General features: G+C 43.4%; 1 protein-coding gene across 1 annotated transcript; it reads left to right on the top strand.

Annotated features, from left to right (window-relative positions):
- The first annotated feature begins 862 nt into the window (after window positions 1-862).
- On the top strand, window positions 863-57,965 carry IL2RA (interleukin 2 receptor subunit alpha). Its single transcript, XM_047065887.1, has 8 exons — window positions 863-1,145; window positions 42,064-42,255; window positions 45,106-45,216; window positions 47,547-47,762; window positions 49,415-49,495; window positions 49,831-49,902; window positions 51,786-51,852; window positions 57,104-57,965. Exons 1-8 carry the CDS (start codon window positions 1,082-1,084, stop codon window positions 57,126-57,128), a joined length of 828 nt encoding a protein of 275 aa, XP_046921843.1. The 5' UTR covers window positions 863-1,081; the 3' UTR covers window positions 57,129-57,965.
- Window positions 57,966-106,889: the final 48,924 nt, after the last annotated feature.

Below are 106,889 nucleotides of genomic sequence, written 5' to 3'. Positions count from 1 at the left end.
TGGCTCAGTGGGTTGAGTGTCCACTCCTTGATTTTGGCTCAAGTCATGATCTCACAGTTCGTGAGTTCGAGTCCTGTGTTGCACTCTGCGCTCACAGCATGGAGCCTACTTGGGATTCTCTCTTCCTCTCTCTCTGCCCCTCCTCCATTCACGCTCTCTTTCTCTCAAAATAAATAAGTAAACTTCTTAAAAAGATCATATTATACTGTGATCATTAGATGATTGCTAATGGATGTGAATTTCCAGATAGGAAACACAGTCAACCATTTCATGAAAATCAGAAGATAACTCTGATAATTAAACAATGAAGAATGATTTAATTTTGCAAAAAAAAGTCTAAAGTTTAAAACCAAAGCCCACTTTTAGTATGATCCTTTAAGAGAAAGACAAATCTGGAGGCAAAATATCTTGTAAAATCACAATTCACATTCAGGAACCTGGACATCATGGTGAAACAATTGTGGCCACTACACTACTGATTATAGATCTTGGCAGACAATTCATGAATTTTGAATATGGGTCAGTCTTCTGCTTCCTTTTTAATTACCTGAATACTGAAGACCCCACTAGGCTCCCTTCTTCCTATGTGGCACCTGCTGAATCCTCAGGGAGCCACAAGTCTGGGGGAAGACCTCAATTTCAAGGTGATGTCAATTTATGAAACACTAAATGAGACCACTGCCACAAAGTGCTTGCTCACTCTCTTTCAGCAGCAGGGGAATCTCCCTTTCCTTTTCTGGGTGAAGCTAAAGAAAGGATTCATAAACGAAGTCCAATCCTTCTCACCCCCACCCCCCAACCCACACCTCCCAGCAATTGAACTTGAAAAAAAACCTGGTTAAAACCACTTCCTATATTTGAAACTAGAGAGGGCTAGGCACAATTTCCTGGCTCACCAAAGCAGCCTAATACTTATAGAGAGCAACTTCGGACTGTCATAGAGACCAGAGGGACCACAGCATGATGACACCCTGAGTGGATTGATCTTTTCATCCCTCGTCCTCCCAGCATGATACAAATAAGAGGCTGACTGAAAACTTGGCCTTCTGCAGAGAAACACCTTCTCTTCACTGCCCTCAAGATGGAGCCAAGCCTGCTGCTGTGGGGAATCCTCACATTCGTCGTGGTACATGGCCACGTGACAGGTAAGGGTCACAGGTGCCCTCTGAATCTTGGGAAGGCTCATGGATGTTAGCTCTTCTCAGCCCAGAATCAGGAGGTTCCTAAGTAGAAAGTGCAGACACAGGGGTTGAATCTTGGGGTCTATTCTTTGTCCATGACCCCCTAGGGTCCCATGTCATGCTTCAATCGTCCCTGATCTATACACAGAGCCTGGGATGGTGGGATCTCCTGTCGCTCAGAGTCTTTGTTAATTCTGGGGTGAACAGAGTGGCGGGATATTTGAATATTAACAGAATACGAATGAGCAGATTCCTCAAGACATGTTCTCTTATTTTCCAATGGATACAGTTTTTCGCCATACCTAACAATCTAAAAATCTACTAGGAATCTAAGACCAGGTTAATGTCCTGAGATGTCAGTAACTAATATAGGAAACATCAGGATAATTTAAGATCTCAAAAAATCTTGGCTTCAAAAATGTATATGCTGTTTTTCTACATACTGCCTCAGGAAATAATACCTAGGACGCTCTTTACACGTGCAATGTTATAGAAATTTTAGAAAAAATAAGCATACTTGCTTTCAGAACTCTACTTTTTCTTATAGTCTTATATGGATATATGCATGTATACATATGTGTTTGTATGTATACACACACACACGTGCAAATTTTGGATTTCATTCATCCTTTTAAATGGGTTTTGTCAAAGAAATTTTTTTTAACAAATAAGAAACCACCAACTTCTACCTCAAACCACCTTTCCTAATTGAGTGTGAATTTTCTAATAACTTCTTCCCTTGCTTACCCAGGAAGACAGATAAGGTATCAAAGTCTACAATTTCATTGCCTTAACTTCTAGATGTATAATAATGCCAACTGGCCACAGAAAGATGTGTTAAGAAGTGAAACCTGATGATGCATCTAAGGAGTCTTTTTGCTTACTTGGTGAAGTAGCCAGATTATGTTGGGCTGTGAACTGACCCAGGGATAGGAATTTCTTCACTGTGGAGTTGAAGAGGGCATGATTTTTGAAAGGCTTATAACATGACTTCTGTTTCAGCATGGTCTTTGCAAAGTGGGAGGACAGTTCAAGTTAGAACAGAAAAGTCTTTACAATAAGTCATGACCTATCTCTGGGAAACACATTTCAAGTAAACTTGTGCTATTGTCAGTCGCTGGTGATCTGAAGATATGAATGGTCTTGGTGGGAGTGAGGCAAGTGGAAGTAATACGAGGACTCTTTCATTCACTCGGGTCTCCAAAAATCTATTCAAAAACCTCTTAATCCCCTTCTCAACACTGTAGAAAATATGAAAATGAACAAGACATAGTCTCGGTCCTTAACAGACTTATAACCTAGCAAGGGAGATAAAGGCACAGGTATCACAACAGCACTTCAGATTAGAATGTGATGAGATCCATGTGGGCCAGATGTAAATGATGGCAGCATGCAAAAAGAGCCCTGGGATATGAATAAATTTCCTTAGGTAAATAAATTTTCCTAAGGCTTTAACTTTCTCAGAGAGAAAGGTCCCTGTGACAAAGACACAGCAGAGCACAAGGGAACAGCAAGTGGTCCACTGTGCCCCCTGACACTGGATGGGTATATGGGGACATGGGAGATCAAGGCTGAAAAGATAGGATGGGGTCAAATGAATGATCCAAGGCCTTGGATAGCAAGTTATAAATTTTAACTTCATTTGGTAGTCAATGGAAAACTACCCAAAAATAAAAATGACCATTTATAGGGTACCTTCTATGTGCCAGACGTGTAAGTTGTATCTTAATCTTTATACCCACTTTGCAATGTGGATGTCACAAACTCACTGGATGAAGAACCCAAAACTCAGAAGTCGCAGAGACAGTGACAGAGTTGGGGTTCAAACCCAAGGCTCCCTGATTTACACTCTTTCTGTTCACTGCAGACACTTCTGTGGAGGTGACTCTGGCACAGAGTGGAGAGAGATCAGGTGCACACAGACATGTTGGGAGGCCCCTTCCATAGTCCAGTCAAGAGGCACATGAGAACCTGGTGACCAATGAGGATGAAATAAATTGAGTTTATGGGATTAATATCTAGTTTAGGAACCACCCCAGGGTAAGAAATAATCTCATCTCAGACTTTCTTCTCCAAGAGGAGGAGCCCAGTCTTAAAATAAACAAGACTTTTTACTCCTCAGAGGGGAGAGGTCTCTAACAAAATCAAACAGACCATCAACAGATGCAATTTCTAGCTGATTCATAAGGCAGATTTTCATTCTGAAAATTTCCAAAGCCACCAATTAAAATGGTGATGAGTCGCAGAGGATGTATTAGTCAACCTGGGTGTTTTTTAATCTCTGTATTACTGGGTCCTGGGATGTGGTTAAAAAGAGAATTCTCCTGATGTTACCAACATGGCACGTTAGCGAAGGCACCTTTCTCAGAATTGTGGAAATTCTGAGAGTTTATCTATGCTTTGATCGTCTTTCATTCTAGGAATTCTGTGATCAAATCTTCATCCCCTACACTCAAAAAAAAAAAAAAAAAAAAACAAAAAACCACCAAAGTGTGGAAACCCATAAAGATGATATTTTTGTCTAATTATCCCTTCTTCTAAAGACAACTGCCCACACTGGAATTTCCCATCTGCACATCTGTCATTAAAACACAAAGTGTTTAATCCTCCATGTTTAATCATTCAATTTCTCTAGACCCCAAGTGTTATTACCATGGTTAACATTGCTCATCTTCAGGATATACCTTGGGGAGATAGGACTTTGGTAAGCTTAGAGACTACCTCATAGAAGAGCTGCTACTTTCTCTAAAATGGCATCTTAAATAGGCAGTGCTCTGTGTCACCTGTACATACGTTCCATTTAATTTTACTTTATTTTATTTTGCAATTTTTTTTTATAAATTTTTTTTTCAACGTTTATTTATTTTTGGGACAGAGAGAGACAGAGCATGAGCGGGCGAGGGGCAGAGAGAGAGGGAGACACAGACTTGGAAACAGGCTCCAGGCTCTGAGCCATCAGCCCAGAGCCTGACGCGGGGCTTAAACTCACGGACCGCGAGATCGTGACCTGGCTGAAGTCGGACGCTTAACCGACTGCGCCACCCAGGCGCCCCTATTTTGCAATTTTAAAACACTTTATTGAACTCAAGAAATCCAATGCTATCGCTTGGATTATAACCCACACCAAAGCAATGAGTAAGATATGTTATAACTTGTCTTCATTCAGAGCTTTGAAATCCAGTATTCAATTACAGCATATTTGATTCTGAAGTTCAATCTGATTGGATACACTTGACCTGGATCTCCATTTTAGATTTGAGAAAACTGAGGCACACACACAAAAAGTGACTTTGCTCATGGTGGGTTAGAGGTGCTAGCAAAGAACTCTTCTTGACCACTACAACTCCACCCCTTGACCCCACTCATCTCAAAGAGAAGTATTCTTAGATTTCTTTGGCTAAGTCTTGAGTTTTCTGGAAGCGATGTCTTTTGTGCAATGTCTTGTTGAAGTCATTTCTGGAAGAGCTAGAGTCACCCTTGAGTCAGGCTATCCCTCAACATGGTGGACATTCAAGTGAATTTCCCCGTCCCCTTCACTGCCCAGGGGCCAGTTAGAAACTTCAAAAATTAGGAGTTCTCTTAGAAAGTGGGGCGTGTCTTCTGAGGTCAGTGGAGAGAAGATTAAGGGGAAATTAAACTTTGCAGGGAGCTGAAAGTGAGCCAAGATGCCTCCTAACATTGTTGGAGGAGCATGGCTTTAGATGAATTGCTCTACCTCCCTGGGCCTCAGTTTCTCTCTGTAAGATGAGAAGGTTGACAGAGGTGACTTGGAGACTCCTGTGGCTCTGTCAAAAATTCTGAAAAGGAAATAAATGAAGCTCTGCTTAAAAGGCATGTTCAAGTTGGGGTACTTTTGGATGAAAAAGTTTCCAGACTGAAGACATACACACACGGTCTGGGTGAAAGAGGCACTTGGGTGGCAAGGTACCAATGCCTGACATCTCATTGCAGGTTATTTCCAACTCTTGAAAGTTGCTGCACTGCGCTCAGGCGCGACCCACTGCTTCCGCGAAGGCTGCAATTGTGAGCACGAAGGCAAAAACACCGCAGAGGGCCGCGGAGGGCCTTCTGCTGCTTGCTCACTTCTTCAGGGACTCTTCCCCCTCAACGATTTCCTTGTCTTTCACGGGAGACGTCTCTCACGGGTGGGGACCTGTCTCTCTTCTCTTTATCGCAGGCCATTCCCTGTGAGAAAAGGAAAGGTCTTCATTCAACTAATGGCTTCAAAAGTTAGAAGCCCTCTGTCCTTGAAGATGCTCAGAGAGAGGGGCTGGCTGGCCACTTCTGGGGGATGCCATCGAGGGGTGCACAGGCTGGCTGGGTAGATGGACAGGGCAACATTATGGCCTCCCTCCAGCAACCTTCCAGGCTGGTTCTCCTCTGCCACCTTCCAACCTCTGTGTTTTACTTCCCCTCCTAGAAAATGAAATTAAGGATATGTGATTTTCACATTTTTCCAACCCAAGAGCTGACAGCCCGCACGAGCGCAGATTCGTGGCTTTAGGAGAGAAGGCACAATCCAGTCCACTGTCTGTTCCCTGCCCCGAACTCTGCGCAGCCATGAGAGGCAGAAGAGGGAGGACTTGAGCCATAGGTTTATTTGTGTACAGTGAGCTTCGAGTAGCCGAGCACTCAGAGTAAAAAGTTCCTCCACCCCTTTCCTCTCCACAAAGTTCAGGGCCCCCTTTCTCTGGAAGACATTAGGCAGAGTCTAAACGAGCAGGTGTCAAATATGGTGCAGAGATTTCCCAAACCAGGCAGGAGGCTGAAGTGAGAGCCTCTGATCCCCTTGGATGTAGAGTCTGTGACTGCTTCTCTCCAGGCTGACAATGTGCACCATGATGGCATCGCTCTATGCCCACCCGGGGGCCCCCAGGAGCTCCTGGGTGTCTCTAAACTTCCTGAGATCCTGAGATTACTCTCATCTCTTGTTCAGCTCTTTGTTTAGGTAGGTGTCAGGTGAGAAAAGCGCAGAGATCCTTAGAGACCTTACTCCTCTCCTGTCTTCCTAATATCTTCTTCAGGAAACTTCTGCTTAGGTGGAGTCAGCCAGTGGCCCAGGTAGCACCAAGGGGGACACACACACACACACACACACACACACACACACAGGCCCAGAGAACCTCACTGCATCTTTATCAACTCATTTGTCACTCCTATACACAGAGCCTGAACTTCTCAGCTGGGAGAACAATGTGATAGCAAGAATCCACCTACCTTTTTTTTTTTTTAATTTTTAAAAAAAGTTTAAAATTACGTTTCCTTATTTTTGAGAGACAGAGAGAGACAGAGTGTGAGCGGGGGAGAGGCAGAGAGAGAGAGGGAGACACAGAATCCGAAGCAGGCTCCAGGCTCTGAGCTGTCAGCACAGAGCCTGACGCGGGGCTCGAACTCACGAACCATGAGATCATGACCTGAGCCGAAGTCAGACACTTAACTGACTGAGCCACCCAGGCACCCCTACCCATCTACCTTTTTGATTCTTAATCTTTTTTGAGTGGTGAGACCTTGAGAAAATTTGACGAGATCTATTAACTATCTCCTTAGAAAAATGTACAGACATACAAAATTTGGAGTGTAATTCTCTAGTTTGGAGTATAATAGTCTGTGAGTCAGGGTCACCAGGTAAGTAAGACCTCTGAATGTGTTCTTTACTATCTTAACACTCATAGTCATGAACAGAGAGGATGAGACACAGAAAGTTACCCTCCCTGGTTTAAGGGAGCGGTGGTTGGCTTGGCAAAGGCAACTTAAGAGGCATGGGTAGTACCTAGGGAAGACAGCAAGAAAAGAGTGCCAAGGGCAAAGCAAAAACACTAGGCAAGCAAGAAAAGTGGAGAGCCAGGACTAGAATCCATCCTCTTAAAATTCCAGTCCAATATTCACCCACATCCTTACACTGACACTCAGCGACACGCATCCATCCATCCGTTCACGCGTTGGGATTGCAAAGATGACAGAGGGTGCAGTCCTTGCCCTCAAGCTGTTCATGGCTTAACAATGGAGATGAAACATGTGCTGAGCAGTTCCTTCTAGAAGACTGCTAAAGGAGAGCCAACAGTGAATCCCCAACACTGAATCCCCACCAGGCTTTCAGATAAGTCACCCATTTGGGGGCAAACAATAATATCATCTCTTGGTATTTTAGGTATTTTCCACTCAGATTACTCAGATGGTTTTTGACTATTTGACTTATTCTCTGGTTACTCTTGGATTTGCATCCATCAGTGAGAGAATGCAAGGCTCACTGGGAAATGGATTTACAGGGGTGGTTCCCAGTGTGTATTTTGGGGTGCATTAACGAATGATATCCAAGCCCCACCCAAGAACAACTCAGACCGATTAGGGTAGACTCTCTGGGGCTGAGAACTGGACAGAACGATAACTTGTTTTGTTTTGTTTTGTAAGTTCCTCAAATGATTTAAGATGCAGTTAGGATTGAAATCCACAGAATGACGGTTCCCACGGTTGGGCTGATTCCGTCATTTCGTTTCTGTTCACTAAGAACAGGTGCCTTCATGCAGTACTTCTCAAATTTTAACGTACTTACAAATCACCCAGGAATACTGTTAGGGAGCAGATTCTGACTCAGGATGTCTAGGGTGGGGTTTGAGATTCTGGTTCAAACACGCTAACAGGGGAAAACCAAGTTGCGAGAGACCTAAGATCAACTATTGCAAAGTTGTGCGTGGCTAAGTAGGCATGTGCCTCAGCAGTCAGAACAGAGAGGGTAACATGCTTCCTGCAGAGTCTGGAAAGGCTTCTCAGAGAAGGCGGCCCTAGGACATAACGACTGAATTTGTGCTTGTGAATATCAGGACATGGGTTAGAGGCTGGTATTGACTAATGGTTTTGCTGAAGTTGTGTTACATGGACCATGCTCCACTAGGAGCAGACTGAAAACTCAGGGGTTTCCTGGGGCAGTGAAATAAATGACCCATACCGCATGCAGACATAAAAGCATTTGTGTGTGCGCTGACCAAAATGAGGCTCAAATGGCTGGTGGTTGTCTGATAGAAATGAGTACTTCTGGGGCGCCTGGGTGGCGCAGTCGGTTAAGCGTCCGACTTCAGCCAGGTCACGATCTCGCGGTCCGTGAGTTCGAGCCCCGCGTCGGGCTCTGGGCTGATTGCTCAGAGCCTGGAGCCTGTTTCCGATTCTGTGTCTCCCTCTCTCTCTGCCCCTCCCCAATTCATGCTCTGTCTCTCTCTGTCCCAAAAATAAATAAAAAAACGTTGAAATGAGTACTTCTGCTCAGACGAGAAGCACCTGAGCCCTAGTCTCACTAGAATCCTGCGGTGTCTACACATGTCAACGGTGTCTGGTAGACTGCTTTCACGCGGTGAATCGTTGGATCGGGGTCACCAGTACCATACGATGTCCCCGGGTAACAGGCAGGAAGGCCGGGATCTAATTTCCCTACATGCAAATTTCACCCCTGACCGAGCTGCACTAACAGCGGACCATGAGGCTAGAGTCTCGGTGCTTGCAGCCTGACAACCCATCCCGATGTCCCCATCCTGCAAACAGGAGAATGTCAGACAGTAGAAGACTCTAAGGTACCAAAGTGTGGGTGGCATGGGTGGGGGGGTGACCAGAAGGTCGCCTCACTGGGAAGATGGAAGGAGCCAGGTGCCGATCAGAACTCTGGGCCTCTACGCAGGCCTGCCCGGGGTGCAAGGCGTGAGGCAGGTTGGTGAGATGTGCCTTCTGGGTTGCTCTCTCCCCGAGCTCCCCACCTGCTTCTTGCCACAGGCAGTGAGAAGGTGGGCCAGTGCCGGGAATGCTTTTTCCCAAAAGTAGGAGGAGGAGCAGCCTGTTTGTAAAGAATTAACAGGGAGTTCTAAAGAGGCAGCCGGTTCCTCTCCCCCTGAAGAACGTGGAGAATCGCCCAGTCTCCAGCCAGGCCACCCGCATGGGGAGAGAACAGGAGTGGAGGGGTGAAGCTGAAGGCTGGAAAGGGCCGGTGAAGGCAGGCCGGGGCCGTGACCCCGGATGCCAACGCCTCCTGCCTCCTTTCAGGCGTTTGCTTTCAGGCTTGTTCCAAGAAACATTTTAAATGCGAATCATAATAACAAGGGCCGATATTCACGGCCTGTGTGCCCTCTTGCAGGTATCATGTGAAGGCACAGGGTCACTTCAGTTAATCCTCAAACTAAGGTAGGCCTTATTATCATCCCCATTTTACTCCTGGTAAACTGAGGCTCACTGAGGTTCACTGAGTTGCCTAGTGTAATACGACTAGGAGAGAGCTCGGATTTGAGCCAGGCCGTCTTGTTCCAGAGCCTGCATTCTTTACTATTCTTCTAAGCGGCCGCTAAGGTCATAAATTCATGTGCCATAAAGAAGTTTACCCTCCCTTTTTAAAAAATTGAACAGGGGCGCCTGGGTGGCGCAGTCGGTTAAGCGTCCGACTTCAGCTCAGGTCACGATCTCGCGGTCCGTGAGTTCGAGCCCCGCGTCGGGCTCTGGGCTGATGGCTCAGAGCCTGGAGCCTGTTTCCGATTCTGTGTCTCCCTCTCTCTCTCTGCCCCTCCCCTGTTTGCACTCTCTCTCTGTCTCCCTCTCAAAAATAAATAAACATTAAAAAATTTAGAAACAGGTTAAGCTCTTAAAGATAAAACTTACATACAGAAAATGCATGTTTGGGATGATCAAAACATAAGGGGCTACGTTGTTAAAGATGTGAGATAAAGGAACTCCCTTTCTCTTGGGGCGCCTGGGTGGCTTGGTCGGTTAAGCATCTGACTTCGGCTCAGGTCACGATCTCACGGTCCGTGAGTTCGAGCCCCGCGTCGGGCTCTGGGCTGATGGCTCAGAGCCTGGAGCCTGTTTCCGATTCTGTGTCTCCCTCTCTCTCTGCCCCTCCCCCGTTCATGCTCTGTCTCTCTCTGTCCCAAAAATAAGTAAACGTTGGAAAAAAAAATAAAAAATTGAACAAAGAACCAATGAGGAAGGTCACAGCTCCTGAGGCTGTACATGAATTACCGTGTCTGTGCTCACAAAATCCAAACCTGGCTGCCCTGTAGCTGCCCCTTCCTCTTCTCAAGCGACTGACTTGACCTCTTGAGTCCCACTGAGTCCTTGGAATCTCAAATTCTCCGAATCCTGCTGTTCCCCTCCAGGGCTCTTTCCACCCCGCGGCCCCCGCCCCCAAGAGCAGCCTGGACTGCCTTTGTCGCTTTTGACCTGCTCTTCAAAGAAAGCACTTTAGTCGAACCACGTCTGCCCCAGCCGCCCACAAAACAGAGGAAATTCTGAGCACCTCCAGGCATGAGTCAAACCCACCGTGTTCAGGAATCTCTGCCCACAGAATCACCCACTCTTTTCTGTTTGGGACAGAAATAGATACCTTCCGTAGAAGCCTCGCTGCTTTTCGTATTCTCAGCAATAAAAAAAAAAAGAAAAAAAAAAAGGCAAGGATAGGTGTATGCCCCTGGGGCAGGATCGTGGGAGTTTTCTCTGCTGTGGAGTTTTTCGGAGTTTAGAAAACATTGCCGCCACGGCACAGTGGATGGCCAGGTGGCGGAGGGAAGCAGTAAGGCGGCTGGGGGACCATCTCGGCTGTGGCGGGACTTTCAGTTACGTGTTCATTCCTTCGTTTATTAATCATTCAGCAAATGCCAACTACTGTGTGGCAGATACAGAGGGAGAGACGAGCGTAGGCCCCGTCCTTGGCCTCCGGGAAGTCCTCGTCCAGCAGGAGAGAAATTGGTTGCACAGATAATTACAACACACAGGGACATCCAAGATCTACGCGCAGAGAAAGGGGATGGAACACACCGATGCTTGTGCTTAGTGCAGACCCGGTGCGTCTGAGGTCCGTAACTGCCTCGTGTTGACGCGGACAGCCGGGACAGACAGGAAGGCTAGGAGCACTGTTTGGTCATTAATTACTAAAATTACCAAAATCAAACACCACCAATTTCGAATTACAATTATATTCCAGTAATATAGACAGAGGATTCACAGAAGCTTTCTTTGGCTCAAGAAATTCCTTTCTGGGGGCACCTGGGTGGCTCAGTCGGCTGAGCGTCTGACTTCGGCTCAGGTCATGATCGCACGGCTGGTGAGTTCAAGCCCCGTGTCAGGCTCTGTGCTGACAGCTCGGAGCCTGGAGCCTGCTTCGGATTCTGTGTCTCCTTCTCTCTCTGCCCCTCCTCCGCTTGCACTCTGTCTCTCTCTCTCTCTCTCTCAAAAATTAACATTAAAAAACATTTTAAAAATTCCTTTCTGGAGAAAATGGGAACATCGCAGGTGGAGAACAAACTGATTGCTCCCACAGCCCCCGAGTATCTGAGAAGCACGTTTATAGACAGTGCTGGCCAACCGCGACATCCCCAACTGTGTGTGAACAGTTCTCCGGTCCTAGACGTCCAGAAGGCACGCTCCTCTCTAAGGAAGAGGTGGAAGGCACCTAAGCACTCCTTAAAAACACATCAAAGGGGGTTTTTCGTTCCAAAATGGAATGAGCCCCATGGAGAAAACTTGGGCCTGTCTCCCCTGAGAAAGATCGGTTTATCACGATACCAAGTAAAGGGCACAGGAATCATTGCTAAGAGTTCTGCTCAAACCCCTGAAACTCAGGTTGACGTCAGCCTCTTCCTGTCTCGGAGCTCTGTGAGTTTCCCGGGAGTTTTGGGGGCGCTGACTTTGCAGGAGGCGACACCGCTGACAGCTGTCCCGGCTGCGGTGGCTTCCCCTCCGCGAAGAAGAAGAAGAAGGGCAGAGAGCCTTGAACCCAGCTGAGCGGCCGTGCGGTATCTGCTTCCGGTGCCTGTGGTAGTGACACCTCTGTTCAGAGACTGATTTAGAAAAAAAAGCACCTTTGTAAAGAGAAAACTCCTTATTTTAAGTGGAAAGCAAAACAAACTACAAAAAAAAAAAAAAAAACCCTTTGTGAAATGAAAGGGCAGTTTCCTCAGACATCCTGCTAACACCCGGGGGAGCACAGAGACCGCAAAGGGTAAGCAGCTCAGCTCGCCTCAATCATGTTGCCATTTATTTCACTTTTCGGCTTTCACTGCCTGTCGCCACCTTTCACTCGGCAGGCTGTAGGTTTTGTTTCCCTCTGCCAGGGTCCCGGGCCTGGGCTTGTGACGGGCTGGTGCGACCCAGCCACACCCAGCTGTGCACTCCGTGCCCACCAGCCCGAGGAACTCTCGCCACAGCTCTGCGACACGGGGGTCGTGATGACTCCCATCGGACAGGTGAGGAAAGCCAAGTGGTGAGGCGGTAAGCGATGCACCCCAGACGGGCTATCAGCTCCGTCCCTCCGCAAAGGCAGCAAGCTGTCCACAGGTGTCCTTGGGGCCACGGGCTTCTAGGCAAGCCTTGAGTCTCGCATTTGAAGCACTCTTTCGTCCATCCCCAGACTGACTCCCTTGAAAGCCACTTTCATGCTGCCTTTTCCCTGACCAAAGAGCTCAAATCCTCCCCTGCCGCGTCGGGGACACGATTCATTTCCTCTGCCTGGCGGCCAACAGTCTGATGGGACCGTCCGCATGTCCTCAGCTCACAGGACACTCCGGTCAGCAGTTCCCCTGCCACTTCCTCACCTGGGGTCTCAAAGCCCGGCTCCTGGGGGCGCCCTCTCCTCTTACTGGAGTAAACTTCTGCGTCTCATCTGCTTGCTTGGCATTCTTCCCACCTGGACGGCATCGTGGGAGCGTGGAAAGGGCTCATGACTTACGGAGTCTACAGGCCTGAATTCAAACCCTAGCTCGGACATGTGTGACTCAACTTCCCTTCAAGACAAGCGGCGAGTGCCATTCCCTGCAGGCACTAGCGAGGGGGGCGCACAGGGGACTGGCACAGTGTGGGAAGCACTGGGAAAAGTAACTGCAGGTGGTCTGGGAGTGTAGAGGGATGAGCCACAAAAGCAGACAGTAGGGTCCAGAAGTTTCCCCAGAGAACAGCGATGAGGCAGGCCTGCGGGAGAAGCAGGAGTGAAGAAGGTGGGAAGTGAGCACAGTGTGAGCAGGATGAGGACAAAAGACATGGTTGGTGCTGAGAGCCGCACAGAGCTCTACTGGGCTGGAGGGACGGGGCATGCAGCGGGCGTGGACATTTCTAAGGCGGGGCGTGAGCTAGGATGCGGAGCCTCGCCAGGCACAGGGGTTTGGATTCTAAACTGCAAGGGACAGGAGAACACGGAGTGGCCTTGGGCAAGGGAAAAACACGATGTGTGCTTTAGACACTCTAGGTAAGAGCTGACGGCAGGCGGCTCGTTTAAAGCTCCTTGGGCCTCAGTTGCTGTGGGTACAAAATGGGAGTAACAGGGGTGCCTGGCTGACTCGGTCGGTGGCGCATGTGACTCTTGATCTCTGGGTTATGAGTTCTAGCCCCACGCGGGGTGTAGAGATTACTTTTAAAAAATAAGATCTTGGGGCACCTGGGTGGCTCAGTCGGTTAAGCGTCCGACTTCAGCCAGGTCACGATCTCGCGGTCCGTGAGTTCGAGCCCCACGTCGGGCTCTGTGCTGGCAGCTCGGAGCCTGGAGCCTGCTTCGGATTCTGTGTCTCCCTCTCTCTCTCTGCCCCTCTCCCGCTAGCACTCTGTCTCCCTCTCTCAAAAATAAATAAGCACTAAAAAATTAAAAAATATATAAAAAATAAAATCTTTAATAAAATGAAATGAAATGGGAATAACACACGCCCACACTGGGGGGGCTGTAAGGCTTACAAGATGGCCTGCCTAAAGCAACCAGGATACAGTAGGTGCTCAATAAGTGTGACTTGCTGGACTTCTAATCTGCACGGTCGAAGGCCTAGCAGACCCTCCACATGAAAGTCTCACAGGCTTCTCAAACTCGATACACATAGAATCGTCCCGCCCTCTCTCCTCTTATTTCCTGTTCCACCGAAAGGCGCCACCATCCACCTGCCTGCCCAGGAAACCTGGGCAAAATCCTACACCCCTAATCGAGCCCCCTCTTGACTCTGGCCCTCGACACGTCTCAACGTGAGCAACCGCTCTGTGCTCTCTCTCATCACCCCCCCACCAAGACGCCTACCGTAGCCTTCCCGCTACGCGGATCAGAGGCAGGTCGAGGGCGGCGGGAGGCCACGGACTATGGTGGCCACGGGAACGGGGTGCAGCCAGGACACAGAGGGAGGAGATACAGAATCAGCCACGGGTACCCATTCCTCTTGGGCTGCAGGATCCAGACCCTGGCTTCACCACAGACTGCGTGACTCTGGAAAGGTCGCGGGACCTCCGGGCGCCTTGCTCCCCTGGTCGACAAAGGGGAGACCATGAGAACTACTTATCTAACACCCAGCTAGTTATTAAATGACTTTTATTTATACTCATGTTAATTACACTACAGTGTGATTAATACTATACTAATACTAACAGTATAATAGTATAATATATAATATTATAATAGTATATAATAATACTATAATAATATACAATAATATAATAGTATAATATATAATATATAATAGTATAATAGTATAATAGTATAATACTAGTATCTAACACCTAGCTAGTTATTAAATGACTTTTATTTATACTCATATTAATTACACTAGAGTGTAATTAATACTATACTAATACTAACAGTATAATACTATTAGTATAATACTAATAGTATAATACTAATACTATAATAATACTATAATAATATATAATAATATATAATATATAATAGTATAATAGTATAATAGTATAATACTAGTATCTAACACCTAGCTAGTTATTAAATGACTTTTATTTATACCCATGTTAATTACACTAGAGTGTGATTAATACTATACTAATACTAACAGTATAATAGTATAATATATAATATTATAATAGTATATAATAATACTATAATAATACTATAATAATATATAATAATATAATAGTATAATATATAATATATAATAGTATAATAGTATAATACTAGTATCTAACACCTAGCTAGTTATTAAATGACTTTTATTTATACCCATGTTAATTACACTAGAGTGTGATTAATACTATACTAATACTAACAGTATAATAGTATAATATATAATATTATAATAGTATATAATAATACTATAATAATACTATAATATATAATAATATAATAGTATAATATATAATATATAATAGTATAATAGTATAATAGTATAATACTAGTATCTAACACCTAGCTAGTTATTAAATGACTTTTATTTATACTCATATTAATTACACTATAGTGTAATTAATACTATACTAATACTAATAGTATAATACTAATACTAATAATTTAATATACTATACTATATATCTTAATTAGTATATATTTATGTATTTGATCATATTTTCATTATAATAATATAATAATTGTATTAATTATCACTAATATTCCTAATAGCCTACTTCATAGGAGATTAGGGAAGTCCATACGTATAGAGTAGCTAGAACAGCATCTGGCATGCAGTAACGCTTTTTTTTTTTTAAACATTTTTATTGATTTTTAAAAGAGAGAGAGTGTGTGTGAGCAGTGGAGGGGCAGAGAGAGAGGGAGACACAGAATTCGAAGCGAGCTCCAGGCTCCGAGCTGTCAGCACAGAGCCTGACGTGGGGCTCAAACCCACAAACATGAGATCATGACCTGAGCCGGAGTCGGATGCTTAACCGACTGAGCCACCCAGGCGCCCCTAGCATGCAGTAACTCTTGAGATGAAGTACGAACTGTCTATGCATGCGAGCACATTGATAGAGAGGCTCTGAAAGCCCCCTTTCAGCCCTGACATTCTAGAGCTTATTAAATATTTTAAATACTTGCCCTACAGCAGAGTGAAAAGTCCATTTCTTCAATGCCGTGCTAAGCCATGTCACCTTCCCTCGAGACGGCAGGCTCACAGCCTGCATCCAGTCCTTTCCTACGCAGGACTGAAGGCATTGGTTCAAGCCAAGGAAGAAAGACTACCTAGTGCACGCTAGGCGCCACATCGTTGAGGAGTCCCATCTGTCACTTTTTAGCACACAGCAATTGTGCCAAGGCCCGGTGGATCTTGGTAACAAATTTTAAGTTCCCCAGTCCTTGAAAGCTGCAGCCACCTCGGATTTAAGCTCTGTAAGACACCCAGGATTAATGCCCAGGCAGGATCATTGCCCGTGGTCACGCCCGCTTACTCTGAGGTCTCTGTTGAAAAGAATGGCATCTATCTGCTAACTGAAATGATCAGAGACCGTTGGTTTTGTGCGTTAACTGAGAATTTATATGAGGTGGGAATGATGTAGAGCGGAGACCTGACGGAGCCCAGGGGACAGGGAAGGCTGTGTTTCCTCCAGCGCTGGCTGAGGGAGAGGGGCCCCCTCTGAGTCCATAGACTGAACTCAACAGAAGCCCTTAAGTGGAGTTTGCTTTTCTGAGGCCAGTTCCTGAAGTACAGGCGAGGGCTGTTGGTATAGTTTAATCGGCATCCTTAGCCTCCTCCCTGTGCTGTGTGGTCCACGCCGTCATTCCATCCCCACTGAAATGTCCTATTCTTCTGTCTATGGGGTAGCACCTGTCAGCATGTGGATCTGGGGAATACTCTCGGGCTGCTGTTTGCTCCTACTAAACCCGACGTAAGGAAGTCACTGCAGACGAGAGCAGGGCTGTTGGCCAAGCACCAAGAACCCCAGACTCTAAGGCAGCTCTTCCCCCTCCGGTTAGTTTGTGATCTACATTTCCATGTTTGGGTAGTCCTTCTCCGTGAAAGGGTTTGAACCCCGCCACCAACGCATAGCACTCGTCTTAGTCCCTTCAGGCCGCTATGACGAATACCGTAGACTGGGGGGCTTGTTCACAACAGAACCTCACTTCTTGCAGTTGTGGAGGCTGGAAATCCGAGATCAGGGGCCCGCAGGGCGGGAGTCAGATGAGGACCCGCCACGGGGCTGCAGATGATGACTTAAAGGCCCCCACCTCGTGACACCGTCACACTGGGCAGTGGGGGGCTCCACATGTGAATCTGGGGAGGGGCGCAAACATCCAGTCCAAACGGTATACGCTGTGTCTTGGTTAAACTTGGAGTGATTCTTGAGAGCAGGGAGGCAGAGTGCCCTCCGGGTGAGGAGGGGACTCCTGGGGAGAGCCGGGGGGCTGCTGGCAGGGCCACCCTGGCATCTGAGCATGTGGATTCGGTGTGTTTGACAGTCAGGCTGGGCTGTGGTTCTGAGAAGGAGCACATTGTTCCTGAAGGTTCCTTCGTTTCCGGTGACCTTGTTCTGATTCCTTCTCGTCTATGTTTCCCTTCTGATCCTAAGCTTCTACCAGCATCATACTGACTTACCTACCTGGTATTTTTTGAAATCTCAGTGGAAAATCTGCTGCTCTCCAGTTGAAAATCTCCTCAACTCCACGGTCTGTTTCACAGAAGAGTCCCTGTAGAAGGTTCTGGGTGGGATTCACCGGGGTACCATATTTCTACTAAAAATATTCCGTCCCAAGAAAAAGGTTTCAAACGTTTGAAGAAAAACTGTTTTTAGGTTTCAAAGAACAAGAGTATATTTCTACCCCCTTGTTTTTCTTATCTGATAAGGCTTTAATTTTCATCAGGTTGACATTCTGTGGTAAGTGTGTGGTTAACTCTTTCATGTACAGAAGCTTGTTGTCAACGGAGAAGGCTCCCGGGGCAGAAAATCACCACCTCTGCCCATTTCATTTGCACAGGCATTTGAGATCCCCAAACATGACCGTTTTGATGTAGAGACAGCAGCTGGGAAGACTATTTTTGGTTCCCTGCCTCCTTTCTCCCTTCCAAGGTAAACAGAAAATAACCGGCTCCCACCCAACCCCGATTTTTTTTTTTTCTTGGTAGCAATGTTCGATGAAACACAAATTGTCCTGCAAAGGGTCTTACCCTGTGAGTCACTCATTGTTGGGTTATGGGAACTGACTATTTGGCCCGCCAGGTCCAGCCAGACTTCAGAAATCGTGGGTCTGATAACAACACACATAAGTCAGAGATGCTCGGGGCTAATTCCTGCAGAATGTGACCATCCACACTGAGATTTTCTCCCTCAAAACACACAGCCTCCCCTCTTGTTTCCCCCTGGGACCACATACATTTTCTTTGATGGCACTAACTTCCTTTAACCCTGTCTCCCCCTCCCCCGAGTTCCCAGCCCTGTGACACCGAACATTTGCCCCAGCCACATTCTCCTCAAGCATTTCCGCTTGCTGAACGAAAACGGATGTTTGTCTGAATGAATGAATGAATGAATGAATGTACAATGTAGCCAATGCCAACGTACCCAAGCACTTCTTCAGCGCCTATAGCTGCCCACATTGATGCAATCGTTTAAATAAATAATGGATGATGTGGACAGCCAACCACAACCAGAAATGACTGGAAGTGTTTAAGCTAAACTGTGGTGATCCTGTTGGCAGGGAACCGGAAACTGACCATGTTTTAATATACTTCAAATCCATTATAACCTATTCATGTGAACATAGGTGAGAAGCAGGAAAGTAACAGAACGATCACAAACAGTTCTTAGAAGATGAATTCAAAGAAACTCCATTTCCTTGTTCTGACACAATCGAGGCTTAAAGTAATTAACATTTTCAATATTTTTTTCCAGTTCACAAAGTAACCTTACATATTTTATCATTTGGTCCTAAGAACAACCCTGCTGGAGGCTTAATAAGAGAAACAATTAGGATTCGTGGGGCATTTTACAGATTATAAGGTCCTTCACTCACATTATTTCCACCGACACATTTCTGTTATTCATACCTTTGCAATTCACACGCCAGCAAAACATGCTTCTCCTAGTCCCCTGAACACAATACTCCCTCTGCCCGGGTGACGTAGTCTGCTGAACCTGCCTGGTGAACCCGACTCACCCTTCCAACATGGTACAGCAAAGAGCAGCCTCCCTCCTTACCTGGCTCACAGGGAACAACCCCCCATCGGGGGGCACCGGGCCCTGAAGATCAATCAGCACCGCGAAAGGCAAAGACTTGGAGTAACTCAGAAGCTTCTACGGTCACGTTTAGTTAATGACTCTGAGGAATCTGCCACCTGCTGATGGATCAGCGGACCCCATCTCCAAACTAAAGCAAAGAAATAGTCAGTACCACCCCACAACAAAAACTTAGTCCGTGTTTAACAAACCCACTTCCCGGATCAAAACGAAAAGAAGGGAGGTTTGTTGTTGCAACCAGAGGTCAATCACAGGGGTGGAGAATGTATTAGACCTCTCCTCCAGGCCATTGACTATGTTCCTAGGGCAATTGGTTCTGTGATGTAGGAAGCTTGCCTGGGCAACATTTTAAGGACATAATGGAGGGCTGGAGAGCTGGGAGGCAGGGAGGAATAATAAGATGTTATCGCTATGGCAGGTGAGCAGTTGGGGGCTTAGGAGAGGGTGAAGGTAGTGGACGTGAGAAGGAGGCATGGGCAGGAGGGTTGCAGAGGCAGCAGTAATGACTCCTGGGAAGTGATTCCATATGAGGGCAAAGAGGCAGCGGAATGTAAAAAGGATGCTTTAGTGTCCAGCTGAGGTGACACAGACGATGGGAATGTAAGGGTCATGAAGAGAAACAAGAACAAGAAGGGGAACAGCCTTTAACTTTTAATTCTGAGATAACTGTAGATTCACAGGCAGTCGTGAATAATAACGTTGACAGATCCAATACAGTCTTCGTTCACTTTCCCCCTTAACCACAGCACAGTATCACAACCAGGAAATTGACATGGGTGCAATCCATCAATCTTATTCAGATTTTGCCAATTTGATATGAATGGCGTATGTGTGTATTTAGTTATGACATTAGTGTAGTACGTGTATTTTTGGTTCTACGCAACTTGAATGCATGTGTAGATTCATATGACCACCACCACAGTTAAGATACACAACACTTCTAGGGCACTTGGGTGGCTCAGTCAGTTGGGCGACCGACTTCAGCTCAGGTCATGATCTTGTGGTTCGTGAGTTTGAGCCCCTGCATTGGGCTCTGTGCTGACAGCTCAGAGCCTGGAGCCCGTTTCAGATTCTGTGTCTCCCTCTCTCTCGGCCCCTTCCCCGCTCATGCTCTATCTCTCTCTCCCTCAAAAATAAATAAACATTAAAAAAAAAAAAAAGATAAACAACACTTCCGGAGTGCTTGGGTGGCTCAGTCCATTAAGTGTCAGACTCTTAATTTTGGCTCAGGTCATGATCTCAGAGTCGTGAGTTCGAGTCCCACGTCTGCCTCTGTGCTGACAGTGCGGGGCATACTTGGGATTCTCTCCCTTCCTCTCTCTCTCTGCCCCTCCCCCTGCTTGCATGCATGCACTCTCTTTCTCAAAAATACATAAACATTAAAAAAATTCTTTAATAAAAAAAAAGATAACACAACAGTTCCTGTCACAAGGATCTCTCCACCTTTCATAGCCACAACTACCTGCCTTCTTGCTTCCTAATCCCTGGAAACCAGACTGTTTCCATCTCTATATTTTTGTCATTTTAAGAATGCTATGGAATGGAATTTTACAAAATGTAACTTTTGAATTTAGATTTTTTTCACTCAACATAATTCCCTTGAGATCCACCTTTTTGCATTTCCTAGCTGGTATTGTCCTGTAAAAGAGAGCTTTCTCCCTCCCCAACCCCACCCTATACTCTTTTGGTATCACTATGGGTTACTATCTTTTAAAATAATTTCATGATTTTATTATTTTCACTGTTGACTCTCTTGGGTTTACTGGATGTACTATCACATAATCTACAAGTAGAGATAGTTTTCTTTTCCTTTATTTCCAGTTTTTATGCTTCTACATTCTTTTAACTGATTGTCTTGGTTAAAACCTCAATGGCAATGTTAGGCAGAAGAAGAAACAAAGCTTTGAACAGAGTTGAAGCATGGAAAGGCTAAAATGCACAGTGCTATGTCTCCACTCAAGTTCAGGGCTGGAGATATGAATCTGGAAGAGGCAGCATGGTATTTTTGTTAAGAACACAGGCTCTGAAGCTTGGGTGAGACTCCCAGCACTTGGGCTGTCCAGCTGTGTGACCTAACTGGGTGCCTCAGGCAATTTATCAAAACTTGCTGTATCTCACTTGGAAAATGGTAGTAATAATTGTAATATTTATTTCATGGTATTATTGTAGAACTGAATTAGTTAATGTGTGTAAAGACCTTAGAACAGCTTTTTGAACTTGGTAGGAATTCAGTGTTAGACTTCTTTTATGAAGCCCTCAGCATAGAGGTAAGGACTGAAGTAATGAGGCTCCTAGGAATAGAATGACAAGAGCCAAGGTCAAATCATTGGGAAAGTCCTGCCCTGAACTCTTCCAAACACTTTTTGGGTCATGGATTCCTTGAAGAATCCTATGAAAGCTGTCATGCTCCTAACCCCAGTCTGATCATGCAAAAAACATCAGACAAATTCCAATAGTGGGGCATCCTCCCAAATACCCCACCAGTATTCCTCAAAACAGTCAAGGTCATGAAAAACAAGGGAAGTGAGACACGATCGTGTCATTTGGAACCCTGGGTAGGACTCTGGAACAGGAAGAGAACATTAAGAGAAAACTGAGTAAATCTGAATAAGGGATAAACTTTAGTGAATAATAAAGTATCCATACTGGTTCATTAGTGGTGACGAATGTACCGTACTAAGATATCCATAACAGGAAACGGTCGGGTCGGAGGACTTATAAAGCCAGAGTAAAGTGAGCATTCAGAGAAAGAAGGCCAAGGAGATGAGGAACCAGGAGGTCATGGTGTCTTACGATACCATGAGTGAAGTTTCAAGAAGGAAGAGCTAAAAGAACCAGATGCTAAACACACTTTGAGGAGACCAAGAGTTGCCATTGGACTTGGTGACTCATAGCTCCTTGGTGTGTTCTGAAAAAAAAGTCATTCCAGTGAAAGCAGAAGGCACACTGAACGATAATGGGCAGAGCGGGTAGGGAGGGTAGAGGAATGATGAGGTGCGGACTCTTGCGAGATACTGAATTACAAGGGAGAGAAATAGAGATTGATTGCTGGGGCAAGTACTGGGATGCTTCCAGGCTAAGGAGGCTCTGGAGAGCCCGGGGTGGGGGTGGGGTGGGGTGGTGCCAGAGAGGGACACCAGCAGGGCACAGCTCCAGAGGCAGCAGAGAGGAAGCCATCTGAGGCACACCATGTCAGCCTTAGCGAGACCAGGAACATGTCTTACGTGGAAAGGCAGAAGAAAAAGCATATGATGAGTAAAAATGTGGAAATTGTGAGATACGGAAAGTTGAGGAAGTTCAGAAACAAGGGAGCAAGTAGAGGGTGAGTGGGAAAGGGCAACCAAACGCTTCATGTGGACGAACTCTCAGCATCACTAAGGTTGGGGGACGGGGTACTAGGAATGCGGAAGTCACACCTAATCTTCAGATTTCTGGGTCACTTTGCACATGCCATCCACTCTTCACCTACGTTTCCTCTCCTAGGAGTGAGGTGCGATTTCTTCCAAAGGGATGTTGTGAAAAATCTTGGGTAAACTTAAAAAAATCTGTGTATAATTTTCTATGTTGCATTAAAGTCATATAACTGTCCTGGGGCTCCTGGGTGGCTCAGTTGGTTAAGCATCCAACTTTTGATTTCAGCTCGGGTCACGGTGTCTTGGTTCATGGGTTCAAGACCCGAATCGGGCTCTGCGCTGACAGAGATTGCTTGGGATTCTCTCTCTCCCTCTCCTTCTCTCTCTCTCTCAACATAAGTAAACTTAAAAAAATTTTTTTAAGGGGCGCCTGGGTGGCGCAGCCGGTTAAGCGTCCGACTTCAGCCAGGTCACGATCTCGCGGTCCGTGAGTTCGAGCCCCGCGTCAGGCTCTGGGCTGATGGCTCAGAGCCTGGAGCCTGTTTCCGATTCTGTGTCTCCCTCTCTCTCTGCCCCTCCCCCGTTCATGCTCTGTCTCTCTCTGTCCCAAAAATAAAATAAAAAAAAACGTTGAAAAAAAAAATTTTTTTTAAATCATATACCTGTCCTATCTTCTTTGTTAAATTATAAAAACCTCAGAGGCAGGGACCCCAGCTTATTATTTTTAGTTATCCTCCAGGGTCATAAATAGAAAATTTTCATTGAACAAATAGTCCATAAGCGACCAAAGGTAATTCATGTTATTAATCGTAAACAGAATGTCATTATCAAATAAAACAAAAGGGAAAAGGGTCAAATATAAATATGCTCTAATAGTAACTTATACTATATCTTTGTCATATTTTATATGTTTAAAACTACTTATTTGTGGGGCGCCTGGGTGGCTCAGTCAGTTAAGCGGCTGACCTCGGCTCAGGTCATGATCTCGCGGTCAGTGAGTTCAAGCCCCGCGTCAGGCTCTGTGCTGACAGCTCAGAGCCTGGAGCCTGTTTCATATTCTGTGTCTCCCTCTCTCTGACTCTCCCCCGTTCATGCTCTGTCTCTCTCTGTCTCAAAAATAAATAAACGTTAAAATAAAATTTAAAAAAAAACTACTTATTTGTAATATTTATTTAATATCTGTTTTAATATAATATATGCCTAAAATATAAGTTCTGGGGCGCCTGGGTGGCGCAGTCAGTTAAGCGTCCGACTTCAGCCAGGTCACGATCTCGCGGTCCGTGAGTTCTAGCCCCGCGTCAGGCTCTGGGCTGATGGCTCGGAGCCTGGAGCCTGTTTCCGATTCTGTGTCTCCCTCTCTCTCTGCCCCTCCCCCGTTCATGCTCTGTCTCTCTCTGTCCCAAAAATAAATAAACGTTGAAAAAAAATTTTTAAATATAAGTTCCGTGAGAGCAGGGACCTGTCTTCACTGTCACTCTAATCGTCAGGCCTTAGCAAGGGCTCAACACATAGTAGGTGTTGTATGTGGTCTGCTATACCACATTACCCATTACCAGTTGTAGAGCAGACAAGTCATATCAGTAATGTCCTTTGAAGTTAAAAATAGAACTATCCTATGATCCAGCAATTGCACTACTAGGTATTTACCCAAAGAATACAAAAGTACCAACTCAAAGGGATACATGCACCCTGATGTTCACAGCAGCATTATTTATAATAGCCAAACTATGGAAGTAGCCCAAGTGTCCATCGTTAGATGAATGTATAAAAAAGAGGTGGTATATATACACAATAGAATCTTACTTGAGAATAAAAAATAATGAAATCTTGCCATTTGCAACGACATGGATGGACCTAGAGAGGATAATGCTAAGCGAAATTAAGTCAGAGAAAGACAAATATCATATGATATCACTCATATGTGGAATTTAAGAAACAAATGAGCAAAGGGAAAAAAAGAGAGAGGGGGGCAAACCAAGAAACAAACTCTTAACTCTTAGAGAAAACTGATGGCAAACCAAGAAACAAACTCAAACTCTTACAGAAAATCTGATGATTACCAGAGGGGATGGGGGAAATAGGTGATGGGGATTAAGGAGGGCACTTATCGTGATGAACACTGGGTGATGTATGGAAGTGCTGAATCACTATATTGTACATCTACAACCAATATTAAATTGTATGTTCACTGACTGGAATTTATGTAAAAACTTTAAAAAATAATAACGTCTGGGGCACCTGGGTGGCTCAGTCAGTTAAGCATCTGACTCTTGATTTCCGCTCAGGTCATGATCTCACAGTTTGTGGGATCCAGCCCGGAGATGGGCTTCATTCTGGAATGGAGCCTGCTTGGGATTCTCTCTCTCTCCTTCTCTCTCTGCTCTTCCCTGAGTCTCTCTCAAATAATAATGATAATAATAATAATAATAATAATAATAAATAATACACTTTGAAGAGTGATACTGTCATGAATCTATCAGAAATTTAATGCTGTTATTAATCACCTCTTTCCTGGGTTTCAAAGAAACTTGTGTTTCTTTTTAAAAAAACCAGAAGCAATTCATTGCCAGGAGGAAATTTTTTTCCTTCTTTTCCCATTTTTCTATCACAATATCTTGGTATGTTTTTCTTCCAAAAAAAGATCCCTTAAACAGGTCTCTGTTACACAGAGCTGGAGAAAAAATTATTAGAGACAACCATCCTTTGATGCTAGAATAGAAAAATCTCTTCTTGTTTTTCAAGCTATTCTTAGCATGCTCTGGAGACCAGCTGATATTATATATACCTTTGTTTTGGTTTTCATTTTATTTATTTACTTATTCATTCATTTTTCATTTGGATAAAGAGTTCAGTTAATCATTAAAATCTATGGTGCACTGTCCTCATGGGTCTATGCAACATATCTCTCTTATTGTTATCTTCCTTCTCTTTATTCTTTATCTAGACTTCCATTTTCCCCATAAACACCATCTCTTATGTCCCTTTGTTGCCTTCAACTCCTCTACTACCACAAATGTACAATGTGTGCTTGAAAAAAAAGGTGGATTCTGCTGTTGTTGGAGTTTTTTCTATAGTTGTCCATTACATTAACTTTGTTAATCATGTTTGTAAATTTCTGCATATTCTTACTGGGTTTTTTTTGTCTGCATGATCTATCCATCACAAAGGAAGGCTTTGATAAATCTCTCATTATGATGGTAGATTGGTAAATTCATCCTTCTATCAGTATTTGCCTTATACACTTTAAAGCTATGCTATTTAGTTACCTGTAAGTAAAGAATTTTTTGTTTTGTTTTGTATATTTTGAAGCTGTGTTATTGGGTGCATACAAGTATGAATTGTGGAATTGAACTTATCCCAAGATTCTGGATTCCTACCAGTGCTTTTGCCTCAAAGTCTGATATTAATTAATACAACATTATTTTGTATTGTAATTGTCCATTCTTTTAGTTTCAGAGCCCTTATGCTTGAAGCAGGTCTCTTAGGAACAAACATCAAATAAGTTTATTTTTTAAAAATTCTTTTTTGTTTAACTGCAGAATTAGTCCATTTATGTCGGTTCTCATTGCTGATATATTTGGATCGGTTCCCACAATCTTATTTTTTTTATTTTGCGTTTATTTATCTTTCTATGCATTTCCCTCCCTTCTTTCGACTTAAATTAATTTTTATTCAATTCCATTCTTTTTTCTTTACTAGTTTGTAATGTATTCACTTGACTCTGTCACTTTAGATGTCATTTTCAAAATTTTGACATGAACTGAGATATTACAAAGTCCAAATTCAATCAGTATCATAACCCTCCTCCCAAATAATAAATAACCTTTGAATGCTTTAACTCTCTCAGCTTCCTGACTTCCAAGATTTCAATTCTGTCTTGATATCTTTTCACATGTTTATTTCATGCAGTCAATACTGATTTAGATTCACTCACAAGTTTACCTTCACCTTTATTCAGCATCTCTTCTTACAACTCATACTTTCCTTCTGGGCTCATTATCTTTCTTTTGAAATACATCATGAGAGCAAAATGCACTGGTGGCGATTAATCCAAATGCATTAGCCGTTGTCATCAATGTAAATGGGCCAAACTCTGCAGTTAAAAACATGTGCTAGAAATCCAAAGGTTGGTTAGTAGTGATAAAAGTCCAACACACCAGGAAGATGTACACTTAGATGGACCCAATAACATGGCTTCAAAATATACAAAACAAAAATTGACAAAATTGTCAACTTTTTGAAAATTTCTCAGTCTGGGTCTGCCAAATATGTAATTCATGTTTCTGCCATATTCATATTCAATGCATCTGGTGGGTCCTTTATTTCAGTTATTTTAATTAATCTCTAGATGTTCTTATTACTGCCTCATGGTCTCCAAATTCTCCTTCATCCCTTTTAGGACATTAAAAGCTTATAAAAAAAAATTTTTTTTTTTTGGTCTATTGATTCTGTTCTGGCAGGTGTAAGCTTCTCAGTTTGTTCTTTCTTTCTTAATGGTGGCATTCCTCACGTGTTTTGTTATTCCCCACTTCGAGATCATTCCTCCTGAGGATATCAACCCAAATGTCCTAGGAGAAGGGGCAGAGGCTGGGCCCCCCAGATGTGACCAGCTGGTGAGTTTGGGACTGGAAGGGGGCCAACCTTCCTCAGGCCAGAGAGGTCCATTGCCTCCCTCTCCCCTGTTGGCCACACCACTACCCTCACCTTCCCACAACCTCTCTGGAGACAAGGGCATTGCTCTTCTCCAAGAGCTTTCTTTCTCCATGGTAGTCACCTAGCCTTGGAGGCAAAGAGGAGAATAGCAGGAAGAGAGAGTGCCCAGGGACCAGCCAGTCCCTGTGACACCTGTAGGTGTCACTACCCCCCTCTTTCCACTCAGCCATGCTTAAAGTTGCCCTGGGTTAAGCCCACTCCCCTCTGCTAGTGGTGGGCTGGCTGCTGATTTTCTGCTTTACAGAGGTGATAGAGAAGGAAGCACATGGGAGAGAAAAGGACAATTAAAACCTCTGCCCCCCAAAGGTGGCTTCCTAGTCCCTCAATCTTGGCTGCCTCATACCTCCTAATGCACAGCAAGAAAGACCCAGCCATCCTCCATCACGTTTGTGCTAGTTTCTCAGATCTCTAAACAGCCCTTTTGCCTTCGTGACCCTCCAGGTTGGGTGTGCAAGAGTGAACTAGAATTCCATGCTACTTTGCAACCATGTCCGGGATCATAGATGTCTTTAAGAGGGCAGAGTTGTATTTATATATAATCCACATATATTATAGACAAGTAGGTTTAACCAAACACATAATAAATCATAAGAGGTTTTTTTTTTTTTTTTTTGAGAGAGAGAGGGAGACAGAGAGGCAGAGGGAGAGGGAGAGAGAATCTTAAGCAGACTCCACACCCAGGGTGGAGCCCGATATGGGTTTTGATCTCACAACTGTGAGATCAGGACCTGAGCTGAAATCAAGCAGACGCTTAACCTACTGAGCCACCCAGGTGTCCCAAGAGATTTAAAACAATAACTAAGTAAATAAATAAATAATCTGCCATACCTGAATCTTGGAACAAGTTCTAATCCTATGCCATTTCAAATGCAGAGGATGTGATGTTCTAGAAGCTGAGAAACGTAACTAATATTCAGTACATAATAACCTAGCACAGAGGTTCTCAAAGTATACAGTCTGCAGGCATTTCTTGAAATTGAACAGTAAGTCTGTCACTTCAAGGAAAACAACTCATGGTACTTATTGTGATAAATTTTGAGATTTGATAGTGACATATGATAAATTTTGATAAAACAATCAAATTTGAGCAAAATTCGAATTTTATAAAACTTATATCACCACTGTGACCTTGACCACTTTCCAAAACTCAAAGATTTTTCTAATGAGATCAGAGGTGAGATTAACAAATCTAATTTGTTACTGCATAATGAATGTTTCGATATTTACAAGATCTGTATAACTTCGTGAACCATTTTTTCCCAAATGACATGCATGGTCTTACAAAATCGGGTATGGACACAAAATCCATTCAAAGTTTAAGACAGACCCATGGATTTTAATCTAACAGATCACTGATCTGCAACTAACAAAGAAGAAACTACGCCCCTATTGAGTTAATAACAAAGAATATCCACAATTATCTGAAAAGGCTATTAAAATGCTTTTCTGTTTTCTAACAGTAAGAGGCTGGGCTTTTCTTCATATACTTCAATTAAACAACATATTGCAGTAGCTTGAATGCAGAAACAAGTGTGAGAATCCACCTTGCATTAAGCCAGACATTTAAAAAGTTTGCAAAAGTGGGGCGCCTGGGTGGCTCAGTCTATTAAGCATCTAACTTCAGCTCAGGTCATGATCTTGCAGTTCATGGGTTCAAGCCCCGCTTTGGCTCTGTGCTGACAGCTCAGAGCCTGGAGCCTGCTTCAGATTCTGTGTCTCCCTCTCTCTCTCTGCCCCTCCCCCCGTTTGTGCTCTTTCTCTCTCAAAAATAAACTTAAAAAAAAATTTTGCAAAAATGTAAAACAATACCACTGTTCTCACTGCTTTTTGATGTTGTTTTGGAAAATGTAGTCATTTTTCATAAAAAATTATTTGTTGGTGTAATATTGTTATTTTAAAATGAATTAATAGATATGCGTTTTTAAACTAGTGCAGTTTTAATTTCTAACATGGTAAATAACGATTGATACAATCCACAAAAACAAAAGGTTCTGGGGGTTTTCCATAATTAAAAAAAATTTTTTTAATGTTTATTTATTTTTGAGCGAGAGAGACAGAACGTGAGGGGGGGTGGTGCAGAGAGAGAGGGAGACACAGAATCCGAAACAGGCTCCAGGCTCTGAGCTGTCAGCACACAGCCTGACGTGGGGCTCGAACTCACGAACTGTGAGATCGTGACTTGAGCCACCCAGGCACCCCCCGTCAATAAATTTTAAGAGTGAAAGGGGTCCCAATACAAAACGGTGTGAGGATCTCTGCCCTGGTCAAACTGGTTGCTTGAACATTAAAATACTCCCAAGCTCTTCTGCGGACTCAAACCTTTCAAACGATCTCTCCAAATTCATTACCCCAGCCCCTCCTGTACATCAGCAACTAGAGCACTCCTCGCTTCATCATGCTTCACTTTATTCTGCTTCCCAGATACTCTTTTTACAAACTGAAGGTCTGCAGTGACCCTGAGCTGATAGAGTCTGTGGGCGCCATTTTCCAACAGCATTTGCTCACTTTGTGTCTATAGGTCATCGTTTGGTAATTTTCACAAAATTTCAAAGTTTTTCGTTATGGGTGTTATGGTGATCTGTGGTGGTTACAAGTCGCTGAAAGCTCAGATGATGGTTAACGTTTTTTAGCAATAAAGTATTTTTAATTAAGGTATGTATGTTTTAATTTATTTCTTTAAGTTTTTATTGAAATTCCAGTTAGTTAACACAGTGTTGCATTAGTTTCGTGATATAGTGATTCAACACTTCGATACATCACCCGGTGCTCATCACGACAGAGCGTCCTTAATGCCCATCATCTATCTTACCCATCCCCCATCCCCTCCTCTCTGGCAACCACCAGTCTGCTCTTTGTAGTTAAGAGTTTGTTTCTTGGTGGGTCTCTCTCTCTTTTTCTCCCTTTGATCATTTGTTTTCTTAAATTCCACATGTGAGTGAGATCATGTGGTATTTGTCTTTCTCTGACTGACTTATTTTACTTAATATTATACTCTGTAGCTCCATCCATGTCATTGCAAATGGCAAGATTTCACTCTTCTTTATAGCTGAGTAATATTCCGCGCGCGCGTGTGTGTGTGTGTGTGTGTGTGCGCATCACATCTTTGTCCATTCATTAATTGATGGACAGTCGGCTGTGTCCATATCATGGCTATTGTAGATAATGCTGCTATAAACACAGGGGTTGTAGATTATTTTTTATATTTATTTATTTATTTATTTATGTTTATTATTTTTGAAAGAGAGAGAGACAGAGAGCAAGCAGGGAAGGGGCAGAGAGAGACACACACACACAGAATCGGAAGCAGGCTCCAGGCTCTGAGTTGTCAGCACAGAGCCCGATGCGGGGCTCGAACTCACAGACTGCAAGATCATGACCTGAGCTATAGTCGGCAACCCAACCGACTGAGCCACCCAGGCGCCCCTATTTTTTTAGACATAATGCTATCTCACACTTAATAGACTAAGGAATAGTGTAAACAACTTTTTTGGAGATCAAAAGTTTCATTGGACTTGCTTTATTGCCAAATTTATTGCACCGCTTTATTGCAGTGGCCTGGAACTGAACCTGTAGTATCTTCTGCTTATGCCTGTAAAGGGTTAGTACCTGGCAGGCTGGGACTCCAGACCCCTCCGGGATCCTACACTGGCATCTCTTCACATTGGTCCCTGACCTGCTATCCTGCTTCTTCAGTATTTTGGGTCTCAGTCCTGCACAGAAACCAACTGCATTGCCCTCTGAGCTTTCATGGCGATCTCATGACCCCGAAGACCTTCTCTCTACACATTCCTGTCCTCTTCGTCCTTGCTTCTTCCTGACACCTTTAAGCGTGCTATTTGATAGCATTTTCTGAAAGTAAAAGTGAGATTTTTTTTTTTTTTTGAAGACAGAAATGAGGGCAGCAATACTAGGCTTTCTTGTGATTCCTGTCCCACCACCTTGAGCTGGGTGGTTTGGACAATTTACTGAAGCCCTTGGACCCTCAGTCTCCTGCTGTGTAAAGTGGGGATGACAGTATCTATCGTTCAGGGTTGTAGTGAGCTTTAAAGGTAGTCTATACAAAGAAGCAGCACACAGGCAGGGCTCAGATATCCTAGTTACTAGTATATAAATAGCCCAAAATGGAGGACCTGAGCTCTCTGACTTCTTCAAAGATAATGATCTGAATTAAACCACAACATTTCGCAAACACTTCCCAGTGACCCAGATAGTTTAGATGTAGGTCTACCACTCAGCAAGAGAGAACCTTCCACCACTGGGTATAAAGCACACGCGCTCCTTGAAGATTATGATTTTATGTGTTGGGAAAGCATTGGCCTAGGAATTGGGGGTCCCGCTCTATTCCCAGGCTTGCCAAAACTTGAGGAATGACACACGGCCTCCGTTTCCTTATCTACAAAATGTGCGGATGGACCTAAATAATCTTTAGGGTCTCTCTCAGCTCTCAGACCCTAGGATCTTATTAAGAGGAATATTCAACATGCCCTATGGTATTTTATTTTGCACCAAAACACTTGCTTTTTTTGTGTGTAAGTTTATTTACTTATTTATTTTGAGAGAGAGAGAGTTGGGGGAGGGGCAGGGGTGGGGTATAGGCTCTGCACCGACAGCAGAAAGCCCAACACGGGGCTCGAACTCACAAAATGTGAGATCATGACCTGAGCTGAAGTCGGATGCTCAACCAACGAAGCCACCCAGGTGCCCCAACACTTGCTTTCTGGAAGGGCCAAACTGCTGGTTGGGTCTGCCAAGGAAGTTGGAGACTATCTTTGACATTAGACATAACTTTGGGGTTTCTCTTAGATATGACGTAGAAGATGAACAGCTTTAGGTCAAGAACCGGATTATTTCTTCATCAGGTGCCCCAAGCTCTTGATGCCCTCCTGTGTCCTTTATGTGAGCTTAATAAATCACCTAGAAGTTTCTGTACTTAATCAATTGTTCTGCCGTTCATCTCCAATGTCTAGTATATAGAGGGAGAAAAGGAAGGCACAGAGATGAAGCCATCTACTCAGTGCTGGCTGGGTTGTGGGTAAACGTAACTTGACCTTGATTCGCCCACTGCGCAAAGAACCTTATTTCAGCCTCTGTCCACATCCTTTTGAGTCCTCTTTATTTTCCTTTGTCTTTCATGTTGTTCACATGGGCCGCAAAGGCCAGAAGGGTTCTCTTTCATTTTGAACAACATCAGAGAAGAAAAACAAATCACCTAGCCCACAACCGTTTTTCACGCACCCACCTTCCCTCCCGCTGAGTAAGTTTTTACTGCACCATCTTAGATACTGAGTAAGGCGCCTGGAAACAAAGTGCTTTGTAAACAGGTTCACGTTCACTGGCCTCCGAGCCTGCTCCCTGTCCACCGGGGCGGGGGTGGGGCGGATGGAGAGGGAGATGTAGCAGCCCCTGCCTCTCCCAGTGTGGTTGTGACACCAGCAGCATCCGGCAGCTTGTCAGAAACCAGAAATTGTCTTAGCCTCCACATTTGTCCTATTGAATCCAAGGGTACATTAAAAAAATTTTTTTTAATGTTTTTATTTATTTTTGAGACAGAGAGAGACAGAGCATGAGCAGGGGAGGGGCAGAGAGAGGGAGACACAGAATCCAAAGCAGGCTCCAGGCTCTGAGCTGTCAGCACAGAGCCTGACGTGGGGCTCAAACTCACAGACTGCGAGATCATGACCTGAGCTGAAGGCGGACACTTAACCGACTGAGCCACCCAGGCTCCCCCAAATGTACATTTTAATAAGACCCCCCCAGGTGACTTTTATGCTCATTCATTTTGGGGAACCACACCCATGGAGAACACAAGCAGAGTCCCACTCTTTGTAGAGAATCCACCTTAGACATCACTCTGTCGGATCCAATGACCGACTGCCCTCCAACTATTAGTATTTCTGGTTCACTCACGGACACAAAAATATCAGTGGGGAACTCAGTTTAGTTCTATTCTCCTTTCAAAAACAAAAGGGTAAAAGGTAAAAGAGCAGCTTCATATTGGGGGAGTGGAGTTGAGGGCATGTGGAGAAACAAGAAAAAGGGGCCTGAGCCACCCAGGCCCCTTTCCCATCTTTTATTTGGAACCCAAGCAAGTGGAGGTTGCACATAGGTCCTCCTAGGAACAGTGGTGGGTAGTTCATGGTACAGGCATAGTATTTGAGAGAACAGATGCCTGGGACACAGAAAAGCTGGTCTGAACTCCCAAATCGTCACTGGGTGTCTTTGGTTGTCATTCTTGCTCTCCATGACTCGAGAACGACCAATGCCTAATCTTTCCCTACCTAGCAGGGACACGGTTGCAACGGGGAAGCTGAGCCTCCAGCATTCATTGGAAAGAAAACAAGAACCAGACAAAACCACAGTGAAAAGAGAAGAGGGTCCTAGGGCTCCTCATCCTTACCCACCCTTCTCCCCAGAACTGTCTGGTGATATGGTCCAGAGGGAGGTGGCTCTCAGTCACTGTCACTCAAGAAGAAGAAGCCAAAAGCACCCAACGGGTGTTGTACTTCAGCTGAGTAGGGAATTCCTGGAGGCAACAAATTGTACAAACATCCCAAGGGAAGACGCCCCCTGATACCATTTCAGGGACAGTGATGGAGGCAAAGTGTGAGAAGTGAGCCGATCACGTGGGATCCCTTCTGTGTCTTTCAAATTAGCATTCCTAGCGAAACTCCAAAACCAGACTTGAAACCCTGGCAATGTCACAAGAGCTCAGTTTAACTCCCTCTTAGTGCACGCCAAAGCCCTTGGGATTTTCTGGATTAATAATAGGCGCTGTCTGTCTCCTTTCCCCTCTCTTACATCAAAAGCACAAGAGCTACAAGGCAAGGCGACACAAATGCCCCTCTGAGCCTACTACAGTGGGTCACCCATCCTGGGAGCCCCATCTTCCAAGCTCGGAGCATTTACCCCCATCCCCCAACACCAAGTTCCTCCCCTTCACAGAAAGCGGACACTTTACTCTCTGAAGAGAAAATGACATCTAAATCCAGAATTGTACCCATACTGAAAAAATTACAGAGAGGAAAGTATTTCCCTCCCTGCCTTCTAAAGAAAATTCTCTTTGCCTCCTGAGCTTCCAGACCCATGGGTAGAACTGAGAGCATAGAACAATTTCTGTTAGAAAGCCACAGCCCTTGGCAGAAGCAAGAAATGGATCTGAAAAGAAGTACAAGACTTGAAATAAAGAAAAGCCCCTGTTGGCCGAATTCCAGGGAAGAATATTCAGAATTTTTAAGGTGTAAAACTAGGGAATGAATGGGGCTGTTAGGCTATGTGGGAAGAAATTTTGTAAGTGATAATATAGGGGAAAAGTATTGAAAGACATTTTGCTGAGCCATATAAAGTGGAATTCTCCTTGGGAATGCAAACTGGTACAGCCACTCTAGAGAACAGTATGGAGGTTCCTCAAAAAATTAAAAATAGAACTACCTTACGACCCAGCAATTGCACTACTAGGCATTAATCCAAGGGATACAGGTGTGCTGTTTCAAAGGGGCACATGCACCCCAATGTTTATAGCAGCACTATCAATAGTAGCCAAAGCATGGAAAGAGCCCAAATGTCTATCGATGGATGAATGGATAAACAAGATGTGGCATATATATACAACGGAGTATTACTCGGCAATCACAAAGAATGATTCTTGCCGTTTGCAACTACGTGGATGGAACTAGAGGGTATTATGCTAAGTGAAATTAGTCAGAGAAAGACATATATATGACTTCACTCATATGAGGACTTTAAGACACAAAACAGATGAACACAAGGGAAGGGAAGCAAAAATAATATAAAAACAGGGAGGGGGACAAAACAGAAGAGACTCTTAAATATGGAGAACAGAGGGTTACTGGAGGGGTTATGGGAGGGGGGATGGGCTAAATGGAGAGGGGCATTAAGGAATCTGCTCCTGAAATAATCGTTGCACTATATGCTCACTAACTTGGGTGTAAATTTGAAAAATAAGTTAAACAAAGGTTAAAAAAAAATAAAGTGGAATTCTCCTTCCTTACTCCGGTGCAAAACTTGAGAATAGACAAAGTGTTTTTGATTCTTCTTTTTGTTAGATGTTATACTGCTGGGTTTTTAAAAATTTTTATATATATGTATATTTTTTATGATACCTAGGGAGGCTAAAAATATCACAGATTTACTCTTGTTACCTTAAAAGGAAGGGATCTTTGAGGGTTACATCCCCCACACTCTCCTACCTCGCACTTTCTTCAGATGATATTTGGAACAGCCTTGGCAAGACATTCCAGGGAAAAGGATCCTAGCCAGGCTCTTTACTGGTTCTTGGCTACAGTTCAGAGAAGTTTCAGTGTTTCTAAATTCCAGGAAAGATGCTTTTATGAAAATGAAGTCTGTGGGAGAAAGAAGTTGTGGAACTCCCCTTGTCCTCACATGATAGATGTCCTCAGATGTTCAGGCTAAGTTGTGATGACTCTGGGAATTTCCATGGTCTTATCTAGAAAAGCATATTGTCATGCGATTAAACAGTTTTCAAGGACACAAAGTTGCTTCAAAGGTAATTTGTCTGCCTTAAAAAAAAATTTAAGTGTTTAGAGATGTTCTTGGTTCATGATTGAGTCATTAGATTCCAAATGCATCTGAGGTCAGTCCTTGATTATTTGTGCTTATGAATAATTATGAGAGTTGCTAAGTTTATTTCTTTTCTCTTTCTTTCTTTCTTTCTTTCTTTCTTTCTTTCTTTCTTTCTTTCTTTCTTTTTCTGATAAAACATTGAAAGCTAAGTTTATTTCTCAACTGATCTTCTTGAGGCAAAATTATAGTGAAATGCACAGTTCTTAAGTGTACCATTTGATGAGTTTTCAAATATGTACCCCCCATGTAATCAACACTTCCATCACCTGCCTGGCTTCTTTGAGCCAACCCCAGGCACCACAGGCAGCCATTCCTCTGATCTCTTTCCACACGCTAGTTCTGTCTTTTCTCGAACTTTGTACAAATGGAATCCAACAGTAGGTACTATTTTGTGTCTGTCTTCTTTTGTTCAACACGATATGTTTGAGATTATTGAAAGCCTCTATAAATATTTTGTAGAAGTCTTGTAAACATACATTTTCACTCCTCTCAGATAAATAACGTAGGAGTGGAATAGGCTGGGTCATAGGGTAGGTAACTTCACTAAAAACAACAACAATAACAACAACAACAAAAACCCATCAGCTTCCCAAGGAATGGTATCGTTTTACACTCCCTTCAGTAATGTAAGAGAGTTCCAGTAGCTCTACCTCCTCTCCAACTTCTGCTGTCATCAGTCTTATCTATATCGCCCGTTCTAATGGAATACTTCGAGGTGGTTTTCAATTTGCATTTTCCTGATGCCTAATGATGTTGAGTATGCTGATGGACAGTCACCCGTCTTATTTGGAGAATGACTGTTCCAGTCTTTGCCCATATTTTATTGCATTGTTTGCCTTTTAGTATTGATTCATCGTTCTTTATATAATGTGGACACAAGCGTTTTTGTCCGATGTATGTGTTGCAAACATTTGCTCCCAGTCTATCACTTATTTTTTAAATTTTCTTAATGTCTTGGGGATGAGAAGAAATTTTTAATTTATTTTTCTTTAATGGCTGGTGCGCTTGGGGTCCTCTCTAGGAAATCTTGGCCTATCCCTAACTTGCAAAGTTATTTGCCTTAATTTTCTCTTAGAAGCTTAAGAGTTTTGGGGGCACCTGCATGGCTCAGTCAGTTAAGCGACCGACTTTGGCTAGGTCATGATCTCGCAGCTCTTGGGTTTGAGCCCTGCGTCAGGCTCTGTGCTGATGGCTTGGAGCCTAGATCCTGTTTCCGATTCTGTGTCTCCCTCTCTGCCCTTCCCCTGCTCGTGCTCTGTCTCTCTCTGTTTCAAAAATAAACAAACACTAAAAATGTTTTTCTTAAAAAAGCTTACAAGTTTTGACTTTTATATGTACACCTATTATGGACAAATTGAGGGTATGGATCTCCTATGTTTAGATGCATAATAAAATTAATTTTTATATGTGGAGTAAGGTTCTTTTTCCCTCCATAAATTTATCCATTTGTTCCAGGACATTTGTTGAGAAAATTTTCATGCTCTCATTGAACTACCATGGCATATCCATAAAACAATCGACTGAATGTACATGTGTGAGTCTATTGCTGGACTTTCTTTCTGTTCTATTACTCTACTTGTCTATCCTTTGTGTAAAAAATTTTTAATGTTTATTTAGTTGAGAGAGAGAGAGAGAGAGAGAGAGAGAATAAGCAGGGAGGGGCAGAGAGAGGGAGACACAGAATCCCAAGCAGGCTCCAGCCTCCGAGCTGTCAGCGCACAGCCTGACTCCGGGCTCCAACTCACGAGCTGTGAGATCATGACCTGAGCTGAAGTCGGACGCTTAGCCCACTGAGCCACCCAGGCTCCCCAACTACTTGTCTATCCTTTTACCAATATGCACTGTCTTGGTTCCTGGAGCCCTATAGAAAATCTTGGTATCAGATGATGTGAATTCTCCAAGTTTGTACATTCTTTTAAAGATTGTCTTAGAAATTCTAGGTCTGTTGTGTTTCCAAAGAGGTTTTAGAATCAACTTGCCCAATTTCTACCAAAAAGCATGTTGGATTTTTTTTTCAATCGTAACTGCATTGAATGTGTTGCAAAATTTAAGGTAAAATGACGTCGTTTTTTAAAAAATAAATCTTCCAATCAACAAGCATTGTACATTTCTCCATTTACATAGTTCTTTAATTTATATTGGTGATGTTTCAGAGTTTCCAGGCCAAAAGCCTTGCAAGTTGTTGGTAAATTTATTCATGAGTATTTTACGAGTTTTGATACTATCATAAATGAAATTGTTTTTAAATTTTTTAATTTTGTAATTGGTTGCTTCCGGCATACAGAACTAACCACAAGTGATTTTTGTATATTGAGACTGCTAAATTTACTAAGTTCTAGTAGTTATTTTGCAGATTTCCTAGTACTTTTATGTAAGCAATCAAGTAATCTGTGAATGCCGGTTCTTATTTTGAAATCTACCTTCTGATGTTAATGTAGCCACCCCAGCTTTCTTATGCATACTCTGCATTATATCTTTTTATAATTTGTAATTTCAACCCATCATTGTCTTTGTATTTAAAGTATGTTCTCTTGTAGACGGCACAGAGTTGGGGTCCTGCTGTTTTATCCAGTCTCAAAGTTTCCATCTTTTAATTTTATGTGTTTGGTGTATGGTTCATATAATTACTCATGTGGTTGACTTTAAGTCTGCCCTCTTGTCTGTTTCCCAGGGGTTTCATTTGGTTTTGTATTCCTCTGTTCTCCCTTTTCTCTCTTAATTTTGGCTAACAAAATAAGTATTTTAATACTCTATGTCTTTTATTGCCATTTTTAGCTATGCTCTTTGTATTATTATTTGGCAGTTTCTCTAAGCTTTCTAGCATGCATCCTTAACTTATCACAATCCCCTTAGACTTAATATTGTATCATTCCATATTATAAGAACTTTATGATAGAAACATTCCACTTTTCTATCCCAACCTTTATACTGTAGTTGTTATATATTTTACATTTATATCTATAATAAAACTCACTATACATGATTTTTTATTTTAAACAGTTTTCTTTCAAAGAAATTAAAAGCTGATCCTTCCACTTATGTAAATATTTACCAGCACTCTTCATTATTTCCTGTAGATCTGTATTTCTGTTATAGCCTGAAGAACTTCCTTCAGCATTATCTTTCATAACGCAGGTGTGCTGGTAACAAATTCTCTAGGCTTTCTTTTATCTGAAAATATATTAATTTCATCCTCATTTTTGAAAGATATGTTTTCTAGATAGAATTCCAGACTTACAGGCTTTTTTTCTTTTTACAACCTTAAACCTATTCTACCCTTATTTTCTGACTTGCATTGTTTCTGCTGAAAAGTCCGTCGTTACTCACTATTGTTCCCTGTATGTCACATGTCCTTTTTCTCTATTTTTCAGATTTTCTCATTATTTTTGGTTTTTAGCAGTGTCACTATGATGTACCTAGGTGTGGTTTTCTTTATATTTATGCTGCTTGGAGTTAACTGCTTACATTTCTAACTGCATCTTAGAAATGTAAGTCAATGTTTGTCATCAAATTTCAGACCTTTTTTGGCCATTATTTCCTCAAATGCTTTTTCAGCTCCATTCTTGTTCTCCTATTGCTTTTGGGACTTCAGTTAAATATGATAGACTGGGGTGCCTGGGTGGCTCAGTCAGTTAAGTGTCCCACTCTTAATTTCGGGTCAGGTCATGATCTCACGGTTTGTGAGCTCAAGCCATGCATCAGACCCTGTGCTGACAGTGCAGAGTCTGCTTGGGATTCTCTGTCTTTCCCTCTCTCTCTCTGCCCCTCTCCTGCTTCTCTCTTTTTCTCAAAATAAAAAAAAATAAGCATTAAAAATATGATAAGCTATCTGATCTTATCCCATAGATCACTGAAGGTCTATTCAAATTTTTGTTTGAAATTTTTTCTCTGTGCTCATCAGTTTGGATAATTTCTATTTGATTTGTCTTCAAGTGTGGCTGAGCTCATTTCAGATATTGTAATTTTTAGTTGTAGAATTTTTATTTGGTTCTTTTTTTTTTATAGTTTTGTTTTACCTTCTGAGATATCCTATTGATTCACTCATTATTATCATGTTTCCTTAGAATTAGTAGCTGACAATTTTTTTCTTAAAGGGCCAGAGAGTGAATATTTTCAGCTAGTAGGCCATGTAGTCTCTGTTGCAACCACTCAACTCTGCCATTATAGCACAAAAGCAGCCACAGACAAAATGTAAATGAATGAGTGTGGCTTTGTTCCTCTAAAACTTTCCTTATAAAAATAAATGACAGTCAATTGTCTGCTAATTCCCAAATCTGGGTCATTTTAGACTCTGTTTCAATTAACTCCTTTAAAAAAAATTTTTTTTTAAGTTTATTTATTTGGGAGAGAGCGGGGGAGAGGGTGGGGGAGGGGTAGAGAGAGAGGGAGAAAGAGGATCCCAAGCAGGCTCCACACCGTAGAGTCTGACGTGGGGCTTGATCTCATGAATCGTGAGATTATGACCTAAGCCAAAATCAAGAGTTGGATGCTTAACAGACTGAGCCACCCAGATGCTCCATCAATTGACTCCTTTTTTTTTCAAATGGGTCACTTGTTCCTATTTCTTCACCTGTGCAGATACATTTTGAGTTAATTTCTGGGAAGGACATAAAGTCTGTGTCTAGTTCCATTTCTTTGCTTAGGGATGTCCTGTTGTCCCACCACCATTTTATTGACAAGACTGTTCTGGTTCCATGGTATTGCTTTGGCTCTTCTGTCAAAGATCGGGTGACTATATTCATGTGGGTCTGTTTCTGGACTCTCTATTCTGTTACATCGGTCTATTTATCTATTCTTTCACCAATACCACCTTGTTCTGATTACTGTAGCTTGACAGTAAATCTTGAAGTCGGGTAGTTTCGGTCGTCCATTTTTGTTCTTCTCCTTCAATATTGTGTCGGCCAGTCTGGGTTGTTTTGTCACTCCATGTAAACCTTAGAATCAGCATTGATGTCCACAAAATAAGTTGCTGGGGGCGTGGTTTGGGGATTGCCTTAGATAAATAGAAGCAATGAAGCTATCTAGCTAGTAAGCTGGTGGAGCTGGGATCTAGAAGCCCACTTTTCCCCCTGTTCCACCATGCTACCTTTCTTGCCCTATTGTCGATTATGATTACCAGTATGTATCGAGTGCACATGTTATGTGTTCCTTTTCAGTTGCTCGCCCTCCGAGCCATTCAAATTGCTTCAATTTAGTCCCTTTTTGGTCAGAAGTGGGGCACGCTGTCCGCACTCTCCCACTTTCTGTTATTCAGGAGATCAGGATCATCCTGGGTTTTGGATGATGAGGGTGGCCTTCAACATGGTAAGATGCTGGGCAAAGAGTAAGAGCACAGAGAAGCTTCACTCCAACTGAGCAATTACTAAGCAGTCAGTAGAGTGTCCTTGCCAGTGCGGCAACCAGACTGGATTTGGTGCCTGTACTGGTGGACGGAGAGGCTGTCCTTTCTCACCTTCTGTTTGCTGTAAGTCTTCCTATCCACTTTCTTTATCCAGCCTGTGGCTTTTTTCCTAAAAATCGAACCTCTTGAAGCAGAACTTGTTGTAAGATATGCAATAGAATCCTTTACCTGATTTGAGCAGCACTTTTTTTTCCTCCCTTAATACTTGGGCACTTGGCCACTATTTCAAGTGTCCTTGGTGGGAAGCCAGTGCCGATTATTGAGGGAGCTGAGAAAGGGTCAGGTCTTTGTGGTGTGAGAAGGAATCTGGTAAACTCATAGATGGGCAGATGGATACAAAAATATATATCTCCTACTTGCCAGACTTTGAGTACAGCACTTTACACATATCTCTTAAAAAGAAAAGAAAAGAAAAGAAAAGAAAAGAAAAGAAAAGGAAAGAAAAGGAAAGGAAAGGAAAAGAAAAGAAACGAAAAAGAAAAAATGGCAAGAAGTCATTATTTATAGAAATTCCGACAATCCTTATTTCCTGAAAAGTATTTCTCACAGATACATGTTGTGCCTCAATTAAATTTACATGGCTTCCCTTCCTTCCTTTCCTCTTACAATCTGTACTCTCCTCTCTTTCTATATTTGCCCAGCACGAGGCATATTCAGAATAAAAGCTCATTCATTTCTATTCATTTAGTTCGAAACATATTGTAATTTGGAGAGGAAGTTGGTTGAAGTTACATTTTGAGCCGTTTCGGATACAAAAGTTTCTACCGGACGATGGCAACGGTCTCAGTTTGTTTCTAGGAAAATGTGGGGTACCCATAAATCCTTTATTAAATAAAGTGCAGGGATGTGTGATGAAATCATGGCAAGGCTAAGTGTGTGAGCACGTGACCGGAAGGTCCTGACCTCCCAACATGCTTCCTTTTCTTTGCAGAACTGTGTGATGAAAACCCGCCAGATATCCAACACGCCACATTCAAAGCCCTCACATACAAGACGGGCACCATGTTAAATTGTGAATGTAAGAAGGGCTTCCGCAGAATAAGCAACGGGTCAGCCTTCATGCTGTGTGCAGGAAACTCAAGCCACTCCTCCTGGGAAAACAAATGCCGGTGCATAAGTACCTGTAAGTGTGCCCTTTTGTGACACCACAGGAAACAGAAAGACTACAGCTCAGAGGGGGCCAGAGCTCCAGCTTTTTGCTCACTCAGCCCTACAGATGAAAAGTGGGCAGCCCAGGCTATCCAGCAACTCATTTCAGTGGTTCCTGGAAAATAGTTCACTGAACAAATATTTAAGGAGTGCCTCCCAGTTCCAAGGACTGATCTAGGCACTCGGGATCCCCAACACTCAGAGAACTTACATTTTGCGGGGAGAGACGGAACAGATGTTATACTAATAATTACTGAACAATTTGAAAATAAATCTAGTTTGCAACACTGTAAATGCACTTAATGCCACTGAGCTGTACGTTAAAAATGATGAATATGGTAAGTTTTACGCTATGTATAACTTATCACAATTTTTTAAAAAGTTTTTTAAAGCTTATTTATTTATGTTGAGAAACCAAGCGTGAAAGTGGGGGAGGGGCAGAGAGAAAGAGAGAGAGAGAACCCCGGGCAGGCTCCACGCTGTCAGCCCAGAGCCTGATGTGGGGCTCGAACTCATGGACCGTGAGATCATGACCTGAGCTGAAGTCAGATACTTAACTGACTGAGCCACCCAGGCGCTCCTTGTCACAATTTTTTTAAAATTGTTGACACACGCCTATCCTGGCTCTACCTGCAGCGACACGGCCACGTGAGCACCTAACTAGTCCCCGAGGTGCCTCTGCCCCTCTCCTTCAGTGCCCTTCCCCGCAGCCCTAAGGAAGAGGCTCTGGGTAGAAACGCAGAGGCAGTGGGCGAGGCCTTTCCTCCCGCGATGAGAGTAAAAAGGGAAGAGAAGCCCATGTCACTGAATTTGAGCCTTATCTATTACCCACATATTCACTGTGGCCACCACGGGGTCTTCCGGGCATGTCTTCCGAGGTCAAATATACGGTCAGGCAGAAAGCATCACCGGTCCCGGGCCTTCCCAGCCCAGCGTCAGGGCATTCCAAAACATGAAGAGTATTCCCCCCAAAGACCCCACTACCCCCAAAAGGTTGCTGCCTCTTCTTCAGTCTCACAAGCCCCTTGCTGGGCTGGGGGAGCAGGATTAACAACCCGCAGGCGGGTCAGGCTGGTGTGTGAGCAAGGCCCCAAATCTGCACTAGGAAAGCAGAGAGGAGGAGGAAGTTGCTCTCCTCGAATGTCTTTATCTCTGGACTTCAAAACCTGGCTTGAGAGCCTCGTGGCCCTCAATGCCCGCAGTGACTGGAACCAGCTGTGCACTAAGGGTCCCAAACCTCATCGTTGCTGTTGAGGGTGAACAGAGAAGGCAGGGCCACTCGCTGGGAGATGGTGGCTGGTCACCTCCCCAGAGTGGAGTTTGGAGGGAATGACCCCCAAGGGGCTTTCTAAGCCTGAGTTGGTCTAATACCATAGTTTTGCTACTGAACATTTGTTCTCAGTTGAATCCTGAAAGCTCTCACGAGACCAATTTCTCTACAAGGTCTTTTATGCACTCTGTGATAACAGAACATGGTGAAAACTGGTGGGTCTGTTTGTCCTTTAACATTTTTTTTAAGTTTATTTATTTTGAGAGAGAGAGAGAGAGAGAAAGAGAGAGAGAGAGAGAGAGAGAGAGAATCCCAAGCAGGCTCTACACCCAGAGCGGAGCACGACTTGGGGCTCGATCTTACAACCCTGGAATCATGACCTGAGCCAAAATCAAGAATCAGACACTCAGTCACCCGAGCCACCCAGGCACCCCCTGTCCTTTTATTTCTTACCCCTGGAGATGGTGTCCGTGAGCCACAGTGCATTCTGTTTCAGCTATACCACGCGTGGACTGCACAGTCTGGAGAGCACTGCTCTGCTGTTCCCAGCACACCCTCCACAGACCTCCAGCTAGAACCCTGACCCCCCACCCCCTTCACAGCAGTGCCTATGCTCAACTCCTTTGCCAAAATCTTCACGATGGAGACAAGCGTGGTAGGAGGCTCCTCTCCTCCTTGCTTTAAGATTGTATCCCTTTAACTTAAAAAAAAAATTTTTTTGGGGGGGCGCCTGGGTGGCGCAGTCGGTTAAGCGTCCGACTTCAGCCAGGTCACGATCTCGCGGTCCGGGAGTTCGAGCCCCGCGTCGGGCTCTGGGCTGATGGCTCGGAGCCTGGAGCCTGTTTCCGATTCTGTGTCTCCCTCTCTCTCTGCCCCTCCCCCGTTCATGCTCTGTCTCTCTCTGTCCCAAAAATAAATAAACGTTGAAAAAAAAAATTAAAAAAAAATTTTTTTAATGTTTATTTACTTTTGAGAGAGAGACAGAGTACAAGTGGGGGAGAGCAGAGATAGAGACACAGAATCCGAAGCAGGCTCCAGGCTCCAAGCCATCAGCACAGAGCCCGATGTGGGGCTCAAACTCATGAACCGTGAGGTCACGACCTAAGCCGAAGTTGGAGGTTTAACCTACTGAGCCACCCAGGAGCCCCGTGCCACCTACCCCCCCGCTTTTTTTTTTTTTTAAGTTTTTCATCCCTTTAACTTTTAAATGAGCTGCTTTAGGGAGACAAGGGAGTCAGCCCACAGGTTGGCAGATGGATGGCAGAATGGACTCCCCTTTGGGGAGACACACAAACCCCAGAAAATCTACCAGTTCTTTCAGAAACATGTTGTAGGGCACTGCTGTCATGCACGGGAATACTGACAGGCCAATGCTGAAAGCACCCCAAGGGCAGGGCAGGGTGTGGCTTCTCTTTGTAACCCCCACACCCCAATACTGCTGGGCATGTTGCAGGCAGTGGAAAGGCACTCTTCTTGAGTAAATGAACACACAATAATGTTTTCTATTTTAAGCATTTGTGAAGTGATTTGCTTCATTCTATCCATGTTCTCTAGCCCCAAGGGTCACAGATGGACAAATTATCCCTAAACCTGAAGAACAGAAGGGAAAAAGCCCCATGGGAATGCAGAGCCAAATGCAGCCCACGGACCAAGTTAACCTTCCAGGTAAGAAGTGCATCTGAGTGGCTGTCTGGCTGACTCCCAGAAGCCAACTGTTCTCTTAGCGTGTGTTCCCCAAAGGAGGGAAGTCTGTCCCACTACCCTCTTCTTTAAGGATATCAGCTAAACAAGAACTGTTGTATCGTGTTTGCAGGTGGTAGTGCTGCTCAGCATTTCAAGCCAACTTGGACTCTGGGCTTCCTCCTGGTTTGGAAGCTGGCTGAATAGAGTTCAACTCAATTCAGTTCAATTCAATTCAATTCAATTCAACCCAATTCAGTTCAGTTCAACTCAATTCAGTTCAGTTCAATTCAATTCAGTTCAGTTCAATTCAATTCAATTCAATTCAACTCAACTCAGTTCAGTTCAATTCAATTCAGTTCAATTCAACTCAATTCAATTCAACTTAATTCAGTTCAGCTCAGTTCAATTCAATTCAACTCAATTGAACTCAATTCAAAAAGCATGTGTTGGGACTAACTGTGCCCAGCGCTGCCAACTGAAGATACCAATGTGAGTACACAACCCTCTGTGCCCTCAAGGAAACACTCTGCATTTTCCCTTTAAGACAATGAACCACACTGGTGAGTACTGAAGCTGCAGGCACCTCCTGGCTAACGGGCTGGGTCTGAGTGGGCACCATGACTAACTACCCAGTTGCTCCTGCAACTCTAAAATGAATCATGTTGCACTCCGGTTGTTATATCAGGAAGAAATAGAGCCCGTTAGGAAAGCCTGACTTGTGGAGGACCCACTGACCTTACAAGATCCTATTGTCCTGTGCTAATTTTATAACCTTACAAAAAAGTTTATCATCTTGTATATAATTTCATTTGAACCTCACAACCCACTGAGTCAAGGAGCAGGACTATTACTTTGATTGACTGAAGAAATTAAGATACAGAGAGGTTAAAATACTTGGCTAAACCCACATCACTTAGGAGTAAGACCTCAGGTCTCCTGAATTAGACTGGAGAATCTTTCAACTGATTCCTTATTTTAAATTAATTTGAATTTATTTGCAGCTTCTCTTATAAAAAAAAAAAAGACAAATCCAGGGGCGTTGTGGCAACGTGATGTTTTTATGTTGTGCGTCCAACATTGTACTGAATGGCATTTCAAAACACATTTAATTGTTTTTCTCTCTTTTTCCCATCTTCCCCTGCACAGTTATTGAAAGGTTTCTCAGGAGGTCAATATTTGTTGTCCTTACTCAAGAGATAATCATCTCTTGAGTTCTGGCCAAGGGCCCTTTCAAAGATCATCTTAATGGAGATGTTTCCACTTGAAAGAAGTAAATGTAATTTAAACAGGTTCGGACCATTATGGATTTTATTGGCTGTAAAAGAAATTTTATTCTGAGACTAAATCACAGGTGCGGTCATGATTTGCAAGGTACTACACTAGAGCAGACCATGCAGGACAGGACCACTCGGCTCCCCCTGGGACTTCCCTCTGGAGCAGAGGGGTTATATAGAAGATACTTTAAAAGAAATCAGACGGTGGAAGGCCTGTAAGGTCAAGGCATATGTATAGCTCCACATGTCTAGGGAGAGAGGGTACATGTGGCTCCATATATGCAGATTTTGAGTGGGGTTGGGAATCCTGAGAATAAATCAGAGCAGGACATGATCACCGGGGTTGTAGACCAGTCAGGCTTGGGTTTTAGTTGGGCGAGTGGAAGGTTAGAGGGCATGAGGAATTTTCAGAGGCCTTGGCATGACTCACATAGGGCAAACGTTAGGTATGGCTTGATCAGGTTCCATTTCTCTGAGATTCTCTCAGCCCTTCCTTCCTTCCGGCTTTGGCTTTATCTTCAGTCCTCCAGCCATGGCCCCAAGATGACCACAAGCCACAACCTGAGGATGTACCTCCTCACTTAGCAGTGGAGATCCAGAGTGGTCTGCACATTTCATTGGCCCAAATGGGCTTGAGCCTCCCCTTGTCCCTCAGCCGAGACGGCCCTTCCCACTCCTGTCCACTTATGGAAACTCTCGCCATCACCAGAAGTAATTTCTCTTTCCTCTGTGTTCCCACAGCAAGTGTCTGCTCAGCTATAATACTCAGTACATTCTGCCCTCATTGCTTTCTCACTCAACCGATCGTCCACTCTTGCAGGAGTCACTGGGTCTGTGTGCCTTCCTGCAATGAGCCTGGCAAAGTTCCTGACACAGAGACATTCTCAATACGTATTGGTTGAATAAAAGAATGAATGAATGAACGCACGAATGAGCAAAATAATAAGAACCAAGGTCCAGTCTCTAGGAAGGGGCAACTGGGATTCACTCACCATGCCATCGCCAACTTGCCTTGAGAATTTCCTTTTCCTCTTCCAGGTCACTGCAGGGAGCCTCCGCCCTGGGAACATGAAGATTCGAGGAGAATTTACCATTTTGTGGTGGGGCAGACAGTTCACTACCAGTGCATGCAGGGATTCAGGGCCCTGAAGAGGGGTCCTGCCAAGAGTGTCTGCAAAACGACCTGTGGGAAGGCAACATGGACACAGCCCCGACTCCAGTGCATAAGCGAAAGGAGTGATGGCTGGTTTCCAGGTACAGTGGCCCCTTCGTGGGTCCACCACCCTGCTTTCCCATCGGGCTGGCCAGGATGGGATTCCTGACCTACCAGCCGTATAATCTTGGGCACAGCACTTCACCTCCCTGAGCCTCTGTTTCTGCTCATTCTAGAAAATAGACTAGATAAAGTAAGGTCTCTGTCACCTAAGGTCTCCTGTACCCTGAGCAAGGATAAATGGCAGAAATGGAAGAGGAGGGAAGACCTTGCCAGTGTCCCAGAGCACCCCAGATGCCACCGCACTGGTGATAATGCAGCCCCTTCCTAGCTGACCCTGAACTTCAACTTCTTCTAAGCTGCCAACGCTTCCTCCCGTTCAAAAGGGCAGGTCCAGCCTGCCACCCACGCGTGTGTCATTGTAAACTCATTATTTGCACAGCACTCGCTGTTAGCAGACCCCTCTCCTTCTGTAATCCCCACCTGTGCTTTGATAAAAGTGCAGGGAAGGGGCCTATTCAAGCACGCACATGTACACGCACGCACATGCACATGCACACTCATTCACACAGGTGTACCACCCACCTAGGTTGAGGTCTGCTAGTTTCATTCCGAAAGCGTATTACTATTTTTACATGTAACCAACCGTACATGGTTACTTACGTGTAACCAACTGTAAGTGTCACAGGATTCTTAGCTCACCACCTGTCGGTTGGTAACCCTCCCCAGGAGTTTCCCTGGGTGAAATCTGAAACTGCCCCCATAAATGGAGCACAGGAGGGAGAGACCAAAGGAAGAGGCAGGCAAAGGCCACTGTTGGTAGGTGGCAGTTGTCACAAGCAAAGGGAACCTACACAGGAGGCTTGTCCTGGGCGGGAGCGAGATGAAGGGATCTCCACACTCACTCGCCAGATGTTAAAAGTTTTTGAACAGGCCTTCACTGGGTTCAGTCGCGTATACTGTGCAGGTGGTCTCAACCACATCACCATCTCAAGGCTTGCCCTTGGAGTAGCCTCTGGGAGCAGGAAAGGCAAGCGGAACCCACATCCCACTCACAGAGGAGGGGGTGAGGAGCCTCTGGGTGCCCAGGTCCAGCCCACGGGTCAGTTGGCGGTCATATCTCTTTGACGACATCCCCGAACACCACCACTTGCCATACCCTGTGTCTTCCTCTTGGACTCTTTGGGGATGCTGTGCTTTCTTCCCGCAGTGTGAGCCACTGGCCAGGGTGTCTGTCACTTCCCGTGTAAAAGGACGACAAGGCAGGGCAGCGTCCTGGATAACTGGAACCACCCACAGGGAATGAGGACCCTGTTACAGAGAAAAGTTGTCCTTTTGTGCATTTCTGTTTCATTTGGTGTTTCAGGGGTACTTGTAGTATGATGACTGGTTTCCAAGCCACAGATGGAAACCAGGGCTCAGTACGAAGTGTGAGAACAAGGAACTGCTCAGGGCTGCACGGAGCCAGGATCAGGGCCAAATTCCCTGTTACCCAGCTTTGCCGGGACTGCTTACCCCCTTGCCTGTAACCCTGACAGAGAGCCACGCGGCACTGTGGCCCCAGACAACCTGCCGAGAATGGCACTATGATCTGATCTGGGGATCAGCTGATAGGGGCGGGCGGGGCAGGGTGTACGTGAGACCCCCCACCCCCACCCCGCTCTCCACCTCCATCACCTCCTCTCTCCTCCAGATGACGAAGAGCCTCAAGCCAGCACTGATGCTGCTCCTGGGAGTGACACTTCCTGTCCCTCAATAACGGCAAGTACTACAGGTACGTCTAGAATTTCTGGGAGGGTAAAAGCTGGGCCCTGAAATTGTCATGCCAGAGACGGGGGGAGGCGGTTTTCCCAGAGCAACCCCTCCAGTCCACGGCTCAGGGAGCCACACCCGCATCCCGCCCCTCAAACGTGTCCAAAGCAAGTGTCAGGATGAGGACAGAACAGGCTGAGGGTGGTATCTCGGGGCAGAAGGGTGAAACCCTTGTCTTTCACACCCCTTCCACCAGCCTCTGGGGTTCCCGCTCACTGAGAAATCCTGACACTCCCCAGCTTGTGGCGTCTGATCATCAGCACAAACTGAACACTTCCTCCTCTCCCTTCTGCACAGATTTCCAGAGACATACGGAAGTGGCTATGACCACGGAGTCATTCGTATTCACAACCGAGTATCAGATAGCAGGTGGGTAGGGGGTCCCTTCTGCTGTTGACAAAACATACCCCAAACAGAGACTGTGGGATATGTCGCTTGGTTGGTCTGGTGGGTTTGGTTGGTTAGTTTAAAATGACCCCCTCCTTACACTGTATAGTAGTTATACGGGTAAAAGACTAATCCAGATATTAACAACATAAACTCGCGGTAATCAGTTAGAGTAAGCTGGGTGTGAAGTCCCAACCAGCCCCCAGAAGTTCCTCCTGAACAGATCCTAAATGATAAAATATACTGTGGCCTGGGGGGGGGGGAGGGGGAAGGACAGGGGGGGAGGTGAGGGAGGTGAGGGGAAGAGATGCGGTATAAGCATGCAAAGAGACAAAAAAAAAACCCCAAACCTTCCATAAACAGTACAATTGTTTCCTGGTAGGAGAGAAAAACAGGCTTTGAAGGAGGAAAAAACACCCAAGCTCATAGAAACAGAGAGCTGAGTGGTGGTTGCAGGGACTGGGGCGAGGGTAGGGGTGAGGGAAACGGGGAGATGTTGGTCAAGGAGCACAAATTTTCCATTAGAAGATGAATAAGTTCTGGGGATCTAACATACAGCATGGTGATTATGGTTAACAATACTGTGTCGTATACTCGAATTTGCTAAAAGAGTAAATCTTAAGTGCTCTCACCACAAAAAAGAAACAGTAGTTATGAGGCATGGTGCAGGTGGTAGTTACTGCTATGGTGGTAATCATTTTGTAATATGGACTCACATCAGATCCATACTTTGTACACCTTAAATGTACACGGGGTTACATGTCTGGTATATACCAATAGAGCTTGGAGAAGAAAAAGAAAACTAGACTGTGTCAGGCACATCTAAGACTGATGGTTTGATGGGTAGGCAGATAGGTAGATAGATAGGAAGGAAGGAAGGAAGGAAGGGAGGGAGGGAGGGAGGAAGGAAGGAAGGAAGGGAGGGAGGGAGGGAGGGAGGGAGGAAGGGAGGGAGGGAGGGAGGGAGGGAGGAAGGAAGGAAGGAAGGAAGGTGGAAGGAAGGAAGGAAGGAAGGAAGGAAGGAAGGAAGGAAGGGAGGAAGGGAGGAAGGAAGGAAGGAAGGGAGGGAGGGAGGGAGGGAGGAAGGAAGGGAGGAAGGGAGGGAGGGAGGGAGGGAGGAAGGAAGGAAGGAAGGAAGGAAGGAAGGAAGAAAGGAAGGGAGGAAGGAAGGGAGGGAGGAAGGAAAGGAGAAAGGGAGGGAAGGAAAGGAGGGAAGGAAGGAAGGAAGGAAGGAAGGAAGGAAGGAAGGAAGGGAGGGAGGAAGGAAGGAAGGAAGGAAGGAAGAAAGGAAGGGAGGAAGGAAGGGAGGGAGGAAGGAAAGGAGAAAGGGAGGGAAGGAAAGGAGGGAAGGAAGGAAGGAAGGAAGGAAGGAAGGAAGGAAGGAAGGGAGGGAGGAAGGAAGGAAGGAAGGAAGGAAGGAAGGAAGGAAGGAGGGAGGAAGGGAGGGAGGAAGGAAAGCAGCATTTGGGAAATATGAGTACTTTCAAGAGATGCTTATGTGTTTATCATTTATCCTTGTATTTTGACGTTTCTTTCAACCATGGCAGCCCTCACTCGTGGCCTCCTTAACTGAGGCCTCTGAAGCTTTCTGAAGACAGTGCCTGTCCCTTCACTCCCCCCAGAAAGAACCAAGCCCCTGGAAGCGAGGCTCCACGCCCCTTCCCGGCTCCCCACTGCCCCCGTCCCCCCGTCCCGTCCCGGTCCCTGAGCCTCCCAGGATCCCAGGTCCCCCGGGAGCTGCATTCTGTTCTGACCGGGGAAGGCTCTCCTCCTCGGGAAACCCTCGCTCGTCGGGGGAGGGGGGCGCCTCGGAACGCTCTGCGCCCTCGCCCAGCGCCTTTGCTGAACTGCTTCTCTGTCGACAGTGGCCGGCTGCGTCCCCCTGCTGATCAGTATCGTCCTTCTGAGCGGGCTCACCTGGCAGCGGAGACGGTGAGTCCCGCACTGTCACGAGGCCCCTGTCCCGGCTGGGGGGTGAAGCCGGTGCGGGCAGCGTGCGTGGGCAGAGATCCCCTCGCCCCCAGCCCACCCCATTCTCCTACTGGCCAGCAGCAGCCGGGGGAGGGGGCAGCAGAGAGAGACGCGGCCAGCACACATCCCCACAGAATCGACCTCCAGGACACGGGAAAGGAAAGGGCGCTGGCACGGGCTGAGCGCCTACCGTGTGCCGGGCTTCCCGCTTCTCTAAGGAATGTTCCCACGACCCACCCCTCAGAACCTTCCAAAGAGCTACAGGCCAACCCACCAGGGAACACGAGCAGGGTTGCGCGGCAAAGGCCAAAACCGCAACCTGAGCGTAGAGCCCCAGACACTTCTGCCCCCATCACTGGGCTACAAGGAGACCAGTGGGCACATCCACCTGAGCCCTCCTCTCTGCGCGCCCCCTCTGCCTGGGGCAGATGCTCACACCACAGCCCCCTCCACTGGGATGCCACCATGTGTGGCCTTAATTTTCAACCGTGGCTGCAGGTTAGAACAACCAGGAGAGATGTTTTTTAGACACCAATGCTTGGTCTCCACCCGGAAGCTCTAAGAGGGGGGGCCAACATATTAGTACTTTTCTTTTTTTTTTTTTCCAGTTGAGATAAAACACATCATTGTAACCATTTTAAAGTGCACAATTCAGCGGTTTTTAGCAATGCTGTGTATATACCGCTATCTCATTACACATTAGACATTTCCGTCACCCCAAAGAGAAACCCTGTACCGCACAATTCCCCATTTCCCCGGTGCCCTGGAAACCACAAACCTACTTTTCAGCTCTGTAGATTTGCCTGAGATACTGCTTCTGTTTTAAAGCTCCTCCGATCCAATGAATACATATGCATCCAGTTTTTTTTACTGTTTATTTATTTATTTTGAGAGAGAGAGAGAGAGAGGGAGAGGGCACAAGCTGGGAAGGGGCAAAGGGAGAGAGAGAATCTCCAGCAGGCTCCACACTGTCAGTGCAAAGTCTGATGCAGGGCTCGATCCCACAACCTTGGGGTCATGACCTGAGCCGAAATCAAGATACGGACGCTTACCGAGCTGAGCCACCCCGGCACCCCTGATCCAGTTTTGACAACTCTGTGCTAGGCCAGTGGTTCTCAAACTTGAGTGCACTTGTTAATCAGAATCTCCTGGAGGGTGGGGCACCTGGGTGGCTCAGTCGGTTAGGGGTCCGACTTCAGATCAGGTCTCGATCTCACGGTTCGTGAGCCCTGTGTCGGTCTCTGTGCTGACAGCTCGGAGCCTGGAACCTGCTTCGGATCCTGTGTCCCCCTCTCTCTGCCCCTCCCCCACTCACGCTCTGTCTCTCAAAAATAAGTAAACATTAAAAAAAAAACCATTAGAAAAAAAACAAGAATCTCCCGGACGGCTTATTAAAACATGGGCTAGCTGGGGCGCCTGGGTGGCGCAGTCGGTTAAGCGTCCGACTTCAGCCAGGTCACGATCTCGCGGTCCGTGAGTTCGAGCCCCGCGACAGGCTCTGGGCTGATGGCTCAGAGCCTGGAGCCTGTTTCCGATTCTGTGTCTCCCTCTCTCTCTGCCCCTCCCCCGTTCATGCTCTGTCTCTCTCTGTCCCAAAAATAAATAAACGTTGAGAAAAAACAATTAAAAAAAAAACAAACAACCATGGGCTAGCAGGCCCCGCCCCCCAGAGTTTCTGATTCAGCAGGTCTGAAGTGGGGCCTGAAAACTGACATTTCTAAAAAAATTCCCAGGCAAGACTGACGCTTCTTTTCCAGGCACCAAACCTGGAGAACCACTGCATAGACAGACGCTATCAAGCATCAAGAGAGTGAATTCATTCCACCCACAAACAAAAAGGCCCGTTTCTCCCTCGCTTTCGATAGTGGAGTGTTAGACCTACTATGTTACTCTCCTGACTATTTAGGGCATCCCTAAAGCACCACCCCCCAAGGGTGCACTCTAACCAACCTTGATATAAATTCCCCAGCAAGACCCTAAGACACAGATTCACCCCCCCAAAACCCAGAGCTCTTAGATCTCATAGAGTCCCAGGCAGAGAAAGGCCAGCAGATTTCGTTTGCTGTCATACTGGTCATCAGACCCACAATATACTCCCGATTGTCCTCGTGTGAATTAAAAAAGTGCAAATTACTGGGATGCAGAGGGCAAGCCCCCTCGGGTTATTATATTGGGAGTTGCTCATATACCTGGCTGTCGACCAGCTTCTCTATGATGTTAGCTGATTCCTAAGGCGTTCTTTTAGGATCGTGTGGCATGAAGCATGTCAAGTACCCAGTACACTGTAGGAACTCGACACGTGGTAGATCCTTGCCTCCCCTTGCTGACAAGACTTAAAACCCAGCAAGGAACTTTTCATTTAGGAGCTTAGGTATTAAAAGCCTTCAGACACAAAGTGATGACGCTATTTGGGAATGGTAAAGGTTTGGAATTTACGTTGTAAAATAACGAACAGCCTGAATCTATATGAATTTCCACAAGCTCTCCCAGAATTAGTCTTCCAGGAGACTCAAACTCATTCCTCAAACTGAGCCTTCTGCCAGAGAGCTAGTGCAAAAAAAAAAAAAAAAAAAAAAAAAAAAATCCCTCCTAGACTCTAATTTCATCTGATGGTGCCCTCTTGTGGCCACAAGAAATCCTACATTTGACTATTTTTACTTTTTTGGATTAATTACTAGGAGCCAGTGATAAGATCTGGTTTACACTGGCTCCTGACAGCCAGAAGCTACATTTTCAGGAATTCTGTGAACTGTCTTTAAACAGAGCCATTATAAAAAAGTAAGTACATAGACATAACTGAATAAGTTATATTAAAAACGAAGTTAATAAGTACTCTAAATTAACCACTTTCTAATTATTCTACGAGTTGGTTTGTTCTCAGAGTTATTTACACCTATCGTGTCTGTATCGAGGAATTATGCAACAAGATGGTGTGTTACCGCACCTCTCTTCCCAACCCCGTATTCAGTTATGTCGCGTTGGTAGCTCGAAACAGGGCGTGGTGGGACTATTTACACCATGGAAATAGGCCAACTTTTCCAGAGAGCTGGCTGTTAATCATTCACCAGCACCCCATGCCCACATCCTTGCTCCATGGGAGCTGTGAGCGAGGTAGGAACTAGTCAGATGTTCCTGTGGACTAAGTAAGGGCTGGTGAAAGTCTAGGACTGTACCGTCCTATACAGTAGCCACCAGCCATACGTGGATATTTAAGTTTAGACTCAAATAGATTAAATATAATTAAAATTCAGTTCATCAGTTACACTAGCCACATGGCAAGTGTTTAATAGTGCTTACTGTGGCTACTCTATTGGATAACACAGATGCAAAACATAGAAACTAGGAGTTTCCAGTTCATGAGACTCAGCACAGTTACTATTATTATCCCTTTTCTGCACCTACTGTCCTCCATATAGTTCAAAAAATAATTATAGAATATCTCATATATAGATGTTGGTGAAAGGGCATAAACTTGCAATTAGAAGATGAGTAAGTTCTGGGGATCAAGCGCACAGCATAGAGATTACAGTCAACAATATTATATACTTCAAAGCTGCTAAGAGACTAGATCTTAGATGTTCTCACTGCAGAAAAGGAATGATAATTATGTGACATGATGGAGGCGTCTGCTAACTATGGTGGTAATCATGTTGCAATATATAAATACGACATATTAAAATATACAAACATGTTGTACACTCTAAACTTACACAATGTTACATGTCAATCCTATCTCAATGAGAAAAAAAAAAAAACTATTACAAGAATATCCGCCCTGTGCCAAGCACTTCCTCGGGGCCCAAAGGTGAATACAAGTGGCCCCCACTCTAAGGAGCTTACAGACTAGTAGAGGAGAAGAGGGGGGAAAATACAGATTTCAAATACAATTTCTTTTTTTTTTTTAATTTTTTAATGTTTATTTATTTTTGACAGAGAGAGACAGACAGACAGACAGAGAGAGAGTGTGAGTGCAGTAGGGGCAGAGAGAGAGAGGGAGACACAGAATCTGAAGCATGCTCCAGGCTCTGAGCTGTCAGCACAGAGCCTGACTCGGGGCTTTGAACTCACGGACTATGAGATCATGAACTGAGCCGAAGTCAGATGCTCAACAGACTGAGCCACCCAGGCGCCCCTCAAATACATTTTCTTAAAGCCCAAGAGTGGATGTTATAGGAACAAAGAGAAAGGACACTTAACCCTACATGGGGGTGCCAGCAAGGTTTTTAGAGTTGATGGTGCCTATGGCCAGATGAAGAAAGGCAGGAGATGGATACCAGGCAGGGGGAGCGTGGGGACAGGTAAGGCGAGGTGAAAGGGCATGACGATGTCCAGGAGAAGTCGAGCAGTTCTGAACACCAGGATGCGAGGCGTGTGGTGCTGTTACAGATGGACAGTGGCCACGTTGTGGAAGATTGGGTCAGACTGAGGGGCTCGGACCCTATCCTGGGGCCAACAGAGAGCCACGGCAGCTTTATCTATGGGGAAAATGGTAGCACTGGCCCTTTGAACAGTCTGTCTACAAGATAGGCTAGATTTAAGGGACCAAGTAATCATGGTGGCAGCTTGATTATGTTATGGTGGGATAAATCCACACGAGAGACAATGTGAACATGAGCTAGGTCAGTGGGCACCTGTTAAAAAGGAGGAAAAGAATCAAGAGATATATAAGGGGGTCAAATTATCAGGATTTTCCAGGTGGCTGGAAATGAGGGTTAACGAAGACAGATGGCCCAGGGATGACCCCAGGTTTTTGAGTGTGACAATGGGACCCTTAGCCACTATACACCAGGACGAAATACAAAGAGCAGGACACCCCTTGGGGGTCAGCAGCAAAGCAGACCCCATCCTGGAGTCCATTCCCTGAGACCCACTCAGCCTCAGCACCTGTAACTGCTCAGCTGTGGCTGACAAGGGAATGGAAGGGTTCCCCTGGGCTGTTTCTCAGATCTGCTCACCGAACAATGATGGAACTACCATGCTGTAAGGACCATGGGGCAGCCGGTTTGGGCTTCCAGAGGCATGGAGAGGCCTTGAGGTCAGAGTTCAGGATCTGAAATGTGGGAAGGTAACAGGATCTGGGGGTGGAACTTTAAGTTAGCAGGTCAACGGGGGCTTATGTTGAATGCTCTACCCATGTCGGCTTAGGGTGGGGATCACATTTTTCTTGGTGCAGTATTACACCTATGACTGTGACATAGCTATATCGCCACAGGAGGAAGAGTAGAAGAACAATCTAGAAAACCAGGAGTGCTAAGAAGCCAAGAACACCTCACAGAAATCGCGGAGCACAAGCAGAATCAAAGAAGTTGAACACTCACCCAAGACGCATCTCCTGTGAGATCTCCTGGGCTTTGGAAAACTCGGAAGCCACATGCCAGAGCCCCAGGCGCCTGCAACCTCATTACAAAGCCAGCTCTCTAGTGCCAATGAGTGAACTCGACCTGCTTCTGGGCAGCAATTCTAAGGTCATTGGAGGAATAGGGAGGGACAACCAGAACTCTAGGTCTTATTTTCATGTCTACATGTTCATTGAAGCTTGAGCACCAGGGGACTCTCTCCATACCATATACAGGTTAAAGAAAAGTAGCTTCATGTTCATTTCATCCATACTTCCCAGTTTAGAAATCCCAAGGAAAACCCTAGCATAGAATATAAATAGACACACACACACACACACATGCACACACGCGCACGTACACACACACACACACACACACTCCTTACCCCATGTAATTGGACTCTCCATTGATTGATGCAGATCCCTGTCCCAGCTTCTGGGTGATTAGCCCATTCTCCTGGCCACATTCCATAATGAACACCTTCCAAGAACTCTGAACCGGTAACTCTGAATCTTTTTGTCCTTAGCTCTGTTCTCTAAGCTAGCCTCCTTCCACTGAACCTTCTTCAATTGTGAATTTCTAAACAGAAGCCATGGCATAGTAATCTTTGGGTAACACCAACAGAGGGCAACCGAGCCCTTGGGATCACGGAGCTTCTGTATTTAAAAGGATTTTACTGGGGCGCCTGGGTGGCACAGTCGGTTAAGCGTCCGACTTCAGCCAGGTCACGATCTCGCAGTCTGTGAGTTCGAGCCCCGCGTCAGGCTCTGGGCTGATGGCTCAGAGCCTGGAGCCTGTTTCCGATTCTGTGTCTCCCTCTCTCTCTGCCCCTCCCCCGTTCATGCTCTGTCTCTCTCTGTCCCAAAAATAAATAAACGTTGAAAAAAAAAATTTAAAAAAAAAAAGGATTTTACTGGAGGTGTGCTGGAAAAGAAGGGTAATCTAAGTCCCAGGTGATGAACTGTATCCATGACAAAGCTCTACCTGAATATTACTAACACACCCCTTTAAGATTTAGTTTCTGTGGGATTGTTATAAATGATTCTCTGAATTTGGTCTGCATGAATGTGATGTTTAGAGACAGATGCATAATGTGTGAATGTCTACATTTCCAAATCAGTGTCATAAAAACACTGACAAGGGCTTAAAACATCCAATGTTTATGGGCGGAAGGAAAGAAGAAGGAAGTGCAAAGCAGGGAGGGAGATCATGCTGACAGAGTGTAACGTGGGAAAGGTCACCCCAGTTGTCCTCAAACTGTTAGCAAATCAGTTAGCAAATCAGAACCACCTGGAGGCCCTGTTGGACCACAGAAGGCCCATGTCGGGTTTCTGAGGAGCAGGTCTGGGGCGGGGCCCAAAGATGTCCTCTTCTGACAAGTTCCAGGTGCTGCTGCGGGTCTGGGGACCTCACTTTGAGAACCGCCGGGTTGTAAATCTCCATGCCCACCCACTCTCAAAAATCACATGATCAAGGAGATTAATGAAAGGTTCAAAAAGCATCCAGTTTTCATTTCCGAAAGGCCAAAAAGTGTTATTTAAAAATGTGGGCAGGCATCAGCAAATCCATAGCCAGATTACAGAACCATTTTCTGCCCTTTCTATGACGAACAAAAACGATCCAGATTTCAGCGTCCACATCCTCCCTTCCCCCAAGTACATGTTTCCTGAGTTGAGAGAAATCCCAGGCCAGAAAAAAAACAAAACTTTTTTTACTGTTATTTATCTTGAGTAAAATTGAATTATCATTACTCATTTTGGGGAGGGAGATCTAGGAGATCAATTTTTTTTTATAATAATTAACATGTGATTTACCTTTTCCATGCTCATTCTCTTATCAGTGTATGGTGGAGTTTTCCAGAAACTACATGATACGTGATGATGTCATTGCTCTGATGTTGACATATAATGAACTTATTACTATTGTTTATAAGAGAACTAATAAATAATATTTTTTAAATTTAATTGTTTTAGTGTCTAAATATGGTATCGCTAGCTATAATGACATGGATTAAAGCTCTTTGGGCCTCAATGTTTTTTAATAACATACAAAGGCCCTGACAAATAGTTGGCAAGTGCATCATCATTGGTCATTCCATTAAGGCAAATCAAAACCACACTGAGATACCACGTCATGCCCACTAAGATGACTTTAAGCAAAAAGAATAACAAATGTCGACAAGGATGTGGAGAAATAGGAATCCTCATACTTGGCTGGCAGAAATGTCAAATGGTGCAGCCACTGTGGAAAGCAGATTGGTAGTTCCTCAACACTTTTTATTTTATTTTATTTTTTATTTTTTAAAATTTACTTCCAAATTAGTTAGGTAGTTCAAAACTTTTAACGTACGGCTACCACATGACCCGGCAATTCCACTCCTGGGTGGATACCCACAAGAGATGACAACCTATGTCCACACAGAAATTTGTACATGACTATTTATAACAGCATGATAACCAAATAGCCAAGAGGTGGAAACAACCCAAGTGCCCATGAATAATAAATGGATAAGCAAACCGTGGTCTATCCATACACTGCAATGTTACTCAGCCATAAAAAAGAATAAAGTATTGATACATGGTACAGTGTGGGTGAGCTTCAGAAACATTATGATAAGGGGCGCCTAGGTGGCTGAGTCAGTTGAGCATCCGACTCTTGATTTCGGCTCAGGTCATGATCTCATGGTTCGTGGGATCAAGTCCTGCATTGGGCTTTGCTCTGACAGTGTGGAGCCTACTTGAGATTCTCTCTCTCCCTCCCTCTCTCTCGGCCCCTCCCCCGCTCACGCTGTCTCTTTGTCTCTCAAAATAAATAAAATAAACTTTAACAACAAAAAAAGAAACATTATGTTAAGTGAAAGAAGCCTGATACAAAAGGTCACATGTTGTATGATTCCTTTTATATAATATATCCAGACCAAGTAGGCAGATCCAGGGAGACAAAAAGTAAGTTAGTAGTTAACTGTGGCTGGGGAGAGTGATTATCTAATGTTTTACTCAACAATCTGTGAATACGCTAAGTGCCACTGAAGGGTACACTTTTTATGATTATGTGAATTTCATTCGCCTCAATTAAAAGAAACGAAAAAAGAGATCCTGCGACCAGAATATTTGCTCATCGCTGGTTCCATTCATGATCCCCCAAGAACAGTTCTCAGCTCACAGTAGAGGACCAGGGTCTACCTGAAGTTTTTATGGTGGTTTACTTTCTAATATTCTATTAAGTGAGTTATTTACAAGACCCTGAATTTTTTAAACTAAAATTAATATATTACTAAAGTTTCCTGAAGACTCTCAGTATTCTATTGAAAATGTGAAATTTGCATTGCTTCCAGGAAGAATGCTGTTATTGATAAATTACTAGGACCATCTTGGGTTGGTTTTGGTTTTTGATTGGCATTCTTTCAGCTAAATTATAAATTATTGTCAGTACTTTTCATATAAGGGATGTGTCTGATGGCCCCCCAAATGTGCTCATCATAATCAGTGTAACTTGTGGTGGGTTTTCTGACTCATTGACCGTGTAGAGTGATAGATCTTTGCATCAGTTGTGTTGTTGGCTTATAATTTTCAAGTAACCAGGTTTTAAAGCACAAATGTGTTCTTTTTTAGCCGGGGGGGGGGGGGGAGGTGGAGAGCACAAGTTGGGGAGGGGCAGAGAGAGAGAGGGAGACAGAGAATCCTAAGCAGGCTCCAGGCTGTCAGCACAGAGCTCAATGCAGGGCTCAGACTAACAAACCATGAGATCATGACCTGAGTCGAAATCAAAAGTCAGACGTTTAACCAACCGAGCCACCCAGGCACCCCTGAAACACAGATGTGTTCTTATTTAAAAGTAATCATTATGGCTCCCAGTTTCCAGTCTGACATAGAAGGAACTCGGAAGCCATCACTCCCCTCCTTCCAAAGAGCAAGTCCTGAACAAAGTGAAAATCGGCAACTCTTCTTAGATCCATCAGACAGTTGAAATCTGGCCAAACCTCTACCCGCAAATTGAACAGAGAGGTGGGAACAGTGAATCACAGTGTACCAGGAGCAGACACTGGGCTAGTGCCAAACTGACGGACTGTTGGAGGACCAGTGCAGACAAGTCCTTGGAGCCCTGCCTGGACTTCCATAAGTTTTACCTCCAGAAGACATCCAAGGTTCTCAGGGTGAAGATCAGAGAAAAGCCCCCTCATGCTTTTGGCAGGAGAAGGAAGAAAGGAACCTTTTTGAAATACCTTACCAAGGCCTGTCCTCAGGAGAAACTATTCTCCCAACTTTCTTGGGTTTTACTAGAACCTAACCAACCGGAGGGAACAGAAATACCCAACCCTGACCTGCTCTAGCCTTCCACATGGGAAAGGAAATTATGCAGCTCCAGCCCATCTGAGGGGGGCAAGAAAAGAAGCCAAGGGCTTCTCTGGTCTGAGTGGTTCAAGTGGGGCCTCACATTGGCACTGTGGCCAGAGGACGTAAGATGGTCCTTATTTCCCTAGCCTGAGCCATGTACCCTACCTCTAGAACCAAGAGGAGAATCAACAGCCCTCATGAGTTGCCTGGAGTGAACAGAAGAGTAAGACCTGAGTGAAAAGTAGGTCATTACCAAGAGAAGGGAGAATGGATGTTGACCCTTTTCTTTGTGACTTTGCTCACAGCAAGTATTATTCTATTGAAGAATATCCTCAACGGTCACATCAGCCGTACCATTAGGAAGCTTCAGAAGAGCCAGGTCAAAACTCAGTCATGGGAATGGGAGGAAAAGTGTGGACAACGGATTTGCGGCACTGGCACACAGGAATTTTTAAGGGCGTAGAAAGATGTCTTTGACGTTCTTCCATTGACAATGTGCTAGGTTGTCCAGAAGAAACTGGGACTCACTATCTGAGCTGTGGCAGTAAGGTCTGGAACGAACTGCACTGGGGGGGGGGGGAGGGTGTTGAGCTGGCGTGGGGGGAGGTCACTGAGAAGACAGGAAGCCAGTTGACTTGCAAGTTGGACCCGAGTGATTGGAGGCTCCTCAGCCCCTCCTCTGTCCTTGGAATGTGGATTCCACTTGCCTTTCTGCCTCTGGGAAGCTGCTCCAAGGACACAGCCTTGAGACTGTGATGTGGTGTTGAAAACATCTGCACCTACTTAAGGCTCCTTTATAAACTCTTAAGATGTGGTGGGTGTGTGTGGAGATCCACCTGTCTTGCTGCCGTCCCAGCCAAGTCTCATATGTAAATTCCCTTGCTTATTCAAACTGCCACCTGCCAGCCTGGACCGGGCTGCCTTTTTCTTTCCAGTCTCTTCCTGCCCTCCGCCAGCCTGGAGGCGGGATTCACATTTCACTGGAGAAGCACCAGAAGAGGCTGCAAACCAGCAACAGGTGAGCCAGCCAGGAAATGGGGGAAATGGGTCATGGGAATGAGACATCGCAGGAAAATCCTGGGTTGGTCAGTGAGCTCCACGTGAGTCGGGTGCTTGTGGACTGCCACTCGAGGCTGGGGTGCCCTGAAAACACCGGCTGCTTTCAGGGGCTTGCTTGACAAACCGCACACAGTGCACTGGGTGGAGACTAGATGTGCAAGGCTGTGCAGTGAGCTGGCCTCTGCCGAGGACAGTTCTGCTGGCCACCAGTGCCCACCTCGAGTCAGAAAGCGAGAACAATCAGGGAAGGATGTGCGGGTGCCCACGAGCCTACTGGCTTCGGGGTGAGCAGACAAGGTGGGAGAGCAGGATAATAGCGCCCTTTTACAAAGCGAGGAGTGCTCCAGATGCTTTGGATTAAGATCGGGACACTTGTTGACAGAGCCTGAGTAGGATGCTGAGAGATGAAATCCGGGAGAAAGGGATAAGAGTGAAGAGAAGGATGCTATGGTAATTGATGAGAAAATGGATAAAATGCCCCAAGCCATCTGACCCCTAATGTGAAAGAAAATTATTTTTAAATTGCAATGACCCCAAAACACCCAGGGGAAAATTTACATTCTTTCTCTGTCCCCTAAAGTTGTAAGTCTTGTCCTGTCTTTGAAATGTGAACACCCCAAGAGGTAACCAAAACATTGCTCACCGAGACTGAAGAAAAGAAAGGGGGGCGTTAAGTTTATTTATTTATTTTGAGAGAGAGAAAGAGCACACAATCAGGGGAGGGGAAGAGAGAGGGAGAGAGAGAATCCCAAGCAGACTGTGCGCTCAGCGCAGAGCCCGGTGTGGGGCTCGACGCAGGGCTTGAACTCAGGAGCTACGCAATCACCACCTGAGCTGAAATCAAGAATTGGCTGCTTCACCGACTGAGCCACCCAGGTGCCCCAAGGGAGAGGGAGGCTTTTTCAAAATGCAGATTACTGTAGGAATTCCCAGAATCCAGTGCACACCCTCCAAAAGGTCACAGATGTCAGTCAAAGGCTTTAGCTGTGGAATTGGGTACCCGGTTATTGGCTAGAGATTGGGAATGAAAGCACTGATATAGAAAGTTGGAGGTCTGTGGAAAAGAAATATCAAAAAAGAAGTTTTATATGTAGTTGAGCTATGATTAGCTGAGCTATGAATAAAATAGACTTACATAAGCTAAAAAGAAAACAGAGTTATACTATCAAAAGTACACTGGTACAAAATTAGAAAAACAAAATTTCTTTCTGTTGAAGGGATAAAGTTTTCTTTGATTATTGGCTTGCTTTTCTTAATAAATTGTAAACAAAGGATTTTCTTTACCTTTGATGTAACCTACCCGGGAAACAAAGGCGCCGTGTTTTGTCTTTATCAGGTCTTTGATTACTTAAGAAACTAAGTCTTCTCTGTTGGAAAAGCCAAGTTGTTTACAACTATGTCACTTCTGATTATATGTTCAATTTCATGAGAAGCTCTGTCAAAGAGGAAGTGATACTAAACTTTCTTTAGGGTATATTTGTATGAAATTCCCCGAACTCTGATATGTCCCAGTATAACCATGATCTATAACCATCTATAACCTAGGACAGCCAGGTCTAGAACCATGGCCATTTGTACGTCTTTTGTCATTTGCAGACACTTACTGTTTTATCTGATGCTTTGGCAAAAAGCATTCTTGCAAAGCATTCCTGACAGGTTTCTAATAACTAAGATCGATTTGCCTTCATGTGGGAGATATAATAACAAACCTTCCCAGCAGTCCCCCAAGGCTACCTGCACAGCCCATCCATATGCATGGGGTAGTACTGGGGTACCTGTTCCTATTCTCCCCACATCAGTGAAATGGGCCCATTACATGGATGATATAACGTTACCATGTGAAGACTTGCCTCTGATGCAGGACATCCTACAGGCTTTGCTGGAGTATCTCTGAGACAGAGGATGAGCATTGAACCCACAGAAAATTCAAGGCCCATTCACTGTAGTAAGGTGTTGGGTGTCATCTGGCCAGGTAAAACACCTGTTGTCCCAAAAGCTGGGATTAATAAGGTGCAAGCTTACCTGGCCTCTGGGAATATGAGAGAGGTGCAGGCTGTCCTAGGGATTTGGGGGGGGGGGGGGTTAGTGGACTTTGCTTCCCCACCAGGCACAGTGTTCCTGTCCCTTACGCTGCCTGGCAAAGAGAGGGCACATGTGGGACAGGGGATCAGAGTAGCAAGCCACCTTGAAAGGGCAAAACTAGTAAAACAGATTAAAGCTGTGGGCAGCTCCTGAGCAGGGCTGCTGTGTGAGTTAGATGCGTCTGTGACTCTGGAAGATATGGTCAGGCGCTGTGGCAGAGACAGGAGAGTGCGCCCCTGGGACTTGAGTCCCACCTCTGGAAGGGGACAGAAACCTGAGCTGCCCCCACAGAACAGGAGCTCCCCTCTCACACGGCAGCCAGTGCAGCGGCCAGGGAGCCGAGCTCAGAGCGGTCTGGCTGGTGGTCACCCATGAACCCCGGCCCATTGCACCCACGGCCTGTTGCACTGACAGCTGGGTGGGCTGCTCTAAAGGGACTGACCCTATGACTTGGACAGTGGAAAGCAGAGGGGTGGGTGATGGTCAATAAACCCTTGTGGGGCCAGGATGTATATGGAAAGACATCTGGGTCCATCTGCAAGAGTCTAAGGCATCTTGACTGTTTTTCATGTCCGAGTTCATAACAGACACGCCCTGGCAATCAGGAAGCTGATGCCTTAGCTCAGGTATGAGCCCTAGCTACTGACTTGGGTGCATACTAAGAGTGGCCACTGCAACGCCCAGGTAATATAACCTATCGCCAGAAATTTCAAAATGCCCTCAAAGTATAGTGTCTTGCTTACTGTAGTAACAGCATGTCCTGTATGTTCTAAACGATGCCCAAGGCAACACCAAAAGAATCTGGGTCCAACTTCTGGGGGAGATGGCAGAGTAGGAGGATCCTGGGCTCACCTCATCCCACGGATACACCTAGATAGCACCCACGTCAGTGTAAATCACCCCGAAAACACCCCAAAGACTAGCACAACAAACTGCCCACAGCTAAATGCGGAGAAGAGTCCGCACTGAAGAGGGTAGGAAGGGCAGACACGAGGTCAGGAGCCAACCAGACCCACAGGACTGTCTGCAGGAGTCAGGAATGCTGTGGGTGCAGACAGGGGAGAGGAGCAGACCCCACAACAGGCACCCCAGACCGGAGGCACCCGCACTGGGGAGACAAATCCCCATAAAATTAGGCTCTGAAAACCAGAGGAGCCTAACTTCATGAATTCTTACAATCAGTGGGACTTAACATGTAGAACTTTAAAAATCAGCAGGCTCAGCTCTGGAAGAGCCAGAGGGTGGTAGGAAACTGAGTGCCTGACCTTAAAGAGACAGCACAACAAATACCCCTGCTAAGATACAGCATAGAAGCAGCAGTTTGAAAAACATATGGGAAGGAGATGTATTTACTAATCTCAGAGCATGTCTTAAAGAGGCAGGGATCTTTGGAAGACTTCTCCAAGAATAAAAGAGCTAGGCGCCTGGGTGGCTCAGTCAGTTAAGCATCCGACCTGGGCTCAGGTTATGATCTTGCAGTTTGTGAGTTCGAGCCCGGTGTCGGGCTCTGTGCTGACAGCTCGGAGCCCGGAGCCTGCTTCGGGTTCTGCATCTCCCTCTCTCTGCCCCTCCCCCACTCACATTCTGTCTCTCTCTCAAAAATAAAAACAAACATTAAAACAAAAAAGAAGGAAAAATAGCTGGAGGGTACCATTTCCACCCCACCCCCACTAACCTAGATACAGGGACACCTGTGGGAAATAGCACAGCCCAAACACTCTCCACTCAGCTTGCCAACGGCTTGCCCCACCCCCACATCCTTTTGCAGACCTGCCCCCTGCATCCCAGCCTGGGCAGCATTTTCCTGTGCTGCAGTCCCCCGCCCCCCCCCCCCGCCTACAGCAGACTAGATCTGTGATGACCTTGCTGGCACCACATGCCCCACACCTGTGTTTTTCTGTGGATCCACCCCCCCCCCCCCAACAACACGCTTTTTGCATGAGTCCATCCAAAGCGGCACCACAGGCCTATAGTGTGCAAGCAGCCCAGACAGGACCCAGCACCGCTCCAAGGTGCTCCCTGCCCAAGGGAGAGGGGAAGACAACCATGCCCACCAACTCAACCGCAGCCCCAGCAGTGGACTCCGGGAAGACCTCTGGTCTGACTACAAGCCCACCCACCAATGAAAGCTTCTCGGGACGACAGGGGGAGAACCCCTGCAGCTCTGGGCTACCGCGGCTCTGGCAAACGATGGCCTGACTAAGCTCAAGTCCAAGGTGGCCCCAGACTGGCCCACCAACAACACAGGGACCAAACCCTGCCCACAAAATGGCAGAGAGCCACTGCCTTCAGAGAGCCACTGAAGGCAAACGTGGCTCAGCCACAACAGCAGGACACGGACGACACACGTGGGAGACACCCCTGAAGTTCCAGCTTCTGGGGCACAGGGGACACTGCACTGCAGGGCATTAAAGGACCTCTTCTTCATAAGGACACTACTTTCAAGAGCACTATATGTAGCTGACTTTCTAACACATAGACACAGGTATAGAGGGTTATACAAAATAAGCAGATAGGAAAATATGTCCCAAATGAAAGAACAGGACAAAGTCACAGCAAGAGAGCTAAAGGCAACACAGATGAGCGATATGTTTGATAAAGAATTTAAAGTAATTGGTGGGGTTTTGGAGTGGTGGGGGGAGCAGTGGTTCGGAGCCAACGGCAAAGGAAGAATTCTTGACGATGTCTTTGGTGCAAAAAAAGGTGATTTTATTAAAGCACAGGGACAGGACTAATGGTCAGAAAGAGCTGCACTGGAGTTGTGAGGAGTGAGTGGTTATCTACTATGGAGTTGGGGAGGTAAAGTCAAGAGGAAGTTTCTTAAAGGGTTTTCCATATGCTAAAGACTCACAGATTACTGGAGCCCTAGCTATTGTCAAGGTTGTTTTTCCTTCAAGCAAAGCATTAACATTAAGACAGTAGGGAGTTCCTGGAAATTAGGCTATTGATAAGATATTTATAAACTGATGGAGATTATCAGTTTAATCATTTGTTTTCTGTCCTTTCCTTTGTTCTTGGGCAACCTCCACAGAGCCTGAGGAATATCGCACCTGGGGTTGGGGGGTAGCGGTTTGTGGGGTGTCAGCTTGTCTTATGTTCCCTCATCAGTAATGATCATAAAGATACTCACTAAACTTGAGAAAAGAGTGGAGGACCCCAGTGAGACCCCTAACAAAGAGATTAAAAACAACCAATCAGAAATAAAGAACACAATAACTGAAATTAGAAATATACTACAGGGGGAGCACCTGGGTGGCTCAGTTGGTTGAGCATCTGATTTCAGTTCAGGTCATGATCTTGGGGTTAGGGAGTTGGAACCCGGCATCAGGCTCTGTGCTGACAGCTCAGAGCCTGCAGCTTGCTTCATATTCTGTGTCTCCCCCTCCCTGCCCTTCCCCTGCTCACACTCTGTCAATCTCTCTCTCAAAAATAAATAAACATTAAAAAAAAAAAAGAAATATACTACAAGGAATAAATAGTAGACTAGTAGACTGGAAGCAGAAGAAAGGATCAGTGATCTGAAGGAAAAAGTAATGGAAAGCTAAAAAAAGCTGAACAGGAGAAAAAACAATAATAATAAATGAAAATAGATTAAGGGAACTCAGCAACACCATCAAGTGTAATAACATTCACATTATAGGTCCCACAAGGAGAAGAGAGAGAAAAGGAGACAATTTGTTTGAAGAAATAACTGCTGAAAACTTCCCAAATCTGGGGAAGGAAACAGAAACCCAGATCTGGGAGGCACAGAGAGCCCCCAACAAAATCCACCCAATGAGATCCACACCAAGACACAAGATTTAAAGTGGCAAAAACTAGTTGATAAAGAATTTTAAAAGCATCAAGAGAAAACAGTTATCTACAAAGGAAACCCTATAAGGCTATCAGCAGACTTTTTTTTAAAGTTTACTTATTTACTTTGAGAGAGAGAGAGAGCAAGCAAGGGAGGGGCAGAGAGAGAGAGGGAGAGAGAAGGAATCTCAAGCTGTCAGCACAGAGCCCTCAATCCCAAGAACCTTGAGATCATGACCTAAGCCAAAATCAAGAGTTAGAAGCCTCACTGACCGAGCCACCCGGGAGCTCTATCAGCAGATTCTTCAGCAGAACTTTGCAGGCCAGAAGGGAATAGCATGATACATTCAAAGTGCTAAAAGAAAAAACCCTGAGATCAAGAATCTTCTATCCAATAAGGCTACCATTCAGAATAGATGGAGTGATAAAGAGCTTCCCAGACAAACAAAATTAAAGAATTCATCACCACTAAACCAGCCTCACAAGAAATGTTAAAGGGGCTTCTTTGAGTGGTAGGGAATAACCACGAGCAGGAGTAATAAAAGTAGGTAGCACAAAAGCAGTAAAATTAAATATATCTATAAAAATCAGTCAAGGATTTTTATCATAGGTATATGATACCATATACCTAAAATGTAGAGGTGGGGGAGTAAAAATTTAGTGCTTTTAGAATGGGTTCAAACTGAAGCTACCAACTTTATATAGACTGCTATATGCATAAGATGTTGTATATAACCCTAATGGAAATCACAAATGAAAAACTAGTAATAGATATGCAAAAAATAAAGAAATCCAAGTATATGAGAAATCCAGCAAACCAGGAGAGAAGAGAGCAAGAGAAGAAAGGAATAGCAAGAAACTACAAAAACAAACTTAAAAGAACAATAACAAAATGGCACTAAATACAAAAATATCAATAGTTACTTGGAATGTACATGGACTATATGCTCCAATCAAAAGATATAGGGTTATGGAATGGATAAAAAAGCAAGACCCATCTGTATGTTGCCTACAAGAGACTCATTTCAGACCTAAAGACACATGGAGATTGAAAGTGAAGGAATGGAAAAGCATTTATCTTGCAAATGGAAGTGAAAAGAAACCTCGGGTAGAATACTAATATCAGACAAAATAGACTGCAAAGCAAAAATAACAAGAGAAAAAGAAGGATGCTATATATATATCATCATAAAAGGAACAGTCCAACAAGAAGACATAATAATTATAAACATGTATACACCCAATATGAAAGCACCCAAAAACAAAGCAGCTCATAATAAACATCAGGAAGTAACTGATAGTAATACAGGAATAGGAGGGGACTTTAACATCCTACTTACATCAATGAATAGATCATCCAAACAGAAAGTTAACGAGGAAATAGTGGCTTTGAATGGCACATTGGACCAGACAGACCTAACAGATAGATTCAGCACACTCTGTCCTAAAATAGAATACGTATGCTTTTCAAGTGCTCATGGAACATTATCCAGAACAGATTACCTGTTAGGCCACAAAACAAGCTTCAACAAATTAAAAAAGATTGAAGGATGCCTGGGTGGCTCAGTCTGTGTCCAACCTTTGGTTTCAGCTCAGGTCATGATCTTGTGGTTCATGGGTTCAAGCCCTGTGTTGGGCTCTGTGCTGGCGATGCAGAGCCTGCTTAGGATTCTCTCTCTCTCTCTCTCTCTCTCTCTCTCTCTGCCCCTCCCCTACTTGCACTCTAAATAAATAAATAAATAAATAAATAAATAAATAATTTTTTAAAAAAACTTAAAAGATTGAAGTCATACCATATAGCTTTTCTTTTTTTTTTTAATTTTTTTTTCAATGTTTATTTATTTTTGGGACAGAGAGAGACAGAGCATGAACGGGGGAGGGGCAGAGAGAGAGGGAGACACAGAATCGGAAATAGGCTCCAGGCTCTGAGCCATCAGCCCAGAGCCTGACGCGGGGCTCGAACTCACGGACCGCGAGATCGTGACCTGGCTGAAGTCGGACGCTTAACCGACTGCGCCACCCAGGTGCCCCCCATATAGCTTTTATGACCACAATGCTATGAAACTAGAAATCAACCACACACACACACACACACACACACACACATACACACACACACAAAATCTGGAAAAAACACAAATACACAGAGGTTAAATAACATGCTACTAAACATTAAATGGGTCAGCCAAGAAATCAAAGGGGAAATTTAAAAAAATACATGGAGACAAATGAAAATGAAGACACAATAGTCCAAAATCTTTGGGATGTAATAAAAGCTGTTCTAAGAGGGAAGGTTATAGCGATACAGGCCTACTTCAAGAAACAAGAAAAATCTCAAATAGACAACCTAACCCTACACCTATAGGAGCTAGAAAAAGAAGGACAAACAAAACCCAAAAACAGTAGATAGAAGGAAATAAAGATTAGAACAGATATAAACAAAATAGAAGCTAAAAATACAATAGAACAGATCAATGAAACTAAGACTGGTTCTTTGAAAATATCAGCAAAATTGGTAAGCCTTTAGCCAGACTCATCAAAGAGACAGAGAGAGAGAGACAGAGACAGAGAGAGGACTCAAGTAAAATCAGAAATGAAAGAAGAGAAATAACAGACACCACAGACATATAAAGGGTTATAAGAGAATATTATGAAAAATTATATGCCAACAAACTGCACAACCTAGAAGAAATGGATCAATTCCTAGAACCATAAAACCTTCCAAAACCAAATCAGGAAGAAATAGAAAAATTTGAACAGACCAATTATCCGCAATGAAATTGAATCAGTAATCAAAAACAAACAAACCAAAACAATAAACAAAAGCCCAGGACCAGGTGGCTTCACAGGTGAATTCTACCAAACATTTAAAGAAGAGTTAATACCTATTCTCAAGCTATTCCAAAAATAGAAGAAGAAGGAATGCTTCTAAATTCATTCTATGAGGCCAGCATTATTCTGATACCAAAACCAGATAAAGATACTACCAAACACACACACACACACACACACACACACACACACACACACACACACACGGGGGGGGGGGGGAGAGAGAGAGAGAGAGAAAACTACAGGCCAATATTTTTGAGATGCAAAAATCAACACATATTGGCAAACTTAATCCAAAAATACATTAAAAATATCATTCACCACAATCAAGTGAGATTTATTCCTGGGATGCAAGGGTGGTTCAACATTTGCAAAGCCATCAACATGATATACCCCATTAACAAAAGAAAGGATAAAAAACATGATCATCTCAATAGATGCAGAAAAAGCATTTGACAAAACAACATCCAGTCAGGAAAAAAAAAAAAAAAACACTCAAAAAAGTATATTTAGGGACACCTGGGGTGGCTCAGTCAGTTAAGTGTCTGACTTTGGCTCAGGTCATAATCTCGCAGTTCGTGAGCTCTAGCCCTGAGTCAGGCTCTGTGCTGACAGCTCAGAGCCTGGAGCCTGCTTCTGATCTGTGACTCTCTCTCTCTCTCTGCCCCTCCCTGGCACACACCCTGTCTGTCTGTCTGTCTGTCTGTCTGTATCTCCTCTCTCTAAATAAATACATAAATTTTTAAAAAGAAAAAAAAAGAAAAGAAAAAGGAACCCTCGTGAACTGTCAGTGGGAATGCAAACTGGTACAGCCACAATGGAAAACAGTATGGAGGCTCCTCGAAAAATTAAAAATAAGATTACTCTATGATCCAGCAATTCCACTACTGGGTAGTTACCCAAATAATATAAAAACACTAATTAGAAAAGATATAGGCACTTCGATGTTTATCACGGCATTATTTACAATAGCCAAATTACAGAAGCAGCCCAAGTGTCCATTGATAGATGAATTGGATAAGGAAGGTGTGGCATATATATATATATATGTATATGTGTATGTATATATACATATATATATATATAATGGAATATTACTCAGCCATAAAAAAGAATAAAACCTTGCCATTTGCAACAACATAGATGATCTAAGGGGTACTATGCTAAGTGAAATAAATCAGAGAAAGACAAATATCATATGATTTCACTCATATGTGGAATTTAAGAAAACAAACGAACACAGAAAATAGAAGACAACCAAAAAACAGATCCTTTAACCATAGAGAATAAACTGATGGTTACCAGAAGGGAGGTAGGCAGGGAGATGGGTCAAATAGGTGAAGGGAATTAAGAGTACACTTATAATGATGTGTCACTGGTAACGTCTGCAGTTGCTGAATCACTGTATCGTTCATCTGAAACTAATGTAACACTGTGTGTTAACTGGAATTAAAAGCAAAATGTGATGTGCCTCTCTCCCACATCTGTGCTGAATGAAACTTTGAGAGAGAGCACCTGTCTTGCAACAGCAAGTTTCCACGTAGAAGCTTTTCTGTGAGCCTGGATCGCAGTGTGAAATCCCAGAGCAGGGTCTTAGGCAAACTGTGATAAAAGTAGCTTGAATAAGAAACAAACTTGTATTGTTATAAGCCACTAATAGGTAACGACTATTTGCCACCGAAGCCCAACCTGCCTGATTCTGATTGATGTGCTACCATGCAGAGGTACATAGAAATTGTAGCTTTTGTTTATTTATTTTTTTTTTTTTGAGAGAGAGAGAGTGAGCAGGGGAGGGGCAGACAGAGGGGGACAGAGGATCCAAAGTGGGTTCTGTGCTCACAGCAGTGAGCCCAATGCAGGGCTCGAACTCACGAACCGCAAGACCATGACCTGAGCCGAAGTAGGTTACTTGACCAACTGAGCCACCCAGGTGCCCCGGTATTTAATCCATAATGAATCAGCCTCACCCACTAGTTGGCAGGAAAGTTAAAACAAAGTAAACAAAATATCCTATCCAATTTAAACAATTCCTGTGGGCAGTGTTCAGCCTCTTTTTAATAAAAATGCTCAGTGTCTCAAATATCCTCTCTCCGCTTCTTGTCCAAAGATGGTTTGCAGGCTCATTCAACTTCATAGCCATGGGAAAGAGTCAGGGTCCCCAAAATCCACCCTCTGCTTTCTCCAGACCCCCCGTACCGACTGCCCAGCTGGAATTTTCAGCTGCAGCTGTGCCGGTCATGAATTGCGCCCCTAACTTTCTAGGTGTGACCACCACCCCGATATCTCCTCCCTGCGGACCTGGATTTACCTCTGTCCTGACAAGCTTCAGAGACCATTCTGGGGCGTCTGAGACCCACCTAAGCTGTCTGGGCTTCCCTCACGACACTCAGCCCGCTGGAAAGCTTCCCGGCCAGACTGTGACGAACTTCTGCGTCCCGACTGCAGAGTCTCTTTGCTCCTGAAACATGACAGCTTGGGTTGGGGGTAGGGGGGGCATATGGCTGTGCCTCACGCTGGTGTGGGGACAGATCGAGAGGCACACCTTACATAAGCCCCAACTGAGAAGGCAGCCGGCCTTCTTTCCTCGGAATCCCCCACATCTGACCCCATCGTGACCTGCCTCCCTCTCTACCTACCTTTGCCTCACCAGGTCCTGGACAAGAAAGGGACAGACATTCCCCCTCGCCCAGTTCATGGTGTCTGCACTTCACATATAAAACTCTAAAAAGCAAAAAATAAAAAATAAATAAATAAATAAAACTCTAAAAAGCTAGCCACCAAACTTAACAATATGCTAGACAGGGCATGGCTGGTAATTCTTTCTCAAGAACATAACCTGGCCAAAACCCTATTTAATCTCTCACTCCAAAATCCTTTTTGGGATACTTTGTGAAGCACACAAGAAAAAGTGTTTTACACTGTTTTTACAATTTTTGTTTTACAAAAATTGATGTAACTTCCTGGTATTCCATGTCTGCATTTGTAAAGTGTAGGTATTCACTTCTTCGATGCCTGAATGAAATGTCTGTATGCAAAAAATTTAATGTCTTTGACATCTAGAAAGTACTCAGTGAGTGGTGGCTATGAAAATTATCACCATTAGTGATGATAATAACGAATCAAGATCAGCTATTTATGGTGTGCATGGGTGGCTCAGTCAGTTAAGCATCATACTTCGGCTCGCGTCATGATCTCATGGTTCATGGGTGTGAGCCCTGCATCAGGCTCTGTGCTGACAGCTCAGAGCCTGCAACCTGCTTCAGATTCTGTGTCTCCCTGTCTCTCTGCCCCTCCCCCATACACGCTCTGTCTCTCTCTCAAAAATAAATAAAACATTAAAAAAATTAAAAAAAATTTTTAAAGCTTGAATGCACCCCTACAATATAACTCAGAATTTTTATTCCTAGAATAATTCTAAGAGAAATTTGTAAAAATATATATAAATATATTCTCAATGAATTTATAGATATTTATCTATATAAATTCATAGAGACAAAAACATACATATGTATATACATATGTAATATATATAGACATGCATATATAATTTATATAAAGATACATTATAAATATGCATACAATATATACATTTGTATGTATACATGTATAAATATATATATACACACAATACATACACACACACAGTGTTTTTACACAATGTTCATAGCAGCTTATTCATAATTACCAAAAACTGGGAACAACTCAATGTCCATCAATAGGAGAGAGAACAGATTGTATATACAATAATGGAATCCCACCCCCCAATAAAAAGAAACAAATCACTGATAAACTTCAAAAAACACTATGCTGAGCAAAAGAAGCTAGACACAAAGGACCATACACTGTATGATTATATTTAGATGATTTGAGAACGGGCAAACTAATGTATGATCAAGGAAACCAGAATGGTGTTGCAGGGATGGGGGTGTGTGTCAGAACTGACTGGGAAGGGACATCAGAGATCTTTCTGGAGTATTGAAAATTCCTTATGACTTGATAGAGGTTTGGGTGTGTGCGTTGCTCAAAATCATTATATAAAGTATTTATCAGCTAAAAATGTTAATCCTATTTTGGATATCAGAAGATATCACCATTTTTCATTAAATCCAAGATGCTATCAATTGTAAGATTCATCATTATTTTATGTACCGGAAAAAAAGAGAAAGTTAGAAAGAAAGAAAGAAAGAAAGAAAGAAAGAAAGAAGGAAAGAAAGAAAGAAAGAAAGAAAGAAAGAAAGAAAGAAAGAGGGGGAGAGAGAGAGAGAGAGAGAGAGAGGGAGAGAGAGAGAGAGAGAGGGAGAAAAGAAAGAAAGAAAGAAAGAAAGAAAGAAAGGAAGGAAGGAAGGAAAGAAGAAGGAAAGGGCATTACCACTAAAATTACAACACACTGTAGTCTATAAAATGCATCTGCTTTAGAAATGTGAAAAATGCGGGGCAAATGTATATTTTAGAATCAATGACTTTTGGTCACTTCATCTTTTCTTTGCATTTCTCCTATAACAATCTTAAACTCGCATCTTCCCACTCCCCATGAAACGTGGATACCCGGGGCCAACAAAGGTAAGCACTGTAGTCTCAGAAAGATGACAGAAAAACCCATTAATTATTTTCTCAATCCTATTCCTGTCAAAAGGTGTATTGATCCATAGTTCTTAACTTGTCTAGGCTCAAAGTCCTTAATGGTTAAATGATGTGGGCTTTTCTTTCTTTCTTGTTTGCTTGCTTGCTTGGTTATTTTGTTAAAGAGGCAAGAACACACTTCAATCTTGACTTTAAGTCAAAATTGTTGTCCTCACTGCAAACTGAACTCCATAATGATGACATTTAGATTCCTCTTGTGGAAATCTCTCTAATGAGTTTCCTTTCTGTGAGAAGTAAGGGAGATGATTCATTGTCAGAAATACCAAATGAAAGCTGTGCTGTCTAATTAACAATAGGTTTACAACCTCCTGGAAATATGTATGATCCCCCTCCCCCCGCCAATGGAGTCCCAAACCCTTAAACCCTTCACTTCCTATTCTTCTCCCCTTCTCTGTTTGGCAGGTTTATTTTCCTGGTTTTGCAATGAGCAGGTGCCAAAGAACACAGGGAGCAAGAACTGAAAATCTCTGTGTCACTTCAGGGAAGGTATATTTGTCCCAGTCAGACTGCTTTGCTTTTTAATTTTTTTAGACGACTTTTTTTTTAAGTTTTGTTTATTTTTGAGGGAGAGACTGAGAGAGAGAGAGAGAGAGCACCAGTGGGGAGGGACAAAGAGAGAGGGGGACAGAGGATCTGAATCGGGCTCCTTGCTGACAGTAGCAAGCCAGATGCAGGGGTCCAACTCAGGAACCCTGAGATCATGACCGGAGGCAAAGTCAGAAGCTCAAAGGACTGAGCCACCCAGGTGCCCCCAATCAGACTACTGTTTGCCTTACATGGGTACAGGCACATCCAGGTATGGCTGTAAGCTCTGTAGTATCAGCCAATGGGGAGCCAGAGGAGGGACTTGTGTGCTAGGAGCCAATGAGGAATCAGGGGAGAGGTTTGTGTGTTAGGAGCCAATGAGGAAGCAGGGGAGGGACTTGGGTGCTAGGAGATAAATTGTCTGCTGTAACTGCCTGGAGTGTGCAGACACCTGCTCTTGCAAGAATGTTGACTAAAGAAGCGTCAGCTCACTGTGCTCTGAGTCTCCTCGTCCCTCCTTTGATTGGGTCGGTGGGCTTATTTCTCACACTGATATTGTTGCAGGATTCTTTACCTCAATACCTGGGGTTCATTGTCTCCCTGCTTGGAAGAATGAAGAGGTGGACACAGAATAAAGTGAGCAGCAGGCAAGAATTTTATTAGAGTATAAAATCAGAAAGTAAGAATAGTATGATGGCTCTCTTCACAGAGAAGGGACTATAGATAAGGGGCTTTGTTTCACAGGGTTCGGTCAGCCCCTCTCCTTCCCCTGTTCCTTCTCAAGTTCTACTGTTATTGGCTAGCTGACTCTAAATGCCTCATCATTCATTTTTGATTGGCTCATTTCCATTGTATCAGCGGTGGTCTAGGGCCATACCGTCCTTGTGGGTCATGCCTTTTATTGTCTACTTGTTTTTAGTCAGGTCCTTTATTTGTCAAATTCCTGAGGAAAACCTGAGGGGGAGTAAGTGGTGTCTGTCACATTCTTAACAGGACTTTATGCCTGGGGGACTTTGCTCCAGGTCAGATGTTCCCCAGAAGGAATGTTTTAAAACATGTGTTTTTCCCCATGCAGGGAACTTCAAGTCCTAGCCTCTCCCTTTCTGCCTGCTGAATCCTATCTTTCCCTATCATAATATTTTATGAAGAATTTGTGCATTGACTTGGTGAAAAACATGCTTCTCAATTTTCTTTTCTTGTAATGCTTTTGCTCATGTGGTATCAGGGTAATGGTAGAACTTTGTTGAAGCCATCAGTGCCTGGAGTTTTCTTTGTGGGAAGGTGTTTAACTAACTTCCTTTGATAAATGTAGGTATATTCAGGTTCTATATTTCTTCTTGGGGTGATTTTTGGCAGTTTCTGTCTTTCGTTGAATTTATTCATTTCATGTAAGTTACCAAATTGTTGCTCTTAATATTTCTAATTATCCTTTCAATGTCTGTGGCATCTGTAGTGACATGTATTTTTTAATTCATATTATCAGTAATTTATCTATTTTGTCACTTAAAAAATCAGTCTGGCTATAGGTTTATCAACTTTACTCCTTGTTTTTAAAAACTACCTATTATTGTCCTTGATTTTCTCTATTGGTTTTCTGCTTCAATTTCAATGATTTGCTGATATCTTTATTATTTCCTTGATTCTGTTTACTTTTACTTTTATTTGCCCTATTTTTTCCTTCCTTTAAGTGGAAGTTGAGATAATCAAGTTGAGATTTTTCTTTCTCTTTTTTATTTAGTTTTTAAATATTTAGTTATTTTTGAGAGAGAGAGAGAGAGCGAGCAGGAGAGGCACAGAGAGAGAGAGGAAGACACAGAATCTGAAGCAGGCTCCAGGCTGTCAGCACAGAGCCCGATGCAGGGCTTGAACCCACAAACCGTGAGATCACGACCGAGCTGAAGTCTGGTGCTTAACCGACTGAGCCACCCAGGCACCCCTCTTTCTTTCTCTTTAATACAGGCACTCTATATGATAAGTTTCCCTCCAAGCTCCACATTAGCTGCATCTCACACATTTTGAAATGCTGTATTTTCATATCACTTAGTTACACATTTCTATCTCATCTTGTGTCTTCTTCCTAGACCCATAGATCATTTGGAAATATTTTGAATTTCCAAATATTTCAGAATTTTCAGGTATCTTTCTGTTAACGATTTCCACTTAAATTATGTTGTGGTCAGAGACTATAGAGAGTATGGTATGAATCCTCTTACATTTATTGAGGTTAATAATAAAATCTTTTTTTTTCCTGACCCAGAAAATGACCTGTCTTGGTGGAATGTCCCACGTGCATTTGTAAAGCACGTGTATTATCCTTTTGTCAGATGGAGCATTCTATCAACATCGATTAGGTCTAGTTGGTTGGTAGTATTTTCAGCCTTCTGTGGTCTTAATATTGATTTTTTTTTTGGTCTAATTGTTCTATCAGTTACTGAGATAGGAGAGAGGGACTGCACTCCAATTATTGTAGATTTATTTCTCCTTTCAGCTGCTAATGTGTTTTGAAGCTGTTATTAATTACTTTCACATTTAAGACTGCAGTGTCTTCTAGGGGTGCCTGGATGGCTCAGTCACTTAAGCGTCAGCTTCGGCTCAGGTCATGATCTCACAGTTTCTGAGTTTGAGCCTCGCGTCAGGCTCTGTGCTGACAGCTCAGAGCCTGGAGCCTGCTTTGGATTCTGTGTCTCCCTCTCTCTCTGCTCCTCCCCAGCTCATGCTCTGTCTCTGTCTCTGTCTCTCTCTCAAACTTAAAAACATTTTAAAAAATATTTAAAAATTGTAGGACCCTTAAGAATTATGCTAAATCTACTCTGCCTATGCTCTATAAATGTAACAACAAAACCTGGGTGACAGCACATCTGTTTACAACATGTTTACTGAGTATTTTAAGCCCACTGTTGAGACCTACTGTTCAGAAAAAAGGAATCCTTTCAAAATATAACTGCTCATTGACAATGCACCTGGTCACCCAAGAGCTCCGATGGAAATGGACAATGAGATTAATGTTGTTCTCATGCTGCTGACACAACTCCCACGCTGCAGCCCATGGATCAAGGAGTCAACTGTCAAGTCTTATTATTTAAGGAATACATTCCATGAGGCTATCGCTGCCATTCGTCTGATGGATCTGGGCAAAGAAAATTGAAAACTTTCTGGAAAGGATTCACCATTCCAGATGCTATTAAGAACACTCATGATTCGTGGGAAGAGGTTGAAATATCAACACTCACAGGAGTTTGGGAGAAGTTGGTTCCAGCCCTAGTGGGTGACTGTGAGAGGCTCACGACCTCAGTGGAGGAAGTCACTGGAGATGAGGTGGAAAGAGCGAGAGGACTAGAATCAGAAGTGGAGCCTGAAGGTGGGACTGAATGGGTACAGTCACGTGATAATCGTGAGCAGGTTAGGAGTTGCTTCTCACGGAGGAGCAAAGAAAGTGTTTTCTGGATATAGTCTACTCCGGGTGAAGACGCTGCGAAGACTGTTGAAATGACAATGAAGTATTTAGAATATGACAGACACTCACTTGATAAAATGGTGGCAGGGTTTAAGAGGACTAACTACAACTTTGAAAGAAGTTCTACCGTGGGTATGGGTAAAATGCTATCAAACAGCACTGCATGCTACGGAGAAATCCCTCGTGAAAGGAAGAGTCAATCAATGGGGCAAATTTCAGTGTTGTAATGAGTGCACCTGAGTTATGCAGTATAGCAATTGGGTGAGCAAGTAGACCCAGCTAACGAGATGGTGGTCAACAGCCACTCAGATATGACCTACAAATGGAACGATATAGGCCACTGGTAGAACCACATGTTGCCTCAAAGACCTAAATCATAAAATATTATAAATTGGGCTAGGTAGGTAACATGACTAGTCAGAATTTTTCCCTAAAATTGAACTCACCAGGTTAAATTAAGAAGTGACCATTACTATTTTTTTTTTGAGAGAGAGACTGTGAGTGGGGCGGGGGTAGGGGGGACAGAGGGAGAGAGAGAGGATCTCTCTCCCCCCTTCTTTCTGCCTCTACTCCTGCTCTCTCTCAGCACAGAACCTGATGCGGGGCTCAGTCCCACGGCCCTGGGATCATGATCTGAACTGAAATCAAGAGTCAGAAAGTCAACTGACTGGGCCACCCAGGTTCCCCAGAAAGGACCAATATTAATAAGTTTTTATAGATAGACTCATCAGAATAATCTTATATACCTTATAACCTTAAAATGTTCTTTCAATTGTATTATAAATTCAATTATTTATGAAGTTTGTGTATAACAATAACAGGCTTCCTTTTCTTTAAAAATACAGCATAATGGTATGTTTTTTTTAAGTGAAATATAATAAAATTTATTTTAAATCAGTAAGGGGTAATGAAGGTGTGGGGATAGGTGGAATCGTACATTAAAAATGATGAAAATAAAGAATATACTATATATTTTTTCTTCCATCAGGGACAGGAAAATACCATGGCTAATAAAAGGAAAATCTAGAAGGGAAAAAACCCAAGCCTATCTGAAACATAGTTTCTCTTTTCAGGTGTGTTGTTAAGATAACACTTAGTTGTTAGTAAGAGAAAAAAGAAAAATAACAATGACAAATAAGATAGACATTTACTATCTCTTTCAAATTCCAGTATGACTGCTGGGGCTCCCATCATCAGGTCCGCATATAAACTAGCAAGCAGGAGGAAGTGTGAAGAATGGCACATCCCCTCCTTTTATGGTTGTTCAAAATGAGTCACAAGATATAAAGCACTTTAGTTGTTGCAACTAAAACAACAAACAAGAAGTGTCTGTTGGTTTTGGAAAAGCGTGTAAAGAGAGTGTCTGGAACATAGAACTATCCTTTAGGTGTGCAACAATCTTGCCTAACTGAGCCTCTCAGTCTACCAGAATGTTAGATTTTAAATCTCTTATTGGTTAACCATTTTTGGAAACCTTTTCAGTTTAGAAGCCTATTTCAATTAGGTATATTATTAATTAAAAACAGCCACTTTATACTAGAAGTCTCCCTAATAACATGGTCAAAGTAAACTTTCACTGGAAAGCATATCTGTAAAACTGTATCACAACGGTTGGCTTTACATGTTTCAATTAAAGAAAAAATTACCCATGGGGTGGTCTGGGTGGCTCAGTCGGTTAAGCACCCAACTCTTGATTTGGGCTCAGGTCATGATCTCACGGTTTGTGAGTTCAAGCCCCACATGGGGCTCTGCACTGACAGTGCGGAGCCTGCTTGGTAATTTCTCTCCCTCTTCTTTCTGCCCCTACCCTGCTCCTGCTCTCTCTCTCTCTTTCAAAATAAATAAACTTAAAAAAAAGTAATCACCCATGAATTAAAAATTCTGTTTTAAAAACAAGATGTTTAATGTCCTCATGAGAATTTTTTAATTTAATTTTTAAAGCAGATAATTTGTACAATATGTTTCAAAAAATTTTTAAGAGATTAATATTCAAAAAATATAAAGAACTTACAAAGCTTAATGTCAAAAAAACAACCTGATTAAAAAGTGGGCAGAAGACATGAACAGACATTTTTCAAAAGAAGACATGCAGATGGTTAACAGACACAAGACAGGATGCTCAACATCATGGGTCATCAGGAAAATACAAATCAAAACTACAATGAAATACCACCTCACACCCATCAGAATGGCTAAAATAAAAAAGACAAGAAATAAAAGTGTTGGTGAGGATGTGGAGAAAAGGGAACCCCCGTGCACTGTTGGTGGGAATGTAAATTGGAGCAGCCACTGTGGAAAACAGTATGGGGGTTCCAAAATAATTAAAACTAGAACTGCCAGAATTCCAGCAATTCTACTTCCAGCTATGTATCCAAAGAAAATGAAAACACCAATTTGCAGAGATTTCTGCACTCCTTTGTTCACAGCAGCATTATTTACAACAGCCAAGATCTGTAAATAACCCAAGTGTTCTTCTGTAGTTGAATAAATTGTTGTATATGTACATAATGGAATATTAGCCAGCCATAAAAAAGGAAAGAAATCTTCCCATTTGCAACAACATGAATGGGACCACAGGGTATTATGCTAAGTGAAGTCAGACAAAGTCAGACAAAGACCATATGATTTAACTTGTATGAGGAACCTAAAAAACAAAACAAGCAAATAAACAAAACAGAAACAGACTTAGATACAGGAAACAAACTGTTGGTTACCAGAGGGGAGGGGAGTGAAGTGATGAGAAAAACAGGTGAAGGGGATTGATTGATTGATTGGTACAAACTTCTGCTTGTAAAATAAATAAATCATGAGGAGGTAGTGTACAACACAGGGAATATACTCACTATTGTGAAAACTTTATATGGTGACAGATGGGAACTAGACTTATCGTGGGGATCATTCTGTAATGTATAAAAATATCAAATCACTATGACATACATCTGAAACAAGTAGGATCTTGTATGTCAATTATGCTTCAAGGAAAAGAAGTAAAAATAAAGGTATACATTGAAACACCCCCCGTCATCCCCATCTCCCAACTATCCAGTTACCACCTCCATAGGGAAGAACATGCATTGGTCTCTTGCGTGCTTTTCCATTGAGTACTGAATATGTGTGCAATTACAAGCAAATATATTTTTATTTTCTCCATTCTAACACAAGAGGTAGTGTGCTATGCACAGCTTTGCATGTTGTTTGTGTATGTGTTTTGTTAACGCTGTATCTTGGAGATCTTTCACGTTAATAGGAGAGCAAAATCTTTTTATAACTTTATGGCATTGTCTTGTATGCATGTTATATAATCCATACAAACATTTCCCTATTGATGGACATTTGGATTATTTCCAATAGTCACAATTATTAAGATGTTTTTTAACACACTGTTTATGACATAGCTCCAGAAATCATTTAGGGGAAGAGAGAGAGAGAGAGAGAGAGAGAGAGAGAGAGAGAGAGAGAGAGATGACTCTAACTGTGACACTAAATAATATAAAATAATTTTAGGTTTACAAATAGTTTATGTTTCAACTCAAATTTACAGATTTGAGTAAATTTGTTACATTTGTTACATGAGTAAATTTGTTACATTTAAGAAATGTAAATTTCTTACATTTGTCATTTGCAGATTTGTTACGTTTAAGAAATCACAATATCTAGGGGCGCCTGGGTGACTCAGTCGGTTAAGCATCCAACTGCAGCCTAGGTCAAGATGTCACTGTTCCCAAGTTCGAGCCCTGTGTTGAGCTCTGCGCTGACAGCTTGGAGCCTGGAGCCTGTTTCAGATTCTGTGTCTCCCTCTTTCTCTCTTCCCCTCCCCCACTCGTGCTCTCTCTCTCTCTCAAAAATAAAGAAACGTTAAAACATTTTTAAAAAGAAATTACAATATCTCTGAAATATCACACATTATAGACATTTTATTCTTAACAGGTTACGTCAAGAATTCTTTTGAAAAAGCTGATGGAAATTATGGGTCCTGTCTGCAAAAAAAGTGCACACACACACACACACACACACACACTTCTGCAAAATGTTCCAAGAGGTTGTGGGTTACCTATTGTGGTTGGTCATAGATCTAAGATTTAAAAATTCATGACTCAAACTCATTCCAGGAAATTACTATTCCTGATTTCTAGCATGGTGAAGGAAGAGAAAAATTTTAATAGCTGTGTGAATAACAAGATTTCTATATACTAGATGTTGCAAAGCCTATGAATGGGCTTTGGCTTGCACAGTGTCTTGATTATTTTTTTTCCCCTAAAACAACAATCACTATTTGCAAACTGGAAGATTTCCCACGAGGACCTCTATTTTCAAAGTTTCTTCAAAAATGGAAAATCTGGTAGCACTACCCACCAACCTAGCTTTCTGGCTCTTATGGGCATTTGAGATTGAGACTCCCAGATAAATCTTGGGTTTGCAATCTTTAAACCCTCAGGTTCTATCCCTTTCTTCCTTGGCTTTATCCTGAGTTATTTAGGGATGAATCAGAAAAGAAAGCCGAAAGCAGGAGGTTCTTTAAAGGTTGGCCTCTTCTTCCAAGTTCCACTTCCAAGGGCTTGGGAGTGGAAGAAAAAGGGCAGACAATCTTCTGTAAAGAGGGAGAAAGAACCCCATGGTGAAGGACAAGTTGGGCTCCTCGGTAGACAAGGGTCAGTAGGGGGCACTCACGGTGCTGGGAGTGGAACGAGAGGCCGCTTCATCTTGGCCAGTTCACTTTGTGAGTTTATCGTCTTAGTTGGGTGTGGTCTCGCTGTAGGCAGTGATAGTAGGAGTGGGAACATTGGTTCCAGCTGTTGGAATTCACGCAGGGTGGAGTTTCTATCCTCCCCATCTGTTTGTGGGGCCTCCTCCATGGATCTTCTTGGTGCCCTGGCATCCTGCCTTGACAGATGGTTCCAGCTTCGTGTCACCGATAATTTAGCCGACAAGTTTCTCTACGATCATCTTAGGTGGTTTACAAAGAATAACATATGCCATCCGTGTGTGTTGCAGTTGTGGTAAGAAAAACAAGTCTGGGTCCATTAAGTATGGAAGCCACCAGTAAAAAACACAATAAGCAAAGAGATCATTACAACACAATGTGATAAATACTATGCACAGAGAGGGCCTGACCCCGGATGGAGAAAGGGGGTCAAGGGTTGTCTTCAGAAGGAGAGGCTTGAGCTGTACCTTAAAGGATAGGCAAACTGCAGTAGATGTGGAGTAAAATACTCCCAGCAAAGGAAATAGCACAAAGGCTCAACATCCTTGCGACAAGAGGAACAATACGATACACTGTGTGAGGAAGATGAAGGGACCAGATCAGGAAGCTTCCATCCATTACCACACTCAAGAGCTTGGATTTTACACTGAATCAGTGGAGAGCCACTGAAGGATAGGGAAGTGGCAAGGTTTATTTTGTTTTTTAAATTAAAAAAAATTAATGTTTATTTAATTTTGAGAGAGAGAGAGAGAGAGAAAGAGTGTGAGCAGGGGAGGGGCAGAGAGAGAGGGAGACACAGAATCCGAAGCAGGCTCCAGCACAGAGCCTGACGCGGGGCTGGAACTCACGACTATGAGATCATGACCTGAGCTGAAGTCAGACACTCAACTGACTGAGCCACTCAGGCGCAACCTTGGTTTTTAAAACGTTTAATGTTTATTTATTGATTGATTAATTTCCTTACTTGCTTATTATGTAGATGGCTGCAGGACCCCTCTCATTGCTTTCCTTCCTTCCACCCACCCCCCAGTCTATTCTTAACACAGGAACCACGGAGGTCCTTTAAAGAAATAAGTCCAAGTGCATTGCTCCTCTTAAACCCATACAGTGTCTGCCCATCTCACACCAGGTAAAAACCAAAGTCCTTACAGCAGCCCCACGGAGTTGTGTTCCATGATACCTCTGATCTCCTCTCCTAGTACTCTCCCCTCCCTCACCGCATTCCTGCGAGGCTCTGGAAGTCACCAAGCACACCACTTCTGCCTTAGGACTTCTGCATAGGCTGTCACTCTACCTGGAGATTCTCCCTCACCCCTACTCCATTATCAACATGGCTAAATACCCTCACCTCCGTGTCTTGGTTCAAATGTCGTCTTCTCAATGAGAACATATTTAAATGTTTTTTTTTATTTATTTTTGAGACATAGAGCATGAGCAGGGGAGGGGCAGAGAGAGAGGGAGACACAGAATCTGAAGCAGACTCCAGGCTCCGAGCTGTCTGCACAGAGCCCGATGTGGGGCTCGAACTCATGGACTGTGAGATCATGACCCAAGCTGAAGTCAGACTCTTAACCGACTGAGCCACCCAGGCACCCCTCAGTGAGAACATATTTAAAGCTGTACCTTCCCCATAAAACATTCTTTTTTTTTTAATTTTTTTTTTACATTTATTTGTTTATTTTTGAGAGACAGAGAGAGACAGAGCACAAGCAGGGGATGGGCAGAGAGAGAAGGAGACACAGAATGTGAAGCAGCTCCAGACTCCGAGCTGTCAGCACAGAGCCCGACACGGGGCTTGAACTCACAAACTGTGAGATCATGACCTGAGCCGAAGTCAGATGCTCAACCGACTAAGCCACCCAGGCGCACCCCCCCCCCCATAAAACATTCTTGATCCACCTTACCATATTCTTCTTTCCTTCTATGTAGTATTTTACAATGTCTTCTATAATTTCCTTATTTCTTTAATTCAAAATAATCTATCTTTACTAATGTACACCCAAGTGTTCTGCATAGTTATGAGCAATCACTTTTTCTTAAAAGTGCTCTTTTATATTCCATTTTTCTTCCATAATGTTATTTCATACAAGCAATAATGTTATTTTATATCCATCACGATGGGCCACAGGGCTGTGCTTTCAAATAGTGTTTTTGTGGGGGTGCCTGGGTGGCTCAGTCGGTTGAGTGTCTGACTTCAGCTCAGGTCATGATCTCGTGGTTTGTGACTTTGAGCCCCACATCAGGCTTTGTGCTGACAGCTCAGAGCCTGGCACCTGCTTCGGTTTCTGTGTCTCCCTCTCTCTCTGCCCCTCTCCCACTCATGCTCTGTCTCTCTCAAAAATGAATGAATGTTGGGGGAAGATCCAGCGTGGTGGAGAAGTAGGAGGACCCAAAGTTCCCTCGTCCCTCAGACAAAGCAGTATTGAGGCCACAGGACATTGAATTCCAAGAGTCTGGGCTGCAGAGTGACAGAGAGTCTCCAGGGGCACACCAGGACAATCTGGCAGGCCATAGATGCTCTGGTTGTGAACTGGGACAGATAAAACAGGCCATGCAGGCACGCAGGGGAGGGATCCCCTTCTGCAGAGAGACAGAGGGAAGAGAAAGGGTGGCTGGGGAACCATAGGACTGTATCTGGACAAGAGAAAAACCATGGACTGGGACAGAGAAGGCTCCAATCTCTAACCACGGAGCTTCCTCGGACGGGGACCAGCTGCCCTGCTTGCGCACCTGGGGAGGAGGGGAGCCTGCCCTCAGCTTGGTAACTAGTTCAGAGGCACAGTCTGCAGCAGGAGAAAGCGGTCCCTTCCCTGGAGTGAAGTGGGAAGAAGGTATATAACTGCTCAAAAGGACAAAGACTGCCTGTGTCCGCCAGCTAGAGGCCATGAATCGGTGGTGCAGAGCGACACTTCCCTGGAACCAGGGCGCACAGAGCAGGACCCTTTAAGACATTGGGGTAAATCCCAGCCAAGCGCCAGGGAGGCATGGCAGACTGGGGTGGGGGGGGGAGAAGGCCTTCGTGCCTATGTAGCACTGTGAGAATGGCCTGAACAGACTCGTTTGGGGCCCCCTGTACAGGGAGGAGAGACTGGGGTGTCACCATTTTTTTCCCCATCACCACCAAGGGGGGGCCTCAGGGAAAGCACAGCTGGCCCCGCCCACACCAAACCCCGCCCCTCGGCGCCTGCTAACAGCATATCTACTGGAGTGGGATTGACCTGGACAAACCAGACAGCCGTTCCTCCAGCCCAGTGATGCCACTGGTTCCAAGGCACCCAGTGGTTTTGCATTCCCTGACTTAATTCTTGGACAATTTTTATTGTATACATATATTTTTTCTTCCTTTTCTCCTTCTTATTTCCTCCCTTGTCTAGTCTGGTTTTTCTGGTTGTTGGTTTGTTTGAGCAGACATATTTAATCTATTCTCTTTATACTTGCTCTATATCTCCTTCTTTTTTTTCCTCTCTCTCTGTCTCTCTGTATTAAGCCATATAGTTTCTCTGCCTGGTCAATTTTCTTTTCTTTTCTTTTTCCCCACCTCTGTCATTTCTCTCTTTGTATGGGATAAGGCATTTTCCACCAACACCACCCCCCACCCCAGTGTTTTTATTTGTTGCTGTTGTTTTTTGGTGTTTGGTTCCCCTCCGCCCCAGGGCTACTTCAATGAACAACTCAAAGCACACCTGGTGGAGGGTCCAAAACATCACTATGAGTAGGGAGATAAAGCAACCAGAGTCACAAAAACTGAGAGCAAGTAACACACTCTAAAAACCACTCCTGAAGGGCCAGGCCCTGGACAGTGTATGACCTCTCTTAAAATAGTAGTGCTCACAGGTGTAGGACACATAACAAACTCCTAAAACACATAAGGGACAGAAAACTAGCCAGAATGACAAAATGGAAGAATTCTCCTCAAAAGAAGTTCCAGGAAGAAATGACAGCTAAATAATTGATCAAAACAGATATAAACAATGTATCTGATCAAGAATTTAGAATAATAGTCATCAGATTAAATGCTGGGCTTGAAAAAAGCATAGAAGACAGCAGAGAATCTATTGCTGCAGAGGTCAAGGAACTAAACAATAGTCATGACAAATTTAAAAAATGCTGTAAATGAGGTGTAAAATAAACTAGAGGCAGTGACAGTGAGGATTGAAGAGGCAGAGGGGAGAATGAGTGAAATAGAAGATAAAATTATGGAAAAAGATGAAGCTGAGAAAAAGAGATAAAAAAAATTCTAGACTAAGAACAGCATGGAAGTTTTTTGTGTGTCTCGTGCCCATGAAATACAGCCAGACCAACACTAAACCATCCTACACACCTAGAAAACTGACTGGCGGATTAACACAACAATCTGCATAACCTGAACCACAGAATTCATCAGGTACAGAGCACTGAGAAGTGAACTTGGGGAGTGAGAAGGCACTGAGGGTAGGGAACTGCTTTTGCAGGTGGAAAGAGGACGGAGACTGGGGGGGGGGGAAGCATACAGGAAAAGCACCCCTCCCCAAGAGCAGCTGGAGAGAAAGTGGAAAATTGGAAACAGCCACAGGCACTAAACTAAAAAAGGAGAAAGGAGAAAGGAGAGGGTTTCAATTCCATTAAGACTGTAAACAAGGGGAGCTCAAAGTCTGCAACTCCACAGCTCGATACCTGACGGTGCTCTGATGGGAAGGACGAATCCCCAGGAACAGAATGGGGTCCAGGAGGTTCTCGGGTCACACAGGGAAAAGCGGTTGCACTGCTGGAAGGGCATTTGGTAGAGACTGTTGAGGCCAACTGGTCCCAGCAGACCCCAGAAAACAGCCACATTCTCTGGTGCTGGAACAAGGTCATTAAGGGTGAAGCCTGGTGCCAGATGTGTGTTACGATTTTCCATAATCCCGGAAACGCTGATGCCACACTGTCTCGCGATCTTTTTCTGGGGCAGGCTGGCACCTGGCTGCAGTCTCGGGGCACCGGCAACAGCAGGGTCCAGCAAGCATTCCTGGGTGCAGCCAACATTCAGCCGTTGCTCATTCGGCCATTGCTCAGTGAGACCCTCCCGCAGAGGCGTGGAATGGATCAAAGCCACAGTCCTTCAGAAGTAAGGGGCCAGGGAAAACAGCCACATCGGAGACAAAACTCAAGAGAGAGGTACTGCCTGGGGCCTGGTCACAGAGAGTGGGGAAGAATGGGGAGTGGACGAAAGCTGAAGACAGAGGAAGGGTGCACGATTGCTGATCTGGGAAAACAGACCGGGTAGCTGGGTGGCGCCATTTTCACCACTCCCGCGCATGCGCATATGCACTTACAAGCGCCACAACACTCCACCCCAGTAGGCTAGCAGTGCCATCTAGTGGAGATCGGAGCCGTTACACTGAGCCCTACCCAACTGGGCCAACTTCGCTCTTCAAGAACACAAGTCTCACCGCCGGATTAGTTTATGGACTATAAAGCGCTACATAGACTGACTTCTAGGAGAAAACAAAGTAATTTCAGTCCTACTTCAATCTGTTAGCAGGTTCATCTATTCAATTTTCTTTCTTTTTTTTCTTTTTCTCTTTTACATTTTTCTTTTTCTTAAATACAGAAAGAAAAAAATTCATTTTTATTTTCAATTTTTATTAAAAATATTTTTCTGTAATTTTTATTACTATATTTTCTACTTTTGTGTAAATTTTTTCAAATTCTATTTTACTTTCACCATTTGATTTTAGTCTACATCACTGTATTCACCTTTTCAAATTTTCAAACAATTTCCTTTTTTTCCTTTCTTTTTCTTTTTTCTCTTTTTCGTTTCTTTTCTTTTTCTTGAATGCAGAAAGAGAAAAAACTTCATTTTACTTTCAATTTCTATTAAAATATTTTTATTTAATTTTTTACTATTTTTTTGCTTTTATATAAATTTTTTCAAATTCTATTTTACTTCCATCATTTTATTTTAGTCTACTACAGTGTATTCGCTTTTTCAAATTTTCAAACGATTTCATTTTTTTCTTTCTTTTTAAAAAATCTTTTCTCGGGGCGCCTGGGTGGCTCAGTCGGTTAAGCGTCTGACTTCAGCTCAGGTCACGATCTCGTGGTCCGCGAGTTCGAGCCCTGCGTCGGGCTCTGGGCTGATGGCCCGGAGCCTGGAGCCTGCTTCCGATTCTGTGTCTCCCCCTCTCTGTACCCCTCCCCGGTTCATGCTGTGTCTCTCTGTCTCAAAAATAAATAAACATTAAAAAAAAAATTAAAAAAAAAAATAAATAAATAATCTTTTCTCTTTTTGGTTCTTTTCTTTTTTCTTGAATACAGAAAAAGAAAAAATTTGTATTTATTTTTAATTTTTATTAAAATTTTTAAAATTTTTTTCTACTATATTCTTTATTTTTGTATATATTTTTTTCAAATTCTATTTTACCCCATCATCTCATTTTAGTCTACTTCAGTGTGTTAATTTTTTCAAATTCTCAAACGATTTCCTTTTTTTTTCTTCTCCCTTACCCTCGTTTTTTTCTCTAATCTGTCAAACCACTTTCAACACCAGACCAAAACACACCTAGGATCTAGCATCATCTATTTGATTTGTGTGTGTGTGTGTGTGTGTGTGTGTGTGTGTTTAATTTTTAATTTTAATATTTTTTAATTTTAATATTTTTTTCAATTTTTCTACCTCATTAATTCCTTTTCTCCCTTCAATATGACAAAATGAAGGAATTCACCCCAAAAGGAAGAGCACTAAGAAACAACAGCTAGGGATTTAACCAACACAGATACAAGCAAGATGTCTGAACCAGAATTTAGAATCATGATAAGAATACAAGCTGGAGTTGAAAATAGGTTAGAATCCCTTTCTGCAGAGATAAAAGAAATAAAAAACTAGTCAGAATGAAATAAAAAAATGCTATAACTGAGCTGCAATCATGGATGGATGCTGCGCAGCAAGGATGGATGAGGCAGAACAGAGAATCAGTGATATATAGAGGACAAACTTATAGAGAATAATGAGGCAGAAAAAAAAGAGGGAGATTAAGGCAAAAGAGCATGATTTAAGAATTAGAGAAATCAGTGACTCATTTAGAAGGTACAAAATCAGAATCACAGGGGTCCCAGAAGAGGAAGAGAGAGAAATTGGGGTAGAAGGGTTACATGAGCAAATCATAGCAGAAAACTTTCCTAACCTGGGGAAAGACACAGACATCAAAATCCAGGAAGCACAGAGGACCCCCATAAGATTCAACAAAAACAGACCATCAACAGGGCATATCATAGTCAAATTCACAAAATTCTCAGGCAAGGAGAGAATCATGAAAGCAGCCAAGGGGAAAAAAGTCCCTAACATACAAGAGAAGACAGATAAGGTTTGCAGCAGACCTATCCACAGAAACTTTGCAGGGCAGAAAGGAGTGGCAGGGTATATTCAGTGTACTAAATCAGAAAAATATGCAGCCAAGAATTCTTTATCCAGCAAGGCTGTCATTCAAAATAGAAGGATCCCAGACAAACAAAAATTAAAGGAGTTTGTGACCACTGAACAAGCCCTGCAAGAAATTTTAAGGGGGACTCTCTGAGGGGAGAAAAGATGAAAATGTGTGTGTGTGTGTGTGTGTGTGTGTGTGTATACATATATCAAAAGCAACAAAAATTAGAAAGGACCAGAAAACACCACCAGAAACTCCAACTCTACAAGCATCATAATGGCAATAAATTCATATCTTTCAGTACCCACTCAAAACATCAGTGGACTCAATGCTCCAATCAAAAGACATAGGGTAACAGAATGGATAAGAAAATAAGATCCATCTATATGCTGTTTACAAGAGACACACTTTAGACCTAAAGACACCTTCAGATTGAAAATAAGGGGATGGAGAACCATCTATCCTGCTAATGGTCAACAAAAGAAAGCCAGAGTAGCCATACTTATATCAGACAATCTAGACTTTAAAATAAAGACTGTCGCAAGAGATACAGAAGGGCATTATATCATAATCAAGGGGTCTATCCACCAAGAAGACCTAACAATTGTAAACATTTATGCACCAAATGTGAAGCACCCAAATATATAAATCCATTAATCACAAACATAAAGAAACTCATCAGTAGTAATACCATAATAGTAGGAGATTTCAACACCACACTAACAGCAATGGACAGATCATCTAATCAAAAAATCAACAAGGAAACAATGGCTTTGAATGACACACTGGACCAGAAGGACTTAACAGATATAGTCAGAACATTTCATCCTAAAGCAGCAGAATATACATTCTTCTCCAGTGCACATGGAACGTTCTCCAGAATAGACCGTATACTGGGACACAAATCAGCCCTAAGTAAGTACAAAAAGATCGAGATCATACTGTGCATATTTTCAGACCACAATGCTATGAAACTTGTAATCAACCACAAGAAAAAATTTGGAAAGGTAACAAATACTTGGAGACTGAAGAACATCCTACTAAAGAATGAATGGGCTAACCAAGCAGTTAAAGAGGAAATTTAAAAGTATATGGAAGTCAATGAAAATGATAACACCACAACCCAAAACCTCTAGGACACAGCAAAGGTGGTCATAAGAGGAAAGTATATAGTAATCCAGGCCTTCTTAAAGAAGGAAGAAAGATCTCAGATACACAACCTAACCTTATGCCTTAAAGAGCTGGAAAAATAACAGCAAAGAAAACCCCAAACCAGCAGAAGACAGGAAATAATAAAGATTAGAGCAGAAATTAATGCTATCGAAACCAGAAAAAACAGTAGAACAGATCTATGAAACCAGAACCTGGTGCTTTGAAGGAATTAACAAAATTGATAAACCACTAGCCAGTTTGATCAAAAAGAGAAAAGAAAGGACCCAAATAAATAAAATCAAGAATGAAAGAGGAGAGATCACAACAAACACAGCAGAAATAAAAACAATAATAAGAGAATAGTATGAGCAATTATATGCCACTAAAATGGGTAATCTGGAAGAAATGGACAAATTCCTAGAAACATATACACTACCAAAACTGAAACAGGAAGAAATAGAAAATTTGAACAGACCCATAACCAGTAAGGAAATCAACTTAGTATTCAAAAATCTGCCAAAAAACAAGAGTCCAGGGCCAGATGGCTTTCCAGGAGACTCCTACCAAACATTTAAGGAAGAGTTAACATGTATTCTCTTGAAGCTGTTCCAAAAAATAGAAATGGGAGGAAAACTTCCAAACTCTTTCTATGAAGCCAGCATTACCTTGATTCCAAAACCAGACAGAGACCCCACTAAAAAGGAGGACTATAGACCAATTTCCCTGGTGAACATGGATGCAAAAATCCTCAACAAGATATTAGCCAACCAGATCCAACAATACATTAAAAAAATTATTTACCACGAACAAGCAGGATTTATACCTGGGACACAGGGCTGGTTCAATATCCACAAAACAATTAACGTGATTCATCACATCAATAAAAGAAAGGACAAGAACCATATGATCCTCTCAATAAATGCAGAGAAAGCATTGACAAAATACAACATCCTTTCTTCATAAAAACCCTCAGGAAAGTAGGGATAGAAGGAGCATACCTCGAGACCATAAAAGCCATATATGAACGACCCAATGCTAATATCATCCTCAATGGGGAAAACCTGAGAGCTTTCCCCCTAAGGTCAGGAACAAGACAGGGATGTCCACTCTCGCCACTGTTATTCAACATAGTATTGAAAGTCTTAGCCTCCGCAATCAGACAACACAAAGAAATAAAAGGCATCCAAATCAGCCAGGAGGAGGTCAAACTTTGACTCTTCGTAGATGACATGATACTCTATATGGAAAACCCAAAAGATTCCACCAAAAAACTTCTAGAATTGATTCATGAATTCAGCAAAGTTGCAGGATACAAAATCAATGCGCAGAAATCGGTTGCATTCCTATACACCAACAATGAAGCGACGGAAAGAGAAATCAAGGAATCAATCCCACTTACAGTTGCACACAAAACCATAAAATACCTAGGAATAAATCTAACCACAGAGGTGAAAAATCTATACACTGAAAACTATAGAAAGCTTATGATAAATTGAAGAAGACACAAAAAAAAATGGAAAAAGATTCCATGCTCCTGGATAGGAAGAACAAATATTGTTAAAATGTCGATACTACCCAAAGCAATCTACATATTCAATGTAATCCCTATCAAAGTAATACCAGCATTCTTCACAGAGGTAAAACAAATAATCCTAGCATTTGTATGGAACCAGAAAATACCCCGAATAGCCAAAGTAATCTTGAAAAAGAAAACCAAAGCAGAAGGCATCACAATCCCAGACTTCAAGCTATACTACAAAGCTGTAATCATCAAGACAGTACGGTACTGGCACAAGAACAGACACTCAGATCAATGAAACAGAATAAAGAACCCATAAATGGACCCACAAACGTATGGCCAACTCATCTTTGACAAAGCAGGAAAGAATATCCAATGGAATAAAGACAGTCTCTTCAGCAAGTGGTGCTGGGAAAACTGGACAGTGACATGCAGAAGAATGAACCTGGACCACTTTCTTATACCATACACAAAAATAAACTCAAAATGGATGAAAGATCTCAATGTAAGACAGGAAGCCATCAAAATCCTCGAGGAGAAAGTAGGCAAAAACCTCTTTTATCTTGGCTGCAGCAACTTCTTACTCAACACATTTCTGGAAGCAAGGGAAACAAAAGCAAAAATGAACTACTGGGACCTCATCAACATAAAAAGCTTCTGCACAGTGATGGAAACAATCAGCAAAACTAAAAGGCAACTGACAGACCGGGAGAAGATATTTGCAAATGACATATCAGATAAAGGGTTAGTATCCAAAAATCTATAAAGAACTTACCAAACTCAACACCCAAAAAACAAATAATTCAGTGAAGAAATGGACAAAAGACATGAATAGACACTTCTCCAAGGAAGATATCCAGATGGCCAACCGACACATGAAAAAATGCTCAACATCACTCATCATCAGGGAAATACAAATCAAAACCACACTAAGATACCACCTTACACGTGTCAGAATGGCTAACATTAACAACTCAGGCACTAACAGATGTTGGTGAGGATGCAGAGAAAGGATCTCTTTTGCATTATTGGTGGGAATGCAAGCTGGTGCAGCCACTCTGGAAAACAGTATGGAGGTTCTGCAAAAAACTAAAAATAGAACTACCCTACAACCCAGCAATTGCACTACTAGGCATTTATCCATGGGATAGAGGTGTGCTGTTTCCAAGGGACACATGCACCCCCATGTTTATAGAAGCACTATCAATAATAGCCAAAGTATGGAAAGAGCCCAAATGCCCATTGATGGATGAATGGATAAAGAAGATGTGGTACACACACACACACACACACACACACACACACACACACAATGGAGTATTACTCAGCAATCAAAAAGAATGAAATCTTGACATTTGCAGCTACGTGGATGGAACTGGAGGGTATTATGCTGAGTGAAATTAGTCAGAGAAAGACAAAAATCATATGGCTTCACTTATATGAGGACTTTAAGAGACAAAACAGATGAACATAATGGAAGGGAAATAAAAATAATACAAAAACAGGGAGAGGGACAAAACAGAAGAGACTCATAAATATGGATAACAAACTGAGGGTTACTGGAGGGGTTGTGGGAAGGGGGATGGGCTAAATGGGTAAGGGGCACTAAGGAAACTACTCCTGAAATCATTGTTGCACTATATGCTAACTAATTTGGATGTAAATTTTAAAAAATAAAAATAAATAAATAAACAAACATTAAACAAATAAAAAAAATTCTAGACTACAAGGGGAGAATTGGAGAACTAAGTGATTTAATGAAACATAATAACATCCATATCATATGAGTTCCAGAAGAAGAGAGTAAGGGGCTGAAGGTGTACTTTAACAAATCATAGTGGAGAACTTCCCCAATCTGGGGAAGGAAACAAACATTGAAGTCCAGGAGGCACAGAGAATTCCCATCAGATGTAATAGTAATTGATCTTTTGCACAACATATCATAGTGAAACTGGCAAAATACAAAGATAAAGAGAGAATTCTGAAAGCAGCTAGGGACAAATGGGCATTAACCTACAAGGGTAGACACATAAGAGTGTAGCAGACCTATCTACTGAAACTTGGCAGGCCAGAAGGGAGTGGCGGGAAATATTCAATGTGCTGAATAGGAAAAATATGCAGCCAAGAATCCTTTATTCAGCAAGGCTACCATTCAGAATAGAAGGAGAGATAAAGGTTTTCCCAGACATACAAAAACTGAAGGAGTTCATCACCACTAAACTAGCCTTACAAGACATCCTAGGGGAACTCTGAGTGGAATGTTGCAAAGACCACAAAGTACTAGAGACATCACTACAAGCATGAAACCTACAGATAACACAATGACACTAAATGCATATCTTTCAGTAATAACACTGAATATAAATGGATTTAATGCTACAATCAAAAGACATAGGGTATTAGAATGGATGAAAAAACGAAGACCCATCCATTTTCTGTATACAAGAGATCCATCTTAGCCCTGAGGACACCTTCAGATTGAAAGTGAGGGGATGGAGAACCATCTATCATGCTACTGGAAGTCGAAAGAAAGCCAGAGTAGCCATATTTATATCAGACAAACTAGATTTTAAACTAAAGGCTATAACAAGAGATGAAGAAGGACATTATATCATAACTATGGGGTCTATCCATCAAGAAGAGCTAACAATTATAAATGTCTATGTATCCAATTTGGAAGCACCCAAATAAATAAATCAATTAATCACAAACATAAGCAATATTATTGATAAGAATATGGTAATTTCAGGGGAGCCTGGGTGGCTCAGTCGGTTAAGCGGCCGACTTCGGCTCAGGTCATGATCTTGCGGTCCGTGAGTTCGAGCCCCGCGTCAGGCTCTGTGCTGACAGCTCAGAGCCTGGAACCTGCTTCAGATTCTGTGTTTCCCTCTCTCTGACCCTCCCCCGTTCATGCTCTCTCTCTGTCTCAAAAATAAATAAACATTAAAAAAAATTTAAGAATATGGTAATTTCAGGTGACTTTAATACTACACTTAAAACAATGGACAGATCATCTAGGCAGAAAATCAATAAAGAAACAATGACCATGAATGATACACTGGACCAGATGGAATTGACAGATATATTCAGAACTTTTCATCCAAAAGCAGCAGAATACACATTCTTCTCAAGTGCACATGGAACATTCTCCAAGACAGACCACACACTGGGTCACAAAAGAGCCCTCAAAAAACATAAAAGAATTGAGATCATACCATGAACATTTTCATATCACAATGCTATAAAACTTGAAATCAACCACAGGAAAAAGTTTGGAAAACCTCCAAATGTATGGAAGTTAAAGAACATCCTACTAAAAAATGAATGTGTCAACCAGGCAATTAAAGAAGAAATTTAAAAAATACATGAAACAAATGAAAATGAAAACACGACAGTCCAAACCCTTTGGGATGCAGCAAAGGCAGTCCTAAGAGGAAAATACATTGCAATCCAGGCCTGTCTCAAAAAACAAGAAAAAAATCCCCAATACAAAATCTAACAGCACACCTACAGGAACTAGAAACAGAACAGCAAAGACACCCCAAACCCAGCAGAAGAAGAGAAATAGTTAAGATTAGAGCAGAAGTACACAATATAGAATCCACAAAAAAAAAACCCCGACAGTAGAACAGATCAATGAAACTAAGAGCTGTTTTTTTTAAAAAAAACTAAACAAATTTGATAAACCCCTAGCCAGACTTCTCAAAAAGAAAAGAGAGAGGACCAAAATGATAAAATCACAAATGAAATTGGATTTATCAAAACCAACCCCTCAGAAATACAAAAAATTATTAGAGAATACTATGAAATATTATATGCCAACAAACTGGACAATCTGGAAGTAATGGACAAATTCCTAGACACCCACACACTACCAAAACTCAAACTGGAAGAAATAAAAAATTTGAACAGACCCATAACTAGTGAAGAAATTGAATCTGTTATCAAAAATCTCAACAAATAAGAGTCCTGGACCAGATGGCTTCCCAGGGGAATTCTACCAGACATTTAAAGCAGAGAAAATACCTATCCTTCTCAAGCTATTCCAAAAAAAAACAGAAACGGAAGGAAAGCTTCCAGACTCAATCTGAAGTCAGCATCACCTTGATTCCCAAACCAGACAGAGACCCCACAAAAAAAGGAGAATTACAGCCCAATATCCCTGATGAACATGGATGCAAAAATTATCAACAAGATACTAACAAATAGAATTCAATAGCATATAAAAAGAATTATTCACCGGGTCGCCTGGGTGGCTCAGTTGGTTAAGCGGCCGACTTCGGCTCAGGTCATGATCTCGCGGTACGTGAGTTCGAGCCCTGTGTCGGGCTCTGTGCTGACAGCTCAGAGCCTGGAGCCTGTTTCCGATTCTGTGTCTCCCTCTCTCTGACCCTCCCCCATTCTGACCCTCCCCCATTCATGCTCTGTCTCTCTCTGTCTCAAAAATAAATAAATGTTAAAAAACATAATAATAAAAAATAAAAAAGAAAGAAAAAAAAAGAATTATTCACCATGATCAAGTGGGATTCATTCCTGGGCTGCAGGGCTGGTTCAACATTCACAAATCAATCATTGTGATACATCACATTAGTAAGAGAAAAGATAAAAACCATATGATTCTGTCAATAGATGCAGAAAAAGCATTTGACAAAATACAGCATCCTTTCTTAATGAAAACCCTCAAGAAATTTGGGATAGAAGGAACATACCTAAACATCATAAAAGCCATATATGAAAAGCCCACAGCTAATATCATCCTCAATAGGGAAAAATTGAGAGCTTTTTTCTGAGATCAGGAACACGACAGGGATGTCCACTCTCACCACTGTTATTTAACATAGTATTGGAAGTCCTAGCATCAGCAATCAGACAACAAAATGAAATAAAATTGGCAAAATGAAAAAAATTGGCACCAAAATTGGCAAAGAAAAAGTCAAACTTTCACTTTTTGCAGACGACATGATATTCTACATGGAAAGCCCAAAAGAGTCCACCAAAAAACTGCTAGGACTGATACATGGATTCAGCAAAGTCACAGGATACAAAATCAATGTACAGAAATCAGTTGCATTTCTATACACCAATAATGAAGCCACAGAAAGAGAAATCAAGAAATCGATCCCATTTACAATTGCACCAAGAGCCATAAAATACCTAAGAATCAACCTAACCAAAGATGTAAAAGATGTGTATGCTGAAAACTACAGAAAACTTATGATGGAAATTGAAGAAGACACAAAGAAATGGAAAAACATTCCATGCTCATCGATTGGAAGAAGAAATATTGTTAAAATGTCACTACTACCCAAAGCAATCTACACATTCAATGCAATCCCAATCAAAATTGCACCAACATTCTTCTCAAAGCTAGAACAAACAATCCTAAAATTTGTATGAAACCACAAAAGACCCCAAAGAGCCAAAGTAATGTTGAAAAAGAAAACCAAAGCAGGAGGCATCAAAATCCCAGACTCTACTACAAAGCTGTAGTCATCAAGATAGTACGGTATTGGCACAAAAACAGACACATAGACAATGGAATAGAATAGAGAACCCAAGGGACGCCTGGGTGGCTCAGTCGGTTAAGCGTCTGACTTTGGCTCAGGTCATGATCTCACAGTTCGTGAGTTTGAGTCCCATGTCAGGCTCTGTGCTCACAGCTCAGAGCCTGGAGCTTGCTTCAGATTCTGACTCTCTCTCTACCTCCTCCTCCACTCATACTCTGTCTCTCTCTCAAAAATAAATGAACATTAAAAAAAAAAAAAAAAGAATAGAGAACCCAGAATTGGACCCACAAATATATGGCCAACTAAACCTTGACAAAGCAGAAAAGAGTATCCAGTGGAAAAAAGACAGTCTCTTTAGCAAATGGTGTTGGGAGAACTAGACAGCAACATGCAGAAGAATGAAACTAGACCACTTTCTTACACCATTCACAAAAATAAACTGAAAATGGATGAAAGACCTAAATGTGAGGCAGGAAACCATCAAAACCCTAGAGGAGAAAACAGGCAACAACCTCTTTGGCCTCAGTCACAGCAATTTCTTGTTCAACATGTCTTCAAAGGCAAGGGAATTAAAAGCAAAAATGAACTATTGGGGCCTCATCAAGATAGAAAGCTTCTGACTGCGAAGGAAACAATCAACAAAACTAAAAGGCAACCGATGGAATTGGAAAAGATATTTGCAAATGACATATCGGATAAAGGGTTAGTATCCAAAATCTGTGAAGAACTTACCAAACTCAACACCCAAAAAACAAATAATCCAGTGAAGAAATGGGCAAAAGACAAGAATAGACACTTTTCCAAAGAAGACATCCAGATAGCCAACAGACACATGAAAAGATGTTCAACGTCACTCCTCATCAGGGAAATACAAATCAAAACCATACTGAGATACCACCTCACATCTGTCAGAGTAGCTAAAATTAACAAATCAGGAGATTATAGATGCTGGAGAGGATGTGGAGAAACAGGCACCCTCTTGCACTGTTGGTGGGAATGCAAACTGGTACAGCCGCTCTGGAAAACAGTGTGGAGGTGCCTCACAAAATTAAAAATAGAACTACCCTACAACCCAGCAATAGCACTACTAGGAATTTATCCAAAGGATACAGGAGTGCTGATTCATAGGGGCACATGTACCCCAATGTTTATAGCAGCACTTTCAACAATAGCCAAATTACAGAAAGAGCCTAAATGTCCATCAACTAATGAATGGATCAAGAAGATATGGTTTATATATACAATGGAATACTACTTGGCGATCAAAAAGAATGAAATCATGCCATTTGCAGCAACGTGGAAGGAACCAGAGGGTATTATGCTAAGTAAAATAAGTCAGGCAGAGAAAGACAGATACCATATGTTTTCACTCATATGTGGAACTTGAGAAACTTAACAGAAGACCATAAGGGAAAGGAAGGGGAAAAAATAGTTACAGAGAGGGAGGGAGACAAACCATAACAGACTCTTCAATACAGAGAACAAACTGAGGGTGTATGAGGGGGTGGGGGAGAAGGAGAAATGGGGGACGGGCATTGAGGAGGGCACTTGTTGGGATGAGCACTGGGTGTTGTATGTAAGCGATGAATCACAGGAATCTACCCCCAAAATCAAGAGCACGCTGTACACACTGCACGTCAGCCAATTTAACAATAAATTTTATTTAAAAAATGAATAAATGATTTGACAACAAATTTCATATTTAAAAATAAATAAATAATGAATAAATGTTTAAAAATTTTTAAATAGTGTTTTTGTATTGAATTTTTCTTTCTTTCTTTTACATTCCATATATGAGACATTATTTGTCTTTCTCTGTATTATTTCACTAAGCATAATGCCCCTGAAGTCCATCCATGTTGTCACAAACAGCAAGATTCCATTCTTTTTATGGCTGAATAGTATTCCAGTCTCTGTGTGTAAAATATATAATATAAACTGTACATACATATAAAATATATATATAAGACAATTTCTTTATCCATTCATTCATTGATGGACACTTAGGTTGTTTACATATCTTGGCCATTATAAATAACGCTGCAGTGAACATGAGGGTGCAGATATCTTTTTCAGTTAGTGTCTTTGTTTTCTTTGGATAAATCACTAAGAAGTGGAACTGATCTTATGGTACCTCTATTTTTAATTTTTAAAAGAAATTCCATACTGTTTTCCACACTGATGACACCAGTTTACATTCCCACCAACAGTGCATGAGGGTTCCTACTTCCTCGCATCCTCACCAACACTTGTTATTTCTTGTCTTTGGTCAGAGCTATTCCGAAAAACAAAAAAGCTATTCCGACAGGTGTAAGGTGATACTGCATTGCAGTTTTGAGATTTTATATAAACACACCAAACTCTTCAGCGTCATAAATCTCACCCATAAATATTTTGTGCTCAAAAGCAGATATCCGCGTGACTCCTGTAGGAGAGGTGCAAACAAGGTATTGCCAAAAGAACAGGTGGCAAAGAGTGGCTTTTAACAAGTAGGCGGGGATGTAATTCAGTTTTTCTTGAAGACTCAGAAGACGTTTGAGAATTATTCAGTGCTGCTGTTTTATGTGCATGACATCCATTCATTGTTGTCTTTTTTGTGTGCACAAGTGCTATGAAAAGAGATATCTGGCCAATAAAATGAAGAACTGGAGAGAATATGGCTTCAAAGTCAATTAAAAAGTAAAATACCAAAGCAACTTTGAGTTCAAAAACAGAACAATTTTAAATAACTGTTAAGCTCACTCTACTCTGACAGGTTGAAATATTTAAAATTCAAAATCCATTTCACAGCATAATTTTCTCAACTACAAAGTGATTAGAATTATGGTTAGGAGGCTCCAAATTAATATAACTGGGTGAGTTACCAAGAAATGAATTGGCTTCCTGGGGATTTTTGCTCCCAAGACTCATCATAGGCAAGAAGATAAGGGGTGATTTTCCCCAAGACCGGGCAAGGGTTAGTATTCTAGAATTTGGGCCTTTCCCTCCAGGGATGCAATTTACAGACTGTTTATTTGCTTGGGTTTCTGGGTTTTTTCTTTTTTGTTTTTGTTTTTGTTTTGTTTTGATTAGGAGACTAACCCAAATAGGTCTTTTCTGGAGGAAGACCTAGGCTAATTGAGATAATCTGCCTAGATTGTGAGGATAACTGGATGCACAAAAAGTGTTTTGAAGGGGATGGGGTGGGCTACCGGGAAGGGAGTCAGGGAGGTTTGCTGAGACCAGAGATCAGAGGGTGGGTCTGGACAATGACCGTCGGGAGTGAGCAAGAAGACACAGGGCACAGTTCTCCCTATTTTTCCTGGGTCCTAGTGAAGCCCAAGGGAATGGAAGAGGACCATTTGCCATTGGGGGTGGGGGGTGGGCAGGGAGAACACAGTCAGATTTTTGTTGATCTTGGCAAGAGAAAGCTTAGAGACAGATATGATATGACTTACAAAAATAAGGAAATGTGATTGTTTTATATTTTGAGTACCAATAAACACTTCTTTCCTCTTCCATCTGTTTTTGCATCTTTGGTTTTGTCTGCTCTTTCCTTCTACAAGTAGAGTGGTGTTCTTTCATTCTCTCCCCCTAACTTTCACTGCCGTGGTTTCCTCAGGGTAGCTGTGATAGTCAGATGCCCTTATGCTGGTCCCTTAGTTCCTAAGTCAGTATCTCCCCAAACCAAGTACACCCTCATTTGGTGAGCACCAGAAGGCATCACCCTCCAGTCTGAGAACCAATTGTCCCTGCTTCCTAAATGGCTCCATGAGTCTCCTTGCTGTTGGAAGTACCCCATGACCCAACGATTCCACTCCTAGGTACACACCTCCCAGAAATGAAAACATGGTTATGCAAAAGTTTGTACACGAATGTGCACACATATGACAAAAGTGTATGGAACTATACATATAACACACACATGAATGCACAGAAAGCTGACAAAATTTGAATAAGGGCTATGCATTGCGCTAATGGTTGTGCAATGGTTGTGCTACCATACGGTAGTTATTCATGTTAGCCCCAAGATGAAAATAACTCAAATGCCCATGAGCCGGTGAATGAATAAACAAAATGCGTAATACCTATCTAGTGGAGTACTATTCGGTCACAGAAAGGGATGAAGGGCTAATACATGCTACAACATGGACGAGCCTTGAAAACATTATGCTGAGACAAACCAGACCCAAAAGGACGTGTTTTATGATTACATGTATAGATTAGATTACATTAGATATAGGTTAGATTAGATTACATTCTAATTCTTCAGAATAGGCAAATCTATAGAGACAAAAGTAGGTTAGAGGTTACCAGAGGCTGGGAGAAAAGAAATTGGGAAGGACTAATAACAGGCACTGGGTTTCATTCTGAGGTAATGGAAATGTTCTGGAATGAGATAGTGGTGACGGCTGGGCAATATCGTGAATATACTAAAAACTACTGGATTATACAGTAACAAATGGTGAATTTTGTGTTATATGAATTTAAAAGTTGAAGACAAGAAAGAAAGAAAAAAAGAAAGAGGAAATAAAAGAAGGAAAGAAAGAAAAAAGAAAGAGAAAGAAAGAAAGAAAGAAAGAAAGAAAGAAAAGAAAAGAAAAAAGAAAGAAAAAGAGAAAGAAAAGTCCATTAGCCTTGAGCCACAGCCCTCCTCTTCTTGGTAACACAATTTGACATCTTACCCTCCAGCTCCAAGGGCCCAATGTCTATCCCCCCACAGCAGATAGCCGATGACCGAAGACCGTGCCACCGGGCATTGTCTGTCCTGACTCTACAGCATTGCTCTCAACACCAGCTCTGCTCTGAGCGGTGGCTGCTGGCCGAGTTCCCTATCCCTGTATGGGCATGCGGATTTGGAGCCACCAAAGGAATGGCCACCGGCATCACCCCTGAAGTCTAGACACTATACCTCAGGAACTCAGGTGCTCTGCAGTCAATTCAGTGTCGTTTGGCCAGAGAAAAGGGGTCTTGGACTTTGTTGGCAGAAACAGAGCTACCACGTTGCCATGGTGGAAGAGGGCCAACCCCAAAAGTCATGGTCATCAAGTTAAAATGAGGTTATTAGGACTGGGGACACTGCACACACAGAAGAAAGATGACGTGAAGATATACAGGAGAAGATGGCCATGTACCTGGAAGGACACATGCACAAGCCCCGGGACACCAAGAATTGCCGGCAAACACCGGAATCTGGAAGAGGCAGGGGAGGATCTGCCTGGAGAGCCTTCCAAGAGAGCGTGGCCCAGCCAACACTCCTGACCTCCACAACTGTGAGACAATCAGTGTGCTGTCTTAAGCCACCTAGCTTTGGTACTTTGCTACGCCAGCCCTAGGAAACGAATGCATGTGTAACAGCACACACACATGAATGCACAGAAAGCTGACAAAATTTGAATAAGGGCTATGCGTTGCGCTAATGGTTGTGCAATGGTTGTGCACATGGCGGATGGCAGAGCTCCTACATTTGAAGAAAGAAACCATCGGGGAACCTGGGTGGCTCAGTCGGCTGAGCGTCCGTCTCATCTATCGGTTCGTGAGTTCCCGGCTCAGGTCATGATCTCACCGTTTGTGAGTTCCAGCCCCACATCAGGCTCGCTGTTGTCAGCAGAGAGCCCACTTTAGATCCTCTCTCTTCCTCTGTCTATGCCCCTCCCCTGCGCCCTCTCTCTCTCAAAAATAAATTAAAAAAAAAAAAAAGACAGAAACCATCATGAGTGCTATTCACAAATGGAACTTCTCACAGGGCAAGAGCTCTGATAGAGATCTCAAGGGGATTATGCTGAGCGAAGAAAAGTCCGCCTCTCACACGCATTCTTCAAATGACAAAATCACAGAGATAGAGCACAGATCAGCGGTTGCCAGGGCTTAGGGAGGGTGTGAGAGGAGGGTGGCTGTGGCCATAACAGTAACAAGGACGGATCCCTCCTTGTGGCCCATCCCTTCTGCGTCTTGACAGCGGTGGTCACAGACGGATCCGCATGTGTCACACCTGCACAGAACTGAATCCACACGCGGACGGATGCATGGAAACCTGACAAAATTCGAACAAGGCCCACGGATCGCATTGAGGTCCCTTTCCTGGTTGGGACACTATATGGCAGTCACTGGAGACGCTCCCACCGGGGGAACGGAACGCGGAGCAGAGAGGCCCCGTCTTGCCTAATGTCAGTCCTGTGACCGGGAGTTTCTGAGCTTTCTCATCACAGACCGGCTCGAAACAACTTCGGGCGCCACTTGAGATCCCAAGAAAGGAAAATAACCCGCCTGCCAAAGAGGCAGACGGAAAACTAGGAGCGCTTGTCTGACGACAGGCACCGGGGCACAGAGACGCGAACTGTGGGGCCTTTCGCTGCTCCCCCCGCCCTCTCCACGCCCCCTTCAAATGTCTGCAATTTCCTTGGGGAAGAAAGACGCCTCTGGATTTGGACAAAGCGCAGGTGCACAGGAGGCAGGCGGCCCGACCAGCCACAGCGCGGCGACACCTCCGCCGTCGCCCACGGAGACCGGACGACACCAGCGGAGCTCAGGGCCACTCGCCCGCCAGCCGGTCTCCGGCCCAGAAGTGCAGGGACACCGGCAAAGCGGCGGTCGGAGCGACAGGCGGGGACCGGCGAGAGGGGAGGTGCCCGGGGCGCCGCAGAAATCAGGTGTGAACGCCCACCAGCCGCGCTCGCTGATAAGAGTTTGAGTCGC

This window comes from Lynx rufus, unplaced genomic scaffold (genome assembly GCF_022079265.1).
Source record: "Lynx rufus isolate CCGP_SWC_20201006 ecotype Redwood Valley unplaced genomic scaffold, mLynRuf1.p SCAF_7, whole genome shotgun sequence".
Lineage (NCBI taxonomy): Eukaryota > Metazoa > Chordata > Mammalia > Carnivora > Felidae > Lynx > Lynx rufus.
The sequence above is the reverse complement of the archived record's forward strand: the minus strand, read 5'-3'. Positions and strand labels throughout refer to the sequence as shown.

What these genes read in the sequence shown, in the direction of transcription:
- IL2RA (XM_047065887.1), top strand. Translation starts at nt 1,082, where the DNA reads ATGGAGCCAAGCCTGCTGCTGTGGGGAATCCTCACATTCGTCGTGGTA. An exon ending in GGTACATGGCCACGTGACAG is followed by an intron (nt 1,146 to 42,063) that starts GTAAGGGTCACA and finishes TTTTCTTTGCAG; the next exon opens with AACTGTGTGATGAAAACCCG. An exon ending in GGACCAAGTTAACCTTCCAG is followed by an intron (nt 45,217 to 47,546) that starts GTAAGAAGTGCA and finishes TTCCTCTTCCAG; the next exon opens with GTCACTGCAGGGAGCCTCCG.